At 39.7% G+C, this 144,179-nt stretch overlaps 6 protein-coding genes across 14 annotated transcripts in view; 4 read left to right on the top strand and 2 right to left on the bottom strand.

The window, feature by feature from the left end:
* Positions 1-33,159, bottom strand: part of LOC137284714 (prominin-1-like) — a 70,860-nt gene extending 37,701 nt beyond the window's left edge. For all 5 annotated transcript variants that reach the window (XM_067816629.1, XM_067816630.1, XM_067816631.1 and 2 more), the window contains exon 1: positions 32,750-33,159. In XM_067816629.1, coding sequence (XP_067672730.1) covers positions 32,750-32,981 — 232 coding nt within the window. In that variant the 5' untranslated portion in view covers positions 32,982-33,159. The remainder of the gene's footprint in view (positions 1-32,749) is intronic.
* Positions 33,160-53,203: 20,044 nt separating this feature from the next.
* Positions 53,204-53,674, top strand: LOC137283430 (uncharacterized). The gene has a single exon (XM_067814904.1). The coding sequence runs from the start codon at positions 53,204-53,206 to the stop codon at positions 53,672-53,674; it is 471 nt and encodes a 156-aa protein (XP_067671005.1).
* A 6,597-nt stretch (positions 53,675-60,271) lies between these two features.
* Positions 60,272-88,135, top strand: LOC137283695 (dual specificity mitogen-activated protein kinase kinase 4-like). Of its 4 annotated transcripts, none has more exons than XM_067815351.1 (12): positions 60,272-60,534; positions 63,912-64,005; positions 64,567-64,633; positions 65,691-65,804; positions 67,777-67,896; positions 68,563-68,682; positions 69,347-69,398; positions 77,113-77,240; positions 77,702-77,779; positions 78,428-78,570; positions 79,922-79,967; positions 80,581-88,135. In XM_067815351.1, exons 1-12 carry the CDS (start codon positions 60,501-60,503, stop codon positions 80,707-80,709), a joined length of 1,125 nt encoding a protein of 374 aa, XP_067671452.1. In that variant the 5' UTR covers positions 60,272-60,500; the 3' UTR covers positions 80,710-88,135. The 4 variants fall into 4 exon arrangements, with proteins under 4 accessions (XP_067671452.1, XP_067671450.1, XP_067671449.1 ...); XM_067815349.1 differs by having other exon boundaries at positions 60,283-60,534; positions 63,903-64,005; XM_067815348.1 differs by lacking the exon at positions 65,691-65,804 and adding an exon at positions 65,831-65,944 and having other exon boundaries at positions 60,292-60,534; positions 63,903-64,005.
* A 1,824-nt stretch (positions 88,136-89,959) lies between these two features.
* On the bottom strand, positions 89,960-116,584 carry LOC137284678 (aquaporin-8-like). Of its 2 annotated transcripts, none has more exons than XM_067816585.1 (5): positions 116,233-116,584; positions 98,400-98,526; positions 97,217-97,425; positions 94,394-94,543; positions 89,960-93,444 (listed from the first exon to the last, which is right to left on the bottom strand). In XM_067816585.1, exons 1-5 carry the CDS (start codon positions 116,481-116,483, stop codon positions 93,399-93,401), a joined length of 783 nt encoding a protein of 260 aa, XP_067672686.1. In that variant the 5' UTR covers positions 116,484-116,584; the 3' UTR covers positions 89,960-93,398. The 2 variants fall into 2 exon arrangements, with proteins under 2 accessions (XP_067672686.1, XP_067672685.1); XM_067816584.1 differs by lacking the exon at positions 116,233-116,584 and adding an exon at positions 109,503-109,875.
* A 7,833-nt stretch (positions 116,585-124,417) lies between these two features.
* Positions 124,418-133,446, top strand: LOC137283476 (aquaporin-8-like). The gene is made up of 6 exons (XM_067814996.1): positions 124,418-124,569; positions 124,989-125,628; positions 127,039-127,165; positions 129,903-130,108; positions 130,953-131,102; positions 132,629-133,446. The coding sequence occupies exons 2-6, from the start codon at positions 125,255-125,257 to the stop codon at positions 132,744-132,746; spliced, it is 975 nt and encodes a 324-aa protein (XP_067671097.1). The 5' UTR covers positions 124,418-124,569; positions 124,989-125,254; the 3' UTR covers positions 132,747-133,446.
* A 3,455-nt stretch (positions 133,447-136,901) lies between these two features.
* On the top strand, positions 136,902-138,192 carry LOC137284427 (uncharacterized). The gene is made up of 3 exons (XM_067816222.1): positions 136,902-137,037; positions 137,245-137,373; positions 137,600-138,192. The coding sequence occupies exons 1-3, from the start codon at positions 136,950-136,952 to the stop codon at positions 138,190-138,192; spliced, it is 810 nt and encodes a 269-aa protein (XP_067672323.1). The 5' UTR covers positions 136,902-136,949.
* The last annotated feature ends 5,987 nt before the right edge of the window (positions 138,193-144,179 follow it).

Genomic DNA, 144,179 nt, shown 5'->3' with positions numbered 1-144,179 from the left:
GTGTAAGGATTCACTGACAGTATCAATGTTTGCATTATGAAATATGTACGAAAAAAAAAAAGACATCCGTTGATCAAAGGAACTCTCGATCACCTAGAGCATGTACTAGTTGCATGGGTATGTGTGCTACATAGATATCCTATCCTCATCATTTAATGGCACTGTCATTTGGCTACAAGCATCATTTTCATGACTTATTGCCATTCTTTTTGTTTTACAAAAAATAATATCTTGATCTTAAGGAACTGCACATCAGGGCCTAGATTTTCAAAGCTCTAGATAGTCAGAAGTGCCATCCATGAAATTTAACCTACAGCTATCTCAGCGCTAAGAGAAAATGTAGACCCTGGTTTGTATTATACTTAACAATTATTAATCATAAAGTATTCATGAATATATATTCATATTTGTTACCATATACTTGTGAATCAAACTGCATTCGACTGCAGCCATATTTGACACACTACTCAAAGGGATTGGGAAGGAGAACTTTGACCATGGGCCATTTTCAGAATTATTAGCCATTATTTTAATTTAGAATGGGCCACTGCCCTTGTATCAGTAGTAAACGTCAAAAGTTTTATGGGCCATTTCTTATTCTATTGTGCGAAATGACCCATTCCCCTTGCCTTTCCCAATCCTTGTAGTCATAGTGTAACAATGCCTATCATGTCAGCTCTATGGCTATTGCCAGTACATCTGTCAATATCACCTTGCCAGTGAGTGCTGTACCTTGCCAGCTTTCAACATCTGGAGCAAAAAAATGTCTTTAGGAATATCAAAGGTTCCAAGCTGTTGACCAGATATACTGAAATCTTGTATTAAAGCTGTTGACAGATTCGGAGAAGTTGATAAATATATCTATCAAGCAGCACAGACTGCATTGCTATTCACTTAAGGAACTCAGCACTCAGCCATACAACTTCACATTGAAATTTCCATTAAACCACAGAGTGCACTTATTTACCTGGGAGGGGAAAAGGAAACAAAGCAGAGAGAAAAAGATGCTGTCACTTCATCATGTTTGGGGAAGTAAAACATTTTTTAAGGATTAAGCTATTATTATTAATTTGATTCCACCAATTTCGGAACTGAAAAAAATTAATTAATGGTACAATATATGCCCATTTTATACTGGTTTAAACCTTCAAAACTTGAAAAAGCAAAGTTATTGCTGATGTTCAATAGAATTCTTTCTCTACATATCAATATTAACTCTAACAGAGTATCACAACATGCAAATTTGGAATGCTACAATCATTCAGTTGAATGACAACAGAACACATCCGGACAGCAGATAGCAAAAAAAGACATAAAATTGAAGTATCTCTAATAGATATTGATCAAAATTAATATTTAACCAATGTGGTATCTAGGTAGCCATGCAAGCCTTAAGATGTTTTCTTCACATTATTATCAACCAAAAACGGTTTTCCAAATTTGCTGCCACAGGCACTTTGTCTAAAATCCAAGATAAATGACTGGTACTGTGTATGAATGTATCATTAAGGCTCATAGATTCACTGATTGCTCAAATCAGCCTGATAATGGACCCACAAGCCCTTATCATAAACCTGAAATTCTCTTTCATCATCTCATTTACATCTTATCTAAAAGTTCTCCACTTGAGTGGTCACACAGATTCTGAGGAATTACACAGATCATGAAGATTGTCACCATGCCATGATATTGAATTGCCTTCCTTCGAATAAAGTGGTAAGATGATCCTCCAGTAGTGTTGTGTCCGCTCCATGACACCAGACAGTTTAGTGGAAAATAGTATTACTGCTGCTATCAGCTTACTTGTCCTAATACGTAACTCTTATCCTATCATAAGTGTTATCCTATTGCTGCAAATCAGGCATTGAGGAAGTGCTATTGAGGAATGGCATGACACATGGCAAATGCATTTCTATTGGTGACTCTCCCAAAGATGGTGGGACATAAATACATGTATGCTCGACATTTATGACACTTAGATATATCTACTCATATGCTCAGTAAACAAGTTTATACAGAAGGCTACTTTGAAATTTTATTGCTTATGTATTACAGCACAGAAGCGGTTAGTGAACAATCAACACTTTGTTATATTAATAAATTTGAAGACATACTCAAGAGGTTAAAAAATCCCATCATCCAACACCTGGGACAAGTCAGTTTTCATTTCGGGCAATAAAATAATGGTATCTTACTTATCTGTGGGCTACTAGATTTCTGCTTACGTTTTCAACGGCAAATAAACATGGATTTCATTTCATATCTGCTCAAAAAAAAATGTAGCTATTAAATTTCACAATGACAATAAAGTAGTTATCTTAGTTCTTTGCTATTTATCACTACTCAATAAATGGCCCATTAAAAATTAACATCAGTTACCATGATGAGTCATTCTCTCATAATTACATCATGATTATGTCATGAAAAACTCAAGGCAAGTGGAAAATTAGATCAAGATCTGTCCTGTGGCATGCTGCTCTTACTAAAAAAATTAAACCCCTGCTTACTGTAAGCAAAGGTTTCATGTGTCACGTAATTTCCATGTGTTTGACTCAACAATTGAGTACATTTCTCCCAAAACATTTTCATGCAAATCATAGATGACACAATATTTCACCATATCTTTATAAACAAATTTGTTACAAACAAATTTAGTGCTAAATGATAAATAACAACACATTGCAACAGATTACTTACAACAGATCACAACATCACAAAACATTGCTTTCACAGTACTTGTTTTATTTAGAATCAATAACATAACCATTTTTGTGACAAAATATTTTCCTGAATCCTAAATTTAGAAATATCTCCAAAAACATTCACCATAAGTCGCCATGATTTCAAGTTTTCAGTTTATGTAAAGGCCTGTATGCAAAATGTATCCAGCCAAATTGTAGGTCATTCTGAAGGCAGATTTGTAGGCCAGTATTGTGTTAAAATCTGTACACTAAATTGTTTGTCATTCTGTAGACAACATTAAGGCTATTTGGAATGACAAACTGTAGACAAAATTGAATCTAATATGTGGTCACTGATTCAAACATGTTGCAGTACATACAGGCAGAATGCATCAAGTGTAGAGAGTTATCGGCAGCTTATTATGTCTACCAGAACTTTCATGACAGCTATTTTCATATCCAAATCTATATGTCAGTATTAAATGCAAGGACATGTGTTCAACACTGATAGGGCAAATCACAGACTAACCTAACTTAGGCTTACAGCCTAACCTAATGTTAACAGCTGCCTGTAATTATTTTAGTATGGTCCAAACAAACTAGTGATTGATAGTATGATAACCTATCACAGGGCCCCCTGCTTGTCAATAGATGAAGTTACACTTACCAAGTGATAGTCCTATGAGCAAGGCATGTGCAGCTACGAGTAGAATCAATTTCATCGTCATGCATTGTATGTGCACTAGCCTACATATCTACCTTTCACAAACCAACTGGGTTTGCTAATTGCCATGCGCTGCCTACTTCTCTTAAACGCACTCTCTGCACCTCTGCACCGAACTTCTCCTTGTTTGCCAGTAATATCACTTAGGGTTTTCATTTTTCAAGAAATCAAATTTCAACAATGACCACACTGCACACAGATCCATTTTTGGAAAGAGTTCATTCAGATCTGATATGCCCCAGCTAATTACAAGAAAAGTAGGATTAGAAACGCGTAAAGACATTCAGAAGGACTTGACAGGCAGGTTCACTCCTGTCACAATCATGCTAACTAGTTGTCCAACAACTAACATCCTCATCTAACACCTGACTGCGGAGAATACACTTCGACCTATGTTGACCTTACAGGCTTTGTACTGACTGTCAGAAGTCCAACACAATCAGTAGTTGGAAGGGAAACATGAAATGTCTTGCACTTATGATTCAATAATTCACACTGGAAATGTGATGGATAGAAGACATTTTTAGCCAGAATTTCATTTAAAGAATGTTGTTGTTTCTGAATTAATTTTTACGTAGTATATAAAAGATATCTTCATCATCCGTGTTAACTGAAATGCAACAAGCTACAACTGATTACTGTTCATCAAAGATCATGATGATCAATCATTTCTTATTTAAAAAATAAAAATGCATGAAATCACAGCATATGTATAGTTAAAAGCTTTACTGCAATAATAATTTCATAAATTTCAGGGTTAGCTTCTATTCTGTTGTTAGTTGTTTAAGTCTCCACTCAGCAATAATCCTCATACATGCAAGTGACCATTTAGGACCATACGAATCAGTGATTAACATCATGAGCATCAATCTAATCAATTGATCTTCACAGATAAATTCCAAAACAAACTGCACAAGAACATTAATGACATCTTAACATACACAGATGCTATTGCCTTGTATGATTTATGTGAGTCATTTAGACACTAAGTTTCAGAAAGTAACTAAAATGAAAATCTAACATACAGGTGGGTTCATTTTCATTTTAATGAAGTTACTGAAGTTATATATCACTTGCTTTCGAAAAAAAAGCTTTATAAACTACACACTGAAACTCATATTTATAAACGTAACTATGTTGTCAAAAGGTTCTTATTAACAAGCACTTGAGGATAAGTCAAGTTTCATCTTATGAACTCAAGAGGAAAACTTAGGGCCTCTTGAAATCATGGCATCATGGTATTATATTTCCGTGAATATATACACATCCAGTTTCCCATGGCTTCTTGACTATCCCTACGTACAAACACAATATCATTCCTTCCTTAGACCCATGAAGATCCAGGATCCTGGTGTTCAGTAATCCAAGCTTGACATAAGAATAAGAAGCAACTAATGGGAGCGGCTGGTCCAGCTTCGGCTGGGGCGAGCTCATGGCGTTGATCACTGGAATGTCTGGTCGAGACTTGATTATTTACACAGCTGCCACACAGCTGGAATATTGCTGAGTGCCACGTAAAAATAAACTCACTCACTCTTTACAACAAAAATGGAAATGGCTTTTGTGACTGGGGATTAGTTCCTCAGAAACTTACAAAGAATGAAAAAAAAAATAAAGGGCATGTATGAATTGTGCATGCTAAGGAAATTTCTGTTGCACTAGTTCCCATGCTTATTGTGGGCAGGTCTCTGTTTGGGAACTATAAATACAGGTCTGTTTACCCTCTTGGATAATATGGAGGAGATTGATCTCCTTTATAGACTGCAATTTCTAAATACAGTTTATTCTCCTCTAACCTTCTCACTGGAATAAGAGGCATGCAAAGCTCTCACACCAAACTGTGAATGTCACTGTGACCTTCACCTTGCAGCCCCTTCCTTGTAATGCCATACTTATTTTCAGATTAAATCTAGTCCCCTTTAAGTTGACTTTCCCATTGAGCAATCTAGACATGCTCTTCAAACATCAGCGTGTGTGTTTAACAAGATGACAAAGATTGTTGGAAGTGCAATTCCCATCAACCTGAACTGGCCTTTCAAAGGATTCAGCACTGTCAGCGTCTCAACGGCAAATGTCCATGCTATTTGTGACATCGTTCATAAGAATTTGGACATAACCTGACGACTCCACCTAGCATTCTTGAGGAAGGACAACAAAGTCCATGTTTCTGTTTCTGATGTCCACAGAGAACGAGTGATACGGTTTGTCAGTTATTATAATGTCATGTACGGCAGGAAACTGAGCAAGTGGTTGACTTCCTATGGTGGGTCTACCACAGAATGTGGCCTGTGAATAGCGCCTTCCACAACAGGAACCTCTTGTTGAACATGTTGACTAACAACACCTTTTAATGAAGTTCGGTTAGAGTCAGTTTTTAAGAAACAGTTTACTGAAAACATTTCTCCTTTTCACAATTTTACTGCCTTGATGTGAAGTCTAGGCAACTGATATAAAGTTGGATCTCACTGTATAAAACTGTACATCTTTGAATCATTTGTTAAAACAGGATGCAAATGTATGCAGTGTTGGCTCAAGAGACGGTTTTGGAGTGTTTTGACTCATCAAATTCAGTGAGGACCCCCTCTATTTTACACCTGCCCATCTATTTAACATTGAAGGGGGTTCAGAAACATTATTTTCATCAATTCGGACCCACTCAAAATTTCACCCAAATCTAACACTGCATATGAAACTATTAATACCTGAAACTGTATGAAGCAGGATAGGAATGCATGAAGCTGACCATAGCCGGACACAAATGCATGAAACTGAATATAGCTGCATAGACCCTTATCCATGTTGTATACAGTTTTTAAAGAAATTAGCAACAACACTGAAATTGACAAGGTGCACCATTGAGATAGGCCTCTTGAACCTGTGTACACTTTAAATCCTTATGCAGTGCTACAGCCTAACAATAACAGCAACTGGGTGTAATGAAAATAACACTGCCTGCAGATTGTGAGACAAAAGACTTTTCTGCTTACACAATCAGCTGTTCACTACCTTGGGTTCAGAATTTATCAGAAGTGAAGGTGTGGCTTTATTGAGCAATCGTTACTGGCCATGATGGGTCACAGCCATCTCGAGAGGTCAGTAAGTGTATTCCTTTAAACCTCACATAACTATATTATAACAGTTATTATATTATGCACACCATCATGTTACAACATCAAATACTCCCAAGAGTACCAGCATCCTATCTTCCTCATGGGAATTATGACGATATATACATTCCCTTCCTTCCGATTCGTCTGACAACTCAACACTGCGTGGTCATGGTAAGTAAACCTTCTGTTTCAAGATTAGTCTGTCATACAGAACCTGAAGTATATATATCCAAGAAAGCCCACGCAAGTCTAGAAAATGTGGCACGTCTAGATTTCTTTAGCTTTAATGAAGAAAGTCTCAGGGATCCATTTCATTACAATATTTTTTTCATGTTTTTTTCAGTAAAATATGTTCATTTCAGAGACTAGCTGTTAGTCTATTTCAAAATAAGTAAGCGAACAAATATTGATAGGAATCAGATGTGTAATAATGACTTCGCACTCTCTACATCATTGTTTATAATTAATAAGAGTAAATTTACAGTGAAAGTAAACATAGACCAATACCAGTCACACCCTTCGATTATAAGATACGCATATGTGAACATCATATGTGATTACAAATGTCTTTCTATAAACGTATGTAGTGGTACAGCACTATCAATGTACAGCTTACTATGTTATCACTGTTGTTACTGTCAGAGCTATAATTCAGTTACATCACAGTTATATAATGGTAAACAAAACCCATAAGCAAACATATTGCTTGCTTGCCCTACAGACGCACGGAAGCCCCATCATATTTTGTTTGTTGTTTAATACAGTATTTCGCAATGTATGACTGCAGTCTATAAATACTAGTCTGGACCACAGGCTCCAGTGATCAATCTCATGAGCATTGATCTACACAATTGGGATACAATGACATGTGTCAACCAAGTCTACCTGCCTTCTTAGCCTGTTAATGTTGGTTGCCTGTACAACAAGTTTGGGTTGCTGAACACCATTTCTAACCAGGACCTTCACTGGGACACCCATATATGAAGGCACCAGTTGGTGAAATGAGGAAGCACAAGTATGGGGGTTGAGAATGAGAAACTACGCCTCATTATCAAGGTGTGTCTTGCACACAGAGCTCATCACTTGGTGCTCTCACATCAGCTGGGGCTCTCTAGTCAACTGGGGCTCTTTCATTAACTGAGGTCTCTGATCACTCAGGTTCTCTCAACAACTTGGGACACTTTCATCACTCAGGCTCTCTCATCAACTGGGGCTCTCTCATCAACTGGGGCACTTCCTCAACTGAACAACCATGCCAACCAATGAGATCAATAATATCAAGCCACTCATGTAATACTGACAAATACATCACTGTCTACATTACAACAGACTGAATTACACAATGTGGGACAACACACAAAACAATGTCATCCAAGATTAAATAAACAGGGTAAAACATTCCAAGCGAGGTACTAAGTATCACCTCTCAAATAACACAATCCATAGCGTAAACTGATACTCTTTCAATGACACATGGTGTAACTAGGCTTTAAATCAGCCTAACATCTGCAGTAAATGTCAGAAATGTTCAAAAACTACAATTAAAAATTTCCTAGATCCTGTTATTACAGCCATATACAAAATTGTTACTGCATTGTAAACATGGATGAAACAAAATGGATGTCTTCTTCTGATTTGAACATGTTTCTGAGTAATATCATTACTCCTTCATCATAGCTGACATCCACCACAATTCTCTTGTATGTGTATCACTTTTAAATGCCATTCAAATATCTGATGGGTGAAATGTATGTCTCTTACAACAGGATCAATGATCTTTTAAAATGATCTCTTTCTTAAGACTTCCCTTTACTTTGTTCCAAGAAACACAGCACTAAGCATATTAAAATGTGAAAATACCTCTGAATGTTATAAAATATATACTTTTTCTAAATCTAAAGTGTCACTTTCACTGCTGGCTTGAACTCGTCTCTTTTTCAGTTCATTTTACTATCAGTCTAGTGCTACCCTTAGACCAAATAGAATTTTACAAGGCCTATGCTTCAGTATAGAGTCTTAAATTGCCAACTGTAGTGTATGTGAAACTTTGTTTCTTATATTGTGATGCACTGACTGGGAACAAAAACTCACCCCAGGAACAAAACCTCACCAAAGGGATCTGCTTAGTTTAATTCAAATAAAACTTTGGGCATATTCAACTACACACTGTAAAAAACTACCAGGCTTTTTCTTTCAACAAAAACATGTCATTACCAAATCATGAAGCATAAACAGAGGTCTGAGTCCATAGCAACAGCAATTCTCTTTTCTGAGTTTTCATGAATTTGTGTGTTTTCATTCAAAAACTATTTTATATTTTTCTTGTACAGCACAATGCAGCTACAGGAATACCCAGGTACCCCACTTCCACTGTTTACTCCTGGCAACATCTTAACACATTTAAACTTTGTTGACTGTGGCCAGGTATTGCATTACAAGCAACGATTTCCAGCCAGGTAACACACCACGCCCATTCCCACCTGAATCTATAACAAGACACCTGATCTGGTAAATGGACGACAACAATGGCCTGATTCAGTCACATTGACAACACTACAGCCATTGCTAAATCACTACAGCCAAAGCTACAAGGGGACATTCTTGTTCAGTTCACAACATACCGTCTGTGACACAGTGGGTGATGATGACAGTAGATTCAGCTGAGAAAAACATAAAATCATTGTGCCCTTAAAACATGTCAAACAGGATTCTTTTTAATGTACATTGTGTTTCCTCTGATAACTGCTGGCCTTCAAAAAATGCAGACCTTTGATAAGTGCTATGTGGGCAGTATATAACATTATAGACACTGATCTCAAATTGTGAAACTTCTAAACTCTATTGTGTGCCACAAGTATCACGTATATTTTCCCTCAAAATAAAAAGAACCTTAATAACAAAGGGTCTTGTTATAGCACTTCTGGTTTTTAGCTGAACACTATGGGCTTACTGTGCTTTTGCTTGTAAGAGTGAGTGAGTGAGTGAGTGAGCCGATATGAATGCAATTGTTTCGCAAGTGGGTTGCGTTTGTTTACATTTGAGATGCAATGCCGTCAAATTTGCTGTAATTCCTTCAATTAGGGGGGCCTGGGTGAGTAAGAGCTCTCACTCATAGGTGTGAAAGAGACATATTTCCCTACCAACTGTGACAACACAACAATTAATCATCACAGTAAACTGTCACCGGTATCTGACCTTGATGCACTAGATGACCTCTTATGTTTATGACAACACTATTCAATCACAGCTGTCAATCACAGACTAATGTATGCAATAAAGAAGATTATACACAGAAACTATCAACTACCTCCCTATGATTTTTTTTATAATTATGTACTGCTGTACAAATTTCCGCTTACAAACATCACTGTCAAAAAAATGATTATTCTACTCTCATCTGTGGCTTAAATGATTTATGATAGTCAGTAAAAACCCGAATGACATTCTGGATTTATTACCTGTCAGTGTTATTAGATTTTGACTCATGTATTTTTCAAAGTAAGAGCATAAATTTGAAATACATGATAAAACTCAAACAATACTGAAGGAACGCAAACTAGTAACTCACTCAAACATGTAAAAATATGTTGACATATTTTTAGTTTAATTTACACAAAATGCACCATCTAACATCATGAACCACAAACTGCACATTTAACATGTCCGCAAACCAAACAACAAAATGTTTCAAACACAATTCATGAATGCTTGAAATTTGATTTTCTGAAAACCATGCATTGTCACAATATGCACTGAAATCAAATGCATCCTTTTCAGATGTTCATGTTCAGGATTTATAAGTTTGGGAAGAGACAACGGTGGTCCAAACCGCGGTAAGGAGGTTGTTCATCGATTCATATGACACTGTTGATCACTGAATTGTCTGGTCCAGACTTGATATTTTACAGACTGCTGCCATACAGCTGGAACACTGCTGAGTGTGGCACTAGCCAACAAACTCTTATCTCTCCTGAGTAAGTACGACACCTTTAAAATACTTCTCAAAGAGGTCAAAAGAAATTCACTGTGACAATGGTTGTTACTTTGTTTACAAAACAAAACTGTTCATTTGTTTGGATTTTACCACAACAATCAGCAATATTCCAGTATTAAAATGGTGGTATGTAAACAAGTCTGGACCAGACAATTCAGTGATCAGCAGTATAACATAAATGGATGAACAACGTCTTTAACACAGAGATTCCAGTGATTGATATCATGAGCACCAATCTACCCATATGGAATATGACAAGCATGAATCAAATCAGCGTGTCAGACCACCATCCAATTAGTCATTTCTTACAAGCATGAACTGCTGAGGACCAATCTTCCTAGGTGAATTGAATTATCATGTCCTATTTATGATCATGACTAAGAACAAAATGAGCTGGTTTGTCATGCATTTGTTGCTGATAAACTCCATAAAAATACCAGAATGTATGACATCCTAATTAAATGCAAGCTCTTTTTCATATCGATGAAGGCCTGTCAGTGTAGTTACAACGCCTGTCTGTTACCAAGGTTACCTGCAATTCTACACCTATAACACCAAACAAACACTACTTAATCATACCATTACTGGCATGGAACAGCCTTCATAGATATTAACATATCATAATCATATCTAATTAAGCAGCTGACCCACATGCAACACGTTGAAGCCTGTGGGATGTGCACCAGCAATGACAAAGCATATTAGCTGGATGTACATCAAGTCAGGTCTCACGTATGGAACTCCAGATGGTCGAGTATGGTAGACTATTGTGATGGTCAGATGACAACAAACCAGTGAATGATGACGGTGGTCAGGAGAGAGACACCAGTTGGAGCCTTCAGGAAGACACCTCAAAACTTGAAGCACTAGGCTCATAACCCTGTAAATGCTACAATTACAGATAGTCCACGCAATCACATGAAAGTGCAGACTTTACTCATGACATACAATATTCAGATGCCTCACCAGGATCTATGGCTGGCTAGTTATGTTTAATGCCACATTTAGCAAATATTCAATCCACATGGAGGTGGTCTGTATATGATCAAGTCTTGACCAGACAACCCAGTGATCAACAACATGAGAATATATCTAATAATCTATGCAACTGGGATACAATGACATGTGTCAACAAATCAGTGAGCCTGACCTCTCCCTTACTCCCGTCTTACAACAAGTACGGCCCAGGTCATCTATGCCTGCCTCAAGCATTGCAACTGAATTTGAAGTGCACAAAACAAACTCATTTTAATCTAATCTTGTTATATTTTATTTTCATGACCATATTCAAACACATCACTTTCTGACTGACAGCAACACAGTAAGAACTGTCAGAACTCAGTTGTTTATGCATGTTGAAGATGAAAGACCAGCAGTAGCCCAGCAAATCTTTTGGTGAGGTACGTATATGGCCATGACAAAATCCCTTCCTGGTCAGACATAAAGGCAGTACTTTTAGAAGGTGCAACTCCGTAAACACTATTGAACTTAACACACCCCTTCAAATACAAGCACTGAAAGAGCAGCGTGCTCCCAGGATTAAATAAGTCAATATTAGCCTATAGTCGTTCATGTCCTGATTGTAAAAATTTGCTTTCAGTCATATTCAGTTTTGAATCACACAATTGTTAGGTAACAGGGCAGTTACAAAGTTTCATGGTTTTACTCATCGTGGTTCACCAGTGTGGTGAATCACAATTATTCATCCTGTCAAAAGAACTAAGAGATTCACCAGCAGATGACTGAGACTTAATCAACATTAGAATTGTGAGGATCAATACGCAACTTATCAAGCAGCTGTAAGTGAACACTGGCCTCCGTCACCTACATGAGATGAAGTATGTAAATGTCAGACTTGGAGAGTCACGTTCAGTTTGTGCTCCGCTGAAACTAACGACCACTAAGTAAACATACAATAATGGTGACCGAGAGTCTCATGATGACATAGTGTGTCTTACAGCATCGTATGTTCAGAGGTTTGATGGCATTATTAACCTCATGCAGGTGAATGCATCCCCCATGGATTTTACCCATTAAAATGCTTGCACATGTAATGATGAACACAAACACTTCCACATACTTAGAACCTAGGTTTTGGAGTTACGTAGAAGGTCACAGTAAGTACTGTACTTTTGACCAATCTCTTTGTTTTGGGGACAACAAAATATGTTTAAAATGCAAAGATTTCAGTTGAACATAAGAATAATCCTAATAAGAATAATTGTTTGCAGTTTGAGTGACACTACCCTTATCAGTTTGTCAGCCATACGATTTGTTCTGCTCAAGACTCTTTTGAAAACTTTTTCAGGCCCTTGAATACCTCTTTGGAGAGCATAATCACATGTCTTTCATTGTTGTCAAAAAATAAAATACAGTTCCTTTCCTTGCAGACACGTGTCCAAGGAATAAAGTTTGTTCAAAACAACTAAGCAACTGTTTGTCGTAGGAAATAAATGTTCCCTTCAAGACAAACAAAAGTTCATCTGAAATGGCCAATTCCTGAATCTCAGCAGCAAGAACTGCTATGCATGTATGCTGACAATTTTAAATATCAAATGTGTAAACTTATGATGAATATAAAGACTTGTTATATTATTTATAACGCTATAACAAAGGTACTGTCTTGGTGTTGTTTCTGGTCAAAAACCTGACCAGACATCTGTCCTGTTAGTCAATCCATCTCACTTGACTATCTCCCTGGTCCAGTGTCATACTGTTAGGCATGACTTAATGTAACCGCAGGAGGCCCAACAAATATTGTTGTTGATCAAACACTTGAGGGAGAAATGTATGACACATATGTTTGACTTTACACGCAGCTTAACACAGGGTACACCCAGGGGACTCAACATCATAATTACATTCACACATGCATGACTTTAAGCAAGGTTGGGGAGTCGTTTAAACTTATGTTGACTTCCCGTCCACAATCTTGTGTCAACATCTTCATAGGACTGAGTTTTAGTTTTTTTCACTGGTTTTAGCAGTATTCCACCAATATCATGGCTGGGGACACCAGAAATGGGCTTCACACATTGTACCCTCATAGAAAATCAAAACTGGGTCTTCAGGGTGATGAGTGAATATCACTTTAATCACTAGGCTACCTCACAACCCCCATCAGTGCATTCCGTCACACAGTTCAGACATGGGATGATAATTTTACAGTTTCCTTTAGACGGGTTATTCTGACACAGAAATCACTGACAGGATTACCAATGCCCAAACTACAGAATGTTGATAAGTTTTACCCCGTAATCATCTGCCCAGGTAAATGATCTTATCATGTGACAATATTAACATATCACTACATTGAGAATTATGACATTCCAACTGAAAAGAGTCCTTATTCATGTAAAATTAATGGTGTGCCCTCTTCAAGCCCATTTCTCAGGTATCCCCTGCCATGATGTTGCTAGAATATTGCTCAGAGTGGCACAACAACCCAATTCACTTGTGACTCACTCACTCATGTAAAATAAAATCTCTGACATACAAGGATAAAAAATTTTGCTGAAAATATTGCAGAAGGACTATTGATTTCGGATCAAGTTTGTTGTTCTCACAGTGAACTTACTGAACCCTTTTTACATCCTATCATGATGTCACATTTCCCTGCCATTCCAACCATCAGTGTCAATTTCCTGTGGAATATCCTGTTGAAAGCACCTCTGTCATTCCCAATCAATCATCAAGTAACTTTTTAAAATCTACAACCATGATAAATTTGCCAGCCATTAAACCAGCTTGTCAGTCAGCCTGTTGCACAGTCAACATCCAAATGTTCACAAAGGTCAAGGCAATTGAGTCCATCACTACCATTAAACTATTTGTTTCAACACTTTCAGCCATTTCCTTCATGTAACCAGTGAAATATGAAGCCTTCCTCTTTACATGATGTATCAATGTAGAATTACTGACCATCCTTAACTTATTTCATCATCAATTCAGGGAAAATGTTTGTGAACAACAATATTAAACTCACACAAGATTAACCATAATCTATTAGATCCTGGATCCTTTACATTCTTGTCAATTTACTTCCCATCATACTATATTAGATCGTCAGTCCTTTCAGCCCTTAATGATCCACATTCAATTGTATATTATTAGATAGTTAATATTTCCACTCTCACAGATCTACAAACCATCATTACTGATGATCAGCTACCAATTAATACATTCGGTAACTTTTGAAACTTTCATGATTCCTTTTAAAAGGCACCTGTTGTTCATTAATTATAATGACAACAATCAACTTCAAGTTCACTCTATTTCAAGTAATACCAAACTTGGGCAAACATTTGTCATGTGATTGAAAATATCATGTTGTAAATTCAAACAAAAAAAACCCTACAAAATGTTTAAAACATTGTAACGGGAATGTAAAGCAGCACAAGTCTGAATCAACCTAAGTATGTATGAAAGTGAGTGAGTGAGTAGGTTTTCACTTATGCTGCATAATAACTTGATGATTAAGCAATATTCCAGTTATATCAAGGGGGGGACACCAGAAATGAGCCTCACACACTGTACCCATGTGTCAGGATTCAAACCCGGATCTTCAGTGTGATGAGCGAACACTAAAAGACTTGGCTACTTCACTGTCTCATCAAATCAGTGGAAGCTGTCAAAACCAGCATCTGTCCAAGCCAACAAGTTGTCAACACCAGCATAAAGTCTCAGTCTTATCTGTGACTTGTACATTTATCATCAGCTCTGCAATCCAGCATGCTGTCTAAACAGGACTATTTCATCAATCCCGGTGAGTGCCGGTTTAGACAGCTTCCACTGTAAATAAGAAGGAAGCCTGTGGAATAAATGCAGAATTTCGGCTATGACAGGGATATACTAATGTTATCATCATTCACACTAGATAGTTCAGGTCAAGTTGATACTTTAAAGCATGCATAATCCTTAAAATAGCCTAGCCGTCAGACATTTTACGCACCATATTACAGTTGATAAGAAGTCAGTTCAATAAAAGTCAGAGACAACAGGATCTTTGTTCTGTGTAGAGAGTGTGAGCATATTTATTGCTTGAAAGGTTGGCTGCATCTCTACAAATCACTCAAGCCAGACAATCCCATTTATCTAAAAATCCTAAAAGCTTTTAAAGTTTCACATATTTTTTGGCAAATTTTAAGGAATCCATAACAGCTTCAACAATTTTCCATCATGAAGGTTGCCAGGTAACCCAGTGATGATGAATCGGAGTTCATGTCAATATCCACTTACTCCCACCTACTTTGTTCACTGGATCAAGTTTATGTAACACTGTATAAACAACAGATTTAGAAATAACATTTCTGCACTGACAGACGTATTCATAATGGCATGAACATGAGAAACAAAACATTGATTGTTGCTGGAAAGTTTAATCTAGAAACCTGTCTACCAAGTACATAATATATGACACTGTGTTTAACCATCGCAAATTCACCATCATGACCATATCGATGTTTTCTGGTACACATTGATTTCTACATATTTCTTTTACAAGTTGCATGGATATTGGAAGAGATATTGTCTATCATAAGTTGAAGACACAGGTTTTGCTCTGCATCAATCTTACATGGATGTTGTAAGTCAACATATATATTGGATTTCTGTCTGGGATCTATTCCTAGCCAGTATCACCATGGTTGGTATGTAACAAAGCTGGGCTAATTATGAAAATCTTTCTAAACTTTAATGATGTTGACTCGTTGAATTAATGTATCATTTTTGTGCATGAAGGTACTAAGTACCAGTGTAAGAGGTCGGGGGGAATAGATGAATTCAATCTTGAGATGTTGGACGCTATTCAAGCTACAAGATGGTGGCCTGGAAATGACATTCTAGAACAGACTCTGATTGTTTGATTAATCCATACTATCGGCTTATGATGACATCATCAGGCTGACCAACAATCTCACACAACCACCTGGCACCATGGGCTGTTGGAGACAAAATTTGAACCCAGAATCCAGTTTACTATCTGTCTGCTTATCCTTCCTTTATGATTCCTAGGTGTAAGGGTTCATTCATATTGGAAATATCAACACAAAAATCAGTCCTCAGTTGTCAGTTACCTAGTATCAAACTGAGATCCTGGGTTATTCCACTATACCACTCACTACCCCTACCATCCATAACCCCAAACCACAAGAAACATTACAAGGATATACACAAAGCACATGCTTACCAGTCCATACCACTTTTGCTAAAGGCTTCCTAAAGGTTAAAAGAAGTTTAAAAAATGACTGCCTTTTGTTATCATCATCTGTGCATGCATAGACTCTCTTGGCTAATGTCTACCAGGGCACAGTATTTTCAACCTTAAGAAGTAAAGTTCAGAACACCACATCCAAAACCCTTCCTTTAAAGTCACTTTTACAGCCATATCAGACAGGTATAGTGAGTTGTGGGTAATGGTTGAAATTAATAAACCCCTTGATTGTACAACATGATATGCTCTTACAACATCATATTCTTGATGATTTGTATGATTTGTTACAGATACAATGTTCATTGGCACCCAGCATCATAACTGCATGACTAGAATCCCTTATCACAAAACCTCAAGGGTGTGTAATACGTAAGATTGCAAGTCACATCAATCATCCATCAACAGCAACACCCATAATCTTGTTTTATTGACCTGTTGACAGCCTGCCAGGACAAGCAGACACATGATACAGTGGTTGGTAGATACATACATTATGGTGGATGTTATATAACTCGTATCAAACAGGTGCTGTAATTTCTAGTACATAAAGTGTGGAATAACAGTAATTCATCCATCCACTTAAAGTGTCACAGTGGCCAGTCCTGGATGACCCAGAAGAGAGTTATACCCTGAATCTGTAGCCACTGACTTTTATCTGTCATAAATCACATCACCTGTGTCTTGGCCATCAAGAATCTATGACCACAAGGCATGTCTGAGGCAGTATAACTTCACTATCTTAAGGGTATCAAATGATCTTATGATACACCAACATGCAATATTAAGATTTCTTCTAAACAGGTAACTTTCAAATGTAATCAAACAGCTAAATATACTTGAAATTACCTTGAATTTCAGTGCTGAAGATAGATATATTTCTGGCTGCTGTTGCAAAGTTTTGGTTTTATGAGAAAACGTGAACTGCGGCACCTCATGTAGACTAATACATTGTACTTAGTTTCTGGAAATATAACAGAATTTTGACACAAATAAGCAATTACTTGTAAATTGACTGTGAGGCAGACTACACTTCAGACAACCTAGCCACTGTTTCTTTCAAATCTCGAGTGCAAGAGCTAGGAAATCGTGAAGCTTCGACTGCATTCCATATTTTGTACATGAGGATGCATGTAAGTCGATTTTGAGCAATCCCGCATTTTTAATAGCTGCGTTCATTCCTTAGTAACACATGTTAAACATAAAAACAAGGTAATGCACGATATCTGGATTTAGTTCTCTTCTGTTTTCAACTTTTTATGTGAATAGGAAGCAGAATTTTGCATCTGGGAAATCACTGACCACTGTATGTAAAATTAGTAGGAGACAAAGTGTTTTAAAACCAGTACTGATATGGTATTATACAGGTAGACCTAACATAGAGTGAAAGATATTTATATAAAGTGAGTGAGTGAGTGAGTGAGTGAGTGAGTGAGTGAGTGAGTTTTACACTGTTCTTAACAACTTTCCAGCAATATAACAGTGGGAACACCAACATGGGCAATCAAACCCAGATCTTTGGTGACAAACGAATGCTTTAACCACTAGGCTACCCCACCTAAGTGAGCCTATTAATGTATAGGAATATTTGAGTATTAAGGTCCTCGAAAATAAAGGAGCTGGGGACAGACTACCTATTCTAAAAATGTTCATAGCCCTACAAACTTCTTTAAATCATTCTTAACATATTGGCTAAGATCAAATTTAAGAATTCTTAGGGATACAAATGTTTCAAAAATAAGAGACCTGGAGCTGAGCCGTCACAGGTCTCATGGACACTGACCTCTGTCTTGCCCCAGGGTGGGATCACACCATCACTTCATGTTACACAATACATAGTCCTACATCAACCACCTTCTAGGCAATATACCATCTCAAGTTATCTCATAAACTGTCAGACTCGGATCATTCTTTCCTACCTCACACTATAGCACTTCCATGAATGATGTGTTGGCAGACATGACACACAACTTGACATGACATTCAAAGTCTTCTGTCCACCAGGTGGCCTGTATCACCGACACTTCTAACAGACAAAGGATGTTCCATCTCCTCTATGTCCCTGTCTGTTATAACACAGACACTAGAGTCTAGAGATACCTTTTTTAACAAGCTTGTGCTCACACTGGACACGTATTCAAATCAACCCTCTGCTCATTCACACAAGCATAATTACACACTAGATGAATTTTTCCTCTTTCTCCACTTTCTGAAGAAACACATGTTATAACATAGTTGATGAGATTAGTTTTTCTATACTTTAAGCAATATTCCAGCAATATCATATGGGCGACACCAAGAATGGCCTTCACATGATGTACACAACTGGGCAGCCATATCTAGGTGACAGATGGGATCAGCAAACATTTTAACCACTAGGCTACCCCATCCTCCTTAAAATGACATCACAACAGACCACATATTTCTGTGAGAGGAGGGAAATACCTGCCATTCAATGACAGACCATGACACTAAATAAGACTGCTGGGCTTGGTCTAATGAACTACAGGGATGCCCACAGAGTGAGTGAGGCATTCGTCATCTCACCTGATTTGGCAACTACTGATTATATTAAATTGTCTGAGCTCAAGTATGCATGAAACTTTCTGTGGGCATACCATAAGGCTTAGCATAAAATCTGGTTTATTTGATTTGACAAATCCTACTTAAGTGCAGCACTGGCTATTTTAAAAACTGATAGTTTACTGTGTTGATATTTTCATTCATCCAGAGTGAGTGAGTGAGTGAGTGAGTGAGTGAGTGAGTGAGTGAGTGAGTGAGTGAGTGAGTGAGTGAGTGAGTGAGTGAGTGAGTGAGTGAGTGAGTGAGTGAGTGAGCGAGCGAGCGAGCTTAGAATTTATACAACTGGTAGAAAACTACAGCAATATCACGGACACCAGAAATGGGCTTCACATACTGTACCTATCAGAAAACGCGATTCACTAGGCTACCCCACCACCCCCAATATACACACACACTGAAATGTAAACACAACTGTATCTAATGAGAACATCAGTATCCATCGATATAAGGATACACATAAAAAGAGTACAGCTGAATTGCTGCAACTGTTCCCACTTAATTCCACTTGCATTAATGAGTTATAGTTATGTTCTGTTAATCACAATCACTGGAATCAAATATTCATGAATGTTTCCTTGAGTTTAGATGCTCTTCATCAAAATGAGACCTGCAAAATGGAATACATCCATGCCAGCCACAATAATATTCTTTGATAATATATTTGAAACATATTTGAAAGGAATATAGCTGTTGTGAAAAAATTAACACTGCAACATGGACATAACATGTCACATATCACATATATATTGCTATTATATACTGAATGTATTGAACAATACATCAACTGTTGACTTCTTATTGTATTTACAAGCCTGAATATTCATATTCATTATTTGATATGTCTGATATGTATATTATTCACCTCACTGTGGATTCATTGCAGGCCTTAGACACAGGAGATAGTGGTGTAAAAGCATTATCTCATCACCCCGAAGACCCGGATACGATTCCCCACATGGATACAATGAGTGAAACCTATTTCTGGTGTCCCCTGCATGATACTGCTGGTATATTGCTAAAGGTGATGGAAAACCCCTCACTCACCCTTAAAAGTTAGATAAACATAATTATAAAGATTCAGGAATGCTGTCAATATCTGAAGTACTGCTATCCACAATTAAAGAAGTAATCTCATTTTCATTTCAACACCAGATAACCTGAAATATCAAGGTCAAAATGACTGACAGACATGATCAGATGACTAAGCATGCATTATCAACATGATCACAGTTAAAATAGCATGTTCTTCTTGCGAGACATTTTTCAGACTACTCTGATAACCTTGTTGAATGGTCAGTGTTCAAGGGGATTGAGATAAGCTCTAGATACAGCCTAGATGTAGAAGTGAACATTCTTGATGAACTCCAGATAAATCAAATTCACTGTACTTTGTTACCCTTTTGGTTTACGTAGGTGGGAGTTGTTTTGGGGTTTTTTTTTAGTTTCTTTCAAAGGAAACTGTTTATTCAGTTAAACTTGAGGCCAACATATGTTTTTCTCTATTAGAATCAACAACATCCATCAGTGTTGGAAAAACAATGGTATCTGAACATTTCTTTTTTTCATATTGCTTACAAAAAATAGGGTCAGCACCAGAATTCAAGGGTCGGTCGGGCAATCAGAACCACAACATTTTTTTTTTTACGCCTGGGTAAAAAGATGTGATCATACTCCTATTTCTTCTAAAATATGATAAACATGAAAATGATTATTCCCAGAATCTATGCTGCTATTATGTCAGATAACTCTATTGAGAGTTACCAGCACTTTTTGTGATTTTGTCACAAAATCGCTGAAAATCTGTTCAGTGACTTAACTACAGATATCTTTACATTCCAAATGCATAGATCGATGGTCACGATATCAACCACTGACATATCTGGTCCAAGACTCAGTCAGTTACATTGTACTGTTATATAGCCAGAATATTACTGAATGCAGCATTAAGTATACAACAAACAAGCAGTTCAACCTGGTGAAAATACAGTGAGTGAGTGAGTTAAATTTTACACCGCACTCAGCAATATTCCAGCTGTATGGTGGTGGTCTGTAAATAATCGAGTCTGGACCAGACAATCCAGTGATCTTGAAAATACAAAATACACATGCTAAAGCATACCATTTAGGTATTCTTGATATTTACACATGCAGAAATGACAAATTCAACATGGCTGCCAAGGAGTCCATTAAAGAAACAGACATCTGCATGCACTCGTTTCTGACATCAATACCAAGATGAGACATACATGTAGTCTCTGTTATTTTGACCAATTAAAGAATGTGAAGAGTTGAGAAACTGCAGATTAAAATCCAATGAGCTCATTCAATATTTAAGGCACACATTAAACGATACCTTGTAAATGGCTTCAGAAGATGTGTATACATTGAAACAGCCAAGTAAAAAATTAATGCTTCTTAAAAAACATAGATAAAATTATCATTTTTAATATTCCTAACATTTATTTCAAGAGAACAACTAAAATCCTACTAGTGAAAAACCAAGACAAATTGTGATGCAAGCAAAATGATCTAAAACAAGGACAAATCACTTTTCATGTCTTAAAAGATGATCCACTTTTGTGCAATGTTCACAATCGCCTCTGTGGTGTAGTGATTAGAATGTTCACCTGTAGTTGCAGGTTTAATCCCAAGCTCTGTGATACCAAAAGATGTTAAAATATAAGCAAAATATTCTTCAGTATGACGTTAAAACCCATTTCACCTCACCTCAAATGTTCCTCTTGACAGTAAACAGTCAAAGTGTCACATATCAACATTCCACCGTACAAACGGTAAGATGCAATATCATCCGAAAACAATTCTCATGTGTACTTTCAAAACTAGCAAAATCTGTAAGGGTGTGACACCCATTGTTGAAAAGCTAAATGCATATGGCAACAAACCAGCTGAACTACTCTGCACATTTCCTTCTATTGTCAGCTCGACATTGCCGGATAATCCCTGCTGCACCTTTGTTTAGCCAGATTCACACTGCAGGACCTCACAGTGACTAGCAACATGGACCTCATGCTTCTATAAATTGTATTAAACAGCAAGACATTCAAAGTCAAATGTAAGAAAAAGCAGATGTATTTGCTTGATGGATCAAAGCCTGACCAGCAAATGAACTGTTGATGCTCTGTATTGAATTTACATCAGCTTTACTAGTGTAACATTCATTATGTTGAGTATGTCTTTGGGCAACTTTTAGCACTATTCAATGAAATATTTTTCGGTATACTGATAGCCTATCAGCAGCCAACAGGTTACTGAGCAGGAAGTGCAGAGTGAGTGAGTATGGTTTATGCCACTTTTAGCCAAATTGCATAATTGTGATGACATGTGTCAACCAAGTCGGCGAGTCTACCGATCCCATTAGTCGCCTCTTATGACAAGAAGGCCTGTTTTAATCCAGATCTTCATACATTTGCCTATAGCACATTACTACAGCCTGCAGGAGTGTAGTCTATGGTCTGTCTAACACAAAGAAATGTACCAATCTGGACTCCGATCTTTTCACAGTGTTACATCATTTGTGAACCTACACATGTCTTTGTCCTATGTTAAAGTATAGAGTTATGATAGGTCGTAACAGTACAAACACTGTGCATAGAGGCCTAGTAGATCACAGCACGACTCTATTATACAACAGCCAGTACGACAAATACAGCATAGCTTGCTGGGATAGCAAAGAACATGGCAGTTTCTTGAGGGTCATTGTAACCTACTTCCACACTATAGAAACCTTACAAGTGATATAGCATACACAATTATCATAAATGATCAATTTGTCTCCCTATGCATTGACCCATATCAGTGATCCAGATACATTGACTGTGTTGATATATGATGCATGACACAATAAGGGGACAGTCACACAGCAGCCATAACTTGCACACAGCAAGATAAGGCATGCAAAAGCTGAACACAAACTTGTTGCAAGGTGTACTGAAGTCCATGAACATAAATTCTATCATTATCAAAGGCAAGTCGATACTGATGCCAGTTCTTCACAGCAGGGCCTCATGTTCTTATGATCTATAGTGGTGGTCTGGTAGTCTGGTTGAAACGTTTGCATGCCACTCCGAAGAACTGTTCGATACCCCACATGTACAATGTGTCTGATGACATGATATTGTCTAAATTTATAATTTACAATTGTGCAATTATGACTTAAACTAATAATCATTTCGTAATAGAATTGTGCAAATCTGATCACTGTTGGACCCTTTGAATCATTAACAAAGACAACCAGCATGAAAATACAGTGAGCGAGTTAAATTTTACGCTGCACTCAGCAATATTCCAACTATATGGTCTGTAAATAATCGAGTCAGGACCCGACAATCCAGTAATCAACCACATGAGCATTTATCTGCACATTTGGGAACTGATGAAATGTGTCAACCAGATCAGCCTGACCACCCGATCCCATTAGTTGCCTCTTACAACAAGCATAGTCGCCTTTTAAGGCAAACATGGGTTGCTGAAGACCTATTCTACCATGGACCTTCACAGGTGCATGAAAATGCACCAGCACAAGGCAAAATCATCATTCTTACTGCACAAGTTAGGGATTTCCTTGGCTTTCAGTTAATTCTCATGCTTTGGATTAAAACAAAAAACACTGTGTAGCTGAATTTGTATTAAGCTTTCAATATTAACTCTCTGTAGGAACACATCATGTGCTTTGTCTGCTAGGATGTATCTGGACCTTCTCAGAGGCTGATATTCAGTCTCAGCTGAAATTTTAGACAAACAAGCAGTAGTTTTTGAAATGAACATATTGTACTGAAAAAAGTTCATAATCATAGTGAAAAAAACTAAAATGAAATGAAAAGCAGCCCTGTGACTTTCTTCATTTCCTGAAGCTGCAGCAATCAAGACTTGCCACACTTTCTGACTTGTGTGGGGGTTGTTGGTTATATTTGCTTCAGGGTCTGTACGAGAAACTATTGCAATTTTTCATGTTCTCATCCTGATTACAACCAATCAGTGACAAGGGTTCTGCCCATGTGACTTGTATTTTATTGGTTAGACCAAAAGAAGGGCAGTCTTTCTTTGTTCACACCATTGCATGAATAACAATATCAAAATACCTCTGAATATTTTCAATATACGACTAAAAATCTCAATTTGTCCCAAAACACCAGCCAAGGATACTTAGTTTAGAAGCTTAAGTTAGTCCCTGCTCTTTTTACAGAAGAGGGTGTTCAGTGCTTAAAAATATGGAGGCATATGAGTGCTTCCGTCAGGGAAGTATTAGTGCTTAGTGGCAAAAACAGCATATGCTGCACTGGAGCCAGTCTTGTCTAAAACTTCACATAGTTTCACAACTCTCCCTGTTTCAGTTCCATTGTTTAGTCATATCAATTCAAAAGTCCGGCAAATAGAAACATGTAATCAAAATTTTGTTTTTGGATTGCTGAGATAAGTAAATTAGAGGATACTCATAGTCACTTTATCGTCTGATTTCACATCCAACTTTTTTAATCTCAAACGCTTTTCTCTTGTTAAAATTGTCAACAACTTAGCGTTTGAGTCTCAAGGTATTTTTTCGCAAATGTCCAGTTGGCGAAACCTTTCAAAACAACATAGGAAATGTGGAATTCTTAAAGTTTCCGCTTCTCTTTAAGCTCCTCCATCCAACAGTTTCAACATACTTTTGAACATACTATGCTTCTACCTAAAAGAATGTCAACTATGATAACATGCTGTAGAAACATCATAACACAATTACTGTACACACTATAGATACATAACACAATTACTGTACACACTATAGATACATAACACAATTATGCACATGCTTTGCATGCTTAATAACACAATTACAGCATACATGTAGTAACACATTCACCCAGTGTTCAAGAATAGCGTCGGACCCTCAGACAAATCTGGATGACAGTCCGATGGAAGTCTACAACCAGCTGGCCCCAGCATCCAACTGCATATTTCACAATGATTTTGATTTTGATAAATAATTTCAAAGCCAATTATAAGAAATAGTAATTCTGAAATGTGTGTTCAATTCTCAGAGCTGCAGATAAAGAGCATATTTGCCTATTTTACTCAATAAAAATCACACTTACTTAATTAATTACAAATCCGAGAGTACAAAAACGCATATGAATCACTTAAAACCCAATAGGTCTATAAGACCTTGAGTACTTTTCTCAAATAACAAAATTGGCTTGCATATGACTCATTGTGGCACCCTAACTCTAGAACAGCATTAGCTAATAGTAGGCGATGCTCATATATACATATACTATTATGGCCGAAGCCACTGTCCAGGGCTTACTCCAGAATAGTCACATGACATCCACGTTGAGCATTTAGAAATGGCTGTCAAATGTTTGGCAGTATGACAATAATTGAAAACATTTAGTCTATTAACATGTATTTATAATTATATATTTACTTAATTACCCAATAAGGACAAAAAAAACTGTAGAAGTACTTATTTTTTTAACTAGTTGGATTACACTAAATGCTAGTTGTTCCTCAAAAAGTGCAATTATTCATTTATAAACAGACATGGGAGTAAGTACCCAATTGCTTGCAAAATTATCTGGAGCTCTGAATTCTATTTTATGGGTCCCGTGAATTTTCAGTGGGTCAAACATACATCTGAAACTTCTGGATCCAATGACATCTGGATCCAATGTCCTGTTACTCTGAAACACCATTAGTGAAAACAGAAAATACAATAAAAATTTTGTTTTCTGATAGGAGAAATGGGATTGAGTCTTGGGGTCTGTTTTTTTTTGCAAATGCCCAGGGCCTAGCTTTTCGAAGCTCTCTTAACGCTAAGATACTCGTAAGTTAATGTTAATGTATGGCAATTACGACTACCTTAGAGCTAAGAGAGCTTCGAAAATCTGGCGCCAGTCACTGAGTCAGTCAAAATCATTAATAAAAGACAGGAAATATTATGATTTCAGAATCTCATTAAGTACCTCCCTCCAATAGTTAAACATATTTTTGAACATACTGTGCTCCCACCTACATTAATGTCAACTACGATACCATGATAGAAACATTTTAACACAATTACTGCACACACTATGGGCATTTAATAACACAGGTTTGCACATGCAATGTATACTTAATAATACAACTACAGAATACATGTTGCAACACATTTAACACAAGTGAGCAATTACACAACTGCTTCATAGAAGCACTATTACTAGTAACACAATAACTGTATACATGCAACACAATAACACAACACACGTAAGAGCACAATTTCTGTGTACAGTTGACTGCATGTACTTATAATCAGACTAGGATATTTTGGAGTTACTTGGGACAGTGCCAGTTCCTAATTGGCATTACCAATCTGTTAATATCCTGCTGCTGAAGAAATCTAATTAGTTGATGTGCACTCATAAGTGATTCTTAAACAAAAACAGTTGCATTACAAGCAGTGTCTGGAACCACCCATGATAATTACATGAATAATTGAACTGTTTCATGTGGCTTGATATGGCAAGATTCCAAAACCTTTATTAGATTGAAACATCCAGAAATTAGCATGGAATATAGTTGGAGTCACTGTGGAAATATTCAAAGCATATTGTACTATATTGGTACTAATGGGCTTTCAAATGCAGGCTTCAATTCTCAGTCTCCTTAGATGAACATGGTCCTGAATCGACCAGCAATCGAAAATAGTCACAGAGGCAATGAGGAAATAATTGACAGAATTCTGTTTCAATGTCACGACAATCAATTTACATGTAATGCGAGGAAAGTTGAATTGAAAAGCGAACATGATAGAAAGTGGGCCAGTGCACATGATTGCAGTAAGACTCAGAGAGGCTGGAATGCATTGCGGAGGGGGTAGGTACAACTTCAGGAAAAGTAACAATAGCCTGAATTTCTTTTCAGAAAAATAATTTCCTTTTATACTACTCATCCTGTTCATTTAGGAAGAAAAAAATGTACAACACTATACATATTGTATATCTGCTGAAAGATGTCCACCAATGTCTGTATTTTAAGCGGAGAATGTTCGCTTATACCATGACCACAGTTTAAATCCCACAATCCATGTCCACAATCCACAACCCAGTACCTGCATCCTATGATGCACAGCTCATAACCTATTAGAGAGTGAGCGAATATATCTTAATGTCACTCTTAGCAACATTCCAGTAATATCATGACAGGGAACACCAAAAATGTTCATCACAGTTTTTAGCCATGTGTGGAACTGAACCCAGGTCTTGGCATGACGAGCTAACACTTTTACCACTAAGCTAGACCTTCTCCCTCACAACCTATGAGTCCTCACATATGATCACTATTAAATTTTGTTCAAAAGCAAATTGGTGTCACATGAACAAACTGCCAACAGGAAGAGAGCCTGCTGGTTACTTACACGTAGAGTAGAATTTCAAACAATATGAGGCTGTGGCTACATATAGATAGGTTATCACATGAGTATGCTCAGCAAGGCTTGCTACTTAACAATGTTTATTCCCATTGCAGGATATTAACCATCTCAAAACACATAAAAGTGTTAACCTATTTATCATACAATGTCATTCTTACTTTAAAATTTAAAAAAATGTGATTTCATTTGCCACAGATCATGAAACTAAACTTCTTGAGATGCGCACACATATCTATGACGTCACAAATATGTGCGTAGTAATACATGACGCTACAAGCTTGGTGACGCAGTTTTCTACTGATGACTCATTTGGCTGTGTTACGTCACGTAGTTCCCAGTCAGCTTTTATGTTAAAGAGCGTATTGTTGTCAACAAATATTAACTTTCAAAAATGACAGAAAAAACAAACAAATTTTCTCTCATCAAGGCACTCACAGTATCGTAACCATGGCCATCAATCTAGACACAATCGCCGAGAGATGGCATGACGCCATGTTTGTTTTACAGTGTGAAAGTAGTCCTTAAAATTTGCATATGACCTCCCTAATCTGCATCGGTATCCGCGTATGATCTCAACGGATACCGAAAATATATGTTGGCTTTATCGTGCCGAGAACACTACCCATTGTATGATAAAATCACTTCACGGGCTAGTAGATGTTCTTGCTTAATTTCAAACCTTAGAAGAACATGGTAAGTGACGCGTGATCTTGACTATCATTGCACAAATGAAACATGTTATACAGTTTAATTGCATAGATAGCTCACTTCCAGGGCAACACTAGAGTTTCAGGTTTGAAAAGAAATTCAGTAACCCATGTTTGTCACAAGAGGCAACCAACAAGATCGGGTCGTCAGGCTGACTGACTTGGTTGCACAGATAAATGCTCATCATGATGTTGATTGTCTGGTCACTGGATTGTCTGGTCACATTTATGTACAGACTGCTGCCATACAGCTGGAATATTGCTAAGAATGGTGCTAAACAACTGACAAACAAACAAACAAACACTATAAGGGTTTGTGCTTGGTTTATATAGGTCAGATGTAAGGCTGTAAGTATTGATATGTAAAACAGCAGTGATCACTGACGTCAAACACTGATGAAAAACACTTCCTGCTCCTCAGATAACAAATTGAGCTCAGATTATGCACATCAAAATTGAACTCTGAACATTATTAAAAAGTCAAATTTCAAGGTCATGATGACCCAAGCTTCACCTGACGTGCAAGTACTAATGTATGTTCATCATTTTGTTCACTGGTTGACACCGTCATCTATATGAAGATGAAGAAGAATACCTTCTATGGATAGGCAACTTGTTTGTTGCAACAGATTCAATATTTGCTGTAGAGCCTAACAGTTGTCACGCAAATGATAACTTGGTTATCCGCAAAAGGTGTTCCCCTTCATCCAGCTTCCATATGTCACTTAAAGACATTATATGAGTGTGATCTACAAGCCATTAGATCCTGTCTAGACTATCCAGTGACTGACATCATGATCATCAGTCCATTAAGTAACAATGACATGCATCAACCAAGTCTGCGAGTCGGACCACCCAGTGGGCTTTTATTATCTTCATGTAAGACCATCATCATGGGAGAGAGCATGTTGCCAGATATTTGATACACGAGACTTTAGGAAGGATAAGCTTTCAAATATTCCCAAGCTGAATTTAATCCTCTAAGCTTCGGTGATGTTATTATATTTGCTTATGAGGGAAAATATACATTAGAATTACCAAACTCGGATGAGTACATGGAGTATAAGCAGAAATGTTTTGCTTTATACTGAACAGGAAGACACTCATCAAAAAAATGAGGAAAAGATTGAGGACATATTTTAATTGAAACTGAAACATTTAATGAATGAAGATATTTTAAGTTTCATGTGAGAGACTGGGTTTCTACAGATCTGTTGTACTACATTGCTAGGATACCATAAATTCTTGGATATTTACATTAAACTTATAAGACTTATATGCCGAGTTTCAAACTATAAGCATGATAATTACAATACAAAAACATATTTACATTGTATGTTCTACAAAGGTTTTCCTTGAACCACATTCCGACATTGTTGTGTGCAATTCTGATATGCCAAACTATGTCAATGTGAAACCTACACCTTGGGAAAAGGAAACACTGTGTTTATCACACACCATGATTTTATAGATTAACTAGAGCACCTACTTCCAGTGTCAATAATGCTGTACCTGTCCAACAAACTTACAGTTATTGGAATAAGCCAGTGTTGACTACAGAAGTTGATAAGCATTTCAACTATGATAGGATGACTTGCACTTGATCATCTTGTTGGTGAGTGTAGAGGTTGTCCCAATGAATGTTTACAGTTTCTGTAGAGACTTCCCACATACTAAGTCTCAGAAAGATGGTGAATGAAAACATTTATTTACAAAATATGAAATAAACAAGAACAGAATATTGCATGATACATATGGGAGATCCAAAATTGCAAAATTGTTCTAGACATAACCCGCTAGCATATAACAATCATATCGCTATGGTCGGCTAACTTAATCTATGTTGACAGAGAGTTACAATGATTTTTATATGAATCACTTTCCAATCAGGCCTTCAGGTAATGTTTTGAACACTGAATACTAGTACTAACAATATGTATCATTTTCACCTGCTATTGCCAGATTTCTTATTACTACCTTCTGTCCTCTACCGGGTATTTTCACACAAATAATCTGACATTCATTTAACAATTATAAGACAATAATCCTATTTCAAATTACTTCTAATTTAAATCTAAACCTTAATTCTGGATTTCCACCAGGAAACCAAGAAAAAAGCAAAAGTTGAAAATGGTACAAAACAGACAGGTTTTTAAATTTGTTAATGTGTAGTAATACACTATAAAATCAAACTCTATAGGTCATTGTTCATCTGTCTATGCTTAATTCATGGAAATACACAGCCTATCTGAAGCCCTGCCCAAATCAGCCACTTTATTTTCCTTATCTGACTAAAATCCAACATTTTCAGTATGACAGCCATTTCAGTATTATATTCACTCATTCAACAAGAACTCAGCATGTATTACGCAAGGGAGTATGGAGGAGAAGTATTAGTAAGAGTTAACTTGCGACACCAAAGCAACATTTATTGAATTTATCGTTATGAAATTATAATCCACAGGACAAAACACCCACGTTGCATACCAAATGACCTTATCCTACCAGTGATGAAGTCATACATGGCTGATTTCCTGAACAAACTTCTGTAACGTATTGTGCTTAACAAGCATGCATCAAGAAACTTGGCCAAACTATTTGAAACTGATATATTTAGTTCAGTGCACTTGGCACATATGAACCCTTGATGTCAGAACATTCAATATACACTGGGAGAAACTTAAGTTGTCCATTGCCACCATCTTGTTAAATTCATAGTGCTGATGAAAGCAATGTCACATCATCATCATCATCATCATCATCATCATCAATGATTCCATTAGAGGTATATATGGGACACTTTTTCAGAAATCCTCTATAGATCCTTTAACATGAAGTCTTGTCAATAAGCATTTTAGTTCCCGGGTATTGCCGGTGTACCAGGAAAGATAAAACATATACATTTCTTGGCATAATTAGTTACCAGCAAGGCAGGCAGTCACAAATGGATTCATATACAGTCATTCACCAACTACAAAATTGGACAGATATAGATCTATGAGTCTCTTGAATGCTGTGGCTTGTGTTGACACTATTTTCTTGAGGCTAAATACTACTTGAATATTGATGCTTGTGATTCACTGACTTTGTGGCATGTTTAGTTGTCGGTGCTTATGTGACTCACATATGCCATTTATTCAGGACAAGTCATGCATGACAGTCCTAATGACCCTCTGATAACACTAACAGCTATACACTTAATTATGTGCAGGTATTCTGTTATTCACCTAAGGCATAGTATGAATTTTAAATAAGCTAACAGTTCTGCTGATAGTGTAAACAGGGATTTACCTCGAACGGGACTCGAGGGTCCCTTGGACTCCTTCTCTTAATTTTCAGGGGTCCTGGACAACAAACTGGGGGTCCCAGACACTTACATATTACTATATTACACAGTTATTGTATTGTGTATCATGATCATCATAAATTATTACCATAATTAAATTGCATCTGATACCATAACCCAGTTTGTAGCAACCCAATGATAACTTACTGTTACTTGAGTGGAACTTTACACAAAAAAAAAAGTACTTAGGCTTTTTCTGCATCCCTGAGGATGAGATTATAAATGTTGTTGCATCCATTGGCAATTTTTATGCGTGTAGGAAGCAGGAATTGATGTCCTGTAAATCCCTGTGTAAGATATACTTCTCAACACTTGGTAAAGATATTATCATATTCCCATAATAAATGAAGCTCATTCTCATAATATGTCTAATAATCTCTGTGTGTCCTGCGGTGTATGTCAAAAAGATTAAATCAAGGAATGTGACAAATCATGAACATGAAATAACAGTAAAACCAGACATGAAAAGTGTTTGGATGTCATGATACACTTTTCTCAAATGTAAAATATACAAATAATCAAATAATCTTACTTGATCTTACAAAGAATATGCACTGAAGCATTTTGAAGGTTTACATACAATGTTGAACTTATTGTAGTTTTGTAACACATTAACAATCTGAAACATTACATTTGTTCAATATGTACTCATTCTCTCCTTGAAAAGGAACATAATTATAACTAAATGTTATCCAACACTTACATTTCTGTCTATCTATGTTTCTGTCTAAATACATGTCATAAGAATATTTTGAATATAAATTTGATTAATTTATAAATGTTCAGCTGATCTAGTCAATGATAAGGCTTTCATGTTAACCTTAACACAGATACTGAGTGTGTTAAGCGGTCCTCTTGACGTACACGTATATTTGTGGCGAGACAGGAGAAAAAAATCACCCAAGAATAAGAAAACATATGGACTGACGGCTGTTCTGTCGATCAGTGTGAACCCAGATAGACAGAGCGGAGAAGAGACGAATACTTACTCAGCCATTTTAACTCGGTTATTTTCTTCGGTTGAACCGTTCGAAGGAATCCTTTCACCATATCATACAAAACATCCATGCTCTTTTCCAAAATCATTTCATCTCCCGAATTCCCATCCGAAGTTGAGGGCTGTGTTCCGTTGAGAGATTGGGTCGTCTGCGTGTTGACTGTAGAGAACGCTAATATAGAAAGTACCACACATAAACACAAAACAGTCCTAAAAGCGGCCATTGTTGATGGACGGTGAAATACTAAACTTTGAGAACTAGTAAAACAACAGCCAGGCTACAAAGAAACGTAATATCCGTGTTGCTTTGCTTCGAACCGCGAGAGATATGCCTCATGTACCCATCCTTCTGCACCTTTCAAAAGTGTCTTGCTGCCCATGTGTGACGTCACTAAGCCCCGCCCATCAATAGACTAGACGCGCATGTGACGTGTGCTATTTATATCCGGGTCAGCACGAGCGTAATTCATTCAAGACAGGTAACTCACCTGGCACAGACGCTTAAAAGCTAGCGCAAAGATATATGAGGATTTACCTGTTTGTTTAGTTCTCTTTGATGTCACGATTCGACTTGACAATGGATTTGTTTCGACCAAAGGCACTGTTATTGTTTCATTAATATAGACAGACGCATTTCTGATAACATAAATTACTTTTTCTGAGGGACCACAGTGCAATAGTACCGAATCTAAGTCAAATCACTTCATGTGTAATGTTTGGTTGTACCTGAAGTACAAGAATATGTACTTGTATCTCTGTAACAGCACGATTTTATAAACTAATATTTATCGTGATGCTATATGCTGTTGGTAAAAAGTCCCGTTAATGCTCATTATTATTTTTAAAGTGTTTCTGTAAATATGGTTTCAACTCCAGGGTGTCAGTTGTGCAAAGTTTACATTCATCATGTCTAGTAATTATGTCTACTGTACATTGTGTACATATGGAGTTTAAGCATATTCAACTATTGTATTTTTACCGACTGAAGTGCCCACAAAATTCGACGTGTTTGCGCCTTTCTAAGAGTAGAAATATGTTGTTGTAGGCAGTTACTATATATGGCTGGGTGCGTTGTGTGTTTGTGGAGGGGGGAATGGAGGAGTATCATGTGCAATGTGAATGTGATTGCCCCATCCCAGCCTTATATTTATGTTCGTAGTAAGTAGCCCCTGCTTCGTCGAATGTCACCGTGACCGGAGGCGTTGATCGGGGTTCATTCATCACCCACTGGATTTTCTGACCAAAACATTTGACAGGACGACATGAAACAAGTTGCCGGGCAAAAGAAATGATTTTTGCCTATTTGGGATTTGATCTATTAATGACACACAAAAAGTTATTATTATTCGGCGATGAAGCACTTGGAGATCGCAGTTTACATGTACCTCGATGTACTCTATGATGAGTTAAAATCATAACAATTGCATTTTTTATGTGTAGACCTTCCTTGTCTGAATTTTTTTCGAAATAAGACTGCTGGTTAAAACGCTTAAAATTAATTCACTGTTTCAAATACTGAACTACACGCATTTTAGTCACAATTCATTAATAATCGATGCCCCATAAAACATCAACGATTCCCTGATCACATGACAGGAATGTAATACCGATCTGATACAAGTCAATACAAACAAGGACAATATTGATCGTATTGTTCACACGTGTGTGATAGATCAATACTGTCAGACCCGCTGTTGACAAACGGCCACCAACAGATGCTTCGTTTAGCCTGTCAATGCAGTAATGACGACGGTCGATCGTGATCACCTCTTTTACACGCTAATCACGACTTAACGGAAGCTTGGGCATGTAATTGATCTCAGCTAATACAGATTGCTTGTTATGGACAACGTTTTTTCTTTTCTTTTTTTTTTTTTGTCTTTTGGATGGATGGCCAAACTAACGTGTGTATTTTTTACACTTGCCGAGTCCGCTGTCGCGATGTCTCTCACACGAGTAAACATACACACACAAAATATATTTGTCGAACAACTCATTACGCGAATCCCGTTGTGTGACATATACAGGTATTGGGTATGCGATAAAATAAATGTTTTGGATGTTGAGTTGTTTAATGAGTTTAAAAAGCATCTGTTTGACTTTTGTCTGGCAGTCTCCATGCAAAGTGTACGGCATTAACACCAACATTATGTAATTGAATGATGAAATTGTTTGAAAAAGCTTTAAAATGTCAACGTGAAGGTTATCTTAGAAGTAAGCCCAGAAGCGGCCACAATCAGATATTAAGGACAAGGTATGCAATGTTAGAAAGGAAAAGATTTCGTTTCTTTCCAGCAGGAAATATTGACTTTTCTTAGAAGGACGTTACTTGTAAGCTCAGTGAAACGGTGTTCTTAACCACGTCACCATTGCAAAATGACACAATTCCGCTTGATCCAAAGACCAAAGAAATGAAGGCGTTTATATGAAAAAGTCTGTAAATCAGACTGCGGACATTGAACTTGAAAACACGGAACAACGATCGTTTATTATACCCGGACCTCAGAGCAGACAGTACACTTTTAAAGGTGCAAACTTTATTTATTTTCGCGTCGAATCCACATTGACCACAGTTCAAGGTACAGTTAACAAGGTAAAAAATAAAGCATTTTTGAGCTTTACAACGTATTCATAAAGCGGTAATTAAGACTGGAGGTCAGCTCTGTACATGAGCAGTAATGCCAATGAGATATTAATACCAATGTTGATTGTTGCTTGACGTAAAATCTTGCTTCTCCTGGCTCCGCGTACACGCCTTAGGGCTAATGTGTACGCGCATGTTTTGTAGTAGGTCTGGGCCGGTTATATATACATTAGCCTGGGAAGCCCATTCTGACTTATTTTATCCATGCTTACGTCATTAATCACGTAAGAGTGAGTGAGTGAGTTTAGTTTTACGCCGCACTCAGCAATATTGCAGCTATATGGCGGCGGTCTGGAAATAATCGAGTCTGGAACAGACAATCCAGTAATCAGCAACATGAGCATCCATCTGCACAACTGGGAACCGATGACATGTGTCAACAAAGTCAGCGAGCCTGACCACCCGATCCCGTTAGTCGCCTCCTACGACAAGCATCGTCGCGTTTTATAGCAAGCATTGGTTGCTGAAGGCCTATTCTACCCACTACTGTAAGAGTGAGTGAGTAAGGTTTTTAGCAACATTCACACAGCATCATGACGGGGTCAACAAAAAGTGGGATTCTAATACTGAAACCACGAGGAGAATCGAACCTGTTTTTTCCACGTGAGAAGGGAACCTTTCTAAAAATTGTAATGTTTCTAAAAGTGGTTCCACTCGTTCAGACAAGGAACCCTCTAATTTGTTCATATATATTAAACTGTAAGGAATATGCACGTGTGCACTGTACCACAATATGTGTCTACATATACTAAAGAAAACATTCATTTTGAAAAATTGAATTTGACCTTATCACCACCAACGTCACAAAAACGCTACCAAAGCTGAAATCAGTGGTCAAAACAATGTCAAGTATGTTTCCGTACCAAATATGTACATCACTAACGAAGAGTTATGTTTTTTATTCTACAACCACCATCAAACTCGGGTCTAATCAATCTTCCTGATAGTTTGTACACTTGAAAGGAGTGAATTTAACAATAGCACTCGTGTTTCCAGTTGATTTGCAATGAATAGCATTATCTGGCCTTGAGGAACATCTGTTGCGTGTGACGTATCATCGACATAGACCTATATATGTATGTAATTTGCCCTGGTGTCTGCAGTTTCATGGGTGCTATAGTGAACGAGTTTAGTTTTACGCTGCACTCGGTAATAGTCCAGTAATAATCGAGTCTGGACCAGATAACCCGGTGATCAACATCGTGAGCATCGATCTGCGCAAGTGGGAACCGATGACATGTGTCAACCAAGTCAGCGAGTCTGACCACCAGATCCCGTTAGTCGCCTCTTACCACAAGCATGGGTTGCTGAAGGCCAGTATTCTAACCGGACCTTCACGGGACCGTGGGTGTTGTAGACCGTCACAGTAGAGGTCGGAATGCGTTTCAAAATGTATGAAATGTTCCCTTAAGGTTGTTTTAATGACAATAGCCGATAATCGACCCGTGTTTGTCCAGGAACAGCATAATGTTGTTTTGACAGATACACAAAGATCAGTTGATGTTGTTTTAGTTAATATACATATTATCTGTTGATGTTGTTTTGGTTGAAAATACCATGATCGGGCAATTTTGTTTCAATAAATACAACATGATCTGGCGATGTTGTTTTACCTGATTCACACATTACCTGTTGATGTTGTTTTGGCTGATATACCATGATTGAGTATGCTGTTTTATTAATTATACCATGAGCAGTTGATGTTATTCTAGTAGACATAATCGACTGATGTTTTAAGTAGATATACCTTGATTGATGTAGAAGTTTTAGAAGATACACCACGATTTTTCCGTGTTGTTTCATTATAAACATCTCGCGTACTCAGTGTTGTTTTGCACTACCGTGATTGATCAACGTTGTTCGTGTAGATGTGCCATGAATGTGGACAACTCAGAGACTGGGTTCGATTCCCTCACATAATCGCGTCTGCATGAAACAAACCTTCCGATAAATGTGCATCACGATATAGGATGCAAAAATGTACATCACGATATAAGATGCAAAAAAGTATGAGAGAGAGAGAGAGAGAGGGGGTGGGGTGGGAGAGATACCCCAGGATATAACTTACGATGATGGTTTGGTTCTAAATTGGTTATTCCTTTCACTGCGTAAGAAATTCCACATCACTGTCAGCTGATATATAGTCAATCTCCAAACACAACTTTAAACATCAAAGGACAATCTTAAGACATCAAACACGCCTATTTATGATCAATACATGTGACAAAGCCCCAGCCCTCAAACAAAGTCCCCTCTGGCCTGCTGACATTCCCTTTACAACAGTGGCGCGGGGCACGGGTTTGTTTGATTCGGACAGTAAATTACCTGTTAATTACAAATACCTCCAGGAATTCCCACCGCGACACCTGATCATGTGGCTATTTTCTCGTTGCAGTTTGTGTCGACAAGCAACATTTAGTGTTTGTGGCAAATATGCGGTGAAACACGAAGGGCATGTCAAATGTTTGTCTAACGCATACAAGACACATTGCAGTTCACAGGGCAAGGACATGGCAGGCTGAGCTACCTTTACGGAACTAAAGAACAATTACTGTAAGAAACCTCCCCACCATGTCAACGTATTTTATTTTTTACGGGACATAGAGTACATATGGTGACCTTTTCCATTACACATTGTCACAAACACATACAAGTATTTCCGATAAAATATGAAAATGAAACAAGTTGTCTAGCTAGATACACGTTGTATTTATTCCTTGAGCCGCATTTAGACGTGATATACATGAAGGCAAGAATTTATAGATGTTAACTTTATATTTTGATGAATGAAAAAAAAGATGTTTTGATGAATATTCTCTCAAAGTAAAGAAGTTAACATCTACAATTTCTGGCCTTTAGCCTTGTACTTTGGGAAAACATGTATGTTGTTTTTTTTCATGAATACATGTATTCTTTTTCGAATGGCTATATACGATGTTTAACCATATTTCTAAGAGAAATGACGTCACTTCTCTTCAGTGGCCAATGTAGTCGTTATATAATAATCCCATAAACAAAAATAGTTGTTACTACACCTTTGTCTAATTACTAGTAGTTATTTATTCAAAAGAGAAATGTTCAGTTTTCTCTGCCTCTACGAATATAAACGTGTTAGTGGAAAATGATTTTCGGTTAGTTACTAAACTACAGAATAAAGTGTGCAACGTGTTTTCAACCAATATATGAGAACATATTCAAAATTTGATGTCTGATGAATTTCTTATATGCATATGCTTTCTTTTCTCCGTCAGTATACCGTTTTTACTTGATAGTGACAGGCTGAAATTTTGACACGTCCATTCAAATTTTTGATTGTTTTTCTTTTAGAATTCTTTAAATCCATGGGCCGCGTCATTATATAAACAACGAGAACCATCCCTGGAGTTACACCCTCTTACCCGCTTGTCCAGAGCACTGCGACAGTCGCAGGCTGATATTGGCACAAAGGCCTGTGTGGGTCTAGACTAAATGTCCATTGATATTAAACCTACTCGTGCCTCTATAATACGCATGTCACGAGTCTTGAAGTTGTCCTAACTGAAGACTGTACTCAAATCACGAAGGACTAGCAGTCTGGGCGAGATATAAAGCTAATATAATGGTAACTGTGTCATTACCGTTTCTTTGCATTTCTTTACTGGACACGGACACACAGCTTTGTCTCGACATAAATGGTTGGTCCAATTTATTCCCTCTCTAGTCAGTATTTCACCGATATCTAGAATCTTTGGTAACTCGAAGTATTCATCCCTGAAATTCAACTTTGGTGTAAATTGGAACAATGTAATGCTTTTGAATTTAGTGACATTTTCCCTTTTTAAATAATAATTAAATGAATATTTATGATTTTAAAATAAAACTCATTTGGACTTGTTTGTGAATGCAGACTTGACCCCAAACTCAGCTTCAGTGTAGGGGCGTAGGACAGCTTGCTCGTGACGCCGGAGGACCGGGTTCTATTCCTAGCATGGAAATCACCCGTTCACTCATGACCTGCTTTCGTGTGATGTATATCATGTAAGTAAATGAAGGCATGCATCACCATTGACTTAATTGTCTGTATATTGTTGGAATGTGTAAAAAATAAGGCTCACTCACTCAACTTGGTGTTCATACTTGTTGTTGCCCTGCCTGGTATTTGACGCCTAAGGAATAAGACACGGACTGGTTGGACTGGAGGTAGTGTAGTGAGTGAGTTTAGTTCTACGCCGCATTTAGCAATATTCTAGCAATATCATGACAGCAGAAATGGGCTCCACGCATTGTGCCCATGTGAGGAATCGAACCAGGGTTTTTAGCGTGACGATCGATCGCTTTAACTACTAGGCTACCAACCGCCCCCAGGGTTAGTGTAAGATATCCATGTTAAACTGCAGGAAGGACATGCACAATTGAAGAAACCACGACAAAATTTATAGCAGAAACACCGACTAACACCCGTGTATGCGTGCACGCAGCTGCCTAAGTGGATTAATCTTGAACCTGACGTAAATCCTTTTCACTTTTACTTTAATTAAGATTTCAGTTCGTTCTACCACCATGTATGACCAGAAAGTCCAGTGATTGACATCATGAGCACCGATTTACGTATTTGGAATACGATGACATCAATCGACCAAGTCACCAAACTTGACCGCCCGATCCCGTTAATGCTTCAAGCACGGGCTGTTGAAGACCAAGTCTATCTTAATTCAACTAAGTCTTCACGAGTTTTAGGAAAGCAGTTCGACCTGAATCTTATCGTTGCACTGATTGTGACCCATGGCCAGATCCGGTGATAGTTTCGGCCCTTTCATGTCCACGCCGACACGTGTTATGAGGGAATGAATTGTATTTCACGCCGCATTAGGCAAATGAAATAGCGTGTAAAGATAAACGACGCTGGGCAGCCAAATGTTCACCTCACGTCATATGACCTCCCCATCCGCCGTATTTACTTTCTCGACAAGCAGGAGATGTCTGAAAGTTATTCTCCTTCATAATTATTACGGATGGGCGTGCATTTATATTCGTAAAAACTGTCGAACACCTTTATATCGAAGCTGAAGGGATCTATGACATACTCTTTAAAATAGTAGGGGAACATGAACTTTCAATTCGGATAGGAAGTATTGGCGTTGACAGCTTTTCAGGTAGATGCGTTATGAACGCACCGTCATATCTTTTTATCGCTACCCCTAAACACAAACGCATGAAATGCACGTGCACAACGCAGTCGCTACATAAACTTGTATGGGGTGTCATTCTGTCAACGTAGATCTGTCGTTGTCAACGTAGACCATTAATTTTGGCAATCGTCTTGCATCACAGTGTTGTTTATGTTTGTTTCTACCTGTGTTTCTTTTTTGTTTGAAAATGAAAATCGTACACATTTTACGTCATACATCAATCATCTTTCAAGAGGATTACTGTACAAACAATTATGGCCATAAGGAAGTGCAGGTGGTGATGTTCTCTCAAAACAGTCAGTATTATCATTTCAAAATTGCTTGGCTCCTATACGTCTCTCAACATGGACCTCTTTACAAAAATAGAAAAAAGCAAGAAAAACGAAGTGCAACAAAAAAAAATTCTGTGTAAACCGGGTGTTGAACGGAAATGTTTTCTTTTTTTCCATTTTCCAAAATCATGTCACCTTCAATTCTCCTGTTCTGATATACAACAGTGTTCATATGTGAAGAATGTACAACAAAACTGAAGTGAATATAAAAATGTACAATTCAAGGTATTCAAGGGGGCACAGCTTCAATGCGCATATACAGCGACAAGTACTGTTAAGTCAGACATGAATATTTTATCGAATGGTTTAATTGTTTTCAGCAGAGCCCACGCTAACCTCGTCTCCCGACATTCATCCCACTCAAGTCAAGTCATCCACACTGCACCACGCCAAATTAGGATGAACATGCTATTGCCTATTCACAGGGTCTGCGTATAAGGTTGTTATGGTTTAGTACGCACTATTTCTAGTGCGGTAGTTTGACGTCTTCTCTTCTCGTCGTGTCCAGTTGCTTAGTCTGATTAGCTAACACCTAGTTACGCCAGCAGCACGTGATTAAAAATCAGCAGTGATTCATACTAAAGATCTCACGACCTGCACAACAACGTAAACAGGTGCCTGAAACAGGTGCCCTCCTGCGGCGACTTTGACGTCAATCGCGTCGTTAGATCACAGACAAACTGTACAGGGCAAATAGGGATGCAGAAAAGGGAGAAAAATTACCATTCTTCTCATATATGCTTTACTCTCATATAGGAAAACTGGTCATTTTCCCCTCGTAAACCTTATTTGCGCTACAGTTTGTCAATGAAACATGGTATGTTAGAGCATACTGCTGTTTCGCAGTGGACACGATGGTTAGAAACTCTCTGGTATTTTAGAACACACTGCTGTTTCGTAGTGGACGAGATACCAGAAAGATAGGATTTAATCCTTGGTCGCAGTGTGCGAAATAGTTTCAAATTTTTGCTAACCAGTCGGGCTAGCTATGTCTGAAATTCCTAACCGTCAAAATAATTCAACAGCCCGAAATATGAATGCAGAAACTAAACAAAAGATTACAAAAATAGATGAGAATAAGAGAGTGTAGATATGACACGGGTTTCTTCATTAAGCTGTTAATGTGATGAACATTTTTATAACAATCTTGAATGATTTAGAGTGTCGTAGTCGTTGTAAATGGTATATTTACAAAATGACCCCATGAAAATTCACCCGCCAGTCGGGCCAGTAAATTTAAAGTCACTGGAGTCATTGGATTTTTACTTGTCGCTGGCTAGCGGACCAGTGTATATTTCGCACACTGGTTAGACATGCGAATTGGAAGACTGGTTATGTGACTGAGTTCAAGGAAAAAGCACGTATGTCCATTTGACAATGTGCTATACGCACCCATTAAATACATGACAGTTTAACGATTTTTCTTGGAATGCGTGTGTCATTAATTACGAAACAGCGTCGATTGACATTCACCTTGAGTCTTGTGTAAGGACGGAGATAAAAAACCGAAAAAGGCAACATGAAATGATGAACACATATTTACATTTAAAACCTTAAAGCTGTTGCTTTACACCTTTAAGCACTAGTGAGTCTGCTCTATTTTTCTGAAAACATTAAATTAAACATTCCCTGTCTATGCTACAGCAACTAGTCGGACTCTTAAAATATATCGATTCCGGGTTATCCAGTGACAATGTCGAGGATAGTTGTCCATGGAAAGTCATGGGCTTGTCAAGCCGGAAATCTCCCACTTATAAGCTACTGAAATAAATGGCTGCAGCGTTTAACTGCGACCATCCCCCTTGAAAATACCGTCCAAACAGTGGGTAAATTTTACTTCTGAGCAGCAGTTTATCAGGTATACTGAATGTGAAGATCTTACACAAATTCCTTGAACAATTTGTTCTAGCGTATATTTTTTCCACATATACACAGTCGTAATGCTGGGTCGTATTAACAAAGTGTTCTTAGCTATATTCATGGAAGATTAATTGTTCCTGAGCAGGAGGATGAGGTGTCTTCTTCAGAAAGTTAGACCAATGATGGGTCTGCACAATGTAGTAGTGTCTGAGTGTGTGCTAGTGCGTGTGTGTGTTTATCATTGACTGGTAATCGTTTTTATCTCCAGCTAATTGTTAGCTCTGTTATGTGATATGAATTGGGCCATTGAGATTAAACTTCCCCTCATGTGTATTACATTTACTAACATAATATTCTTCCTTACAGTTGAATGCACAGTTGGTGCATGCGTGTCCACGTGCTTGCGTGTGTGCGAGGTTTATTCCAGCTATGTGTCGGAGCTTTGAAACTAACTACGTCTGGGTCAGAGAATCCAGTGATGGGCGTCAGGAACATTTATCTTTACGCAATGGGAATAAAATCATATCTATTAATTCAAAGCGCCTGATCGCCTAATCTCGTTAGTCGCTTCTTGAAACCAGCATCGGTTGTTGAAGACCTTTCCTAAAACGGATCTACTAGAGGCCGTTTGTCATGATTTTCGTGTATTTCCCTTGCCTTTAATCCAGCATTTTCCTTATACAAGAGAGTCGAGATGAAAAAGCGTCTTGTTTGCATGAAGAAAATGAACAACGTGAACGCCCTCTACTAAATACGGAGTACATTTGTTCTATAGTCTGTGTTGTACACACGGTGTTGGAAGAGGTCACATAAAATATATACTCACGTTGACAGAAGGACCACTGAAGGGACAGAGTTTGGGGAGGGTTATTAAATCATGAACATTCGTTTGACTGTTAACTTATTGCAAAGGAACAAGGGCTTTTATCACTATGAGGAGAGGGGCGGATTTCATACAAAATCTGCGACCAGAGAAAATACGAAATCATTCATGGATCATTACTTGTATTACATTTTTACATGAATAAATACTTATTCACACACTTTCCATTGTTGCATGCCTTACCCTAGTTTTCAACGTTCGGTATATTTGGACGAAATAGCGCACGCATTAGTCATCACGACCATCTTTCGTAAAGTTAACACAAATTCTCACGCGTCTGCCTGAATGACAATTTTTAGAATTGGGCATAGGACAAATGGATTAATGGGCCTATATATTCTTTTTATATTCTTATAGGATAGATAATAGTGTTTACTTGTCTCAGTAAAGTTTCAGCTGTCAGTAAGGCAGCAACGAATAAACACAATTTAAAATGTGGTGTTATGCACAAGTAAATTTGTATGAAACGTTTGTCAATGTAGACCGGAGTAAATGCAGTCACGTGTGTTGTAGGGCACCACACACGTGTCCCAGATGATTCTTAAAAAAAGCACTCGACCTCTGTCATTTATGTGAAATGCTAACAACATCCAGTTAAAATCCCAGTGTCTATGTGCTGAAATATTTATGTCAGAAAAGGGGAATATTCTTCGCTATATAATAGTATACAATGCAGGAGGTATGTGTCGGCATGTACGCATTGCTCTCAGTGCTCTTCCCAAATTGTAGCATTCTTTGTTTAGGGGATTATGCGTGTAATATTCTGCAAGAAGGGTGAAAATATGTACAGCGGACCTCTCATGACATGTGGTATCTGGTATGTCCTAAGAAAAACAAGTTCTAATTGTATTTTTTCAAACATCCGATGGGTCCCAAATTTTCGGATGCACGCACGTACGCACAACTCCCATGCCCACACCAAGTAAGTGAGTGAGTGAGTGAGTTTAGTTTTACGCCACACTCAGCAATATTCCAGTTATATGGCGGTGGTCTGTAAATAATCGAGTCTGGACCAGACGATCCAGTGAACAACAACATGACCATCAATCTGCGCAATTGGGAACCGATGACGTGTGTCAACCATGTCGGCGAGTCTGACCACCCGATCCCGTTAGTCGCCTCTTACGACAAGCATAGTATGGCAAGCATGGGTTGCTCAAGGCCTATTCTACCCCGGAACCTTCACGTGTCCCACACCAAGAAAGAGAGCAACAGCAAACAAACACACACATGCGCGCGAGCAAACGCACGCACACACACACGCACACACGCACATGTACACACGCATACACGCACACGCGCACATCGCACAAAGTAGTGAGTGAGTGAGTTTAGTTTTACGCCGCACTCAGCAATATTCCAGCTATATGGCGGCGGTCTGTAAATAATCGAGTCTGGACCAGACAATCCAGTGATCAGCAACATGAGCATCGATCTGCGCAATTGGGAACCAATGACATGTGCCAACCAAGTCAGCGAGTCTGACCACCCGATCCCGTTAGTCGCCTCTTACGACAAGCCGAGTCGCCTTTTATGGCAAGCATGGGTTGCTGAAGGCCTATTCTACCCCGGGACCTTCACGGGGCACCGCACAAAGTAACTAACGCACGCACGAAGTCACGCATTCTCATGTGTGACCACCCCTCCCTACCCCAAACTCCCACCCCAATTAGGTACGCTCCCTACCAATGTTGTGGTTCAATATTTTTTTAATTTGTATGTAATATGATATCCAATACAGGATGGTGGATTTCGACCCAATGCCCCACGTTTTAACCATGACAACATAACTTTGAACTTCCTCACAGCAACACGAACAAAATGCTATAGTCACAGGAAACGGTGGTGAAGTGAAACCTCACACTAATTCTAAATGTGAGTCTTCTGTTGCCATGGTGTTCATAGCAACCCTATTTACAAAATCAAGTTTCGCACCAACGGGAAGGTGTCACCTTGCGGGCGTGGTTGTTGTCAGTGACAACATTTGTCACCATTATGGAGTATCGGGTAAATGTAAGCACTATCACTAAGTTACTCCATAGCCCCTTCGGTGTCATAAACGAGACTTGTCGACTTGACGCCATTGTTTGACTGTTTGACACTGCAACAACACGGACGTCCTTTATTGAAACCATACTTGATCAAACTTGAATCTGTTGTTTGCATAGGCGTCAGTGCTCAACCTGCATACAGGTATATATTCCCTGCTAGTCATTCAGTGTAACATTAAATAGTGAGGGCTTCACCAATATCAAGACGAGGGACACCAGAAATAGGCTTTATAAATTGTACCCATGTGGTGAATAGAACCCGGATGTTCTGCGTGGCAAGCGAACGCCTTAACCACTAGGCTACCCCAGAGACATTCAATACATACAGCTGTCCTAGAGGAACATGGACAATGGAGCACAACGCTTAGTCTATGAGAGAATGTAATTTTGACATAAACTGAAAAGGATGCAGTGATTATTATTATCATTAGAAATACTAATGGTTTTGGTGTCCCTACTGTCATTATCAACGGGTTCATTCTTCATAGTGTATTTCTTGTTTTATTCATCCGTTTGTTTTTGTTTGCTCATATCATACATGTTGGATGGTAACTGGTATTTAGCATAATATTCAAGGAAAAATATTATCGTTATCATTAATTTAGTATTCTTTACACTTCAGTATATGTTTGTTCAGCATAATAAAATAGGGAAGAGACTTATTTGGTTTGACTAAACATACATATCGACAATCGATGTCATTCTGCAAACTTAACAATCTATATTCCATTTCTGTATTGTTTCCGTAGCATTGTGACGAGACAAAACCATATTCATATTGACACGTTAATTACTCTGTCACCATGCTGTGTCATTCTGGCAAATTCCATGGAATAAATCTCTGGGAAATTCACTGGAATGACGCTCTTATAATTCCATGGAATGTCGTTCTGGGAATTCCATATAATGATCTTAGTGAAATTCCCTGGAATGTCATTCTGAGAAATTCCATGGGAGGTTATTCTGAGAAATTCTCTTCGTTAGAACGAACGTCCGTCTCACTATAAACGTCAACATCCGTACATAAAGTGATGCATCACAGCAGCGATTCGTCGATGGAGAAGTGTTCGTATTATCTCACGGAGATTAGACACGCATACCGATTCACGTGAAGGTGTTATAGCACAACAGAGATGGGCTTGTACGATCAACCATTGACATTTTTGTCATGCAAGAAAACCGCTTTGTGGTGGGTCAACTATCATCAGGAATGGTAGGGTGGCCTAGTGGTTAAAGTGTTCGCTCGTCTCGCCTCACACCTCGATTGCCGACATGGGTACAATGTGTAATATTTTAAAAGAATATTACTAAAAGTGGTGTAAAACTAAACTCACTCACTAACGCATCTGTATCACGGCAGTGTTTAGGATGACGGTATTTTGGGTGCTGCCACAGAATTTCAAGGACATCTGCATTCGGAGACAATAATTCAGAAAATGTCGCAGCACCAGCATGGTGATCATGCAGATCGAGACTCCATCATTTTTCATATCGATTTATTTGATGTGGAGACAAAGACTCAAACACCATGTCTGCATATCGATACAGCCAAATATTCATCATGGGTGTATATCAAGGCCCTAGCACATACGTCATGGCTGAAAACGGAGACAGGCTCAAATTTAACAGGTTGTATAACGAGACAGGGTTGCATTCAGTAAGGCTGTTATCCACTTTTATATACCGTGGTTGTGTATCGTGATACTGGAACACTTACCAGGCTCTATAACGAGGTAGATTTTATATCGAGACACCGTCACAATCACCAAGCTGCATAACGATGTTGGTTTTATATCGAGACATCGTAACAGTAGGCTTTGTGACAAGACAGGGTTACATTCAGAAGGGCGGTATGTCGGGACTTTTAATAAACCATGGCTGTAATTAAGACACCGCAACAGTAGGATGCTGTATAGCGAGACTGTTGCACTCAGTAGGGGTCTCCATTGAGACACCAGTATATTGACTGTATACTGAGATAATATCCTTTATCAAGCCTCATGTAAGAATTCGAGTTTTGATTGGTCCACGTCACTCTGATAAAAGACCTAATCTAGTATCATGTAAGAATGTCAAATTTTGATTGGTCTACGTGACTCTGATAAAATACCATGTACATCCATCACCTATAAACCCACTCACTCACCCTATAAACAACTTGCTATTTGAACAATACTTAGGACGTACCCGGAGGTATCTGACAAGATAACAGTCTGTTGAATAAAGTCTCCACTACTTCTACTGATTACCACTTCTACTGTGTAGAATAGGCCTTCAGCAACCCATGCTTGAGGAAAAGGCGACTATGCTTGTCGTAAGAGGCGACTAACGGGATCGGGTGGTCAGGTGCGCTGACTTGGTTGGCACATGTTATCGGTTCCCAATTGCGCAGATCGATGCTCATGTTGTTGATCACTGGATTGTCTCGTCCAGATTCGATTTTTACAGACCGCCGCCATATAGCTGTAAGATCGTTGTGTGCGGCGTGAAACTCAATTCACTCACTCACTCACTCTAACGGCAAGCGAAAGTCGAAACTTATGCGTCAAGTTCGATTTTCGATGAATAAGGGCCACCTTCGATACATCGTCACTGTTAGTGTGAGAATATTCTCTAAATCATTCAACACGGAAATGCTTTGAAACGTGGCAAAATTCAGAACGTTCGCCAACGTGGGCGACCACGTGTTCTACACAGACGACGAGCATAGGAAACTGCTCATTATATGAATCACTGATTTGTCTCGTCTTGACTCAGATATTTAAGCCAAAATATATTATTCCGATTATTCCTGAGAGAGTCAACGACATACAAACAAATCAATCCGCATTTTTATGTAAGCCCAAAACAAACGCTTAAATAAACATTTGGGGGAAAACCTCATCCCAGAGGGTTGAACTCTCAGTTGACATAACTGCACACAAACGGTGAAAGTAACTGCATGTCTCTTCTGAATTAGAAAATATGCAAGGTGTATTTGGGTGAACGGTTAAGCTCCTCCAATAATTTATATTTATTTCCGCGTTCTACTCTCAGTCATAATCTGTGTGAAGATCTCGCATTGTCATTCCCCAAGTTGTTCTCTCACGGTGTTGCTTAGACACGATAACCCCTCTCCGAGTTCACTTCCTAAAGCAGATAAAAGAAAAGCTTGGAAAACACGTTACACTAACCCAGGACAATAAATTTAATAGACATCGAAGGAAAAATAAGTCGTGACAGTGACATGACTCAGGGTACACCATGCATATGTCCACGCGACCCACCCTCCCGTCATTGTCTATTTATAGATCAGTGTACTCATTAGGATCAGCCTGACAAAGCAGTTCGTGACGTCCCGTTACAGTCATGTGATGCGGACAGGTAGACTCACATCTCGTCTGTGAAATGAACATGCTTTATGAAAATACATGAGTTTTTAAACTACCAGAACAAATATGAATAAAAAAGTGTCCAGACTTTCATTTTTCAGAAACTTATGCAAACAACGCTATAGACTTTGTGGACTGGTTTGTTTGTGTTTATTTGTGTTTGTTTAACACAGCTCAATTTTAGTTTATTTTCACACCCACGATGGTACAGGAGAACATAAACATACATATATTACATAAATATAAACATACATAAGTTACATAAATAGACAAGAGTGTTGATATCAACAATTTTAACTCTTGAAAAACAATACATGTGTGAAAATATTTTGACAAATTCTTCAATTCAAACAGTTTTCTTGTATTTGTACACATTGGGCCATTTAAAATAAAATTTATTGATATAAAGACGACTTTCTGTTTCAATGGCTGTACATTTAAATAAATAGTGTATTTTATCTGCAATGGCTGCAGAACTGCAAACCCTTGAAGGTCCCGGGGTAGAATAGGCCTTCAGAAACCCATGCTTGCCATAAAAGGTGACTGTGCTTGTTCTAAGAGGCGACTAACGGGATCGGGTGGTCAGACTTGCTGACTTTTGTGACACATGTCATTGGTTCCCAATGCTCGATGCTCATGTTGTTGATCACTGGATTGTCTGGTCCAGACTCGATTATTTACAGACCGTCGCCATATAGCTGGAATATTGCTAAGTGCGAAGTAAAACTAAACTCGCTCGCTCGCAGAACTGCACAGATGACATGTTCCGGTATCAGCAAGATGGCGGCCACTTGGTCACCTCTTACGTCACAGATGACAAGACAAAAATCTGACCATCATCTATCAGTCCTAATCATTTGTGCAAAATTAGATCTCAAAAAACGGGGTGACTGTACGTTGCAAAGGAATCTATTACACAATTTGCAGTCTTCAATACTTGTATCCGTTTTATATCTTAGTTACTGTGGAATTAAAATTCATGGAGTGTCTAAACATTTGGATCTTTACTGGCATCTTCCTCTCACCGACTAATACATCCTCGTAAAACTTGTAAGTTGTTTTATTAGGAATATTAAAACATAATAAAAATGAAATAATAATTGACAATTTAACTGGTTAAAATTCGCAATCCACTCTAACCTCGTTGTGTTGAAATCTGATTACTTCGAACTCACCTTCAGGATCCGGCGATTTTGTTTATGCATTTATCATAATTTGTTCAATAAAAAGTATGCTATTCACACACTGATGACGTGGTGACATCATAAATGATTTATAGTAAACCTTCAAGTCATAACTTTTGTCTCGATGACACTTTCGCTTAGTTTATGTAATTATTGGCGATTCCCACAAATATACGTAAACTTTATCCGTAAACTGTTTTTGTCTAATATTACATACATGTATTTGAAAATGAAGGAAATTAGTATATAGTGTATCCCACACCCAGTGCTACAAAAGAGGGACTGTGGGTGGGAATTCAAGCATAAATGATTTGATATGACAAAAATAGAAATTTCAAATCCTCAAAAATGCATTGAAATACGAAACTAACTTAAGTGTTATGAACCATTTATTCATTGCACCGAAACTCGCTATCAATTAAGGAAGAAACTTATTTAGATTGTCGCTAAATTAAGGAAAAACTTGTAACAAGAAAGGGTTGTAGATTTATGCCTGATATCCTTTCCTGTAATCACCACACTCTTTAACATTTATAGCAGGAAAGACAACAATCTAAATCATGATCTGAGCAGAGGTGGACAAAATGTCGGCGTTCGCAAAACAGCACATTACACAGAATCTTTCCAACAAGAAATGGCTGTTTTATCCCGGTTGTACAGATCATTAGGTCTCATAACACAAAACCGCATGGGGTGAAAGAACTCTACAAATTAATAGTTCTCAAACGAGTCCAACATTAGGAGTAACGTTGATCTCATTGGAATCGGTCTGTGGAGATCTGGGTTAGAATTGGTTCCCAGCAACCTATGCTTGCAGTAAGAGACCAGGGATCGGGAGATATGACTCGATGACTTTGTTGAGACACGTGGCCTTATAGATGCTCATGTTGATCCCCGTTTGGTCTGGTCAAGATTCAATTATTTACAGACCGCCGCTATATAGCTGGGATATTGCTGGGTGTGGTATTAAACAACAAACTAACCAAACCCATAGGACTGAACTCAGTCCTAATGTCGTGACTGACGACCGCTTAAATCACTGTGCCATGCAACGCCTACCCATAAAGTATCTCTACAGATACACACATTCTCAAATTATATTCACAGATGACTGTTAGACATACACGAGTTCATATGGTGTACAGAACAATAGCAGTAAAATAGTCATTGATGAATATGCGCTTCAGAGCGGATTCAGTCGAAAGTATTGCTTGTAAACAAGCACCTGTTGCACTCACATTAAAATGTTTACAAAAGTTTTAGCATGATTTGAAGATTGCTTTGTTTCATGTAGGCGTTGTCAATAAAATTTACATTTGAGTTTGTCAGTTATAAGTTATAGCGTATGCTATAATTTGTTTATGGTACACGTGCAGTGCTCTGATATCGATGAGTGGTCGTAACATAAGTTCTATAATGACATCTGAAAGCGTGTTGCTTTTGAAGTTAAATTCTGAATACAAAAAGGAATGTAATAATATTTTCGTCTCCTCGCGTACCAGGACGGATTGGCTTTAGGCTGTTTCTAGGCCTTCTTAACACCTTTAGTATACTTAATGGCCTTTGAGCACTTACACGCAGTGATGCGTATCGCCATAGCGACAATGGGTATAACCATAGCAACAATGTCGATTGTAGTGGATTCGAATCCAGGTTTACCGATATCTCGAGGTTTGTAATCTTAGGCGATATCAAGCGTTTCACCATGGCGGTCGCGACGCTCACTAGGTTGGTTGGGTGGCTGATTGGACAACGCCGCACAGTGCAATATTCCAACTACGTAAACAATTGAGTCTGGACCAGAGAAGCCAGTCATCAGTTAACTGATCCCTTTGGTCGCCTCTGGGCTACTGAGACGATAGTGTGTTCGAATCTCGTTTTATGATATTTCTAGACTTCTCAGCGCTGCACTGGTTACCATTTATTTTGCCATAGCCGTTACGGGTGTCCACAATGAACAGAAATAATCATTAGTGGGCGGAGCTTACGTGCTGCGTCACATGCATCTGTATCACTTCTGACTTATCTCACATATCTAACTGGAACATCGCGATTCAGCTGAAACACTGTTCAGGTAGTTATTACAAACAAACCTGAAATAAACATTCCCTTGAAAATGCCGATTTTAACAACGCTATTTCCACAAGCTAGACGTGCCTGTATGTAAGTGAGTGTCGTTCTTATTTCTACTAGATCGTATTTCATAACTCAGCTGATGTGTCGAATTCTGTTGAAGTCCCAGCTGACTTTGTTATGAAACCATAGGACCTCGAAAATACCGACTAGATGTATAAAAAGAAAATAACAAGATGAATGAATTACGTTTGTCGTGATTGATGTGGGTTCGCTCAGAATATGGGCTGTTGGGGGTAGCCCAGTGTTTATGGCGTTCACTCGTCTCGTCGTACGCTAGAGTTCTATTCTCCTCGTGGGTACAACATGTGAATGTGTGTTGTTTCAAAGGCATTTGGAAGTTGGTGGAATCAAACTAAAAAATGCTTTATGGTTCAACTTCTTTATTAGACACCAAATAGCTGACATCATCCGCTAGACTAGAATCCTTGAGTGCTCCAGAGGATCTGTCTGCTACAACACGGCCCAACATCTATCCCGCATCCTAGCCCCACTGGGAAAAACTGGCAGCTCCTTTATGAAAGATTCGGCATCCCTGGTACATCAACTGAGAAACACCAGCAACACAAAAAAGTTAGTCAGCTACGACGTGGTAGACCTATTTACCAATATAGCCATCAAAGAAGCTATTCACATTCTATCCACTAGACCGGAAACATCCTTACCAGATCTAGACACCAAACTCACGGCCCAAAGCATCGTCGATCTCGTAAGTAAATGCTTCGAGACTTCATATTTCAACTGGAATGGCCAGCTTTACCAATAGATCCATGGATTGTCAATGGGATCCCCTCTATCACCACTACTGACAGAAATATACATGATTGCCTTTGAAGAAACTGCCCTGAAAATTGCACCATTCACCCCAAAGCATTGGTTCCGCAAAGCAGATGATGTCCTAGCCCTCCTGGACGACAACCAAGATCCAGAAGCCCTGCTGCAACACTTGAATTCCCAACACCCAAGAATTCAGTTTACAATGGAAGAAGAGACACACCAACAGCTTCCCTTCCTGGACATTCTTCTCCACCGACGCCAAAAATCCACAGCCACCACTGTTTACCGTAAGCCAACACATACTGATCAGTATATTCATCACCAGTCCAACCATCACCCCCAGATCAAGAAAGGCATAGTAGCTACCCTGGCACGAAGAGCAAAGGCGGTCTGCAGCCCAGACAGCCTCCACAGCGAATTAAAACACCTGAAATCAACCTTCCAAGACCTTAACCAGTACCCATCCCATCTAGTCAGCAACACCATCACCAAGACCCTGAAAGAAAACTTCTAAGTCAGCTAAACCAGAACCTCCCCCCATCAGAATTAACATACCATACCATTGCCAGATAAGTGATCGCATCAGCCGTCTCATCAAGAAAACAACAGGAATAGACGTCACCTTCTGTAGCGAGACCAACATGAAAACGCTACTATCAGCTAATGGACGCGGGCCAACAACACCTAAATGCAACAATCCAGCAGGATGCATCTACCAGATCCAATGTAGTTGTAAAGAGACATACACTGGAGAAACTAGTCGACCACTGGCTGTCAGGTTAAATGAACACAAAACATCAGTTCAAACTTTGGATCAGAAGTCTGCTGTATGTAAACACATCATGCACAACCCCAATCACAAGATTGTTTGTGACAACAGGACATAAGTTAGGAACGCTAATGACTTCATAAGACGGAAGCTCCTAGAAGCCATTGCAATCAAACGGAACAAGCCCTCAATCAACAGAGACGGTGGTGTTTACCTACCCACTGCATGGAACTACCTGATCATCAGTGACTAACCTTTATCTAAACATCTTTACCTGTAACTCGTTAACCTAATCAATAGAAGCCTGCACGCCAATCAGTTTAGCCAATCAGTTAAGTCTGTACATCAGTAGAAGCCTGTACATCAATCAATCGTAGCCTGTACATCAATTAATAGAAACCTGTATATCTTGTCACCCATTGTTATCTGTCTACTATTATGTTATATATACTACATCCCTTTAGTTTCTAGGAACTGTCTCGAAACGTTGTGACCTTGTACAATAAAGAAGTTGAACCAGAAAGCATTTTAGTTAGTATGTGAATGTGTGTTCGCGATATTAACATGGCTTATACGGCGTAAAAAGGTACTCTTTCACTGGTCCAAAATCGAATCCGTTTTGTAAGCGGCATATCGATTCCGGTACAGAGGTCTACGAGTGAATGAGTGGGTTTAGCGTTACGCCCAACTCAGCAACAATCCAGCTGTATGGCAGAGGTTTGTAAATAATCGAGCCTGGACCAGATAATCCAGTGATCAATATCATGAGCATCGATCACCGCTATTGGGATACGATGATATGACTGTGTCAACCAATTCAGCCAACCTGACCACCTGATTCTTTCAGTCGCTTCTTACGACAAACTAGGGTTGCTGAGGGTTCTCAAGCAAGGGTAAAGTACTACATCACTTACTTTGACTATACATGTAATCGCCATACCGACGAAGCCTAGCTTGAATATTGCTGAGTGCATAGTTAAACAACATCAAAAACAAACTTAAGGCAGATGTACTGGTAACAAAATAGCACGTGGTATTCATGAGAATCAGCAACTGTGGATTTAGGTGATTAATGCATCAACAGTCGGGGGAAGCCAACAGTCGGGGGAAGCCAACTGTTCGTGGGGTGGTTTAAGTACAGTGCAGACAAGCTTAATTAGGGATGATACGCGGGGTGCTCTGTTCTTCTATCAGTTCATTGTAGGCGGCTGGGATGAGGTATCTTTTGTCTCTGTTGACTGAGGGCTTGTGTCGGCGGATATGAACTGGTTCTGGCAGTGTTCTTCTGAAGTCATTGAGTGTGTGTTGTGTGATAACATTTTTACATTGTCACATTTGAACTCGTGTTTAGGGACGTCGAGATAAAACTAGAGATGGAAGAATGTCAGTCTAATCTGGTGATAGAAGTTGTTCCTTCTATCATTCTAATTTTTATCATGTTATAATGTAGTTTCGCTTTCAAATAACTCATGGGAATCAATATTTTCGTCGAAATTCGTTGGCGAGAAGGAAAGATTGTATGACTGCTTCGGTCAATCTGGCAGAAGTCGTGTGCTGTGTTGTTTACATTTAGGCCTTGAAATGTTATTGTATTTAGAAACGTGTTTCTACAAATCAGGTACAGAAAATATAAAAGTGGTGCGGAAAAATCCTTATTTATATACTTTTCCTGAGACAGTCTAGAATTAACCAGTCGTTAGAAACTTTGACTGGACTGCTTTCTATTTTTCTTTCTGGTTTTGGGAGAAGCGTCTCTCCGTGTTGATAACACAGTCCAAGTCCATTGTTTCGAGGTTCCAAGTGAAGTTAGATTAGTTTTATCGCTCTTAGCAATAATCCGGCGGGGAACACCAGAAATGGGCTCCACACATTCTGGAATCGCAACGCGTGACGAACGAACGCTACACCACCGCTCCATTCAATAGAAACACAACGGTGACCCCATAAATGGCACATGCCTAGACTGTGATGTCAGTAAATCACCACAGACGTTCAGTGAGCAATTAACGTTTTTCATTTTGAAATTAAAAACAGTTTTAAGGTGACAAAATCAAAATGAGTGACTTTTGTTTTAAGGCGCACACTGCAACATGTAGCGTAAATAATCGAGCCTGGATCAGACAAGATACGATGACATGTGTCAACCAAACAGCAAGTCTAACCACCTGATTCCGTTAGTCGCCTTTTACGATAATCACAAAAGACAAATCGGATGCAGCCACAATTACAAACAGGCCCTCCACACATGGCGGTGTATTCATGCATGTTCAGAACCTTTCACATTCGAATCTCTTCAGCCAGGCATGCTATTGTTCATTTCTCCATTATGTTTATTGGTATGAATTCAGTTTCCATATACAGTGTAGTCCGATCATTGCAGATCAGACGAAAGTTATTTAGACAAAGGACTCCAATAGACCTGGCGCTGTTCCTGTGGTCAGTTTCCCTTGTAGAATACTTGAAAGTTCTCGAATGTTCAGTTGTGTTCTTTGTTTTCAGCACCCCAAGGACACAAAAGACCCTGGACCTAGATTTTCGAAGCTGTCTTAGCGCTAAGATAGTCGTAACTTAATGTTAATGTATGACACTTACGACTATCTTAACGCTAAGAGAGCCTCGAAAATCTAGGCCCTGGCGTCTAAGACACCGTAATTCTCTGTGCAAAGTTGTGTCCCCTGAACATGACAAGAGCCTATGGTTATAGATTTGAATCCAGATTCGCATGTTTCTTGGTTTGTCCTTTTGGTCAGTCTTTTCTATCATGGTTAATAGAAATTTATGCTTACATCCACAATCTCAAACTCACTATGGAACTGACAATTTTTGGCTGTGGGAAAACTAGTTTTACCGATTCTGTTTTTGACTCGTTCATGGTTTTTTTAAAAAAATATTACTTGTATAATTTACAAGCTCAATTAAGCTTTATCAAAAATTGCTCACTTCAGAAGTGAGTTGAGATATTGAAAAATGGATTTTCTTTAACAAAAGCTGTAACGACGAAATGTTTTTTACATGGCTCTTGTATCATGACTTATCCAATGACGAATGAATTATATTCATCATTAATTTGTTTGATAATTAAAAATAATATTGTGTTAATGTGAATGTTGAGTGAATGGTTTGTCTTGTTTCGTCAAAATGTACACCTGTATCCATTTAGCAATCCTCTGACTGAGCGGTTCCCTGGCTGCTGAATCTTGACTATAACAGGGATTCAGAAATAAAATTTAAATTAAAAAAAAAGAAAGAAAGAGAGACAGAGAAAGAGAAAGAGAGAGAGAGGGAGAGAGAGAGAGAGAAAAAATAAGAAAGATTTCATGGTTTCATGGTTTGTGAGCGCCAAAATGATACACGTCTGACAAACATCATCCTACATTTGACATTCTGTGACTGTAACTTCATTCACTTGATGCCACCGACGAAAGTTAATCTATAGTGCCACATACCACCATGGACACTTGAAGGTCCGTGGTAGAATAGGCCTTCAGCAACCCATGCTCACTATGCTTGTCGTGAGAGGCGACTAACGGGATTGGGTGATCATGTGTCATCGGTTGATCATGCTGTTGATCACTGTATTATCTGGTCCAGACTCGATTATTTACAGATCGCCGTCATATAGCTGAAATATTGCTGAGTGCGGCGTAAAACTAAACTCGCTCACATACCATCCTACACGAGGGCGGTGAAAGATGACTGGTGTATGGCACGTAATTTTCATGTATACGATTTTCGTTTTACAACAAACGTCTAGAAACAAACACTAACAAATGTTTGATGCAAGATTAGTGTCAAAATTAATGTGATTTCTCGGCCTTTTTGTAAAAACGTCAAAATAAAAAATGGGACCCCATGTATGTGTATGGGGCTACTGCATTGTGCACGTGCATACCATGCGTTGTGTTTAAGGGTGGTAATAGAGGGAAATGGTGGTGCGTTCATAAGATGTCTGTCCTTGAAACGTTTGTGAACGTTTGTCCATACTGAAAGTTCATCATCCCCTACTTTTTTTAAAAGCGTATATTAAACCGTTGTTAAAATTAAATCTGTGTTAACATGTGTTGTCGGTAAAATACATCAAAATGATGCTAAACAGTGTTTTCCTAATGAAGTGGCCAATTGGCCATGTGATAAATGTATTGTATTCTAACAACGTAGAATTTGATTTTGTTTGGGCATAACATGAAGGACTTCATCTAAAAGTGAGTGAGTTTAGTTTTACGCCGCACTCAGCAATATTACAGCTATATGGCGGCGGTCTGTAAATAATCGAGTCTGGACCAGAAAATCCAGTGATCAACAGCACGAGCATCGATCTGCGTAACTGGGAATCGATGACATGTGTCAACCAAGGCAGCGAGCCTGACCACCCGATCCCGTTAGTCGCCTCTAACCACAAGCATGGGTTGCTGAAGGCCTATTCTACCCCGGAACCTTCACGGGTCACTTTATCTGAAAGGAACATATATACTCCTTATGTATGTCCATACGTTACATGTGTGTTTTACATATAAACAAGGTCTGTTGATAAAATGGTCAATGCTGAAAACCACGAAAACACAGGAGTGAGTGAATGAATTGGTTCTTATGCCGCTTTTTGCAACATCCTAGCAATATCATGGCGGGGGGGCACAAGATGCGGGGGCTTCACAAAATGCACCCATGTAAGGAATCGAAACCGGACCTTTGATATGACGACCGATCGCACTTACCACTGGGTAGCTCCACCGCTCAAGAAACCGCAGGAACGATTACAAGTCACATAAAATGGTTTGGCAAGAGTTCATACTCATCATCTCAAATTGCGTTTCTTTCACTTAGGATATCCCGCCCGTTTGAAAGCTGGGTCACGGTTGCTGAGAGGTGACTATTCTTGTCACCAACTTCATGGTTATTGCCACCGTTATCATATTTTATAAAGCCGAGGCAATTGTAGCCAGTGAGTGAAATAACCACTGGTCTGCTAGCACGTGGATAGTAAAAATCCAGACGGGCCAGTAAATTGTCCACAGTAACTGGGCTGGCTGGCTAGTGAATTATCAAGGTGTCATTTCGTAAATGCACCACTCTCTCCTCCTTGTTAAGTTATAATACGCGTTTACATCATGCAAGATTATGGCCGTATAAATGTTCATCATATTAGCAGCCTATTGAAGACCCTTGTCTATATTCAAATTTCGGGCTAGTGAATTATTTTGTGGGGTAGTAGTTTTTAGCCACAGCGAGCCCGACTGAACAGTAAAATTTGAAAACTTTCGCACGCTGATTGTGACACCACTGCTGTACTACCGCCACTGCCATTTTCATTACTTTGCATTGATTTATAAACCTAGTAAATTTTAGAATATCGCTTTTAATGGTAATACATTTCTTTCCTTTTGCGTGTACATTTTTGGGGTCAGTAATTGTTTCGATTAAAAAGTAAGAAAACATCGTATGTGCTGAAAATGATGCAAGTGTAACCGCTACTTCGACTGCGATGAATCCTCGATTGCTATCTTTAAGAGCCCGGGCAGAACAAATAATCACGCGGGCAGACTTAGCTAATAATGAATTATGAAACCGGGAGCCGTAATTATACTTGTATATGCCAATTAGGTCTGTTTCACAATCCCTTTTAAGTTGAATAACATAATTTAATCCCCCAGTATAAATAATTTAACGTATCTGGTTGAAATTTCGTTGTCAAATATTATTCATTTATCACTTATTTTTTAAATTATAATGTCCATTTGATTTCAAAACGAACTAATTTAGGGCAGATATTAATGACGGGTGCTCCACCAGCGAACATCTCATCAAACGGGCACCTGTCATTTTGTGATTAGAGTTGTCTACCCTAGATAACCCAAATATTATACAGGTGTTCTTTTGTCAGCCATCCCAAGTTGACTTGTTTATATATGTCCAAGATAAAGCGTTGGTAATCAAAGTAGTGTGAAGATATAACATGCTTGGTCGAGCATTCCGACTTTAGAAAATATCGTTTGAAAACACAGCTGATGAAAGATACTTTTTGCAACAAAACTCACATTGTTTCCCATATATATGTCTAAATGTAACGTCATATATCACGCTTAGATATCTCAGTCTGGTACAGAATGTACATTTTAAATTTAGTCTCATATTACATTAGCTTTAAAATGCAACCTATTTTCAAACCATGAGATGATGACACATATCTAACACGCGATGCGTCCGCTTGGGGCAGGGAAATAATATAGTCGGAGACACGCCATCTAGCGGAATCTGCAGAAACTAACGCGGATTTTAACGAAGCAGTCAGTCGGCAACGTACGCTTGTTTCCGATCACGGTTTCAGTCAAACGAAAGGTCCCGATCGTCTGTGAGTTGCCTGTGACGTCAAGGGATTTTCCCGAGTAGAACTGTGGATGAGTCATCCCGAGAAATGAACATCAGCACCCAATCATATTTCCTATAAGCTCAGGACACCGTCGTTTGCTTCGACAGACAACCGCTGGTCCCGGGGACGAACCACCACACCTATAGGGGATAACGCCCCTCCGGACGGGCGATATCTTCTCGACCAATTTTGAGGCGATTTTTCAAGATGGCGGCCCCGAAAAGACCGGGTGACAGTCAAGGTAGAGTTGCTCACTGATCTAGTTTGGGAATCCGTTGTCGTGCCCCACTATTTTTGGTTACTATGACTCATTAAGTTGTATGACTTCATGCAAAGTTACGCTACGGCTTGGTTAAAGCCCTACTGACGGTCATTGATAATCGGTTTACTAGCCTCGTAATCACATTTCCGCTTGGTGTGAAATGTTTATTGAATCTGTCAAAAGAATGAAGTGTAAATTTCGTGTTTATTGTTGCTGATCAGTCACAAGAAAGCAGATATTGGATGTAAAAAATAGCCTATTAATTCAGTCTTACCCCACAATTCATGGTTATTTAGTAGGATGATTCTTATATTTTGACAAAACCAACAAATAACGAAATAAAATATGGAGCGAAAAGAGATTGTGAAATATCACTTTGTTCTTGCTGTCAGCCCACGTCCTTAATTATCACCACATGAAACTGTCAGGCATGGCATGGTTTGCCTGTTGTTTCTGTTCAAACACTGTTTTGTAGTTTTAGATCTTGTTAGGATTCAAATGTATGTTTATTAAATCCACAATCATTATACTCAGCTATTCTGGTAAGATTTGTGCCCCAACGCCTGCTTGATATGTATTCTATTTATTATGATTATTTGCAGGGGTTAGGGTGTAGGCTTAGCATTAGAGTACAGGGTAGGCAAACTATGAAAAAAATCCCCAAACGCCAAACACAACAGCTCCTGTTCATGGTCATAGAATAATTTTTGAAACGAGGGTTACAGGATGAAATCTTTCCATTATCCAGATGTATTTTATCAAAGTGTTTAATTGGAGAGAAAAGACTGCTATGAAAATCCACAATTCACAGTTATAATCTAGTATGTCATATGTCTAGTAATATTATTTGGTTTACCCTGATCATGTTTACTATGTGGTATAATAGTGGTAGGAAGTTTGGAAATGATGACAGGTTGTAGAAAGACAAAGACAGATAAACCTCTTTTGGAAGAGAGAACAAAAACCTGGTTTTGTACATCATGTAGTTGATTCATGCTCACTGTTTGCATGGGCACCCTAACTTAGACAACACTCTACCATTGATCATGTTGATGCTGGTGAGTACACAGCACTGAAACAGGATTTGTATTACACGGTTATATGTAATGCAGAAGTGTATATCCAGTCCACTCAAGTGCATTGAATCTACACTCGAAAGGACACACCCCAAGGACACTCAGTAATGTTCACTGTTCATAAATTGTGACACGAAACAGACAATTCATACACTTAAAGTAATCACTAAACCTTGCTGTACAGTCTCCTACATCATTGCACTACTTTATAGGAGCTCACACAGGAGACTTTGAAATCAGAAACTTGGATTCCTGTAGACTTTGTATTTTGTCTGTCAAGGGAAAGCCCTGGTATTTTGTCTTTCCACTGGGTGTAGTGCTCATTCACCATCATCAAGGAACAGATACAGTTTTAAAATGCTTGAGATTATAAATTTATATGATAGTTCATTGTACAGTGGTTATCTAGTCAGTACAGTTACCCATTGGTCTAGTACAATTTCTTTTTGTCCACTATAATCAGCATTGTCTCTCTTGCCCTCCCCCCACCCCCATCCCACAATAAACATTGAATACTTATATTATGATTACGTTTACTCCTGTAAACTGGCTGACCTATTGTTTCACTTGCATCCAAACTGTCTCCGCATACTATCACTAGGCTCTCTGCACCACTGGCTTCTATGTTTATCCTTGTATCCATTGTTACCCACCTTTTTCTTATCATCACTTGCTAATTAGTTTTCCATTGTATATATATCGCCTGTTCTCTCCCTGTATCATTTAAACTTGAAAACAATACAATTTACAAGAACCTGTATCAAAGAAGCTGTCATCCATATACACTTATTCTATCTATCATTGCTGTAACTAGTTTTGCCATCAAATTACATCTGTCTGAAAACCATGTTATAAATTGGCCATTTCAGATCCATGTTGTCATGAAACAATTATATTTTGGACCTCCACTAACATGGCTACTGATATCCCATTTTGAGTGAAAATGCCCATGACTATTAGTTTCGGCTTGAATTTCTGAAGTGTTTGGTTGTTGGTTTTCATTTGGTCATCAATGTGTACATTGTGTGTGGATGTTACATTATATCCTGGTATGCATGTCGTGTTAAAGGTAAACATTGTCCCATGTTTATGAGAATATGACTGTAAATATGATATTACACTTTATGCACATAGTGCAAGGAGGACATGGATGGAAATAACATTAAGACTTGCTAACATAGTCTTTTACAGTGGCACATGTAAAATCACTTGCACGGATAATAGATCCACTATACCATCTGATATTCTTGTTAAGTCTTTAAATGAACAACATAATTAACCTTGGAAAGTGAGCATACAAGAGAGAATACAGGCATTGCTTGATGTACAAATTTGCTTGTCTGACAAAAACGTTAGACTGGGACATCAGGCAGTGGGTTATTTCCATCTCTGCTGGATACAGTTTGTCCGGAAACTGATGCATTCTGTGCCATGAATTAATCATAGTTGATACACAGTTGCATTTATTAATTATGCTGATATGCCTGAGTAAATACCAAATGATGGAGTGGGGATGTATGTTGTGAAAACCCATATTATGTTTGATCAAACAAGTATGGATTTCTCAATATACACAGTGACAGACATTTGAATTCATAGGAAGCAAGTGTTCAGTCGTTAGTCTTGGCACAGTCACCACTTTTTTATCGTTGTCTGTTTACATTTTCTTATTTGAAATTTGAAAGATCTTTTCATTGTCTCATAATCTCAGAAGTCAATAATTCACCCAGTTTATTTGATTGTTGATCAAGAAAGAGGTTATACCTTTAAAAGAACTTTTCTCTTTTTACTTTTGGTATCAATGAATAAAACCATTTTAATTGAGAACGTTTTTGGAAAGATGTGCTGAAATATACTAAAACTTTTATTATATATTTTACAGTGAAGAAACCTTTTTGGTAACAAATCCACCTTTGCTTGATATGATCACTATCTTGACATGTTGTTTTAAGAAAGTAATATAAGACAATATGTTATGGATGTCAACTTCTTCATTATTGTTTACACAACGTTTCTGGGCTATTCCTTGCCTCTTCATGTTAAGTGTTTACACAAGTGTTTATGTGATTTTATTTTTTCGAAACTTGTTTTTCTTTTGTTGTTCAGTATATATTAAGAAGTTGTCATCCACGAAGTATTCTACTTTTCTTATTAGTCATCAAACTTATAAATGCCAATCAAACAAGTTATCATGTATTGTTCATACTGTTGATATTACTTCATCATGTGGACAATACATGCTTCTTTATTTAATGTGGATTTATTGTCCAGTATTTTCAGTTCATAGACGTAAGGATTTACACCTGGATTTCAACTCGCATTTTGGTCCTGCTCCCTCTCCTTCTCTAGCTGACATGGGGCACACTACTCAAATGTAAGTCATTGTTGTGCTTGTTGGTTTTGTCTAACACAGTACTTGCGATATTCCTGCTATGTGACTTTAGTAGTCACATTTGGACCAGGTAGTCTATCGATTGACATCATTAGTTTCAGTCTGCGTGATAGGGAAATCTGGACACCTGATGCCGTTAGTTGTGATGTCTGTAAATAATCATGTTGGGATCAGACAATCCAGTGATTGAAATCATGAGTATCATTCTACTCGATTGTGACATGAGGACATGCATCGTCTTTGTCAGCGAGTCTCACCACTTGATTTGGTTAGTAAATAATCTAACAATCCAGTGGCTGACACCATGAGCAACATGCATACTCAGTAGCCCCAAGGCGGTACCATGAAAATGGTGACTTTGGGGCTGAAATAAGATCACAACATCGCAAATATGATCTGAACAATTGTTTTGAAATTACTTCTTCAAAATTTGATGTGCTTAGAAATTTTGTAATAGGGAGTTATTGTCCTCTTCTGCCAAAGTTAGAAAAAAATCGTTTGTCAAAACTTTTAATTTTTATGGGCATACAACTTAATTTTCAGCGAAAGAATTCGCTCTCGAGGTAATTTAGAAAAGTCTACTGGAAAATTGCAGATTTCTCCTGAACAGGTAATTATTATGAAAGTACATGATAAATATCTCTAATGTATATATTGTTCACAATTCTGAATGAAATACCTAAGAAGACCAGTATAATTGAACTCTAAGGATCAAGCTAAAATGATACCATGATTAATATAGATGATGAGAAATTTTAAATCTTCATGGTTTGTCTATTTTTTTCTATTGTAACAATTTACAGTCTCATTAATCTGACCTCCCTTTGTCCATCGGTTAGCTTTATCCATTGCTTTGGTTGGTAACAGATTGAAAATAAACGTAATTTAGTCACTTTTATTTATTGTTTTATTATATTTTGTTTTATTTATTATTCTATTGTCACAACCTTGGTAATCCGTCAGTTTGCTGTGCAACGGACAAAGTCGGATTAACGAGACTTGACTGTGTGTGTTTTTGTTACTCTACAAATATTGGAGAAAGTATTTTCAGGAGAAATGAAATTATTTACATTCTTTTAGTGCTTCATGACTTTACCACAATGCAGAAATATCATCATCATCATAATCATCATTATAATCATCAGGATCATCATCATCATCAGACTGCTTTGTAGTAGGGTCCCAGAGTTTGTTTTATAATAACTCGTTTGGCATAATTCTAGCTGTAGCTTGGACGGGAACTTCAAGAATCAGCGTTGCTTGTATCAGTGCGAAAAAAAGAAACTGGACCACAAATCTTGGATCACAATCTTGCACATGAACAAAGTGAAGAGCCAGTGCTTTGGCCATGGGTAGAGAGACTACTCATCTGTTAGTCTGCAGACAGTAAAAATCATCAAGGGCTGTTGATTTCATAATAGTCTGTGAATTTCATAATAATTTCACTATTTCATGGATTGCCAAATGAACTGCTAGTTCATCAGAGGAACATCACCATTGTGTAGCTGTAATCTGCTGACTATGGTGAAAATCCTGAATACCATCATCCTCGTCTTCATCAGTCTCAGAAACACCTGTAGTAGCGTCATCGAGCACCTCAATCATCCGTGAAACTGTTAAGAGATGCGCAAACAACGTTACAAAATGAAATCCTGTTTATTTTTCAGATTTATGATTTCACTGCTGATGATTTAGCCGATTATGGGGAAATAGGCCGAGGGAATTATGGCACTGTTAATAAAATGGTTCATATCAAGAGTAACACAAACATGGCAGTAAAGGTATGTTTTCTGTATTGTTCTTTCAGACATTTGATTTCACAGCTGACGATTTAACTGATTTGGGAGAGATAGGGCGAGGCAATTATGGCGTTGTAAATAAAATGCTTCATGACAGAAGTGACACTATTATGGCAGTGAAGGTATGAATTGTGTGAAGATTGGCCGTTCCAAATGTGCCTCACACCTCTGCACGTCCAGCTAACATCTTGTATGCATGTACACTCCTTCCAACACTTTTGTGTCGCTTTAACGAAAGGGACCTGTTGTCCACAGTTCGATTTCCTTGCAGTTTGGTCAAAATCAGACTTCCCTAACACTCTTGTTTGCATGTTTTGATATTGATCAGAGAAATGGAAATATGTTTCATGTGATTATTATGAACAAGCATGTTAATGTTGGAATGAGCGTGTTAGTTGCATGAATAGGTTTGTTTGTTATCGTGGATGTTTTGTCTTTGCTTGTTGTTTCATTAGCTCTGTAATGTTTATTTTGCATCATCAAGCAAAATTGATGTGGTCAACTTCTCTTGACGGTATCACAACTGTTTCATCAAATCAAATTCAAATAATCTCATACTTAAATTAAAGAAATTAATTCTGAAGTGGTATGTTTTTGGTTGCTTATAATTTAAGCTCAACTGAAGATTAGTACTGTTGTTTTTTGCTACAAAATTACATCACAGTCAGCATGAAATTTGCAATTTGTCTTCAAGCTCATTTCATCATTTGTGGTTTTGTTTCGTTTCGTTTAATTGAATGCTTGAGAGCTGCTTGTTTTTTATTTTTATTTTTTTCTTATACAAGACACAGAATTAATAAAACATGTCTTTTTGTCATGTACTGGTGAGGTTTTGTCCCTTTTGCCAGTAGGCATTGTCTGAAAATGTAAACACTTTTATCCATATACAATCGTAGCCATGCATACATAATTTCCTAAATTACAAATGAAAATGACATGTTTATGCCTTAAAATATTATGATTTAAAGTTTGATCAGTGAAAGTCTATTACTGAATCATAAGGTATGCTAATTTGTTTTTTCACTTGCCCAGAACCTATGACTGAATGAAAACTTCAACTAAGGGAAATAACTGAGTAGTCATGCAAGTGCAGACCACTAGAGTATATCTTTGTATGTTATGTTACATTATGTTGTATATTGTTTTCTTTTCCATTTCAAATGAATGCTGGCAAAATGTGTGTCAGTCCTGATATCAGTGTCTTCTGTTACTGGCTTCCACATGTTTTGTTCTGCATGTGGATGTCAGTATTAACATACTGTATTCATGATTTGTTTTATCTTTAATTTGCAGTTTAGTGGGTATTTGTGTAGAAATTATTTTCTTTATGGACATCATGCTAAGTTCACATGTCATTTATCTCATTAAAACAGTGTGTTGCAAGGACCATCTGGTTGTTTATGCTTTAAAGATAAGATGACCGTTTTTGAAGGGGTCCCCTGAACATGATTTGGTGAAATAACTCCCTTACCCTGCTCACCAGCGGCACGTTAATCTGATGAAGCTTCTCAAAGTTTTTGATAACCACCAAGTCTCCAAAATTACCTGTGCCCACTTAATTTCAAGGAAGCAACCAAAAAGACTAAATTAACATTTTTGCACCTTCATTTTTGAAGTTTAAGTCCATGCTAGTTTGATAGGGTCTGAAATATGTCCACTCATTGAATTTGATGACTCAAGTGATTGTGTGTTGAGTAGGTCATCTGGTTTTTATCCTTTGATCAAAGGTTGACTGAATGATTATAATGGTCAGACGAGCTGACTCATATGGTTGCATACCGTCATGGCTGGGTATGTAGACTGTTGCAATGTCAGTTTGCCTGCCCCAAACTCAGTATATAACTGTGCAGCATTAAATTAAATAAAGGAAATAGAAACTGGTGTTTTGTTTGTAATTGTAAGAGGTTGAAGGTTGATTGTATACTGATGTGGGCAAGTTGTGTTTGGCTTGCAGCGGATCCGGTCAACTGTCGACGAGAAGGAGCAGCGCCAGCTCCTTATGGACCTTGATGTGGTCATGAGAGCCAATGACTGTAAATACATCGTGCAATTTTATGGTGCTTTGTTTAAAGAGGTGGGTTGTCTTGTTTCCAGATTTGTGCTATAAAGATTCTTTTGAATCAGGGCCTTGGGGTAATCTAGTTGCTTGTCATATCAAATCCCTGGGTTTCATTTACCGAATGTGGGATGCTCATTTCTGGTGTGTCCTGCCATGATTTTCCAGGAATATTACTCAAAGAGGCTTAAAACAGTATGTTTGACACGGGTATGAAATACCATTAAACCTTTTTATCTGTGAACCAGTTCTGTGTATGATAGATAGTATTAGCTGGAATGAAAAGGTTGAAATTGTTCTCCTGTATGTGTAGGACCCATAGGGCACTGAATGCCATTGGGGCAGTAGGGTATCCTGGTGGTTAGATTGTTTGTTGGTCATGCTGACACCTTTGGGTTCAATTCCCCATATGGGTAGAATGTGTGAAGCCCAGTTTTGATGTCCCCAGCTGTGATATTGATGGAATATTGGTAAACATGGTGTAAGACCACAATCCCCCTAAATGTCATTCAAAGACTCAATAAGACATTACCATGGTGATGACACAGAACATCCATCAATAGGTACAAGCCATTAGCTTTAGTGCCTAAACGTCAGTCACAGGATTGTTTAGTCCAGAAGTTATTTCCAGTGATGGTGGAATATTAGTTGGTATTTTGTTCAGTTTTCTTGTATATTTTGCAGGGAGATTGTTGGATATGCATGGAGCTAATGGACGTGTCTCTAGACAAGTTCTACCGCTTTGTGTATGGGGAGTTGATCAGCACAATACCAGAAGAAATATTAGGGAAAACAACAGTTGCAGTAAGTTGCTGATTTAACTTTGCACTCATTGGGTCCGGGGTAGAATAGGCCTTCAGAAACCCATGCTTGCTATAATAGGCGACGATGCTTGTCGTAAGAGGCGACTAACGGTATTGGGTGGTCAGGCTCGCTGACTTGGTTGATACATGTCATCGGTTCCCAATTGTGCAGATCGATGCTCATGTTGTTGATCACTGGATTGTCTGGTCCAAACTCAATTATTTACTGACCGCTGCCATATAGCTGAAGGTTGCTGAGTGCGGTGTAAAACTAAACTCACTCACTCACTCATTGTACTCATTGGGGGCTATGGGGTGGCTTAGTGGGTAAACCAATCGCTCATTTCACCTTCTGATTTTGCTGCAATGTTGCTATAAACAGTGTAAAAACTGTACTTGCTGTTCTCATCACTGGAACAACATTGTTTAGAAGCTATCACATATCTGTATATGATTACATATTTCACAGAGGGAGACTTTGGTTGCATGAAGTATACATTCATTGTTATTTGGTAAAATTCTAGCATCTACTTCTGCAATTTTGCAATGTATAAATGGAAATTTTACCCAGATGCATAGCTAATTTGGGCCTCTGCTTTGCACACACATTCTCATTTGATTCTTCTTTTCAGTTATAATTTAGTATCTGATTTTTGACTTTACAGACTGTGAAAGCATTAAATTACCTGAAGGAAAAGTTAAAGATCATTCATCGAGGTAGGTATCTGTCTATAATAGTGTTCTGAAGGATCCTCTGTGTTGTAGTGACTAGTGGTTGTATGTGACTGGTCAGATAGCCTAGTGGTTAAGCACTCACTCACCATTCTGAAGATCTGGGTTCGTTTCCCCACATTGGCAACATGTGTGAATCCCATTTCTAATCACTTGGTTGTGATGTTGATGGAATGTTACTAAAAGATGGCGTAAAACTAAACTCAATCACTCATGCTCAGTGACTTGGTTGATAGTGTGTCAACATGCCCTAGCATCACAAGTTGGTGTTCATGATCTCAGTTGTCAGGATTTGTCAGTCTAAATAACTTTAGCCCCATTGTTATTCTTTACACTAAACACTGGGTCTAAGAAAAACTAGTAGGAGGTCGCATCAGATAACCTTTATGATTGATCAATCAGAGCACAGCTTACCAATTTTTAACTTACCTTACCATAGGTCTTATGCATATTACCTCAAGCTTCGCTAGAAGAGATCAGACAGTCGTTGATTCGCCATTCCCTAGATGGCTACCTCATGTAATCTACGAATGTAGTCACGGAAGTGACGTGATCTCCCCACTCGCGCAAGCGCGAACAATCCAAAATTCACTTTTACTTCTAGCGTTCGTCTGTTCGGACGTTTTTGGTTCGCTTAGTTTACCTACTTTGTGGTTCAATAAAGTTGTTTCCTCACGGGTAGGTATGGTTTGTATCCCTTAGGTGTGCGTGTTAAGGTAAGTTATCTTTTAACTGCACTTACTTTGCTACCTTGTGTTGTTTTTTCTCTCACTTCGGGGTGGGTTCGCCCGCGTCGTGTGTGAGTGCGGCATGGCGTCCGTGGGGGTATTATATCTTGCTGGTTTTCTCCCTCCATGTGGTTTTCCATGTCGATTAGTATTTTTGCCAGGTTTCACTGCATTTATATGTTTTTTCGTGCCACGTTGCGATGTACGCAGGCAACCCTTTTGGTTGTTTGCCCTTCGCTGTCACGAGCTTACGGGCGTGTCTACTTTATAGTGGGGGTGCGTTGGTGCTGCATTTCTGGTATAGGGGTGTTTTTTCTACCGCCTAGCGTTGGTTTCAACGCATTGTTTTGTTTTGTATGTTGCACTTAACTGTGTATGTCTCGCCAGTTTAGCACCGTCTGCTAGGGGCAGGAATCGGCGAATTTCCCCACCCTTGGTGCCCGGATTGTGCGTCTCTGGCCTGCTCTTTTGACGGACGCTGCCAGTGCTGCGAGGCGTTGTTGGTTGCTGGTTTCAAGGCTTCTTTTGCGGCTAAGAGGAAGCATTTTTCACAGCGGAAGAGAAGGTTGTCGTCTCCAGCGTCGTCGTTGGGATCTCTGCCGGACGACCCTGACTTACAACCGCCTTCAGCGCCTGTGCCGACGCCTGGGATGGGGCGTTCGTCCATGACGCCTGTACGTTTGTCCCCGGAACCACCTCGCTCGGATTCCATCGTGGATCTGTTTTCGTCCGGAGGCTTGTCTCATCCGGAGGTCCAGAGGTTCCTGCGCTCCCTCCTCACGCCCGGTGCTGCTGCGATGCCAGCGTCTGTCTCGACACCAGCGCCTATGCCGACACCAGCGCCTGTGCTTACGCCAGCACCTATGTCTGCGCCAGCGCCTAAGCCTACGCCGGCGCTTACGCCAGCGCCTGTGCCTGCGCCAGCGCTTACGCCAGTGCCTATGCCTGCGCCAGTACCTATGCCTGCGCCAGTACCTATGCCTACGCCAGCGTCTATGTCTACGTCAGCGCCTGTCCCGACACCAGCGCCGACGCCGGACCCTGTGCCAGCGCCAGCACCTGCGTCTTACCGTATACCCAGGGTGTTGCATACGTTGTCCAGGGAAGAGGTTTTGCAACGACAGTTGGATGAAGCGCGCGCTCGGCGCTTGGAGGCAGAGAGCTCTCGGCGCAGATCGCGCTCCAGGTTCCCTGGGAGTCGGTGATCCTGTACCCTCCACAGTAGTCTTTGTCGGAGTTCTCGGTCCCCGCGACGCCCTTTGAATGTGGACTCTCGCTTTACTACCAGGTGAAGATGTTACTTGCTCTCCCAGTCCATATCACCTCGACGTTCCTCTAGAACTCGGCGTTTGCGGTCACCGGAACCACCTTGGATCCCGTCCAAGGAATCTACTGCTCATGCATCGACTCCGTCTCTTACACTGCGGCGTGATTCGAATTCCATGTCCTGGGAGGTTTTTGCCCGGACTTCGACGAGGAAGTAGGAGGCGACGGAGATGGTGATGGCACTTGACTACCCTTATCAGTCGTCTTCGAGTGGATTGCTGACAGGTTACCGGACTGCCCTTCGCCTTCGGCTGATTCCAGCAACCCTGCAGCAATTCATTTATCACCGGAACTACTCATCCCGCCTCATCCTATGTGGCGGACGCCATGGTTGTATTACATGCGGTCTATGCGAAATTGTCAACTAATCCGAATTTCTAAGCGTGTAAGTCGAGGAAGTCAGATTACAAGATGGACAGCCTGGTTTTCACGGGCAGCGTGGCTGTCTTGGTTGTATCTCTGTAGCGGTTATTGGGCTCCTCGCGGCTCTCTCATAGAGTGCAGGATTCTAAGCAGGTGACCATTGAGACTGAACTCAAGCGGATGCTTAAGCCGTTGTCTGCGCTGGCGTCAGCTACCTCGGCGGCGGCGATGGACTTGTCTGAAGACAACGCCTCGAGGATCGATCACCGTACCAGATATTCCTACGCCGGTAGGTGGGAGGGACTGGTCGCATCCCCGTAGATCCTTACGTTACAATTTGTCTACATATACTTCAAGCGGAGAAAGTTTTCTTTCACGTGCTTTACTCATTTCGTCACGAAGATTTTTCGAGACAACAACAAAGTGACACGCCTAACTACACCTCTTATTACAAGAGAGTACGGCATTTATCTTCGGGAAAAATTCCAACACATCTATCTGAAAAACAATTTGTCTACGTCAGTTTCAAGCGGCGGAGGGGTTTTCGCGCGCTTTACTCATTTGGACACGTGCTCGCAAACAGCATGGTTACGGTCAAGCCTATAGGCTAGCAGGGTATCACCGTTTACAAGATTTCATGATGATCAGTTACCTGCTACACCGATGACGTCACGTCTACATTTTGATCGGTGCCCGAGAGACAACACCCTGCAAAGGATCCCAGGGTCGTTACATCTACAATTTGATTGGTCATCGAGGGACAACGCCCTGCGCAGAATGTGTTGTTATGATTCTAGTGTAAGGAAGTTGTCTGCAGTGACTTACAGTCATTTTACAATGGAAAGATGTCGTTTACACTCTAGACTAGCAGTCTACAGCGGCATTGGATTTCTCTAGTCGGCATAGAAATCCTCTAACAGTAGTCTCAACGCTGCTTATCAGGAGGCGTGCAGCGATGTATGGCAGTTTCTGATCGGACAGACGGCCAGTTATAAGTAGACTTCTTGAAATGTCAACACATTCATAATGTACAGCGTGGTTGTTCTGAAGTCGAAGAATGACGCATTTTTATGGCATACAAGCTTATCTTGAGAGAGTTGTACTTCATTATCAGGCTGTTAAGTCAGCTTCAACTAACTCCGCGGGATTTGATTCATCACATCGCCGTCTCAGGTTCGGGGGTCGAAGTTCAAGGCGATGTTAAAAGCAAGCTGTACTCTGTCCGTTATCACTATGTCAGTGATAATGTCTACTCGATTTGCTCACGTCACCTTAGGATATGATCAGACGTAGACGTCTACTCTTACGTCTATGACAGCGTTTTCTTGATCATGATTTCAAGACAGGTTTACGACATTGGACGTCTTGACTCCCCACCAGTGGTAGACTCGCTGGTCAATGTTTGGAACTTGGATACTAGAGCCGTCATTCAACAACCATCTTTAGGTTGACACGTCTCTACCAGGATTGAGTGCCTATCTAGTCAAGGAGGTTGCAGCAGGATTCTGGGGGAGTGGAGCTCTATCTCTTCACATCACCCAGTTGAAGATAAAAGCGGTGATGCATGTCTATTGTTGGTTGACAGCACCGAGAGACAAGGTACTGATGATCCATACGGTCAACTCAATAGTAGCCCTCTAGGTAACAAGGGTCAAGGAGGCCTCGACCTCTACTACACTTGTCGTTTCTACCCTTCGACGTGGTCGAGTCTGATCCTCCAAATAAAAGTATCTCACATACCAGGAGCCTGCATCTTCATGGCAGACGCCTTATCTTGCCCCCTACGTCTATCTCCAACAAAGAATATGTTGTGTCGAGAGACGTTTCAAACAATCGGCTTCCAGAGTGGGACCAATTGTTGTACCATCCTCACAATTGGACACTGCACCTGGATCCGTCACGGTTTCATCTTTGCGCCTGGACCATCTGTGATAGTCTTGAGGGCCAAGGGGTACTCATCTCAAGTGGCGAAATTAATCACCCTGGAACACAGGGTTTCCACTCAGTCACTTTATGGACCTGCAGGCGTGGGCGATCGACACGATCCTGCGAATGCTTTTGGTCGCACCTTGGTGGCCAGCCAGGCCATGGTTCCTCGCCAGCGGAGAGTCATACCAGCTCCCAGATTAGTTACGTCTGCTTCGACATCCGCACAGTCGGCAGCTGCATCCGGACCCACGGAGATTTCATCTTCACAGTTGGGTCATCTGCAGAAGGCAATAAGAGTTAAGGGCTACTCCTCGTGCGCGGCAAGCGTCCTAGTTTGTACGCATCGAATGTCCACTAGGTCCTTATATGACGACAAGTGGCGCTCATTTGAGAGTTTTTGCGCTCAAAGATCACAAGACCCTATGACAGCTTCTCCACAGTATTTAGCGAACTTCCTCCTGTTCCTGCATAACTGCAAGCATCTTAGAGGCAGTACCTTGGGGACTTATCTGTCGGCTTTGAACTCTATTCGATTAAAGCAGATAAACAGATTTCCAAGGTACCAGATCCTATTGCGCTACTCTAGGCCTGCAAATTGGAGGACCGGAAAGTTAAGCTTCGTCCTCCAGTTTGGGACCTCAACATCGTCCTACAACATCTTAGAGGACCTCCGTATAAGCCTTTAGAGGAAGCCTCCTTCATGTATTTGGGACGGTTTTCATTCTAGCGTTAGCTACCGCAGATAGAGCTAGTGAAATTCATGCCCTGGACGTCACGCAGGTTCGCTTGGATCAGTCGAGGCATGGACCAGCCCACTTGGGTCTCCTGTGAGATTTTGTGGCCAAGAATCAGCTCCCTGGACAGCCAGACAGGCTGTTCTCCATTCCTCTGTCATCTGCAGTCTTGGGACAACATGACTTGGAGGAGGAGCTGCTGTGTCTCGTTAGAGCCCTCAGATGTTACATCCGGAAGTTGGCTTCTAAGAGACGTTCCCCTAAAAGACTGTTCATCCCGCTTTCGACTACCTGCAAAGGGGAGGTGAACAGGAACACAGTCACCTTATGGCTTCGATCTACGATCCTGGCGGCTTTTGATGCCAAGCGTCTACCTCATCTAGTGGCGAACAACCCACACGAGATCAGAGCGTTGGCGTCTACCATGGCCCTCCATAGAAATTGTACAGTGCCACAAACTATGGAAGGCTGCTTTTGGAAGTCGTCGTCTACTGCCTTCGTTTCCCACTACCTGAGGGACTTGGCAGTTGAGGACATGGAGGGGGAGCTGCTGTGTCTCGTTAGAGCCCTCAGATGTTGCATCCGGAAGTTGGCTTCTAAGAGACGTTCCCCTAAAAGACTGTTCATCCCGCTTTCGACTACCTGCAAGGGGAGGTGAACAGGAACACAGTCGCCTTATGGCTTCGATCTACGATCCTGGCGGCTTTTGATGCCAAGCGTCTACCTCATCCGGTGGCGGACAACCCACACGAGATCAGAGCGTTGGCATCTACCATGGCCCTCCATAGAAATTGCACAGTGCCACAACTATGGAAGGCTGCTTTTGGAAGTCGTCGTCTACTGCCTTCGCTTCCCACTACCTGAGGGACTTGGCAGTTGAGGACATGGAGGGACTACAGTCTTTCAGTCCGTTGGTGGTTGCCCAGCAACTTACCCGGACGTCCGCCCATTAGGTAATAACACTGTTACTTACCGTTGGTCTTAAGATTAACCTCACCCTCAGGGTGCGTCGTTTTTTCTTTGGAGTTCCCTTGGGTTACTCTTTGTCCTGCTTCCAGGTTTGTCCTGTGACTGTTGGCATTGGTCTCCCAGGTTCTCCTAATGCATGTGCACTGGTTGCTGAGGGATGGTCCTCCGGAGTCCACACCACCATCCATCTGTCGAAGCCATATGCATAAGACCTATGGTAAGGTAAGTTAAAAATTTATTAAAATCTAAATATTTTAGATATTTAAATACTTACCTTACCATAGGGCGGTGACTCCCTCCCAACGCTGGATGCTCCTCCCCACTCTGGACTCTTCGGACCTTCCTGTTGCCAGTAAAAGTGAATTTTGGATTGTTCGCGCTTGCGCGAGTGGGGAGATCACGTCACTTCCGTGACTACATTCGTAGATTACATGAGGTAGCCATCTAGGGAATGGCGAATCAACGACTGTCTGATCTCTTCTAGCGAAGCTTGAGGTAATATGCATAAGACCTATGGTAAGGTAAGTATTTAAATATCTAAAATATTTAGATTTTAATAAAATCGTAAAAGTGCACATTTGCACATACCTTTTGAACTTTTTCCCAGGCAGTGGAGCACACCACAACAGTGAGTTATCAGCTTGTGGAAACATTAGTTAATGGTAACCATGTCAACAGAAAGCACATATACTTCAGGTCAAATATCAGTGTTGTAGGCTGATTTTCGTTTGTTGAGAGATCATTGTCAGAGACTGGTATATTTTGCAAGTCCCACCAAACCCTAAACAGTAGGCATTGTCTGATTGGTTAAATCTGTTAAGTTGTCTCACGTTTGATTGGACGGTCATAGGTCGCTCAAAGGTTACCTGACATGACCTCGTACTAGGTTTTGTTAGACCCAGTGTAGGTGTGTAACGAATAACACTGGGGCTAAGTTTACTTCATTTTCTTCCCACAGAGGCTACTTCTGTCATATCTTCCTATGTAACCTCTGTTCTAATACAGCTATATTTCCAGGTCATCGAGAAATCCCCTTGTGGCAAAAAATCGCAACAGGAATTACCTCCCTTGTTACTATCCAATCAGAACATGCATTAAATAGACCTAGCTCCAGCATGGCAGCCCCCATGGAGTACGTTCATCAGTGTGCGAAGGAAAGATTCAGTATTTCATGTTTAACTGAAAAGCAATTGCCATGATGTCTTTGTGGAAACAAAAGCTGGTAGTGGCAAGTTTTCCCGATGCATTCGGAAATTACGGAGATCTTGCGATTGATCACTCTTGAAACAACGTCTCTGATTGGACAACTAAATCTGAATACCCCCAATCGTGAATCTTGAACACTCGCACCATGAAAGTTCTGTATTAGAGGTTACGTAGGAAGATATGACAGGAGTAACCTTTGTGGGAAGAGAATGAGTTTACTTAGACTGCAGGATTTGTTGCATATTTAGAGACTCTTCTCTGGTATTAAATGTGAATTAAAGATGTAGCACCCCAAAACGTTGGTGCAAATATGATTTTACAATTCGAAAAGGCATGTAGTTTTCATTTATCAAAATCATACATGTTTCATTCTTGTTATTCAAGTTTATGTACATGACAGGTCAAACTGAAATATATGGGTAAGTGTTAGCTTTTGTGTTTCAGATGTAAAGCCCTCCAACATTCTGCTGGACAGAAAGGGCAGCATCAAACTGTGTGATTTTGGCATCAGTGGGCAGCTTGTAGACTCCATAGCCAAGAGCAGAGATGCAGGTTGTCGACCTTACATGGCTGTGAGTATGCAGAAAATATTTCTCAGGAATAGCGTAATTAATGTCATTACTTGTTCAAACATGACTCCAAGTGTAAGCAATCTTCACATGCTTCAGAAACAGGAAGTTCAAGTTCTGTCCTGTAAGTATATTTCATATGTATTGGTATTCTGATTGTCTTAACTGAAAACTGGCTTGAATCACTGGATTCTCTAAAGGCATCTTCCATTTGATTTGTGTCTATTTTTGTCAACAATTTATGGAGCATTGCCAAAAAATCATTCCTTATTCTCATCACAAAACAAAACTTTACCCATCACTGCCAACAGATTATTAGTCTGGGGCATGTTTGTGAATGAATTGTAGATTTTCCCATCCTCCTCTCTCCTTCAAAATGATGCTCACTAACATTGCAGTTGGAAATTGTCCTTTAATAAAGTTTGCTAGTGCCCTTGGTAACACATGTTGTGCTCTTTTTACAGCCGGAGAGGATAGATCCTAAAGCTTCCCACAGGGGCTATGATGTGCGGTCTGATGTATGGAGTTTAGGCATCACACTCGTACGTACCCTCATCCTTTTATTGGGATTCTGCAACAGGATAACTCACCAGTTACTTGTCTTATTAGGAGACCAATCTTTTTAATATTAGGGTTGTGGGGTAGCCTAGTGGTTGAAGTGAATCACCAAAAGGATATTAATCTTTTCAGACCCAGATTATAAATAATTGGGACAGCAACATTATATTGCAGCAGATATACTAGGGATGTCATGATACATAAGTTTCATGAATCAATACATATCATGATACCCATGTTAAGATTCGACCATTAATGTTTCATATTTTATAATTATCCATGAAAAGATTTCCAATTCTCATCTGTTTGATTTCCCATCGTTGTGCATGAAATATAATCATTCATAACTCTCATAGCCTAAAGTGCTACAACTCCAAAATGATACAAATGCATTATCATATTTATACCAATACTTTCAAAATTAAATAACAATATAGTTTTGAATGTTTCGTCTTTTAATCAGGTACCAATGAAGTGGTGATCATGGCATCCCTAAAATATATATTATACACCCAACTGTGTCTGGGCATCTTGATGTCTTTGCCCAAACAGGAGTTCTGTCATTCTGTGAGAACTGAAGAAGACTTGGAAGTGCATCAAATCTCATGAATTAATTGCCATGTCTGTTGCAGATGGAGCTGTCAACAGGGCAGTTCCCGTATCCCAAGTGGACGAGTGTGTTCGAGCAGCTGACACAGGTGGTGCAGGGTCCACCCCCAAAACTGAGACCCAGAGAGAGGTTCTCGGACGACTTCCATGACTTTATTGGCACATGGTGAGTACATACTGTCTTCTGATGTTTCTGGGGCTATCTTCCATCTTGTGTATTTCTAGCACATTTGTCAACCATATAGAAATGTGGTCAAACTTTGGTCACTTTGTCGATGAAGTGGATTGTTTGCTTTGTTCATTGGCCACTTACATATTATGTCCCATCCTCTTGTTGGGTAACTTGGTCTATTACCATGTTCACGGGGCAGTGGGGTACTGTAGTGATTCACTCATCCTTACGAAGACACGGATTGGATTCCACGCGAGTATTATGTGTGAAGCCAATTTTTGGTGTCCCACTTCATGATGTAGCTGTAATGTTGCTTAAGAAAGTAGCACTAAAACTAAACACTCATTCTCTCACTATAACCATGTCCCATCCTGTTGGTTAATGGTAGGTCTGGGCGTCTTGATATCTTTGCCCAAACAGGAGTTCTGTCACACTGTGAGGACTGAAAAAGACTTGGAAGTGCATCAAATCTGTCTGTCTCTTATTCTGTTCCTTGGTCACTCAGTATATACTGTAAGTCAATAAGATAATGTGAGATACTTATTAATGTGAAAAAAGCGGCAATATCAGAAACCCATCAATAAATCTTGCATTATTTTATTGTGTTTTGCACTTGATACCGTTGCTGCTGGTATTTTTTACTAGACATTATGTTGTATCAACAGGTAAAATACATTCCAGGGAATAGAGATTGAACACTAAGCATTTAAGTTGTATTTCTAAACAGAATAACAGTCTCTGAAGTACTAGCTTACATTGTTTGAACTGACTGGACCACGTCCAGCAGATCTGTCAACTGCCATCCACGTAAGAATTGCGTCACGATAACTGCTTACCTGTTCAATTAGCCATTTCAGTTTGAAATGTCATAAACTGAGATCATCCTCTCTACTGTCAATTACTGGTACTGACAGTTGAAAGGAAAGCAGTCTTTGCTCCAAACACCCACGCGTTCATGGTTATTAAGTTGTTTACACTAGAGTCGGATTAATTATTATTCCTAAATTGGTAAGTGCAGTCATACTGGTCAGCCATGTCCTGATTTGCCGCCTCGCATTAATAAATTCACATATTTTCATTTTGAGGTTTGCATTTGAATTATTATATGCATGCATTAGTTTAGTGATTTACAGTACCGTACAGTACAGTGTCCCATACTATTGGTGGGTCATTTGATTGATGAAGTTACTTACACCTGTGGCAAATCATCACATTAATACGCTTTGATGTCTATTAGTTCCATCGAAGTTCTCGTCACTGATGCTGCTACATTTTCAGGAATGCTGTTTAAAATTAGTGAAGGAAGTTAGATGAATCATTGTGTGGATACCATTTTATGTTTCAGTCTCACCAAGGATGAAAAACAGAGGCCAAAATACAACAAATTGTTGGTAAGAACACTTTGATTTTAATGTCTGCGACTAATTCTTAGCCTGTCTGCCATGTAAATTGTAACAGTAAGGGGATAAAACAAGGATAGGTCTCTGTATAGTGTCTGCGTGGGGTAGCTGAGTTGGGTTGCACTGTAAATAGGGCACTACTCTGGTATAGTAAACTACAGCAGGACCTGTGAAGATCTGGCGTTAAAATGGACTATTCAGGATTTCATTCCATGTCTGCTCCAGGTTGGGTTATTTACAGTGGACCATTATATAGCTGGAATGTTGCTGAGTATGTTGGTAAACACAAGCAAATAGTACAATCAGCCACACACACTTCAGGGAAATAGTACTGAATGCGACATACCCTTTTAGCATATACTCCTTTAAGCCAAGAGAAGTTCAGGCCCACTGCTAATCATGCTTGCTGAATGAGCAATTGAGAGAATCAGTCCGGCATGCTTAGAGATTTGGTTTATTTGCCTGGTCCGGTTAATTATATACAGACCACTGAGAGAGTTATGAAGCCAGAATGTTGTACTGTTGTATTACGTCCCATTTCCTCACTCTATCACAGTAGTACCAGGAAACAGACCTTGTAATGAACTGAGTTTGTTTTTCACAGGAGCACAAGTTTATCAAAAGGTATGAAGAAATGGAAGTGGACGTAGGAGCATATGTGTGTGATTTGCTGGACCAGATCGGGAGCTCCCCGAATTCGCAAACAAGTGAAAGCGATCATCCCCTGTCTTAACAAACCACTGTGCCATATCATGGACGAGCAAGAGTTGTATATATTATGTCTTGCGATATTGTGATATTTAATAAGACGGAGAGAAAGGACTCACAGAGACCTGAAATCGAAACAAAAAGGCGGTTTGAGATGATTCCATGTTTGATGGACGAGTTGTGAGGAATCCCGAGACGGTTGGACAGACTGACCTCAGTGAATTTAGCATAACATTGCCCCCATAAAGACAGCTATATTACGTAATCAACTATGCAGTTTGTAAATTTTTCCGAGATTGCAGTTCTTATGCAAAGGGAGCTAACTCTTAGTGTTTTCACTGACACTGAAGTGATCTCACCGAGAAGCAGGATTAGCTTAGCAAAGAATGGAATCTCAATGTACCAGACACTCAGTGCATATTGTCTTGCAGTAGGAAGTTTCGAGAAGGAGAGTAGTGTTTTGTTAATTTGTACATAGAAATCTGAGGATGTACATTTAGTGTAAACTATGTATATTTTTGGGGCCTGATTATATCAGACCATCGTTGTGATACCGGTCAACAGAACTGTGTATGCAGTGCTTTCTGATACATCAACAGATGTTTAGGAGTATCATTTACATCATCATTGCCAGTACTTCTTGGGTTCGTTCACACTTCGTTCACCCACCTTCTGTTAATATATAGTTATGAAATAAGTTGAAAACCAATCAAATGTTCCTGTGTTAAAGCAAAAGATGTCAGATGACCAAAAGTTTGTGTATCTTTTCGGAACTCCACAGTGTGGCATGAAACTAGACTCGCTCACTCCACAATTACCTCATGTTAATTTTTGTGTAGAGTATCCGAGCACAAGACATGCAGAACAATTAGAGAACACAGGTGAAACCCATTGCTGATGTCCTCTACCATGATATTGCTGGAATATTGCTAAAAGCATCAGAAAACCACACTCGCTGTATGTGTAATGAAAGATAAATTGCTAACTGGCCACACTGTTGTTCCTTATCAGTTAGACCATGTCTTGGCTTGATTGGCTGGTTAACAAAGTGACATCACAACATACGTTGTAAGGGTATAAACGGTTGAAATAGGAACGTCGAACATTCTAACCCTTGAGGTATTGGCCATGTTACATTTCAGAGTTGTCATTTATCAATTTGTTGAAAAGAAAAAGAGAGAATGTGCTAAACAAGTCTCCTAGTGGCCTAGCCATTTGTTCTGTTAGTTAAGTCATAGATTCCCTCTGTACAAAGATATATTGAAGGATATTCTTGTTGCTATAAGTGCTATTTAACTATCTTAGTGTGTGACATGTTTTGACAAAAGAACTCTGCACTCTGTCATGAAGTTTACACATTCCATGCAGCAGCATGCAGGAAATTTCAACTCCAGACTGTGCCTTGCACCACTGCCCTCCAGTCCAAATCTTATGTTAGTCTCATTCAGTTATGGCTGTTAAATCTGGTACCTGCTTCACAAAGTGATTGTGGCATTTGGACTGTCATAAGTCTATGTAGAATTTTGAGTGTAACGATTGTCTTGACACAAATATTTTCTTGGGCCAGTACATATAGATTAAGCAAAGAACTAACATGTAATGAAAATAACAGTGCAGAAGCATAGATTGTCCTAGTAAATATTGATTATAACTTGTTATGTGGTAGAAAAAACTATGCGGAACTCTACTAAATCTGGATGATGCTTGACAATATGTAAAAGAATAAGCTAAGTGGAAGGATTATATATCTGGATGATACTTGTCCGTATGTCATAGAATAGGCAAAATGTAGGTATAGTAAATCTGGATGATACAGCCAATATGTAATAGAATAAGCTAAATGGAAGGCTAGTAAATCTGAATTATATTAGTTGATACACTATATGGTAGGCTAGTAAAAGTGGACTATATGAATCTATGAAATTGAATAAGCCAAATCTAGGGCAAGTAAATCTGGATGATATTGGTCAACATGTAATAGAATAAGCTATATGGGAGGTTAGTAAATCTTAATTATATTAGTTGATAGTCTATATGGTAGGCTCGTAAATGTGGACTATACGAGACAAAATGTAATAGAATAAACTGTATGGAAGACTAGTAAATCTGGATTATACGCTACTCAGTATGCAATAAGTTGTAAGGAAGGCTGGTTTAGGATGTAGTATGCCGATTGTGGTGGGTGAGTAACATTGTATACAGACTAGTTTTGACTGGTGTCTAGTAGTTTGGACTAGTAGGGTTGTGGTTTGGGCACACACTGGAATATGTGTAGGTGATTACTTGGTTTCTAAACAACATATGAATAATGTTATAAATTCATTTGAGATTCTTGTATGAACTGTTGAAAAATTCTTGCACATAGTGAATGGTTATATAATATGATCTATTTATTTTCCAGTTGAGTTTCATACTATCAAGAGTTAACTTTTTGTAGGTTTGTTGATATTTATGTCAGCTAGTTTTGGGGAAAAACACAATGTTAGTTTCTATTTATGGCCAGTTGATGCAACCTTGTATTGTTGGAAAGAATGAACTCAGTGTTCGTCATTCTATGATTATATAAGTAATTAATTTACTTCCACAGTATTTGAAAGTAGGATTTGCTAGGAATACCTTTAAAATGTAGATAACCCTAGTGCAATATCTTTGTGTTGTCGTTGGGCTTCCAGTGAAGATCTGATACAAATTTGGTTACCATGGATACCCTTTTGTCTTTGTTTAGTTTTCATCAAGAACATAATGTCATCACTTTACCAGAATAGACAAATTGTTTTACAACTGTAATTTTTCAAAAGATCAGGTTTCAGTTTGACTTACAGATTCATTTTTAGCACATCACTTTTACGTCCTATTATTTGCTTCCGAATGAATTGACTTGAATTAAATTGTTTTGGAAGCAGCAATAATGTAAAACTGGAAAAGGTTGAGGACCACTTGAGTCTGTCATATTACATATTAATTCATATTGCTATTAATGGGGACTTAAGTTAGGCTAGTGGATAAAGTGTCTGCTCCTAATGCTGAAGACCTATGTTCGATTCCCCACATGGTTTTAATGTGTGAAGCACATTTCTGAGTGAGTGAGTTTAGTTTTATGCCGCAATCGACTATATTCCACCTATATGGCAACGATCTGTTAATTGAATCTAGACCAGACCAGTGATCGACAACATGAGCATTGATCTATGCAATTGGGAACCAAGTTGGCGAGCCTGACCACCCCATGCCTCTAGTCGACTCTTATGACAAGCAGACTCACCTTTTAGGGCAAGTATGGGTTGCTGAAGGCCTATTCTACCCTGACCTTCAGGGATCTAGCACATTTCTGGTGTCCCCCGACCATGATATTCCTGGTATATTAACTATAGTAATATGAAAGAATCAGCTGGTCCTTAACTTTGCTAGTGGTGTATCCCATTAATTCTGCCTTGATTTCAACACCAGAGAGGCCTTTATGTGGGTGCAGATACCCTGTAGGTCTTCCAGTTTCTTTCCCACACTACTGGGTACCCAGGTAATGCTTTTCAGTTAAGCTGACATTGATGGTCGCCTGAATATGATTGCTTTTGTAGGCCATTTTAACAAGATGCATAACATTAAAACTTAGGGTACTCCAGTTGGCTGATTTTCTTAACTTTTGATTGGATTATTCACGCATGTCTTTTAATAATGTTAATAGTTGGAAAATTTATATACAATTAGTTCTGAGACATTTTATGTGGACATGTTACAGAAGTCTGGTTTCAAGACTTTAATTTATGAAGGGTTACCATGGTGTTTTGTTGATTATTTTTTACATGTCTTGGTCTCATATTTGTTGAAGCAGTGAAATCAGATTCAGTTTTAACTTACTAACTTCTTTAAATAGGTTTTTGATACTTCCATCTGTCCTTGTGTTTAAACAGTTCTTCATACAGATGTTAATCAATGATCCTGAATTTTAGAAAGAAAAATAAATGGATGTCCTTTTAGGGGTCGTAGAATGTGTGATTGTGTTGTTGAGAAGGCTTATCTACTGATGTTTCACTGTAGGTATTTGATACAAATCCATCTGTACCCTCATCAAGATTCTTATATAATGTTGTCTGTTAATTATTGAGCAAGGGTAAGATTTTAGATGTGTATTCACATCTTGTGACATTTTAGACAGATTTTAGCGTAACCATGTTTACCCATTGAGGCAATGTTACATGTTTGTCTTGTTAGAATATTTCAGAGCATACACATATTTACATGAAAGTTGATCAATTATTAAGAATTTATAGTTATGCGATAACCTTTAATTTCACATTTCATTACTTGAAATGTCAGCAGCAGTCTCATTGAAGAGGGCTGGGACAGGTACTCGGATACTTGAATCTGGGTAGGGTACAGCTGGAAATCTGGGATCGAGTACCTGAAAAGGGAGAGAACTCTGTTATGACAAGGGCAGATAATAACCGGTCTTTTTCACTATATTGACATAGCACAATTAAATCGTTGGTGTGGAGGTTGTTATTATTAACGACTAATTTATCTGCACATGAGCAGTGTGTAATTTAGTTACAGTAAGAGCAGGAATGAAAGGTTTTGTGTCTTTACAAGGAATGTAAGTAATTATGTTACTCTATATATTCATTAAACAGACATACATTAAATAGGTTGAGATCAATCCTAATGTCTTATTGCTACCCTTTCTAGTTTTCCATAATAATCTTCAAATTGTGATTGAATATTCAGAAAGTTGAGCACTGTATTCCTTACATTTCCAGGTACTCAATTCCAATTCGGGCACATATGGGTACTTGATTCCATGTTTTCTCTCGTCCCAGCCCTAATGTTGAAGGCAGGTCTGTTACTTGGATATGATACCTTTACAGAACAGGGCCCCGTTTCACAAAGCTCTCGTAAGCCTAAGATCTCGTAACTTTTCTCGTAGTATCCGTAGCTCCTGTGTTACAACAGAGGAGGCACAATGGCTACGAGAAAACTTACGAGATCTTAGGCTTGTGAGAGTTTCGTGAAACGGGCATCAGGCTGTGAGTGTTCTCCAAAATGTCAATAAAGAACTAATGCAACAGTATATATATATTTTCCAAAAAATGTGTACTACTCAAAAAAGTGAAAAAAAACCCAGCTGATTTTGTTTTGATGCAACCATTGTTAAACATTTTCAAAATTTTATTTGACTTATTTTTGTGGATTATGTAAGGCAACATTGTTGATTTATATAGCAGTTGCAGTTCAATTTTCATCATCTTGACACTGAATTCTGTTACACTGCTCTAAATATGTCAGATAATTTAGTTGTCTTGATGCTGATCTGCATACAGATCCACAGAGACTTCGCAGCGATACCTCATTTGTAAGCCTATGATAAACTATAGAGTTATTACAGGGCATAATATTATGAACACTTTGTGGATATGGGGCTTTATTCTCGTACTGTTTGTAGCCTTAAGAATTCTTAACTTTGATCGTAGGCAATGTGTTAAGAGTGGGCTTAAGAAGTTCATAGGGTTATGAATGTTTCAAAAATAGCTAGCCATGTTCCTGGGTGATTGTAAAGTTCCCCAAATGAGATGAAAGGGTGTTTCTGCAGGTCTTCTGTACTGAAGGTACACATCTAAGTTAAAGGTCTGATGATAACGAGAGTGTCTCCAGTTGTGCAACTAACTGTTTTTATCATGTATACGTTAATACTGCAAGTTCTCGTTAACAGTAGCCTAGGGATAGGTATTCACTGCACTGGTTAATAAGCAAAACATCCAATTAGCATGTCAGTTGGCTGGTAGGATTTGACATACATGTATACCTCAGTCTGTAGCAATGTACATCACAGGGTTTATGAGAATAATGTACATAGTACATAGCTGTTGTGTGTAGTTTATCTAGCAACTGAAGTGAAATAACTGTAGAACGTTGACACAGTGTCAAGATAGCTTACACCATCAAAAGAATGAAAGAATTATTCAATTTTTGCTGTTGAGAATGATGGTATTTCTTTCATATCATCATGAAAGAATGGTGGTGTTAACTCTTTTTTTTTTTGAGTGGTATGTAAGGTACTGGCATTTAGCAGTATTGTGAAAGTTCTCATGCATATTTATAACATTATAGTTGTAATATTTAGGTAGCGGAAACGTGGCAGTGGGGTAGCCTAGTGGTTAATGTGTTTGCTCGTCACGCCGAAGACCCAGATTTGATTCCCAACGTGGGTACAGTGTGTGGAACCCATGTCTGGTGTCCCCTGTTGTGATGTACCGGTAGCTGGAATATTGCTAAAGGCAGTGTGAAACCGCACTCTCTCAATCACTAGTTGAAGGAAACAGAACTTCCAAGCTGGACTTAGAACTGTACTATGAAAGAGAGAAAGAGAGAGAGATTCGGACCAGAAGTGTCTTTCATGCTGCACCAGCTAATCTGTTATGACAGTAATACAAAAGAAGTTGGTAATTCATATGGTTAAGACACTGAAATCATGCATTACCATTTACTCAATTGTCTGTATTTGTGACTTGCATTGTTTTTACATTGGCACAGGTCAATAATATTTTTATTGTTTAAAGATTCAATTCCTATTTGTGGAAAACAATGAAATTACTCTCATTTTTCATGTTTAATTAGTTAAAAACTAGGGGTAAGGTCACAGAAATTAAGTCTCTTTTTCATAGTGTTTATGGTAATTTGTGCTAAAGGACAAGAGGCAAAATGTGAAAGATTGTCAAGGCTTTTCTACTGAGAGCAAACTGTATAATATATTTTTAACTAAGTGACATTGAAAAGGAACTGAATCGTTGAATAACAGTTATTTTACTTTCTAACTTTCTATACCTTTTACCCTTTTATCCTCCTTTTAAATTTTAGTTAAGTTAGAAAGAAGTGTATGGCCTGCAAGTGTTTATAATAGCAGTGACTCCAGTTACATCATTCTTGAAGATCGTTGAAAACAATTAGAATATGAACGGCATTTTAAGTATGAATTGATTTACTGGTTGTTCATTGTTAATACGACATTTTATGTGGTTTTAGTGGAAGTATGGCTTCCATGCAACATATTTTAAAGAACAGCTGTTGTGCTAATATTTTAATTTTCAAGTAAAATTTTATTGTGGAAAATTAACATTTAATTAGAAGAAAGGATAAGTGTGACTGGTTTTATGACACTCAGCTATTGATGAAATAGTTTTGGCTGGAAAATGAAAATTCTCAGTAAGATGTTGTCCTAGTAAGTGCTATGAAGGAAAGTAATATGCACAGTTTCTATCACAGTACTATGTCTATGTACTTGGATACGTCCCCAAACTCAGTCACATGAAAAATGTCTCTGGTAATGTAGGTCGTGTGAAAGATGTTCAAAGTGCATATTTTTATGATCAGCTATGTTGTAAATATTTGCATTGGGGTTTGTAAATGAGAAAGAGATTGTTTTATTTCACAATGACAATAAATAAACATACAGAACTGAGTATCAAGTGTTACTGTTTTTGTCATTGAGGGAAACAGTGGGAAATGGAATGCTGAATGCAGACACTACAAATACAGTTTTCTAATTACGAAGATTTAGAAATCACAGGGGGTTTTTTTTGGTGCCAACTGAGCACACAATTTTATGGAAAGAGTGAAAAATCATATTCATGACTTTTTCTTTGGATTGCATTGTTTAGAGGTTGGAGAGGAATTTAAGGAAAAGCTTTATGGATTAACAACTTCTGAATTCAGATGATGCTATGTTTCGATATGGATTCTTGTATCGTTGTCAAGTTAGCATGTATATGTTTGGTTCTGGATATATATTTCAATTAAGAATCAAGACTTCAGGATCCTGGACTTGTTTTGTTTAGTATATTTGTTTCACTTACGAATCAAACCTTGGCGAAGATGTTTGTTTTGTTGAGTGTCCAATACAATACAAATGGGTGTATGAAGTTAAACGTGAGGGTTACGAGACTGTGATGCAGTCTTCTCCAACACTGATCTTTGTAGTCGTATCATGACGGCTGATAATAGTGACAATGGATGCTGAGCGGGGGGAGATAAGTCATTTGGATAAAGATAAGTCCCCTGGTCTTTATTGCAACATTCCCAGAGCCATAAAACAAAGCATTGTGATTTTCCTGTGCACCCAGTGCTTTTAGGATCCTGGCTATGAAATAGGATAGGCTAGTTAGTATTCAACAGAATGACAATACGCAAACTGAGGCACGAGGTAGATGCTGAGTCACCTGCTCTTGGCCGTGTGGGACCCTGCTACGGTGGTCTTTCAAGACAAAAACAAGTTTTTTTGTTTCGTTGATTTATTATTGGAAAAAACAGGATATAAATGGCCATTCTTCAAAGAATTCATAACCTCTACTGGTTTGTATAAATTTCTTTTGTGGTATCTGCTAGATCTAGCAACTGTATGTTGATGCACAGACATATAATATTCTATTAGAGTTCTAGATACATTTTCACCATGGCATGAGGTACAGTTTGTCAAGTGTGTCCTGTATGAGATTGATCCAACACTGTTGGATATCCAACTTCCTCACTGTCATGAGACAGAAGCAGTCATAAAATCTCAGATCCTGCCAGTTCAAATTCAATATAGCTTTCATGTCTGTACAATCTCATTCTCATTATTCCATGAAATTCCAGAGCAAAAACAGTCAGTACCTTCTGATGGAACTCCAGGGCTGAATACCAAGATACCTCCTTCTATGTCTGACAGAAGACATCCACAATATGGTGTTGTCTCACTGTGGGGACACACAGTTTACACTCCAGGCTAAGAATGAATTGTGATACTTGCTGGATGAAGTGAGTGAGGAAGTTTAGTGTTATGCCACACTCAGCAATATTCCAGCTATATGACAACAGTCTGCAAATAATCGAGTCTGGACCAGACAATCCAGTGATCAACAGCATGAACAGCGATCTGCGCAGTTGGGAATTGAATAACATGTCAACAAAGTCAGAGTGGTCACTCTGATCCTGTAAGTCATCTCTTACAACAAGCATATTTGCCTTTTGTGGCAAGCAAGGGTTGCTGGAAGCCTTCTCTACCCCGGGTCTTCACGGGTCAAAAGTAAATCTCCCATAATGCTCTTGGTAGTCCATGTTTATTGTCACTATATGATGCTGTTCAGGTTTGGAGGGTTTATCTGTTTCTTGTCCCAACCATGACTCCATCCGAGTTCCCCTCTGCTCAAATCAAACACGTTTGTCTGGTCCAGATATGATTATTAAAAGGCAATCGTCACACAGCTCAGTGAAAACAACAAATGCAGACAAAGAAAATAACACCAGTATAATAAATACATAGTTTAATAGCCACATTACATCCCTTTCTTCATACCCAAGATGGAGAATCATTTAAAGAAGACAGAACTTGTCACATACACATCAATTATTATCCTAACACTTTCAATATTTTATATTAAAGTGTAGGTAATACTTTGAAACACAGTTCCTAGTATGTTTAAAGCATTTGTGAAAAAGTGCCAAGTGCATGAACCTGTGCCCTTAAAACAGTTTGCTGTACGTGTTGTGTAATTGTAAATTCTAAATAGAAACATTGAGTATTGATTTATGTTGTTGAAAATTGTTTGAATTTGAAATTAAATCTCAGGTCAATCTAAAATAACATCACCATAACACCTGACAGTATTTCTCATGTAATTGTTCATATAATGTATCCTGTACCATGATTCAACAAAGTAAAGTTTAACTGGTGTGTTAGGCTGCGTAAAAAAATATCCAATGTTTCTCAGGCACATTTTTTTCAGAAGTAATGAGGGCGGTAGGACTTTAACTTTAATATTTGTGAGAGAAAAAGTGACAAGCAAGGAACACATTTTTATTTTTCTCTCAGAAATGCAGCTTGGGAAGTTTAGTATGTGTTAATGAGTAGTAGATTCAGTCACATTCATTCCTACTGACACTCATTCTTATAGTGGACAAATGGATGATTGGGACGCATCCAAGTCAAACTTATTTTTTTCAAATGGCAATAAAAAAATTGTTACGCGCACAAATAAAAGTGACGCGCCAATGCCTGAGAATCATTTCACTTTTTTTAAATTCAGCCTTATATGTCTAGAGATGATGTTGGCATGGTCCCAAAGTTTATAAACACAGTATTCATATCAGACAGACATGAAATGACCAAGAACAAAACTCACCTTCAAGGGACTAGCATGGTTAATAAATCTAAAATGACATGAAGGTGAGTAAGTGAGTTTAGTTTTATACCTCTTTTAGCAGTATTCCAGGAGTATCACAACAGGGGACACTGAAAAAGAGCGTCAGATACTGCATCCATGCAGGGAACTGAACCTGTGACTTTGGCATGATTTGGCATTAATCACTAGGCTACCCCACTGCCCTAAGACATGAAGGAATGGAGATGGCAAGGAGAGCAAGAAAACACTTTAAATCTGTCCTTACTGGTGATATACCAACCCTCCTTCTGAGTCCACGAACCATCCATGTTATCAGATGAAAAACAAACTTCTTTATTCCAATGAGTGTGCCATTTTGGCGTAGGTACTTACATCATTAACAAGAAACAACCAGAATATATACATAGCTGCAAAGTGAGTATATACACAACTGACAAGATGGTTGACTGGCATTTTAGAAGATGCAAGTTGAAGAATATGGCGTTTTTCTGGGTTACATCTTCATTGATATTCTGGTGTACATTGTTTCAGGTTCTGTTCTAGCCCCATCATCACGTAGAACTGTTAACATGAAGAAAAATCTCTTTGTTCATACAACTGATAAGGTTGATATGCACTGGATTGATAATTAGTTTGGGCAGTAAGGTTGATTTACAGAGGGAGTGATTGAAATGTCACTCTCATTGCAAAAAATAATTTGACTATTCATAGAACTTGGTTTTCTTTCGCATATACAACTTGCAAAATGCCTCTCAAAGAAACACTATCAGAGGGCAAAGATAGCTATCACCATGACAAATGTATATTAAGCTTATTTAAACTGATAACCTACACTGATATGTGACAAATTAGAAATTGGTGGCTTATGGGTCAGCAATCGCGATGTGAAATTGACACATATCAGCTTGCTTGTCCTTGACCTCTTGTTAAGAGCATGACAATGCATATGATCACAATGTCACGGTCATGTATGGTGATACGCACATCACTTGTTAAAATCATTTTTCACCCTAATATTAATAATGTTTAGACTTTCCTCTTACTGACTTAACCAAGTTTTATTTTGTATGTGTTAAAAATCAAACATATATTATACATATGAAAATACAACATGGACATGACGTAACAGTCTGTATATGATAACATACATTGGATAACAACACTGTACAAGGAAACAGATTAAAAACTATCAGCCATATCTCATGTACCATAAATAGTTGATTAAGTTCTTGCTTTGAATAAATATCCAGTCAACCAGTGCCTTGTCAAATAACACACCTTTAATAATGAAATAAATTAGAAAACAAACTTGGTCACACAAAATGATGAAAAAAGACATGAAAACAATATAGAAACATCTGTCACAAAACGCATAAAGGCCTGGGTTGAATACATTGCTTTTTCCTGAAACTCGTCCGACTTTTGAAAGGGCATGACTGAGTATTGAAAGAAAACAGCATAACAAAATACTCCAGGAAATGTTGGCCATTTGGACAAATGTAGCACCATTAGGGATCAATCATTTGTGAAAGGAAAGGGGAGGTTAAGTCCCTTAAGAAGCACTAAATATAGTATACATAATTCTGTAGGCTTTAAGTTAAATGAATGGTTTAAAATAATATAAAAGTGCTTTTGGTTTTTTCCCCCTCCTAAAATATGCATGAAAAGTTTAGCCCCAAGGTCATCAAGGTGCTCCTTAGCACATTAGCATTAAGGTGCTCCTTTAGCACAACGCTAGCATTTAGGTGCTGCTTTACCATTACAGGGCTCCTTTTAGCCCAGCTTGAGTGTTCTTGTATTTAAACAGCCTTACAACTGTCAAAGTGTTGAAAAGGTCTCTGGAACAGGGTCTTGGGAGTATTTAGCTGTGCTCACAGAACTATTGGGAGAAAATCAGAGGTATTTGAAAGGCTGGAGTATACTACATTCAAAGACACAAGAGTGAACACTGCAAGGAAAGTCACAGAGTCAATCAGGTTTCAAGACAATTTTCTTGTCCATCCATATATCTGTTCTATGGCCCCTGATCTTGGAACTGTCAGGTGTCTATGTTAAAGCACAGCAGTCACAACAACTGCAGTAAGCTTGGATCTTTGAGATCACAAACACATGCACAACCTTGAATCTCTGAGATCTTGTGTGTACGTTGCTACACAAAAATTGAATATTTTCATGCTGATTTGCTACAGAATTCAAAACAATATGACTGTGATGGAACGTCTACAAATCTGTTTTGGATACCTTAGGGCATGGAGATTACTGTTGTGTGAGTAAGTTTAGTTTAGTTTTACACCACTTCTAGCAATATTCTAGCACTCAGGGCACTAGAAAGGCTTCACACATTGTATTCATGTGCAAAATTGAACCCAGCATGGCAAGCTAACCCGTTAACCACTCTGCTACCAAATGGCCCTGATTACTTTAGATTACTGTACGACGCTCCAGATAAATATAGATAAGGAACTGGTGGATGAGCTGGTCTACCCTTTCTCTAACGAACAACAGAACAGGAAATTCAGCTGATAAATAGTGGTAGAGATAGCTAGCTCCCTTGGCGCCAACCACACTAATTCTTGCAGAAGACCCTCTTCTCGGGGCATGCAAAGATGATTCTGAAGTTGAAATGAATGAACAATATCAATATAATATCAAAATCCAAATGGAAAATTCCCATGGGCCAACTTGCACAAAACAATAAGCAACAATTACTGCAATTCCTTAATAATGGGAACAGGGGTAATATTAACTGTTCAAGAAATATTTAGGCAGTGAGTATAAAGGCCTGTGGGTATAAAGACATGAAATCAGTAAAATCACAGTACCTGACCATAAAACCATTTTATTGCCATGATCCCCATAGAGTCCAACTGATTCTGATACAAGATTTTACCCACCTCTATCCCAGATCCAAGGATTGGGCCGACCCAGTACATGATGGTACCTACCTGTAGAAGATGGCATTTATCACAGATCCAAGGATTGGGCCGACCCAGTACATGTGCTGATACAAGATGGTACCTACCTGTAGAAGATGGCAGCTATCACAGATCCAAGGAGTGGGCCAACCCAGTACATGTGCTGATACAAGATGGTACCTACCTGTAGAAGATGGCAGCTATCACAGATCCAAGGATTGGGCCCACCCAGTACATGTGCTGATACAAGATGGTACCTACCTGTAGAAGATGGCATTTATCACAGATCCAAGGATTGGGCCCACCCAGTACATGTGCTGATACAAGATGGTACCTACCTGTAGAAGATGGCAGCTATCACAGATCCAAGGAGTGGGCCAACCCAGTACATGTGCTGATACAAGATGGTACCTACCTGTAGAAGATGGCAGCTATCACGGATCTAAGGAGTGGGCCCACCCAGTACATGTGCTGATACAAGATGGTACCTACCTGTAGAAGATGGCAGCTATCACGGATCTAAGGAGTGGGCCCACCCAGTACATGTGCTGATACAAGATGGTACCTACCTGTAGAAGATGGCAGCTATCACAGATCCAAGGAGTGGGCCCACCCAGTACATGTGCTGATACAAGATGGTACCTACCTGTAGAAGATGGCAGCTATCACAGATCCAAGGAGTGGGCCCACCCAGTATACATAGTGGGAGTTCCACACATCAGGGTTGTATACAGTAAGAGCTACGGCAGGACCAAAACTGCGAGCTGGATTCATGGAGGCCCCTGTAGTGTTGATACTGAAACATAAAACAAACATTACTGCCATCATATATCTCTAATGGGTGAGTGGTTGAGTCCGTTAATGTTTACGATGCGCTCAGCTATGTAAATAAGCATGTCTCGACCAGACAATCCGGTGATCAACAGCATGAGCAACTGGGAACCAATGACGTGACAATCAAGTCAGTGAAATGCCTCTACAACAAGCAGGGCTTACTGAAGATCAATTCTAACCCTGATCTTCATGGGAAAAGGCGATAAGTGGGATGGAATAAGGAGATGAGTGTGGTGGAATTGTAAGATGAGTAAGGAGGAATAAGGATATGAGTGGGTTGGAATAAGGAGATGCGTGGGATGGAACAAGGAGATAAATGTGGTGGAATAATAAGATGAGTAAGGTGTAACGTGGGATAAGGAGATGAGTGAGATGAGTGGGTTGGAATATGGACATGAGTGGGGTGGAGTAAGGAGATGAGTGGGGTGGAGTAAGGAGATGAGTGGGGTGGAATAAGGAGATAAATGGGGTAGAATAAGGACATGAGTAGGGTGAGATGAGGGATAGAATAAGGATATGAGTGGGGTGAGATGAGTGGGATGGAGTAAGGAGATGAGTGGGGTGGAATAAGGACATGAGTGGGGTGAGATGAGTGGGATGGAATAAGGACATGAGTGGGGTGGAGTAAGGAGATGAGTGGGGTGGAATAAGGACATGAGTGGGGCAGAGTAAGGAGATGAGTGGGGTGGAATAAGGAGATGAATGGGGTAAAATAAGGACATGAGTGGGGTGAGATGAGTGGGATAGAATAAGGAGATGAGTGGGGTGAGATGAGTGGGATGGAGTAAAGAGATGAGTGGGATGGAATAAGGAGATGAGTGGGGTGGAATAAGGAGATGAGCGGGGTGAGATGAGCGGGATGGAATAAAGAAATGAGTGGGATGCAGTAAGGAGATGAGTGGGGTGGAACAAGGAGATGAGTAAGGGGTGGAATACTAAGATGAGTAAGGTGGAATAAGGAGATGAGTAAGGGACGGAATATGGAGATGAGAAGGATGAAATAAGCTGAGTAAAGTGTGAAATAAGGAAGTGAGTGGAATAAGCAGAGAGGTGTGGTTGAACGAGTTGTTAAGCTTGGTGGAATAGGGAAGAATGAGATGAGTGGGCAGGAGGTAGGAGTGTCAGGATAATGAAGAGAGCATGGTGGAATAAGGTGATCAACAGGGCTGAAAAAAAAAGGGTGAGTAGTGCTCAAAAAGGTGTTGAAAATGATTAATAAAAGTGGAAACAAGTTAAAAAGAGGATAGATGCAACAACATACTAAGTGGGGTGGGAACTTGGAGCACTATTTTGAAGTTTCTCATGCATGATTCTTATCACGGTCTACATCATATTTTGAGGTCAATGCAAACAACACGCATTCTTTAAGCAAGATATGTGCAGCTGTGTTTTGACTGGTTGATTTGTTGTTTAATGCTGCATTCAAGCTATATAGCTGCATTCCAGTCTGTAACTCATAAAGTCTAAACCTGACAATCCAGTGCTCCAGTCTTATGAGAAAGGAGATTTATTCATTGTGTTCATCACGAGCAGAACATATTCCCACTAATAATGATGTTCTAATCTACACCAAAACAATTCCAAGGCCAATCCAATTTTATTTCTTGTTTTACAGATTTCTGTCTTCTGAAAACCCAAAGGCAGGAGGGGGAAAAAATACAAATAAAATCACCAATCAAAGTAACATTCAATCAAAATACTCAAAGTATTTTATTTTTGGCAGTTTGTGAAGTTTATATGGGGTAAAATAACCGTACTCTAACAAAAGACTCTCTTGTGTTTACAGATTTGACCAATAAGAATATCAATATTTTATTTTTTGGGTGGGGAAAATTCACTTCTATTTTTTTGTATTCTTGAAAAAATACAGCAGGCAGATCTGTAAAACAAGAAATAAAATTGTTCTGTCTTAATTGGAAAAAAAAGAAGTTACCAGCCATGTTGACTTTCATCATTAAACAACATGAGTTGGTATGACAAATGTGCCTCATAAATACAGTCATCACTGTCAAGCAAGTGACACCTGATTAGCTTAATCATTTATCTGAATGGAAATTATAAATATTGAGCATCTGGACAGACAGATAGTTGAGCAAATACAAAATGTTACAGGAAACGTTTCACCAGCAGATGAGATGAACAGATGTTAATTGAGCTTAGGCCAATGTATGTCTGACGAAAAGTGCAGAATTTGTGCATATATATTGATCAGATGAGATACTCTGTGGACATTGCAATCATTGTTTCACCTAGTCACATAAATTTACAGTGCATTACATGTCATTAACTTGCATCAGGTTTCAGGACATCTCACTATGTTCCAGGGCCTACTTTCTCATAGCACTATGGTGATCATAAGTCACTAAGATAGCCTCAGTGCAATTTTAAAGAAAGGGCTTTAAGGTTAACCTTTGTAAAGGTTGATTCGTGAAAGGATTTTCAGAATGTTCAACTATATTAAGATATTCCACTATTTATGTACTGAATAAAAAATAAATAAATTGATAGTGGAATTTACAAAAACACTGAAAAATTTGCTTTGGTACCCGATCAAATGTCACTGAATAACTTGAACTATGTTTGTAACAAAAGCTGGACTCTGTGAATCCCACAATCACGGTAATGGCAAACTCACCCAGCCAGGATGCACACAGTCACTGCAAAGCCGATGGCCAGCGGTGCAAGGTTGGACTTGTTGTGATCATCAACAGCTGACATTAACACTGTCAGCACCAAAACCGTGGTGAGCAGAATCTCACACACGATGCCTTGCCCTGGCTCAACTGCCGTCAAAATGTGGGCTCCACCATTGATCATCTTGTACTCTGCAAGGGGAAGCACAGCCTGGAAAGGAAGATTGTTAAAGAGGTTATCATTGATACAGACAACAGCAAGGCCTGAGTGAACACAAATGTGAGAGGTTCATGACATACAGACAACAGCAAGGCCTGAGTGAACACAAATGTGAGAGGTTCATGAGATACAGACAACAGCAAGGCCTGAGTGAACACAAATGTGAGAGGTTCATGAGATACAGACAACAGCAAGGCCTGAGTGAACACAAATGTGAGAGGTTCATGAGATACAAACAACAGCAAGGCCTGAGTGAACACAAATGTGAGAGGTTCATGACATACAGACAACAGCAAGGCCTGAGTGAACACAAATGTGAGAGGTTCATGAGATACAAACAACAGCAAGGCCTGAGTGAACACAAATGTGAGAGGTTCATGACATACAGACAACAGCAAGGCCTGAGTGAACACAAATGTGAGAGGTTCATGAGATACAGACAACAGCAAGGCCTGAGTAAACACAATTGTGAGAGGTTCATGACATACAGACAACAGCAAGGCCTGAGTGAACACAAATGTGAGAGGTTCATGACATACAGACAACAGCAAGGCCTGAGTGAACACAAATGTGAGAGGTTCATGACATACAAACAACAGCAAGGCCTGAGTGAACACAAATGTGAGAGGTTCATGACATACAGACAACAGCAAGGCCTGAGTGAACACAAATGTGAGAGGTTCATGAGATGGACAGCAGCATGGCCTGAGTGAACGCGAGTGTGACAGGTTCATGAGATAGAGACAATAGTGTCGGCTGACTGACAGGAATATTATCAATTAGGTCCTTTGAAATGCAAACAATAGCATGACCTAACTCAAAACAAACATTTTCAAGAGATTCTTTGAGATGAACACAACCATATGGCCTGGAAGACAGGAAGATTGTTAAAGGGATTCTTTGAGAGGGAACCAAAAGCAAGTCATGGACTACAAAAGGATGCATTCAGCAGTGAAGGCACTTACCCTAACCAATGCTGCTCCCACCAAAGCCCCAAGAAGCTGAAAGATTACATATGCAAAAGCCATGATGGGGGTGATGGCGCCACTCAGAAGGATTCCAAAAGTCACTGCTGGGTTGAGGTGGGCGCCACTGCAAGTCACAGGAAGTAATCATTGTGTTACTGAGAGAATGTAGTCTATTTCAAATATCCATACTACTGGGCCTAGATTTCCGAAGCTCCCTTAGTGCTAAGATAGTCATAAGTGCCATACATTAGCACTGACTTACGACTATCTTAGCGCTATGTGAACTTTGAAAATCTAGGCCCTGGTCTGTAGCTGACAAGGTCAGGATGAGAGGCTGTTAATTTAAATGGAAAAACATCCATCGCTGGATGGATCATACAACAACAATGCCAACAATTTAAAATCATTACACAGTCCATTGGCTAGTCCTTCTAAACCTTAGGGAAGCTGATTTACAATTGGAGATTTATGATAAAATTCAGATATATAGTGAACAGTAAAAGAAACACAATTTTTGAAAACTTGAAACCTCACAAAAGTATGAGTTAATGTTCATTTCTTCTGTTTAAAAACTTGACCAAAAAAAACAACAGTTGCACATCTTTTGCTCTTCATTATATGTATATGTCAGTATTTGCTGGGATGTTTGTTACTGTATGCGTCTGTGGTCAATTCTTCCAAACATCATCATTTCATTTTCTGTGAAAGAAAGGTTTTTTCTTTCTATGTTCTTAAGGGATGTTTCTTTCTATGTTCTTAAGGGATGAAAAACAATCAACCCAATCTCCACCCAATCTCAATGCTTGAACAACATATGACCACCGACACCAGTCAGCACAAATATGGACTTGATAAAGGTCAAGGTCAAAGTTGTGGGCACCTCTGTGAATGTTGAAGATCAACACATTGTCCTGCAGATGTGAAGGTAGTTCAAGGTGTGGCTGTATACTCTGAGAAACGAAAGGTTTCCACATCTTGCCGTTAACTGTTTCTACCATTTATAAAGATGATTTAATAATACAGACAAACTTTATGCTTGAAGATGGCAAAAGAATCTGTTTAGAAATATTGCACTCAAAAACTTATGAAGTTGTTAACCATAAAGTTAGTTTATATTGTACTTCACAACTTCTAAAATAATATGCAAAGAAACTGTTCAGGAAACTAACATAACAAGAAACAACATTCAGAATAAACACACATAAACACATTGATAACAAAAAAGATTTTTTTCTCACACACCGCTAAGTGATATTATCTACCTCTCACATAAAATGTCAGTTTCTGATTAGCTGGGCACTCTTCACTAACATTTCTACGTACCCCGCTGGAAATGCTGATCTCATTTGGTACTTCCTGGTAGTAATTCTTTATCTCAAATAACACTGAATCAGATATGATGTACGGAAATTACTGATGTTTTGCAAATGCAAATTGATGGGAGGGAGATATTAGACTTAAAAATATCTGACTATCGCACACATCAGACACTGGTATACCTAGGACCATATGAAACTGGTATACCTTGGACACAAATACACCTCAGACACACCTGACACTGGTACGCCTAGAACATGTTACCCTGGTACACCAAGGACAGATCTGACACTTGTATGCCTAGAACACATGTTATCGTGGTACAACTTGGAGACATCTGACACTGGTACACCAAGGACAGGTCTGACACTTGTATGCCTAGAACACATGTTATCGTGGTACAACTTGGAGACATCTGACACTGGTACACCAAGGACAGATCTGACACTTGTATGCCTAGAACACATGTTATCGTGGTACAACTTGGAGACATCTGACACTGGAACACCTAGGACCGATGTGAGTGAGTGAGTTTAGTTTTACACAGCCTTTAGCAATATTCCACCAATATCACTGAGGGACACCAGAAATGGACTTCCCACATTGCACCCACATGAGGATGGGCTCAAACCCAGGGCTTCAGTGTGACAAGCAAATGCTGGACACATCTGACCCCGGTTCACCCACATATTACACACAGCACCCAGCTGCACAGATTTATGACACGATCCTGGCTGACTTCAGCAGAGCCCATCTGACCCTGATACACACTTATGACTTAACAGAACATACATGACCCATATCTGCTGACAGTCCTAGGACCAGTACGATCTCTGGACATTTGGGCCATTGCTGAAGAAATTATCCTTAGCTAGAGCAATATTCAGCTGAAAAAGGAGACATACAGACAGGAACCACACACAGCAATATCAAAAGCCTTGCAAATGCTTGTTTATCTGCATAGCTGTATAAATATATCAATATAAAATCTTGAACGGATTTCAAAATATTTTTTCAAACATAAACTAGACATTTTTCAACATTTTTATGACATGAGTAACACATTACATGGTAAATTATGCACAGGCTACCAGCTGGAACAATGACGTCAAGTCACTGGAACTAAATATTTTGGCAGGAAGCCTGCTATGTTTTACAAGCAGTAAATTTAACGAGTTTGTTGACAGCTGGCAATTCACAGTGCTGCCACCATGATGCTATGACACCTCCACAACATATCACACATGATCATACATACAATAAAAATATCTCGTTTCAATTCAGATACAACATTGATCGGACTCGGCCACTCAATTGTAGCGTTCTAAATAAATGCATCATCTAATATTTTATAGCACTGGGAATTCTAGTTAAGAATATATCTATCTCCCTGCAATCGATGCTAGTCTTGAGATGACCAAACAGATTGGGTCATCTGGGGTGGACTATTTATGTGGTTAAATTTTGTTTATGGGAACTGTCAACTTCTAGATTACTACTGGCAGTGTATAAATAATTTTGAGAAGTGACTGGCCCAGAGAACTAGTTACACAAAAATGCTGCCAGTTCACATCATACTTCACTATATATATATATCTGTATCAAAATACACATCAAACAATTGGTGTGATGTTTGGTTATCAAAGATGGTAAGCTATTGTCACATCTTGGAAATATAAATCAAACAAACACAACATATATTTTTTCAGGTTAGCTTCAACAATATATAATGGGGCTGATTCACAATCAGTAAGTATTTGTCTAGAGTGCCAGCACCTGCTTAGAACGCTGAGTACTAGTAATGAATTATGAAAAACCTATTTGCTGGCCTCACCTTAACAGAGTGAGTGAGTTTCACAACACACACAGCAAAATTCCAGCTATATGGCAGCAGTCTGTAAACAATCGAGTTTGGACTAGACAATCCAGTGATCAACAACATAAGCATCGATCTGCGCAATGGGAACCGATGACATGTATCAACCAAGTCAGTGAGCCTGACCACCCAATCCTGTTAGTCGCCCTTTATAGCAAGCATGGGTTGCTGAAGGCCTATTCTACCCCAGACCTTCTCGGGTCGAGTCAGTGGGTGAATATGGTGTTCCATGGCTTTAAGGAGTATATTCCAACAAAAATCACATGAAACACCAGAAATAGGCTCCACACATTGTACCCATTCACCCTCACAGAAGAATCAGTGCAAATGAGTACCAAAAGAAACATTTGAATGATTTGTTTTAGAATGAAGCTTCTCATTTGTTACTATTTCCTTACATTTTTATGTTCTTTCTATTTACCTAATTTCATAACAGTGTCCCAAATAGTCAATGTTATATTTTTACTTACAATTTCAGCTGTTTTTTGCCTGCAAAGCTTCTCTATACATATATCTACTTATTTTTTAACACTCTTTTCTAAAACATGATGTGGAGTTTTCCCCAAATTTTAGGTTTTAATTTTGTCTGAAGTATATACTTGTGCTTTTATTTTTTTCTCAAAATTGGACAGGTCCACAAAGAAAATATTCACTTCTTAATACTGTTTTTATGGGATATATCTCTGATCAAATCCACAAACTGAATATGCAAGTAGGATCACTCCTTATGTGGCTGATATCTCATATCTCTCCACTCATGTGATAACTCAGGTATCACCTAACACAAGATGACAATGCAGAAGCAGTCGTCATCCCGGGTGTATCTGAACATGCTAACAAGCCAAATGCTATCAATTACAGTCAAGGTGAAAGTGCCTCTTGTCACTTCTCCTTCACATCATGTAGGGCCACTGCAACTATGACAGGTGTGACGAACAGGTAAAAATCCTTGTAATAAGCACACCTGTAAGGTTCACTGGATTGTTCTGAATTATGGCAAGGTCAGTGAGTTGTCTGAGGTCATCAGCTGATAAAACCACAGAGGGTGAAAGCAGTTCCTTTCATCATTCATGAGTTTGAACATGCTCAAAGACATAAATACTGATAAAACAAATATCTACTTTTTCCTAAGTCTGGAAAATCATTTTCCCCTAGATATTTGAAATAAGAAATAAACTTTGATTATAAAAGATACAATGACAATCACATTGGTTTCAAAATATTCTCAAAAACCATCAAACCTAATGAGCCTTCTTATGTAGTTCACCCAACACTCGAACGTTCATTATCTCCAGTGTGAGGTGGAGGACTGAGGTTGTAAAATTATATTCTTCAATATTGTGTCTTACTAGGACGGACACGCACTTGGACATATAATTCCCTCAGTGAGTGAGTGAACAAGTGAGAGAAGGGCCAAATCTTCTATGAAACCATTCTGTATGCGCATGACTTTGACAAACAAATATGTTTTAGCCTAACAAAAAAACCCAAATAGATCACATATCTCATTAAAAACCTTGGGAAACACAGCAGTTTTAATGTCAGAAAGAAGAAAACACAAAAGATCCCTTAAGTAAACCTTGCCAGGGGTTGCAAAACAGAATGGTTTCACAACCATTACAGGTGAGTAGACAGCTAGATGTAAAATAAAAAAAAAACAATCAGTATTATGTAAAATTTGCTAAGCAATTGCTGAAGCATATCATCTCTTCCATAGAAATACATGACACTGATGACATTTTGCATGGAAAAATACCTTTCGGTATTTGCAGCTTTTGAAATATTCAGAGATGAAAAAATATGTTTAAACAGCTGGAGTTATCACAGCTTGGTGTTCATGAGATGCGTTAGTATGTTGTCTAACATATCACTGTTGAACTACTGCTTCGTGATAACAGTTTACAGAACAGGTTTTTTCCATTATTGTACAGCAGGGTGTGGCTTCATCCTATAGATGACATCCTTACCATGTCAGTGTAGCAGGGTGTGGAGTCATCCCACAGATGACATCCTTACCATGTCAGTGTAGCAGGGTGTGGAGTCATCCCACAGATGACATCCTTACCATGTCAGTGTAGCAGGGTGTGGAGTCATCCTATGGATGACATCCTTACCTTGTCAGTGTAGCATGGCGTGGAGTCATCCCACAGATGACATCCTTACCTTGTCAGTGTAGCATGGCGTGGAGTCATCCCACAGACGACATCCTTACCACGTCAGTGTAGCAGGGCGTGGAGTCATCCCACAGATGACATCCTTACCTTGTCAGTGTAGCAGGGCATGGAGTCATCCCACAGACGACATCCTTACCTTGTCAGTGTAGCAGGGCGTGGAGTCATTCCACAGACGACATCCTTACTACGTCAGTGTAGCAGGGCGTGGAGTCATCCCACAGATGACATCCTTACCTTGTCAGTGTAGCATGGCGTGGAGTCATCCCACAGACGACATCCTTACCACGTCAGTGTAGCAGGGCATGGAGTCATCCCACAGACGACATCCTTACCTTGTCAGTGTAGCAGGGCGTGGAGTCATCCCACAGACGACATCCTTACCTTGTCAGTGTAGCAGGGCGTGGAGTCATCCCACAGATGACATCCTTACCTTGTCAGTGTAGCAGGGTGGAGAGTCATTCCACTGATGACATCTTTGCACAACATGATTAATTGAATGGAAAATATGATGACTTTGACCAGCTGAAATAATTCCAATATATTTGCACCCAGAATTAATTTTCTCTGTAGTGATAGCAATCTAAATTAAAAAGAAGTCTGAAACATTTAAATGACTTTATCCAGAATCAATAGTACATCAGTTACTGTTCACTGCCCTCATGAAACTAATGCCTCATTTCACTGAGTTCTCTCAAATGTATTTCAGTGTACATGGATCTGCAGATCACGATCTAATACTTGTGCAGATTTGTGAGGAGCTTTGTCATAATAACTGACATGTTCAAATTAAATAAATGATCATATATTAGTATGTATCTGTGCAGTTGTGACTACAAATATCAATAAATACAACAATTCTGATAGAACATTGTACCCATGTGGGGAATTGAACCAGGGTCTTCAGTGTGATAAGTGAAGGAAGTAATCACTAGGCTGATAATGATGACGTCGTCGTCGATGATGATGATGATGATGATAAGTGAGTGAGTGTGTTGGGTTTAAGTCATCTTTAGCATTATTTCAGCAACATGACGGCAGGTGACAGCAGAAAGGCGCTTCACACATTGTATACATGTGGGGAATCGAACCCATGTGCTTGGTGTGACAAACCAATGCTTTAGCTACTAGACTACCCACAAACCCTTGGTGATGATGATGGCAATGATGATGATGATGATGATGATGATCCACAGGCAGGCCACTGTTAATGCACTCACTTGTGTGATTTCATATACACCACAAGCGAGGACACCTGACAGGGTCAGCGGTCGGGACTGACCAAACAAAGATACTGCTTCTGGACCACATGTTGGCTAGGGCGCAGGGTGAAAGAGCAGGTAGAATCAGGTCAGTAAGTCCTAGCACATTTGCTTCAGGACATTCAAACACCACTTTTTGTTGGTGTGAAACACTGCAGACTAAATCAACAGTTGATCATCACCTGGCACGTGAAGGTCCCAGGGGTAGAACAGGCCTTCAGCAACTCATGCTTGCCATAAAAGGCGACTATGCTTGTCGTAAGAGGCGACTAACGGGATCGGGTGGTCAAGCTCGCTGACTAAACTCACTCACTCATCATTACCTAATTACACATGGACGATGTCCTCTTTTCACACATGCCACAAATTATAGTAGTAACACTGTTAATGGTTGCAGCAGCAGAATATCCTCTACAAGCCTCTATTGGCTAGCTGGACAACCTTCATTTACACTTTACTTGCAGAGAAGGTATTGTAGCAAACTAGGAATTCAGAAACAATGGAAATTCACATGCTAAAATGTGAAACAGTGCTTATCAGATGGTTTCTATCAAATATGACAGTGAGACAGTCAGACCCCAATACACAGAGAGGTATGAAAAACCACCTCTATTCATAGCGATATATGGTATTTTCAGTCAAGAATCACTTATCATCCCAAGTGTCCCCACTAACGTTGATGGAATGACTGGTTTCAAATGTCTAACATAACAAGCATCCCAGATTCTCAGTCTCCCATGATCTGATGGAAGAGATAATTAGTCATAATTAAGTCTGTGTCAGTCATTAACAGTTGATGATCGTCTTTTTCTCAGTCAGTAATTGTTTCTGCCAAAACAAAAAATGTATGGAATTTGCTCCTTTGCAACACTAATTCTTTCTCTCAGATTCAGTGATGCATAAAAATTTCCTTAAATTATTATTATATCATTGATTGTGATATTGTGATAATTATAATGGCTACTCAGCAACAAGATCCATCTTAATCATGTACATTATATACAATACTCAAGAGAAGTTAAAGAACATAATGGATTAAGCTAATGTATCTTGTTCATTTTTCCATCATTTTTTAAACTAAAAGGTGGGTAATGGTGAAATATTACTTGTATGTTTTCATATTTTTTAAACTAAAAACTGGGTAACGGTGAAATATTATTTGTATGTTTTCACATTTTTTAAACTAAAAAGTGGGTAACGGTGAAATATTATTTGTATGTTATGAAAACAATCAGCTCATGGAGCTCTGAATGATTGAACTTTGATCCAGACTGTTGACTGAATGATAATCTCTGTTATATGATAGGTGTATAGTACATGTATTTGATTTCTGTACAGCATTAGACAATGACTTGATAAATATTCTGAGTATAATTATAGGTGTTTGTATTTTGTTTTGCAAGACAATGAATTATCATATATTCAACTAACACACTCGTGCTTGGTAACGGTATAAGAATCTATACCAAACTGTTTCATCATATCTTTTTAGTGAATAAGATGTCATCCATAACGAAGCATATCTTTTCCATCATTCAAGTTCCCATTTTAGCCATCAAAGAACATGTGACAAGTGACAGTATGTAGGCAGATCCAGAGTAAGGGTGCACTGGTGTGCATCCCTCCTTTTTGTCCTTAAAGTGATCTGTGCAACCCCCTTTCTCAACTGTGCAACCCCCTTTCTGATCAGTGCAACCCCCTTTTTGATCTGTGCAACTCCACCCTGTCCCTTTCTCCTTTCTCGAAGAACAGTATCTGCCCCTGCAGTGCCTATGTTCTGAAGAAGATAATTCCATAACACAAGCTGATTATATGAACTTGTAATTAGTCTGTCATACAGACCCTGAAGCAAATATATCCATGAAAGTGAATGCAAGTCTAGAAAATGTGGCAAGTCTAGATTTCCTTAAAATGAAGAAAGTCTCAGGGCTCCATTTCATTATATTTTTTTTTTTTACTATGAACTTTTTTCAGTAGATTATGTTCACTTCAGAGACTAGTTGTTAGTCTAACTTGTACAACCTGCTCAGATCTGATGCTGGATAAAAACATTAATCTTTAATACTTCGATACAGTACTTCTCAGGAGACATTCACAATGAGTTCTTGAGCCAAGAAACTGTTGTTTTTGTTAAGACTCTTACCATCTTGATTCAGAGATTATCATCTGTATAAATGGAAAATCAAAATGGAAATATTCATTCTGTGGTATTCCTGTTTGGCCTGTGAGTAAATGAGTTTAGTTCAACAGTCCTTATAGCAATATTCCAACATGGCACAGCCGGGGGCACCAGAAATGGGCTTCTCAATAAGTACCCATGTGGGGAATCGAGACTGGGCTTTGATGTGACGACTGAACCTTAGACTGGGCTTTGATGTGACGACTGAACCTTTAAACTACTAGGCTACCCCTCTGCCCAAACAAAAGTATTTATTAACCACAACTCATAATACACATGTATACTTTTCAATTTCGGAACTTTGTAATTTAGTTTATTTTTGTTATTTGGAAATCGGACCTCCTTGTCTGATGAATTCATCCAACTGACTGGCTGCTCAGCAAATAACCTGAAATTGTCACCTGTAATCTATGTCTATCTTGAAACCATCAATGATCAAGTATTGTGATCTCATGACTTGCCAGTGTTGATCATTGATCTCAAAATTAATCAATGGATGTTTCGGTGCAGGATCAATAGTGAGACAGTCATACAACTGGCACAGTACAGAATGCCTTTCAACTTATCTCTCATCTATTCATACAACAAATTTCCATATCTTTCTATCAAATGCTGATTGTATTATCTATTATAATCTTTATAGTTAAAGGATAGGTATAAACTGATCAGAGATCTGAGTCTGTTCATGTCATGTTAATGTACCGCGAACCACCTGTGGTGTGTAGTGGTTCCAGTGGTCACAGGTTCGATCCCTTGCACAGTCATACCAAAACATGTTAAATGTTTTGTTTTCTATTTTTGCCCCATCACTTGACGTGTGTTTGAGATGATATACATGTAATGAATTGTTAAAATGAACTAATTTAAGCTTGTTATAACTGTCCTGGCTAGTAAATAGTTATCACCTATTCACAAGTGGCAGAGAAATTCTACATGGTGATAACTGTTACAGTCAGTTTTGAGAAAACATCTCTTTATACGGCCATGATTTCCTTCGACCCCTGATATTTAAAAAACATGATCGGTGGCAGTGAAAGGGCTGGACACATAACTGAATAGCTAATTAAATATAATAGTGAGTGAGTTTAGTTTTACGCTGCACTCTGCAATATTACAGCGGCGGTCTGTAAATAATCGAGTCTGGACCAAACAATCCAGTGATATACAACATGAGCATCGATCTGCGCAATTGGGAACCAATGACATGTGTCAACCAAGTCAGCGAGCCTGACCACCCAATCTCGTTAGTTGCCTCTTACGACAAGCTGAGTCGCCTTTTATGGCAAGCATGGGTTGCTGAAGGCCTATTCTACCCCGTGACCTTCACGGGTCTAAATATAATAAGTAATTCTGTTTCACTAATTTAACGAACAGCAGCGTAATTATGTAAATACCGCTAAAGCATGGTGAAACCTGTATTTGCAAGTGAAACAACGGCTAATCAGCTTTATTTACTGTTTCACATTAAAAAAATAAAAACAGTGAGTGTAGATATATGAAAATATTGACTGAAAAACAGGTTATGACTTTGCAACAATGAAGTCAAAAAACAACATAGTAACATTTTATAAGATCATTTAAAAGTGATGCGCATTAGGCAAGAATTTATGGATGTCAATTTCATAATTATGAGGACCATGATGTTTTGGAGTATATTCTTACTCATTTGTCACAAATGTCCATGAAAGCTTGGAAAAATTATTTCTATTGCGACACAGGTAAACACTGTGATGTTTATTGACATGATTTCATGAATATGAAATAATTTTGAGGAAAAATGAGAAAAGTGGCTTCCTTACAGATAGGGGAATAACCAAAATAACAGCCTTTGATGAGCATTTATAAGTGATGCACGAAGTGGCGAGAATTTAAGGGCATGAATTTTTTTTTATTTTGATAAAAACAAGCTTTTCGATGCTGGATTAAGAATATAATCACTTAACCTCTGTGATTGTCAAAATAAATGAAGTCAACATCCACAAATTTTCGTCTTCATTTATTATGTGACTGATGAAGCAAGGATAATCCACTTGCGATCAATGCATAGGGTATGCCCCTGCAGAAACACGACATTTAGTTAGCTGAACCAGGATATAACCTATGCATCGATCGCCGGTGGGATAATCTATATATTATAGTCTCCTTGGATGAAGTAAGCAGGTAATAGTCCACTCCGAAACGTCCTGTTTCCAAAAACAAAGAAGTTGACAGTCACAAATTCTCGCCGTTCAAGATAGTACCGTTTAATGAAACAGGACGTACCGACAAACATTATATTAATCTCATTCAACTTACCTGATGTTTCCAAACGCCACGACAAGCAATGCTATCATGAACCCATGTCCAACCGCCACCGCGGTCGTCGAGGTCAACGCGGGGTTGCCTTTGCTATTCACACCAAGGGGATCTTGAACCGACATACACCCAATGAACACAAAAAGACACACGCCTAAGAATTCTGCCATGCAAGGCTGCAGTATTTTCTGAAATTTCTGCGATGGAGCTTCATCACCCCTGTTGATGAGGGAATCGCTTTCTTGCGACATGATGCTGTTTGAGTTTGCGTGCTGTGAAGACTATCCGTCAACTGTCCTAGTGAACGGCAATACCGACTGATATACTGTCCAATGTCACTTGAGCTTAAACATCAGCACGTGGAGAGCTCGCGCTGGGGAGGTCACGTGATAGTTTTGTTATATAAGCTGCACCGATCATATGAACAGGTGTTGCGCGAATTCATTACTTACGTGTTTACAAAACAATCGCACAAATTGCTAACGACGCATGCAGACATGACACTAATATATTTAGTATTCATTTTGTATTTAATTCCCAAATATGTCGTTTTTTCATAACACTGGCGGTTCTCTTTTAAGCAGAACAACAGAGGCGTGGTCGTAGGTGGTACCCTACAACCTCCTTTGTGTATCGGTAAACGGACGCTTCTCCCTCGTTGTGAAAGCTTAGAATATATATTATCCTTTCAGAAAGAGTTTACACAACGGGTTACACTTTCTGACTTAGGTACAAGAAAACGACTTTAAAAATCTACACTTCAAAACGAAACGAATTTTCTTTACAAACATAGAGTACTCTGAAATATAACATTAGTAAAGTTTGATCATGTTTTGAAAGGCTTTGATTCAGCTGTTCTACATTTGCATTTTAAGAGCAAGACGTCACGCTCCAGAAATTGACAACGATACAAGAATTTGTATGGAAACGTCGCACTCACGAAATAATATCCCTAAAATTTTTCAATATTATAATTCCCAGCTTCAACAATGTCACTTAAAGAAGTAACTGAAGTGAGTGAGTATGGTTTTATGCCGCTGGGGACAAAAGGGGGCTCCTTTCACAAAGCAACCTTTACTAAGGTAAACCTTAACGCCTATTCTTCAACAATGCACTAAAGTTACCTTAGACTTTAATAACCTTAGTACAGTGTTAAAGAATGGGAGGTAAGGTTAACCTTAGTTAAGGTTGCTTTGTGAAAGGAACCCCAGAAATGCATCGGCTTAAAACAGTGTACCCATGTTCGGAAGCGAACCCGGTCTCCGTTGTGACGAGCGGACGCTTTAACCACTAGGCTACCGCATTGACTCAAAAAAAGAGAGTAACGGAACGCATTGTCAGCCAGATAAATAGTTACGTCAGCTGTCTATCAAGGTACTCTTATCACTTGACATTGTTCGATCAAGTAGACAACACAAGATGTTTCTACCTATAGGCTGATGATACGCTATACCTGCAGGGTATGACACTGCCAAATCATTCAGCCAGACGAAACTCGCCAGCCCTGACAATAACTTACCTGCCCACAAAAATACAAATTTACTTGGCATATTTAAATAAAACTTCGAAACAATGGAAAAATTAATGCCAGAGCAAGAAAATAATTAACTGTATATTTCAGATTTGTGGTGAATTCATTATGATTTATTTTTCTGAAACATTAATACCAATTTTATCCCGACCGTCGGGCAGGTAAACTTGAGAATCTGGCACTCAGTGTTGAAAATAACTTGTCCCGGCAGTCAGGCATAAACATAAAGGGAGGTGTATAGACCCGGGATTCAGACCACCCTCAGCATCGTTTAGACGATGCCATTTAGAAAGTGGTCAAATGCAACATATGTCATATTTGGGATTTCACTTTCTCAGTAAAGTACAAATTCTAGTACTTTTTTTGGGTTGTGTCCCTTCCGGGATTCGAACCCGCACCCTCAGAGTCAGGCACCTAATCGCCAGCACACAAAGTCTGCCGCCTAACCCGCTTAGCCACCGCGACTTCCACAGAAATGAAAGTCGGACAACTGGTAGTCTAGACTGCCTACTTTGTGTGCCCCTCTGATAAGTGTGAATTGGCACGGCTCCCACGGCCGGAAGCTATGATTAGACGATGCCATTTAGAAAGTGGTCAAATGCAACATATGTCATATTTGGGATTTCACTTTCTCAGTATCGTCTATCGAGAGTGCATTCCGCGCCATCAGCAACTTTATTGCCGATTGGATGAGGATTAGCTAAGCTCATCGATGTAAAACGGAGCTTCTAATCATCAGACCGGAGACCAGAAACCTTTCCATCACAGCACCAGAGTTCAGGATAGGTGATAACTTGATTGTACCGAGACCGTGTGAACTCGCGGAGTCTTCCTTGATTCAGAACTGACCCATGAGAAGCACGTCAACATGGTGTGTAAGACAGCTTACTGCCACACCAGGAACGTTGGTCAAATATCCCGATACATGAACCAGAAACATGACAAATCCCTTCCTCAGCCTGTTGTCTGGATGCAGGAAGGCATTTTGGACAAGCTTCAGCCAAAACGTAGCAGCCAAAGTGATTACCCATATAAAGAACTGCGAGCATCTAACACCTGCACATCAAGGACCTACACTGCATACGTGTCAGGGAGAGAGCTGAATTTAAGCTCTTCTTGTTCTTCATATGGCATTGCTCCAGAATACAACCGGTGGTATGTTCCCATTTCGCCTACACCCCATTTCATTTCGCCTACAGTCTTAAAACAACAATTCATGGTCTGGTGACTCTTATTTCATGCATGAGTAATAAATTTACCCCTTCAGATGTAAATAGAATCTTCCTTAGTTTTCCTTTATTTTGATTAGTAGCACATGAGGATAAAATGTCTTTTTCCATTAAGATATAAAAACACGTCTTTCTTTCATATTTTTATTAACAGCAAATGATAATACTGTTATACAATACTATACAGTCATGAAAATGGCGCTGGCTGTTAACTATTACACTGCACTTGAGTTCACGGATTTCTGCATGTTATTCATAGCAGGTGATAATACTTATATACAATGCAATAATGAAAATGGCACAGGCTGTTACCTGTTACACAGAACTTGAGTTCATGGATGTCTGTGCTGATTGTAGGTGATCTTCTTTCACTTAAAAGTTGCTGTCTCCGTCGGTTGAAACGCTGGTCAAAATCGCTGTAAGCTCGTGAACATGGCCGAGTTGTTGCACCATGGTAAATCTGAAGGAGAGTGATCTTGTTGGTGGATTCAATCTTCTTCATTTCTCCTATGAATTCATAAATGTTCGGATGGCACTTTCTCACAAGTTGTTTCCAGACCATCATGGAAGCGTACGAAGCGAATGTTTGTTCTGGGACCAGAGATGTGTTGATTCCAGAGACGTGTTGGAAATCTTGGATCATACGCAACCCAGCCGCTGGTGACGTAGTCTTTGAACTTGGTGATGAAAACTGTTTCTGGTTCAGTACATCTACCAAGATATCTTGCACTTGATCTTCATTGCCTTAATCCTAAAGCCAATTGTTTACACAGAAACATCATTGGCATATCCAGGGTATACGATCCGACAAATCCTCACTATACCCTGGATGCGTCTACAGATGGACTTATTACCTCCCTTGGCTCCTTTGTCACGTCGAAGACCCGGGTTTGATTCCCTATATGGGCACAATGTGTGAAGCCCATTTCTGGTGTCCCACGCCGTGATACTGCTGGAATATTTATAAAGGCGGCGAAACACCATACTCACCCACTCACTCGGTCAAGTATGAAAACAGTTTTCAAGCTTAAAGGTCACATGCAACGTAAAACACAACTTTGCAGATTCTGGTACCTTTCGGTATACATTTACCGAAACAAATCGTAAAAACTGGGCACATGTGATACAAATGACATGTTTTTATGTCTGTGGGTTGCAAACAAAGTACATTCATTTTTTTCGGATGGCAGGATCTGACGGAAACTGGTGCAAACTCTTGTCAGTTTCAAGTCCAGCTTTGTACTTGGACGAATGACACGCAGTAGTTGACCATCTCTACAGACATGATTTTTTATTGGATCGAGCGCAAATTCAGAGAACATGAATTTTCAAAACCCAACATCTCTATATACATTCTTCATGGATAACGACTTCTTTTAGTGTAGATGATTTTGTTTGACAACAGTATATGAATCCATACTGAAACGACGCATCAAATACACAAAAAGAAGTTGTTATCCATAGAGAATCTTACGTTCTTGTGACTGGCTATACTTCTAAAATGCCCATCAAACAGATCATCTCTCTGTACACACAGTGAGCCCTCAGCATATCAGCAAATGAAACAGCCAATCGGAAGCCGTCGTTACACTTGAGTGCATATCCACCCGCTATGACTGGGTTCGGTCTCCCGAGGGCTTCGTTTCGGGGGAAGTAAGCCCAAGTACAAAATATTGCACTTTTGAATCGCGATTGCACGCTTATAATTGTGTTTATTTGGGGTTTTTTTAAGCAGCAATGTATATTATATGTCATGAATAAGTGATAAATGTGTTTTAATTATGTTTGATTTTTTGGTTGCATGTGACCTTTAAGAACTGCAATGTTTCTCAACTCAAGTGCTTGTTTGTATCTGTATTTCTTCGTAACGCAATAGGTACTCGGGGAAATACGAGAACGGTTATCAAGAATTGCAGTTTTTCACAATACTATGCCCTCATTTGCATCTTTATCTCTTCTTAACGCAATATAGGTAGATACCATAAGCTCTTTATAAAGTGTCTCAAGAGATATTTAGTGAGTGAGTGAGTTTACTTTAGGCCGCACTCAGCAATATTCCAGCTATAACGCGGCAGTCTGGAAATAATCGAGTCTGGACCAGATAATCCATTGATCAACAGCATGAGTATCGATCTGCGCAAATGGGAACCGATGACATGTGTCAACCAAGTGAACATTTGAATTCTGGAAAATAAACATACAGATCTGGGGAAGCTAAGGCCTCGTTGATGTAACAAACGCTCTGCTGATTGCACCTGGTGACCTTCTAAATCTCTGTTGTAGCACTACTGTGGGAAACCCACTACTGTCAATATGTGTAGGTACGATTTAAAAAACAAACAAACAAAATTGTTTCCAATTGTTTCCAACTCCCCTGCCAACATCGATACCAACTTGTGTGCTTGAGACTGATAGTTGCAATACGTAACTTGACAATTCCCTACTTAGGCACAGACCAGATGATATTGGTGACATACATTGTGTTGTCTGCGCTAACAGAGGCGTAGCTATCATTATAGAAGAAAGTCCCGGGTTTACACATGATTTTTGCTATAAAAGTTGGGAATGCCCTCAATATACTATCGACATGTATTGCATTGCAACATACACAATGGGTAGCCACTTCATGAATGACATGAGAAACTCTAAATGGCGATAACTGTTACAGTTAGTTGTTTGAGAAAACATCTGCTTATACAGCCATGATTTCCTTCGACCCTTGTTATTTAAAAAAACCCACATGATTGGTGACAGTGAAAGGGCTGGACACATAACTGAATACCTAATTAAATGTAATAAGTAATTCTGTTTCATTAATTTAATGAACAGCGGAGTAATTATGTAAATACCGCTATAATATGGCGATACGTGTATTTGCAAGAAAAACATCCACTAATCAGTCTTATTTACTGAAGAATGAGGACTATGATTCATGGACATACAACTCCTTTTATTCAGTGAATGCGACGTTTCGACGTTACTTTTTTGTGTCAGTGTGGTAGCTTAGTGGTTAAAGTGTGCGGTCGTCACACCGAAGAACGGGTTCGATTACGAACATGGGTGCACTGTTTGAAGCGGATGTATTGCTAGTGTCCCCGGTACTGATATTGCTGGGATTTTACTAAAAGCGACATAAAACCATACTCACTCAGTCCAGAAGCTGGGAATTATAATATTGACAAATTTTAGGGATAACGCTTTCTTTTATTTCTTGAGTGCGGTGTTTCGATACAAATTCTTGTACCGCTGTCATTTTCTCACTGAATCAAGACGTTGTATATCCATAAATCATACTCCCCATTCTTCATCCACTCATCTTATAGAATGCCTATCAAAGAAGTCTTATTTACTATTTCACATTAAAAAAATAATAACAGCGAGTCTATATTTGGAAACATTGACTAATAAACCAGGTTTTGACTTTGCAACAATGAAATCAAAATAACATAATAAAATCTTATAAGGTCATTTAGAAGTGATGCACATTAGGCGACCATTTGTCGATGTCAATTTCATAATTATGGGGAACACAATATTTTAGAGTACATTCGTTCTCATTTGTCACAAATGTTCAAGAAAGCTTGGAAAAACTATTTATGTTGCGACACAGGTAAACACTGTGAAATTTACAGATAGGATGTCATGAATATGAAAATGGTGTTCCTAAAGATAGCTGAATAACCAAAATAAGTCTTTGATGAGAACTTATAAATGGTACACGTAATGGCGAGAATTCAAGGACGTGAACATATATATTTTGAGACAACTACGTTTTTCGATGCAGGAGTAACAATATAATCCGTGAGTGTATCAAACCGATGAAGTAAGTAGACAAGAGTCCACTCCGAAACGTCCTATGTCTCCAAACAAAGACGTTGACAGCCGCAAAGTCTCGTCTTTCACGATGGTAACGTTTAATGAAATAAAGACGTACCAACGTCAAACATTATATTAATCTCATTCAACTTACCTGATGTTTCCAAACGCCACTACAAGCGATGCTATAAACAACCCATGTCCAATAGCCACCGCGGTCGCCGAGGTCAAAGCGGGGTTGCCTTTGCTATTCAGACCAAGGGGATCTTGAACCGTCAAACACCCAACGAACACAAAAAGGCACATCGCCAAGAATTCTGCCATGCAAGGCTGCAGTATTTTCTGAAAATGTCGCGATGGAGCTTCATCACCCTTGTTGATGAGGGAATCGCTTTCTTTCGACATGATGCTGTTTGAGTTTGCGTGCTGTGATGGCTATCTCGTCGACTGTTCCAGTAGACGGCAGTACCAACATATATACTGTCCAATGTCACTTGAGCTTAAACATCAACAGGTGGAGAGCTCGCTCTGGGAAAGGTCACGTGATATGCTTGTTATAAAAGCTGCACCGATCATATGAACAGGTGTTGCGCGTATGAAATGTGGTTTTTATTAGTTACGTGTAAAACCATGCGCACTAATTGCTAATGATGCATCCAGACATGAAATTAATATATTTAGTATTCATTTAGTATTTTCTTAGTATTTTTCTGTTTTCTTAAAGATCACATATACTCTAGGGGGTGCAAAGACATAAATCACTTACTGGCATCGTTATAAATGAAGCCCCGTCATTAAACTAGTCATTTCGATCTTTAATTACCTTTAATCGACCTTTTTGACTACAATTCTCAGCCGCGAACAAAACATTTCAACCTGTCAGATCAGCGCGTATGGGTATGAGGGCCTATGCAGAATTCATCTACATTTCAGGGGACTCGGGCCAACCGATTGGTGGGAAATAAAAATATACAGTGGGAAATTATGTTTATAAATATTTCACCTCTAAAAATATTCTTACCAATTATTATTCAAACTGTAAGAAATATTGCCAAGTTCATATTTCGCGCTCATCAGCAGACAGAACAAAATCCCACTGTATATTATATTTCCCACCAATCGGATGGTCCGAGTCTGTTTGTGCGGATCTGCTTAGGTCATTTGAATGTCATGGTCACTCATGGCCGACAAGTGAGTAGGATGGCCGGCAATTTTGGTGAAAATGCTTGCTTACTATCAAGAAAATGACATGTTGCAATAAGTTTCCGACCCGCGGAATGCCGCAGCCGATCGAATCCAGCCCAACGCTGGTGCTGTCAACGTGACTGGAATTAATAAACGAATTTAAAAGGCGGGTTTTCGCCGTATTGGGTGATCTATGATTTTGGCGAGAAATTAGGGAGGTAGGTGTTTTCGATGATTCGTGGCGTATACATTTTGAAATAATGATCCGATTGTGACTATTTATGGCTATTTTGAAGGGAAACCATCTGGTTTTCGGTCCGTTGGCCTCGACGGGGCCTTAAAAATATTTTATGCAGTGAGATGTAACTTTGATCGAGGAAGGGGTGGTTTCTTCGTTAGATCTACACCCCTTTCCTTTTATATAGTGCTAGGGTAGGGTCTATATTATAAGTTATCAAATCGTGTCGAGGGAAATACGGGGTTTTATCAGTCCCGAGTAAGGCGGAGGCGAGAGGCGAGAGGCGAGAGGCGAGCTGAGCATTTATCTAGCTGAATGTTTTCACTAAATCAAAACAAAACAAGACGCATCGAATCGACTTGCTGCCATGTTGACATTAGCTGATCGTTTGACCTCAATGCACCGCACGTTACTAAAGGCTTGACACTTCTCGCGTCGTCACCGAGGCGTAGCGGGGTGATATGACTTTCGCAGCGGGAGTATAAAAGTCGTATACTCCCGCTGGCGGATCGTGATGGATGTACATCGTATTTTATCAGTCACGTGGACCAGTCAAAACTCGACATTCTTACATGAGGCTAGATAAACCAATATGTCTTTCGAACGTCGTTTCTAAGCGATACAATCCCCTATGAGAACAACAATTCATGGTCTGGTGACTCTTATTTCATGCATGGGTAATATGTTTCCCTCTTTTAGATACAAATGGAATCTTCCATAGTTTTCCTTTAATTTGGTTAGTTACACACGTAGAAAAACTGCCCTTTTCTATTAAAATATAAAAAAATGTGTTTCTTTCATATTTTTAGTAATAGCCAATGATAATAATGTTATACAGTACTATACAATAATGAAAAAGGCGCTGGCTGTTAACTACACTGGCCCAAAAAAGAAACGCATAGGTGAAAATCCAATGTTATGAGAGATGATTTATTAACTTACATTGCACAAAAAGTAATGGAACTTGAGCAATGATAATTCACACGGGTATTAACAAATGTGTGTCAAGACATATACAATCATTTCACAGTGGTATTAAGCGTCTCTATTTTCCATGGCATAGTGAGAAAGTCAGTATCTGGTGTGACCACCACGGGCATCAATCACTGCTCTGCATCGCCTGGGCATTGACTGTATAAGACGTCGTATCCGCCTTTGTGGGATTCTTCTCCACTCATCTCGCAACGCATTCACCAACTGTAGACGTGTCTGTGGCTGCGGCTGTCGACGTCGTAACCGTTTACCCAATTGGTCCCATAAATGTTCAATTGGGTTCAAATCCGGCGATTTTGAGGGCCATGGAAGAACTGTAATGTTGTTGTTGGCAAGGAAATCCGTGGTAATGCGTGCTGTGTGCGGTCTTGCATTGTCGTGCTGGAAAATTTCCCTTCTAGCGTCAATTGTAGGAACAACATGACGGTTCAGAATTTCATCCCGGTAGCGTACAACATTGAGATTCCCTTGCACATGCACCAACTGTGTCCTGCCGTTCATAGATATGCCTCCCCACATCATTACACCTTCACCACCGTGTCTGTTGACCTCACGAACGCACTGTTGAGCATATCTCTCATTTCGACGTCTGTAAACACGCATCCTTCCATCATGTCTGTACAGCAGAAAACGTGACTCATCGCTGAACCAGATCCTCCTCCAATTCAAGAGGTTCCATGCCCGAACGTTCCTGCACCACTGAAGACGTGCACGACGGTGATGGGGATGCAGAACAGGTCCTGCATGAGGTCGCATAGGTCGAATTCCATGCTCTCTTAGGCGATTCCTGATGGTTTGTGGAGAGACTCTACGCAGCCCAGGAACGTGATCAGCGGCATACGTAGCAGTGACGGCCCGATTACGCAGATGAAGCACCCGGATGTAGCGGTCTTGTGCTGGAGTTGTCACCCTTGGTCTCCCACTCCATGGACGGTCTCTGGTCGAGTTGTGTTGCGTGTATCGTTGCCAGAGACGGGAAATCGTGCTTTGCCTCACATTCAAAAGTCTGGCAACTGATGACTGACTTTCCCCAGCTTCCAGACGTCCAATGGCTCTATTTCTGTTTTCTTCATTTAACCTTGGCATTTTTCGCGTCGCATAGAAAGAAATTCGAAGAATGAATCGCAACAGGACCTGTCCCCTTTTATAGCCATCATAATCAAGATTGAGATCCTGCATTTGCACGTGCATAATGCTTTCAGATTTTCCCACGTGCAGATTATACAAAGCGTTTTCAAGGTGCTGTGGTGTGGCGAATAATCACCAGAGGTTGTGTTTGTTTGTCTGTTTTGGTTGTATTGACTATAAAAACACTTAATATTTACATTAATTGTCATTCCATTCCATATTTTCCGAAAAAATCTACTTTAAAAATGAGATTTCAGCTATGCGTTTCTTTTTTGGGTCAGTGTATTATACTGCACTTGAGTTCACGGATTCCTGCATGTTGTTCATAGCGGATGATAATACTAATATACAATGCAATAATCAAAATGGAACTGGCTGTTGCTTATTACATTGAACTTGAGTTCTATTGAAGCGTCAATAAGTGACCTGCTGCGTCCAGGAACTGAATAGGTGATCTTCTTCCACTTATAAGTTGCTGTCTCCGTCGATTGAAACTCACTCACTCGGTCAAGTATGAAAACAGTTTTCAAGCTTAAGAATCGCAATGTTTTTCAACACTATGCGCTTATTTGCATCTGTATTTCTTCGTAACGCAATAGGTACTCGGTCAATTACGAAAACAGTTATCAAGAATTGCAGTTTTTCACAATACTGTGCCCTTATTTGCATCTTAATCTCTTCGTAACGCAATATAGGTAGATATCATAAGCTCTTTATAAAGTGACTTAAGAGATATTTAGTGAGTTTACTTTACGCCGCACTCAGCAATATTCCAGCTGTATGGTCTGAAAATAATCGAGTCTGGACCAGATAATCCATTGATCAACAGCATGAGCATCGATCTGAGCAATTAGGAACCGACAAACAAACGAAAAAGATTACAAAAAAACCCCAAAAACCAACAAAGCCCAAAACACCATACTTCTTCCACTGTATCTAAATCCCCTGCCTAATTCGATACCAGCTTGTGTGCGTGACTTGACAATTCCCTACTTTTACAGAGAGCAGTGAATATATTGGTGAAATCCATTGTGTTGTCTGCACTAACAGAGGCGTAGCTATCATTATAGAAAAAATTCCCGGGCTTACACCTGATTTATAAAAGACGAGAAAGCCTTCAATACTATCAAAATATAAAACTTTGCAACACATCGGGTTTACACGAAAAAAAAAATGTCTCGCATTACATTGGGAATGATCTACAATCCATAACGTGAAACTGACTATGCATATATTCATTGATCAATATTCTCATAGGTTCATAGATATGTTGGACTCGTGAAACAATCTGGGATAGTCGCCAGCAACCCATGTTGAGAGAGAGAAGTAATGTGATCGGCTGGTGGTCCTCACTTACTTGTTGATGCATGCCATCACATCCCATTTGCGAACATCGACGTAAGTCTTTTGTATACATCATATGAGGCCTGCATATTTTTATGAACGCTGTAGGACAGGCACAAAGCTGATATAATGTTATCTAGGGACATCTTTAAGTTGTCCATAAAAGTAGGCACGTAATTATTTGTAACCATAAGCAATACGTTTCTGTCGTAATAAGCTTATGGGGAAAAGAAAGTGAACACTTTTTATTTTGAATTTTTGGTAAAGCTGTTCATGTTATTACAAACATTTTAGGCAGAAGCTTTTCGCCCACACACTGACTAATCATGCGCCCACACACGGACAAATTATGAGCCCACACGCTGACCAGAGACCATATTTTGATATATGGTCTCTGCACTGACTAATCATGCGCCCACACACTGACTAATCATGAGCCCACACACACACTGACTTATCATGAGCCCACACACTGACAAATCATGAACCCACACACTGACTAATCATGAGCCCACACACTGACTAATCTTGAGCCCACACACTGACTTATCATGATCCCACACGCTGACTAATCATTTGCCTACACACTGACTTATCATGAGCCCACACACTGACAAATCATGAACCCACACTCTGACTAATCATGAGCCCATACACTGACTAATAACGCGCTCACACACTGAGAAATCATGAGCCCACACACTGACTAATCATGAGCCCACACACTGACTAATCATGAGCCCACACCCTAACCAATCACACGCCCAAAAGCAGCATGATGGCTGAGGAGAAGCACATGAAATTGCGAAAAATGGCAAAACGGGTATCTTGGAGATTTTCTTAAATGCTTGTCGACAACTGGTATTAAAAAGACAGCGGATCGGTGGCAATACATCTCAGCTGACAAAAAAACCACCGAAATTATGCCACGGCTAACAGCAAAAAAGAGAGAGAAGTCCGTAGGTATGAGGCAGATGGGCGCCAACAACAGGTATCAGCAGGTGCAGCAGGTATCAGAGCTCGACGTCACATGCTCGGAATGGCATGGACCCAGGAACATCGCCGTCGTAGGTTACAGTGGACTGTACGTCACTGATACGGAGATGACATTCTTCACACCATGGCAATACCATTTCTTCCCCAGCAAGGACAGGGAACACTTCTGCAGCACGACAACGCTAGGCCCCGCATAGCGCGGATTGTCCAGAACGTCTTGAAAGCCAAGAATATGCAAGTTCTTCCATGGCCAACACGCCATGGAAAAAAAAAGGAAAATAAAGAAAAAACCTCATGGGATCACCTTAATCGCCAGGTTAGAAGAACTTCTACCACGACCACCACGACCACCACGACCACCAGCGAACCGACAAGAACTTGCAGACGCTCCGAGGAACGAGCAGAACAGGATTCTGAATGATGTCATTCGTGGGCTGACGACATCGATGGGCGGCCAGCCTGAGCGTGTATTGCTGCTAGAGGGGGCCATGCTCGTTACCAAGGAAGTGAAGACTGACCAGAGACTTGAAATGACTGAGACATTCCATGACTGAGTCTAGTTGTTGTGCTATTCCTACACATCTGTCCATTACATGACACATGCTGGTCGTAAGACGCATACCCGTGAAGGTTCCGAGGTAGAATAGGCCTCCAGGAACCCATGCTTGCCATAAAAGGCGACTATGCTTGTCGTAAGAGGCGACTAACGGGATCGGGTGGTCAGGCTCGCTGACTTGGCTGACACATGTCGTCGGGTTCCCAATTGCGCAGATCGATGATCATGTTGTTGATCACTGGAGTTGTGAACGGACCGCCGCCATATAGCGGCAACATTGCTGAGTGAACGTAAACCTAAACTCACTCAAAATCTGCACAAATCAAGCACAGTTACGGAAGCGGCAGTAAAATATAACTGTCAACAAAAAATATCCAACGATGCGGATTTCACAGAGCTTCATTGCCAACTTGACAACTTATTTGGCTATCTGCTCATTATTGTATACTGAAACCTCAACCTGCATATCAAATAAACGTTACTTTTGGGTGTTTACATTATTTTAAATCCAGATTTCTCTGTTTTACGTGGTCTTGACGGCAATATGCTATGTACATGTTTTTAATAATTAAATATTATAATACAACATCAGAAGTGATAATACGCATGCGGTAATCACGCGGTGGACAATGGAATGTACACGATGTATATAATCTGATATTATGTTATGAACGAGACATGACCGCGTGACAACAGTTCACCGTGACTCGGCAAAACTGAGTGAGACTACTTAGCGCCTCTTAGTGCAGTTATGACACGGTAAGATAATGGGCGAAGGAAAGAGAAAAAAATAACGTTTGAGTTTGATATGACGTTATGTTTACTTGTTTGTCAAATCCATGACCATAGGTGAGGTGCCTGGAGACCAAAGCTCATAAGGGCAAGACCAGGATTTGAACCAAGACGTGCTTAACCTAGAGTGGCAAAGGGAAGCAACTCAATACAGAGAATTGCCACTTTGGGGATTTTGTCTAATAAACCTAATATCACAGATGTGTTCTCCATGCCTGCCCGACATGAGAGGGCATATAAAAAAGTCATCCACATATAAAAAAGTATTTTTAAAATCTTACAAATAAATTCTTTTGTTTACGAAGCGTGGTACAAGTCCTTTAATAGTGAGGATTACTCAATCTGTGTTTGTATAAATAAGGATCAATATAAACCTGTATAAAAGACACTAAAGCTGTTAATGTTTTTTCATTTTAATTATTGTCTACACACACACACACACACACACACACACACACACACACAGTGAAAGATGCATGTTTGTTTATTCGACAAGATACGTATATGACGTAGGTTTCTGTGACTCATGTCATTGTATCCCTTGTATAGATCTTAGCTCATGTGGATGATCACTGGATCGTCCGGTCTTAAGCATTATTTCCAAAATAAAATATAGGGCCTACACCTTCTGATCAGGACCCACATTTTGTTTTAGGTTCTGTGGCCTTAGGGCCTGTAGCTTTTCAGAATTAAGGACGAACACTCGATTATTAACCGACCGCTGCCATAATTATTTATTATTATATTTGTAATATTGCTGAGAGGGGAGTTAAACCATAAACAAAACAAACGACGGTCTGTCACTGATGAATGTGGTGTTGAAGGCAGCTTACTCACTCACTCACCCACCCACCCACTCAATCTTCATGAGATGACGAAATATGCATATGTGACGTGATGTGGCGTTGATACAAATAAAAAACAAACAAAAACAAAAAACCACACACATACTTTCAGGAATTATTAAAAGCTCAAGCATATATATTTTGCTGACGGGTAAAACGTTGCTAAACTAATCTTTGCACTGCACAGGGGTTCCCGAAACATATGCAGAGGACTCCGTTAAGCACCCCCTGACATATCTCATACGTGAATGAGCCCCAATTTAAACCCTTTGGAGCATATCCGGGACAACATGTACAATGATTGTCGTGTGCAACAAAGGGATCCACCTGTACAGATCCTGGCCAAATTGGCAGTTGCTGTACACAAGGAATGGCACAAACGTCCCCTTCAGAGGACCAGAAGGCTTGCAGTGGGTAAGGGCAGGAGGGTGACATGGGGGTTAAGCTCGGTGTTGACCTCGAATTGTGTGAGACACACAAAACAACATACTGAATGTTCACGAGAAATTTTATGTACGTGTTGAAAACCTATGACTACAGAAGTAATTATAACGGGTTGCTTAATCAAGTACTTTGTGCATATTATACATACTAGCAAGATATCCAGACCTATCAGTGTATTGTGCGGACAACATCTGCTTTTATTTACAGATCATGTAAACATCGTGTATATCAATGTCGTACTTCAGATATTCTGCTGACGTATATCGTATATGTCAATCATCATATAAAGTTACACGAAATATGAATTGATAAATGATATTCTGTGACAAGATCCGGGGATGGGGTATTGACATAGATACATTGTTAAATCAAGCTTAGTGTGTTTCTAGCTCACTCGGGGCTGAAGACGGAGAAGTCATGAACGATGTCACTGGGACGTACATGGAGTTCCTGCTTCCTGCTGGGCTCAGAAGCAGGATTTTGTGACGTCATCTAAATCGCCGCGAGCCTGGTGCGATGTTTACAAAAGTAAACTTTTGCTGACAAATTTGTGTTGTGATGTCTACAGAGTGTGTGATAAGTTATTGCTGAAACTGAAAGCGTATTAAAATAGGACATTGCGCCATTGTATGAAAATAATGTGAGATAGTATTGGATGACAAGGGGCTTATTGATCTCGGTCAAGATGGACATCACACAGCGCTTAATGGAACAGAAGTATGATCTACAGGAGGAAAGCATTGATGACTATGGGTCAAGCTACGACAGCTCTACGAGTAAAGATGGCGAATCGGGCAATGGCGGTGAAAGACGTTGTTTTAATCTTACCGACCAGCACAAGATATTATTTCGAGCCTTGACGGGGGAGCTTGTTGGGGTATGTTTTTATGTCTTTATCGGGTGTATGGCTACCCCACACTCTGAAGGCGTGGACCCTGGAACTAAACTCCCTGAAGTCGGAGCTATACCTGTGGCACTTGCTCATGGACTGGGCCTGGCATTCCTCAGCGCTGCACTGTTGAAGATCAGGTTTGATTGATAACGTTTCAGACGTTGTATGATGTGTGGGATCTAAAGAGGGTTTGTTTTACAAATTGAATTCAGTGCTGTAATGCGCAGAGCAGGATGTGAAAGAGTGTCGCGAATATATGGAGTAAGGTATGAATCGAGGTGTGTGTTGGTTTGCTGTTGGACGCCACACTCAGTAATGCTATATTCAAGCGGTTTGGCAGCGATTTGCTTCTCACACAGTCGTAATTGAGAGTAAAGTAGGTATTGCGCATGAGAGACTGTCACACTCGGTATAGAGAGACTGTCACACTGGTGTTATAAAGACTAAGTATTGTGCATGAGAGACTGTCACTGACATAATGGAGAGTAAGCTATATATTATTATGTATGCGAGATTTCACAGGCGGTATAGAGAGGAAGTTATATATTGTGTTTGCGAGGTTATCATACATGCGGAATAGAGAGTAAGGGACGTATTGTGTATGAGAGACTGTCAAAGGTGTTATAGATAGTATGGTATGTATTGTGTACGAAAGATTGTCACACAGGCGATATAGTGAGTGAGATATGCATTGTGTATGAGAGATTGCCACACACGCAGTATATAGAGTGAGGTATGCATTGTACTAGTATTCTGGAAACTGTCGCCATGGAGAATCTGTTTTGTGCTCTGTGTGCGAGAGATTGTCACTAGGGTGGTACAGAGAATGCATTATGTATGTTTAACTATGTTCGTTGTTTGAGAGAGCATCGTAATAGGCCAGTCGCAAAAATTCCACCAGTCACGTGATACTCGTCCTTGACTTTATTAGCCTGTCCATTTAGTATGTAAATAGAGTAACTGAAAATCTGAACCTAATCGCTTTGAATAAACTGCCAACTGTATAATATGTCTGACGTTATTTCAATAAGTAAACGGGCATTCCCAATTTTACCAGATATAAACTATTTGGTGGTAGCCAGTCGAAGCGTACGTATGAGAACTGACATCGACGTAGAGTTGGAAATGAGGTGGAATAAGTCACATCTCTTATTTCATATAAACATAGCTTTCAGGTACTAATTTGAAGTGAGTGAGCAAATTTTATTTATCTTTTATCAATATGCAAGCATCATCACGTGTGATACAGATTTTTAAAAAGCTGGTCAGACGAGTAATTAAGGCTGATTTTGGTTTCATAAAATTACGAATAGTCAACACTTGTCGTGCTGAACTAGACTAAGTGAGTATGGTTTTATGCCGCTGTCAGCAATGTTCCAGCAATACAACAGCGGGGGACACCAGACATGTGCTTCACACATTGTACCCATTTGGGGAATCGAACCCGTGTCTTCAGCGCGTTAACATTTAGGCTACCCGTCCTCGTGTAGAACTAGAGGGATATATGTGAAACGTCTCTGGTGTTATTCCCGACCTCTATGTTCCAGCGGCGCCCACCTCAACCCTGCTGTGACTCTGGGGGTGGTGCTGTGTGGTGAGATAGGCTTGGGGGCAGGGCTGGCGTATGTTGCCACCCAGACGGTGGCTGGTGTAATTGGAGCCTCACTCTGCAGGGTGAGTATAATACTGGGGGGAATATTCCATGGGGTGGGTGGGGGTGGGGTGGGGGTGGGGGTGGGAGGTGGCACAGTTCATTTTTACCTGTTTTCAAGAGATTTTAGGTGGTCATTTAATAAACTTTCAGAGGTAAGAATACGAAAAAATTCAAACACATACGCCCCGTCTGGATCGTCTGCGCGTTAGCTGTTGTATATACGTAGTCGATCTCCTTCAAGACATAAGCAGAACAATTTGGAGTTATATTACCTGTCTGTACTTTAAAATAATTCAGCACGAATCGCGGACTTGATCATGTAAGCACAGCTATTTCCTGTCAAAAATCTAAAAATCTACTTATTCACAGATCAGCACCTGTTGACAGGTAAGGATGTCCGAAACATGTAAATATCGAAACGAAGTATTTGCTCTGAGTCCACCCTTCAATCGATTATTTGACCTGCCTCAAATGACAAGCGGCCAATAGCTAGCTAAAAATATCGAGATTATGGAGTTTTAAACAACTGGAAATGGACACTGCGATGAAGATAGTCGTGTAACTTACAACGTTCACCACGCCTGACGACTTTATCCAACTGAGTGAGTGAGTTTACTTTTACGCCGCACTCAGCAATAGTCCAGCCATATGGCGGAGGTGTGTAAATAATTGTGTCTTCACAGCTGTCTGATCCACAGCAATATAACGGCATCGATCTACGCAATTGGGGTACGATGACATCTGTCAATCAAGTCAGCGCGTGCCTGACCACCCGACCGCCACTTACGACTAGCATAGGTTACTGAAAATCACGGGTAATGACGTAATCCAAACGACAGTTAGGCAAACTGCCTGGAGATGATGTAAACAAACCGAGTTACTTCCCTTTACCCAGTGCATTTGGATGGACATCGGCTCAGGAGCTTAGCGACACCTGTACTAAAAAGCAAGTTAAGTCATTGATATAGTATTCCCAGAAATTATTGAGAATCATGTTGCGTCATGTAACTCATTACGTTTATTAACTTCTGGCGTTTAACTTACATAAACATGTTGAAACATCATCCTTTTACAGTCTCAGTCTTGTTTTAGTACTTTGTTAGACCTCCTCGCTCAGCAATGCATGCCTGAATACGCCTAGGCACACTACCCATCAGAGTTTGTAGGTAATCGTGTGACAGGGTATCCCAATATTGGACCACTTCGGCCTTCATATCTTCAATATTTCTCAGTCCCTTTTGGTTTATTCTGTCCTTCATGACTCCCCACACATTCTCAATTGGGTTTAGGTCTGGGCTGTAACTGGGCCAGTCTAAAACTTGAACATTTTCGCCCGACAACCACTGTTTTGTGTAGCGCGCAGTGTGTTTTGGGTCATTATCATGCTGGAAAATCCAATCGTCTTCATACAATGTTTGTGCTATCGGAAGAAGGTGACCATTTAGAATGTCAACGTATCTTTCTTTTGTCAAGTTTCCCGTGAAAACACACAATGGCGTCACTCCGCGAGCCGATATGCCACCCCACTTGTGAAACTTCGGGCTATGTTTTGGTCGCTGGTAGATAGGTTTGACAGTATCTTTGGTCCAAATTTTCACACAATTAGGGAAAAGCCAAACAGAACTTTCATCCGAAAAGAAAACGTTACCCCAATCTTGATTTTCATGAGCCCGACACCAGTTTAAACGTTTTTCCTTTTGTGCATCTTTCATCAACGGCGAGGGAATTCCACGTTTTTTCACCCAATTAAGTCTCTGTAATTCCTGCCTAACTGTTTCATTGCATACCTGAGGACTTCCTCTGCTAATCATTTCATTTCTGATGTTCTCAACACTTTTCAATTTGCCCCTACTCACAATCTGCCCAAGTCTTCGGCGATCCACAACAATGAATTTCCTAGGCCGACCTGCCCCTGCTTTGTGCTCTATCCCGGTTCCTGTTTGGATATTCTTCAAAGTTCTGTATACTGTAGATAGAGCAATACCATGTCTACAAGCTAACAGTTTAGCATCAGCCTCACCCCTTTCAAAATCATCTAGAACGAGCTTTCTTTTCTCTCTTGCTGTAAATTCTGCCACGTTCTGCCTTCTAAGCCTTCAAGAGTTGTCTCCCTTATTTAGTATGCTTTGTGCATAGTGAAAGCCCTTTTTCCAACCTTAGCATCATTAGAAAAAAAACAAAGATTTTCTCAATAATTTCTGGGAACGCTGTATGTTTCAATTGTTTTGTAAAAGGGCTGCTTGAAATTTATGCCCTGTTCGTGAGCATACTAATGCATATTCCATAACCATTCACAACCAATCATAACCAAACATGAGGTAAGAGAATGTATGCCCTCTATGTTCACATTAAACAGGGCCTAAACATTCGTCTCTCCGCACACCCCAATTTAATATGGTCCGATTCGGTAATAATACCACAGTTAGGCATTTAGAGCTAGCGCATGAAAACAAGCAAATTTCTATCAGCCCATTTCTTTTTCATTCGAAAAATGTGGTAACTCTCTGCTGTATTTTATTATATATTACTTTCGAAACCTACCGGGACATCCAATCCGATCAGGGAACGTGCGAAACTACTGTCAGTGCCTTACAAATCAGCGTGGTACATTGAAAATATTCCAAACATCGGATCACCAACAGGAAAACCTCTTAATAGGTTTCCGAATAATTTTAACCTGTTTTTCAACCAAACAGAAAAGAAATGCATCACAGCAAGATGATTGAATAAATATTTTTTTCCTTTTTCATTTCACAGGCCATTTTACCTGAGAATGTATATATTGGCATTAATGGCGGAGCGCACGTGCTGCATGTGGGGCCCGGGCAGGGCGTACTCTGTGAGACGTTGTTGACAAGTGCAGTCGTCCTCACATACATCCTCGCTGTGATCGACCCCAACACAAAGTCTGACAGAGGACCTATCGCCATCGGCTTCTCCGTCGTTGTCTGCACCCTCGCAGGGTGAGTTTGTTTTCTTCTTGGCAACATTTCCGTTCCTAATAAATATGATATATTCTAGAATTATTAACAAAATGATGACTCACCAGATGACTCACAAAAATAACTAAAAGCCCCAAATTAAGTACAGTGTAAAGGGTTGAACCACTTTATGTTAAGTCTGTTCATCTGCGGAAGAAAGAATATCGGGGAACGGAAGAAACTCCGAAAACCAGACTCACCCATTCATCTCTATTGACAGCTTGATCACGCAGCATGGCCTACTGACATTCGCTTGGAAATACCGAATTTCCTCTATTAAGTGCCGGGTCTCAAATCAGCGCCTTTGCATTTTTTTCGCAAATGTATTCTCTCTTGCTATAAGAGAAAATACATCAAGCAATTATCCCGTAAATCATAATTTCCTGTCAGCCACATGACACGGACAGCATGGCACGGGTCATGTGGTCATCAGAATCCCCGCTTATTAAATATACTGGGCACCCGTATTTTAATGCATTATTCTTCCGAGTGGAGGAATATGCCGAAAGTTGTTCTTGTAGTGTCTGGCGGTGGGTTAGCCTAGCGTGAAAGGCGTTCCCCGAAGACCCGGGTTCGACTTCCCACATGGGTACACTGCGCGAAGTCCATTTCTGGTTTCCCCTGCTGTGATATTGCTTGAATATCGCGGCGTAAAACTTAACTCACTGACCTTATTAAGCATGCGCAGACTTGTCACAGAAAACAATCGCCATTAACGATGATGTTGATGAAGTCTATATTTGGCCTTGACGAATGATGATCTAACGAAGACTGGTTTTGTGTTTTCATCAATTATTTATAAACACAATCCATGACCTGTTTTCAGAGTCGCGACAACTGGCGGTTCCATGAACCCTGCAAGGAGCTTTGGATCAGCTGTCGCTGTTAGCGCTTACAATGTTGACATCTGGAAGTTCCATTACATTTACTGGGCAGGACCTGTGTTCGGAGCTGCCATGGCCGTTTTCCTTTATAGGTGTGTCTTTTACAGTCGATTTCAGTACCAGTGATCATTTATGAAATAATCACATGGAATTGCAAGGACAGTCTTGGCTCGTATATAATTAAGCTTGTGTGAAGTTTCTTAATTGATTGGTTTGTTAGATCTGTGACTTTATTGAAGTATTGTATCCTAGGCTACCGCCTGTCACGTTGTTTGTAGTTGCAATCGCATCTTTGTATAATCTTATTTTATAGGCCGCCTGGTATTAGGTTAAAACAAATAAAATCACACAAGGGAGGAAAGAAAACTGGCCAATTTCTATACGTTTTATATATAATCACATGTAAATGGTAGGTCAAATGAGTTAGTCAGTTTTCGACGAATTCATCGTCTGAAAAATGAACCCACACAGGGAATCGAACCTGGCTCCTTCTGATCATATACAGGGTAACCCCATTAATCTGGAACATTGTGCTTTCAGTGTAATCGCCTGGATTCAGTCGTCCGGAAAAACAAACTCATCTCTCTGAGCCACGTAATGAAAAACGTCTAGAAAATCTTTCTATGTGGAGATCAGCCAAACGTTTTTCCTCTTGTTGACTCGCGCTCAGAAAAGTGTGATCTTTTTTGCTTCTTTTGAAATGGCGAGTCGGAGAATCGACTCACCCACTGTCCGTTCTCTTTTGTGTTCTCACTGGGCCATGAACACGGTCTTTATTTAACTGAAGAGAATTTTAAGATATTTGAATAAGTTATTATAAACAATAGTCAGATACACTGTGAACCGTGAAGGTCTCGGGGTAGAATAGGTCTTCAGCAACCCATGCTTGCCATTAAAGGCGACTGTGCTTGTCGTAAGAGGCGACGAACGGGATCTGGTGGTCAGACTCGCTGACTTTTGTGACACATGTCAGCATGTCCCAATTGCGTAGATCGATGTTCATGTTGTTGATCACTGGATTGTCTGATCCAGACCTCCGCCGTATTGCTGGAAAATTGCCGAGGGCGGCTTGAAGCTAAACTTAATCACTCAGATGATAGAAGATTGCTGACAGCTACGTAAACACTCACTCACTTTACATACCTTCGCCATATTGTTGGAGTATTGCTGAGTGTGGGGTTAAACAAACCATCAAACCAGAAACATATGATTCTGGGTTCGAATCCCGGTTCGTCTCGATTATTTTCCGGGTTTGTCAGCACCATGTCCTTGATCGTAGGTTTCACAAAGAGGGCTAAACATCCAGGACATGCGTCATTTCTGGCTTTCCTCCGACATCAAGCTGAGATGCTGTGATACAACAGGAAACCCGCTGAAGTCAGCGTCAAATCCCACCCACTATATACTGACGAAACTCAACACTCATGGTCAAATCACTTAATTGAGCGACCCAACACCGCTAGATTCTACTCTTCCAGGCGGCCAAAAACGATATCTGCTGGTACAGGAAAGGGAGACAACTCCTGTCAGTCGCCAATACAGATCAAGGGAGGCAATTCTTGTCACCGTACATCAAACTATATTTTAAAAATAAAACTCATTTCTCTCTCTTTGACAGGTTCGTATTTGCAAGCCCCGAGAAACGACTCGTGCTGTGTGGATCCAAGGGTTATCAGTTCAAGACGACTAAACTATCCCAGATCACGAGTTTCCGTCAATCAGGACAACTTAACTAATACAGAGTAATATGTAGAAAGTCCGGGTCACAACGACAGACGATTAAACTATGCCACAACGGTATCTCGTAATAAACAGCTGAGGAAACCCATGGAGATCCGGGTTTGAATTGATCTTTAGTAACCTGTTTGTCGTAGGACATGGCTAAAGGGATCGGGTAGTCAGACTCGGTGGACACTTGTCATCTTATCCCAGTTGCCTAGATCGATGCTCATTATGATCGCTGGACCCGAACATTAACAGACCACAGATGTAGCTTGAAAATTGCTGAGCACGGCGTTAAAAAATAAACAAACAGAGCCAGCTGATGACTTCAAAGCGGTCTTTGGGTGCGAAACACGCTATAGTTGGAAGCACTCTGAAAATCTACCGATAAAACACCTGATAACGAGACATGTTGAACGTATATAGATACGAACCTGGGGTAACGGTATGCTGCTGAATGTTTTCAACACGATGATGTTGTTTCAGCAAAGGCCAGTCTATTGTGACCCCTCGTTTCATTCCGGGATAAGTCAAATAGTGTTGCAGCTTTGTCTCAATCAGTTCAAATTCCACTGCTTCTGGTGTGGGTTGAATGCTCTGAAACAATATCATAGGCATGAAAATATTAAAACAATATGTAGACAATCGGCATAAAGCTTAATTTGTATGAATGATGTATGTTTATGATGTTACTAAATATATACCAGTTGGTTACGTCTTGTGTTGTAGTATCATTCAAAGTGTGTGAATGACCGATGGTAGTAAGAAAGAAACTGTTACATCTTTCAACAAATATGGATTGAAATATTCCGGAACACAATTAATGGGCAACCCAAACTATCCTTAAATATCGCAACGAACGGACAGATGCATGCATTGTTAGTGATGATCTGCAGGAAATGCTGTCTTTGGACGTATGGTGACAAAACCGTTGTACACCTTTATCAGAGGACGCACCACCATTTGCTTCTGGGGACAACAGCAACTGAATGAGGTTTTGCCCTCTCGGTGTCAGACCCGGTGAAGGTCCGGGGTGGAACAGGTCTTCAGCAACCCATGCTTGCCCCCATTGCAATGCAACCATTTAAATGTACAGCAGAAACGTCATCAAAACTGTCTACTCATCTAGACACCATTCTAAGAGTCACATGTGATCCTTTGTTCGTCTCCTTCAGTATAAGACGGCTGATGTAAAATCAGATGTTTTGAGCAATACCACACAAGCAAGGCACAGGTTCTGACCACTAGATCTGTTTGCATGGGACAATAATGCCTACGGGCAAACTCTAGAAGAAGATCTACGTTTACGTATTAGACTTGAGCTGTATCACTGTTCACGAATTAGCTACGAACCGAATAAAGCGTGCCTCTTTGAAACCATCTTTTTCTGCTCAGGGGAAGTAACTCTCATCAGCATGTCAGCATTATCGGCCAAGGATAACGGGGTTACTTCCCCTAGATTGTCCACTTCTGTACTACAGTTTAAGAGCTACTATGATCATCAGAACAATTTGTTTGTTGGTTTCACGCCACACTCAGCAATATTCTTGCTACATGGCGGCGGCCTGTAAATAAACGAGTCTTGACCAGGCAATTGACATACGACGACATGTGTCAACCAAGTCAGTGAGTCGGACCACCCAATCCCGTCAGTCACCTCACATATGTCAGTACAGGAAACTGACACATTCAAACAAGGGAAAAACTGTGACTAAAACTAGTCTGGACTTTGTTCACGTTTAGGCGCAAGGGCGTTTGCAAAAGTGCATCTTTCAGTTCTGGGTAAACATATGACAGACTCTAATGCACCATAAAAGTTTCATAGGGTTTCAACAGTCAAAAATGTCATTACTTACAGATACGCACTATCTCGTATGCGGCTTTGATCTGCATTACAATAATGGGTGGTCTACGCTAATATTCACTTCTGTAGAAAGACGACGTAAAATGAAAGCCTGATGATTTTCCTTCCGAACTGAGATAAGAAACAGTATTGGGTATTATAACATCTGCTGAAACTTCTTCTACGTTTGTGACTTGATGACATGGAATATACCCGGTTGAATACGAACGTTAACCATTTTGGTACAGTGTATAAGTGCTTGAACCAATGTCGCCACAAACTAACACAAACCTATCTCACCTTCAGACTTACTCAAGCCCTTGAAATGAATCCTTACTTATTTCCTTGAGTCATTTTAATCAAAATATATATTTCATTGTTGCCCAGTCTAAGTAAACTTAGTCTCAGTGTTATTCGTTACACTGCACCACTGTGTCTAATAAACCCTAGTAGAAGGTCGCGTCAGGTAACCTTTGAGCGACCCATGACCGTCCGATCACGCGTAAGACGGTTAAATAGATTTAACAAATCAGACAACGGCTACTACTTAGGGATCGGATGGACTTACAAAATATTCAGGTCACTGACACAGATCTCTCCACAAACAAAAATCCGCATATAACACAGTTAATTGACCTACAGTATATACGCTTTGGGGTTTCTGTTGACATGGTTACCATAAGGTAATATTTCCGCAAGATGACATCCTTGAATATTGCCCAAAACACTATTTTCAGCGACTGCGTACTCACCGTTGTCATGGTTGTAACGTGTGCCGTGTTCATCACCCGGAAGCAAGTTTACGCTAAATAGCATTCGGAATAGTTCGAGTATGAACCTTCTCGAGATAAAAAGTTCAAAACGTATTTGCGAATGTCCACTGTCGCGATCTTGTTGGTCAGTCTCAAAGGTTACCGAACGCAACCTCTCACAAGGTTTTGTTAGACTCAGTAGTTCAGTGTAACGCAGTCTAAGTACACTTAGTCTCAGTGTATTTCGTTACACTCCACCGCTGAGTCTAACAAAACCCAATGACCGTCCAGTCAAACGCGAGACGGTTAAAGAGATTTAACCAATCAGACAACGGCTACTATTATAAATTCGGAGCATCCTCTTCCCACAGTGGTTACTTGTCACATCTTCCTACGTAACCTCTGTTCTAATACGACCCTTTCATGGTGCGAGTATTCAAGACTCGTGATTGGAGGCAATCAGATTTAGTAGTGCAATCAGCGACCTTGTTTCAAAAGTGATCGTTTGAAAGGTCTTGGTAATTTCCGGATGCATCGTGAAAACTAGAACCTCTTCCCGAGCGCGATACTCAAATGTTTCTTCTAGACAGAACTCAGTCATGTCATTTTTGTTTCTCCACATTGCTTGAATTTGTCGATCTAAGTCGATGTGACACGTGTTCTGATTGGACAGAAGAAAGGGAGATAGATATGCTGCCATTTTTTACCGCTAGGGAATTTTACTAGAACCGCGAAATATGGCCGTATTAGAACAGAGGTTCGTAGGAAGATATGACAAGTAGAAGAGAATGGGAAGAGAATGAGATCGGAGGGACTTTCAAACTATTCAGGTTACTCACATAATTCCCTCCACAAACAAAATTCACACATAACACAATTATTTGACCTGCAGTATATACGCTTTGGGGCTTCTGTTGACATGGTTACCATTAGCTAATATTCCAGCAAGATGACATCCTTGAACATTGCCAAAAACACCATTTCATGGTTGTAAGTACGCCGTGTTCATCACCCAGAAGCGAGCGTAAGCTAAATAGCATTCGGAACCGTTCGGGTACGAACCTTTTCGAGACAAAAAAAAGTTCTAAAGGTATTTGCGAATGTCTGCTTTCGCGATTTGGTAAGCTGTGTTATATACCTGACGCGACCTCCCATAAGGTTTTGTTAGACTCAGTAGTGGAGTTTAACGAAAAGTACTGAGGATAAGTTTACTCACACTGCCTTGTTGCTTTCCTGTGGAGCATATTATGTTTGTGGTTCTGAAATGCCACAAAAATGATGGCAGCATTACATGCCTAGCAATTCCACTAATATCTTCCAGAAAAGAATTATATAACGAAATACATAAAAAGGACATCAACGTTATAACAAGAAAACGGAACATCAAGTGATCTTGGTCTGTTTCGGCCCATGTGTAGCAATCAGAACACACTCGACAAAAAATGCGCCGACGTCTCCGAAAGGTATTTCCGTCGAACGGATGACAGCGAAACCTGCCGATTCGACGGTCGCTATGACGTAACTAGTTGATATTGTGACGTCACGCCATTGTCTGACATTGTCTGCTTCAACTACAGCAGCACTGCAGGACTCTTTTCATTTATCGACAGTATCTAAAGATTATGCCAGTCACCAGACGTCTGACCATGTCCGAGTGTGAAGGGTTTGATCCCGAGGTGGCTGAGTGTTTTGCACATATAGAACCGACAGGTGAGATTGAGTTATCCCTATTATCTAATACTAGTTTCCATTACCACAATCGCCACAGTTTCGGCTGAAAGGGTCTGAGCACAAACTACGTTTTTACCTTTTCTTAATTGTTCACGTAGATGTAAGTGTTGATGTACATGTAAATATTTTGTTTTCTACCTTTCAGTTGACTAGATTCTTTACGAAATACTGTTTTCGTTATTTCAGAGTTTCTTGACGCGGATCCCAAACACGTCACAATAAAACCCAAACCAATCGCCAGGTGTCTGACCATGTCCGAGTGTGAGGGGTTTGATTCCGAGGTGGCACAGTGGTTCGAACACAGAGAAGTGAAAGGTATGTGTGTGTGTGTGTGTGTGTGTGTGTGCTCGTGTATGTGTGTGTGTGTGTGTGTGTGTGTGTGTGTGCTCGTGTGCGTGTTGTTATTACGTTCAATGCTCACGTTCATGAAACTTAAAGTAAGCAATTATTTATTTATTGTTAATAGTCCACAACTTCACCGTAATATGCTTAGGACTTGCCATTAAACTAAGTACATACTTGATTCGAATTGTGTTTTCAGAGTTCCACGACATGGTTCCCAGACACGTGACAATAAAACCAAGACCTCATCGTCCCCAGCCTCCATTCCAATGGGACTGTAGTGAAGAGATCAAACAGGAAGTGAAGGAGGTTGACCTCCAGTTGCAGCTGACAGATGCCCTGACCAAGGTGGACATTATCAGGGCTGACCTACAAGATGCTCGACTCCGTTTCAAATGTCTGAAAGTGGAGAATCGACATCTTGAGAGACACGTCAGACAACTGTTGAATGAGAAAATGTCGCTTAGGAAGGAGACTGACTGCTTGTTGAAGGAGGTGGACATGTTGAGAACTGAAAGACTGTGTGTACATTCTGGAGATGGAGAAGGTGTTGGACTTGCTCCGAGGTCAGGGGCTGCACAGACCTCGTGCATTGACCACATTGTGTCTGATAAACAAGACAATAAGTTAACAAAACATCATGAACTCTCTCAAAATAATGTGTTTTCTGGGAACCACATGCCTTTCAACAAAATCAGTTTGATCGAAAATTGTAATCAGAAACAAAATGTCAAAAAGTCCAGATCTTTCCTTCGTCGCCTTACCAAACTGTTCAGAAGAAAGAAATGTTAATATAATTTATTATTAAGTTTTGTAATCAATACAAATTGTTACAGTTCAAAAGCTCTGTCTTTGTTATTTGTTTACAAGTGTGTTTACGACGCCTATCCTGTCGTAGACATTGGAAGAGATCGTCCAAATGTCGGGGTTTAACACGCCTTTCACGAACCCTTCCACCAAAAACATCCCATAAATGTTGAATAGGATCAATCTCATGACTTCCAGGAGATCAAGGCAGCACTGTAAAGTTGAAGTTCTTTGTAAAAGTCTGCTGGCACATGAGCTGTGTGGGGACGAGCTTTGTCCTGAAAATGCCATGCAACATCTCGAAGAAAGTGACCTGATCTCACTATAGCTATTGCTTGCCATATATGAGCGAAATTCAGATACCGTCTTGCCATTCTGAAGTTCTTTGTAAAAGTCTGCTGACACATTGGCTGTGTGGGGACGAGCGTTGTCCTGCTGGAACTCAAAACGGTGCCCTGTTCTACTGGCTAACGGTTCTGTCAAAGGGCGCAACACTTCGTCACAGTATTGTAGACCTGTCAGACGTCCGTCAAGACGGTGCCCTATTCTACTGGCTAACGGTTCTGTCAAAGGACGTAACACTTCGTCACAGTATTGTAGACCTGTCAGACGTCCGTCAAGACGGTGCCCTGTTCTACTGGCTAACGGTTCTGTCAAAGGACGTAACACTTCGTCACAGTATTGTAGACCTGTCAGACGTCCGTCAAGACGGTGCCCTGTTCTACTGGCTAACGGTTCTGTCAAAGGACGCAACACTTCGTCACAGTATTGTAGACCTGTCAGACGTCCGTCAAGACGGTGCCCCGTTCTACTGGCTAACGGTTCTGTCAAAGGGCGTAACACTTCGTCACAGTATTGTAGACCTGTCAGGCGTCCGTCAAGACGGATGAGTTCGGTTCTGTTGTCGTAGGTGATCCTGTCCTAGAGCTGTGCTGATACCTCTCATTTCGACGACGTAAAACCCGTTCTATACCATCTTTATTGTCAAGATTGGATCTAGAGTCATCACTAAACATGGTGTACCTCACACGGGTTACTAATGTTCTATTAGTAAACTGATAAAAGCAAAAATAATATTCATATTCAAATCCCAATTATTTGGTAAAGAATTACAAGAATAATGTAAATGCTGTATATGAATAGTTTTTTTTCAATAAATGTTGAATAGGATCAATCTCATGACTTCCAGGAGATCAAGGCAGCACTGTAAAGTTGAAGTTCTTTGTAAAAGTCTGCTGGCACATGAGCTGTGTGGGGACGAGCTTTGTCCTGAAAATGCCATGCAACATCTCGAAGAAAGTGACCTGATCTCACTATAGCTATTGCTTGCCATATATGAGCGAAATTCAGATACCGTCTTGCCATTCTGAAGTTCTTTGTAAAAGTCTGCTGACACATTGGCTGTGTGGGGACGAGCGTTGTCCTGCTGGAACTCAAAACGGTGCCCTGTTCTACTGGCTAACGGTTCTGTCAAAGGACGCAACACTTCGTCACAGTATTGTAGACCTGTCAGACGTCCGTCAAGACGGTGCCCTATTCTACTGGCTAACGGTTCTGTCAAAGGACGTAACACTTCGTCACAGTATTGTAGACCTGTCAGACGTCCGTCAAGACGGTGCCCTGTTCTACTGGCTAACGGTTCTGTCAAAGGACGTAACACTTCGTCACAGTATTGTAGACCTGTCAGACGTCCGTCAAGACGGTGCCCTGTTCTACTGGCTAACGGTTCTGTCAAAGGACGTAACACTTCGTCACAGTATTGTAGACCTGTCAGACGTCCGTCAAGACGGTGCCCTGTTCTACTGGCTAACGGTTCTGTCAAAGGACGTAACACTTCGTCACAGTATTGTAGACCTGTCAGACGTCCGTCAAGACGGTGCCCTGTTCTACTGGCTAACGGTTCTGTCAAAGGGCGTAACACTTCGTCACAGTATTGTAGACCTGTCAGACGTCCGTCAAGACGGTGCCCTGTTCTACTGGCTAACGGTTCTGTCAAAGGACGTAACACTTCGTCACAGTATTGTAGACCTGTCAGACGTCCGTCAAGACGGTGCCCTGTTCTACTGGCTAACGGTTCTGTCAAAGGGCGCAACACTTCGTCACAGTATTGTAGACCTGTCAGACGTCCGTCAAGACGGTGCCCTGTTCTACTGGCTAACGGTTCTGTCAAAGGGCGCAACACTTCGTCACAGTATTGTAGACCTGTCAGACGTCCGTCAAGACGGTGCCCTGTTCTACTGGCTAACGGTTCTGTCAAAGGGCGTAACACTTCGTCACAGTATTGTAGACCTGTCAGACGTCCGTCAAGACGGATGAGTTCGGTTCTGTTGTCGTAGGTGATCCTGTCCTAGAGCTGTGCTGATACCTCTCATTTCGACGACGTAAAACCCGTTCTATACCATCTTTATTGTCAAGATTGGATCTGGAGTCATCACTAAACATGGTGTACCTCACACGGGTTACTAATGTTCTATTAGTAAACTGATAAAAGCAAAAATAATATTCATATTCAAATCCCAATTATTTGGTAAAGAATTACAAGAATAATGTAAATGCTGTATATGAATAGTTTTTTTTCAATAAATGTTGAATAGGATCAATCTCATGACTTCCAGGAGATCAAGGCAGCACTGTAAAGTTGAAGTTCTTTGTAAAAGTCTGCTGGCACATGAGCTGTGTGGGGACGAGCTTTGTCCTGAAAATGCCATGCAACATCTCGAAGAAAGTGACCTGATCTCACTATAGCTATTGCTTGCCATATATGAGCGAAATTCAGATACCGTCTTGCCATTCTGAAGTTCTTTGTAAAAGTCTGCTGACACATTGGCTGTGTGGGGACGAGCGTTGTCCTGCTGGAACTCAAAACGGTGCCCTGTTCTACTGGCTAACGGTTCTGTCAAAGGACGCAACACTTCGTCACAGTATTGTAGACCTGTCAGACGTCCGTCAAGACGGTGCCCTGTTCTACTGGCTAACGGTTCTGTCAAAGGACGTAACACTTCGTCACAGTATTGTAGACCTGTCAGACGTCCGTCAAGACGGTGCCCTGTTCTACTGGCTAACGGTTCTGTCAAAGGACGTAACACTTCGTCACAGTATTGTAGACCTGTCAGACGTCCGTCAAGACGGTGCCCTGTTCTACTGGCTAACGGTTCTGTCAAAGGGCGCAACACTTCGTCACAGTATTGTAGACCTGTCAGACGTCCGTCAAGACGGTGCCCTGTTCTACTGGCTAACGGTTCTGTCAAAGGACGCAACACTTCGTCACAGTATTGTAGACCTGTCAGACGTCCGTCAAGACGGTGCCCTATTCTACTGGCTAACGGTTCTGTCAAAGGACGCAACACTTCGTCACAGTATTGTAGACCTGTCAGACGTCCGTCAAGACGGTGCCCTGTTCTACTGGCTAACGGTTCTGTCAAAGGGCGTAACACTTCGTCACAGTATTGTAGACCTGTCAGACGTCCGTCAAGACGGATGAGTTCGGTTCTGTTGTCGTAGGTGATCCTGTCCTAGAGCTGTGCTGATACCTCTCATTTCGACGACGTAAAACCCGTTCTATACCATCTTTATTGTCAAGATTGGATCTGGAGTCATCACTAAACATGGTGTACCTCACACGGGTTACTAATGTTCTATTAGTAAACTGATAAAAGCAAAAATAATATTCATATTCAAATCCCAATTATTTGGTAAAGAATTACAAGAATAATGTAAATGCTGTATATGAATAGTTTTTTTTCAACCATTGGCACTGTGTAATCATGACAAGCATGCTATAATATGCATCAAAACTCTCTAGATTTTCTAAAAGGTTTCTTTTGTCAAAAAGTGAGGCCATAAATGCGTAGGCCTAATGATATCACACGTGTCTAAACAATTTAAACGTTTTTAAAATTATTTTTTGTTATGTTAGTTGACTTCAGATTACTGACCATAATTATCAAAATAATCTTAAATGTCGGTTTGAAAAAAAAATCGTATCTATCGCGAAATCTACGAGCAAGGGCTATGGTGCTCACACCCAATAATATTATCGAGAATTGAACCCACGTGATCCTGACGTGCCCGAAGGAATCAACTACTGGTGTTGGTGAGTGAGTGAGCACTCAGCAATATTCCAGCTAAATGGTGGCGGTCTGTGAATAATCGAGTCTGGACCAGACAATCCAGTGATCAACAGCATTGAGCAACGATCTGCACAGCTGGGAACCGATGACACGTGTCAACCAAATCAGCGAGCCGACCACCCGATCTAAGTGGGAGTAAGATATGTGTTTGACTGATCTGCATTTACATAAATTTCGCGATTAAAATGCCACTCATGGCAACATATGCATGGTAATTGTAAACCGTACAGCATATTTTTTAAGGAATGTTTGCTCGGTAGCAGAATACATTTACATTTATAATGGGAATTGTTTTAAATCAACATGGTCGACTTGATCTAGTGGTATGCAGTTACAATCTATAGATGTTTATACAGTGCAACAAAGTACAGTTATAGGAAGACGTGTTCTCGAAATTATCTAATTTTCATAATTGTGTTTAATAAAGTTTTAATTAGGTGACACTTGTTGAACTTCTCAAGCATCAAGCATATCTATATCAAGCATCATATACTAAGCTCTATAGTTACCTTGGATATCAACATACTTTCATGCTTAGCCATGATCGTAGCCTACCTTACTTTATACTCCGAAAAACATATTTTATTTCTGGGCATCAAGTTATCTTTAAACGAACACGTCCGTGTTGTAACTTCTTTAAACAAACACGTCCATGTTGTATGTTTGATCTCATATCCGGATAATTGAGATACCGAGACGTGGACGTTGAGGTGAGCTAGTGTCGTTTTACGCCGCACTTACCAATATCCCTGCTATATGACGGCGGACTGTAAATAATCGAGTCTGGTGCAGACAATTCAGTGATCAACAGCATGAGAATCGATCTGCGCATGGGAACCGATGACATGTGTCAACCAAGCGAACCTGACCATCCGAGCCGTTAGTCGCCTCTTACGACAAGCACGATCGCCTTTAATGTGTTGAAGTAAGTAACAGCACAAGAGTAAGTGAGTGAGTTTAGTGTTATCATGGAACTCTCATACTGTTCGGGCCGGTAGGGAAGCCTCGAGTTACATTCCCCACATGGCTGCAACGTGTGAAGCCCATTTCTGGTGTCCCCTTGCGAGATGTTGCTGGACTACTGCTAAAACGGTGTACAACTCGCACCAATATCATTTTATCATAAGTATTATGGGTTCATGGTGCGTGCAATGTTATGAGGAAGTGTTTTTGATATCAGTAATGTCATATAAACTGCCTTTGATTATTAATGGGTCGCAAAAATTTAAAACGCCGATTTGAACTCACAACTTGCGCTCAGCTTTGCACTTTGATCTGTTGAGAGTGGGCTGGAGAGTTGTCTCCCCTTTGTTTTGTTTCCGGTGGAGGACGTTGGGATTCTAATAATTTCTAAATGCTAGTGGTTTGACGCATCTTTTGCTTGAATTCTTTGAAACTGTATAATAGGTATTAGATGGATTATTTTTGTGATGTACGGATGGGCGATTTCAGATTTACGCTCGTCTGTCTGCTAACATTGACGTTCCAAGATCGATCTTTCAAAAGTCCTCGTCACATTTAGTTAATAATTCTGATAATATTGTACCAGAAATCTGTACCTTCTGCCATTCACTTTAACCTTAATCTTTTATTTAAAACACAATTGAATATTTTAGAGTCGATTGTGTTTTATCTTGCTGGTTTAAACGGGATTGACAAGCTTTTTAATTTCTAAATCATGACAATAACAAAGTGTATATCATTGATACTGAAATGATACGTATCGGAACTTTTGAGCGACAATCTTTTAACTGGTTCTATTCCGGGACGTAAAGGGACGTAACTCTTCATCACGACCTGAACCTTTGATAACGGAATCAGTCCAGTAACACGAGATAGCAT

This window comes from Haliotis asinina, chromosome 5, assembly GCF_037392515.1.
Source record: "Haliotis asinina isolate JCU_RB_2024 chromosome 5, JCU_Hal_asi_v2, whole genome shotgun sequence".
Lineage (NCBI taxonomy): Eukaryota > Metazoa > Mollusca > Gastropoda > Lepetellida > Haliotidae > Haliotis > Haliotis asinina.
Note: the sequence above shows the minus strand (reverse complement) of the source record. Positions and strands in the feature narration are given on the sequence as shown.

What these genes read in the sequence shown, in the direction of transcription:
- LOC137283430 (XM_067814904.1), top strand. Translation starts at nt 53,204, where the DNA reads ATGATTGCCTTTGAAGAAACTGCCCTGAAAATTGCACCATTCACCCCA.
- LOC137283695 (XM_067815349.1), top strand. Translation starts at nt 60,501, where the DNA reads ATGGCGGCCCCGAAAAGACCGGGTGACAGTCAAG. An exon ending in ATGGTGCTTTGTTTAAAGAG is followed by an intron (nt 67,897 to 68,562) that starts GTGGGTTGTCTT and finishes TATATTTTGCAG; the next exon opens with GGAGATTGTTGGATATGCAT. An exon ending in CATGACTTTATTGGCACATG is followed by an intron (nt 78,571 to 79,921) that starts GTGAGTACATAC and finishes TTTATGTTTCAG; the next exon opens with TCTCACCAAGGATGAAAAAC.
- LOC137284427 (XM_067816222.1), top strand. Translation starts at nt 136,950, where the DNA reads ATGCCAGTCACCAGACGTCTGACCATGTCCGAGTGTGAAGGGTTTGAT. An exon ending in TGCACATATAGAACCGACAG is followed by an intron (nt 137,038 to 137,244) that starts GTGAGATTGAGT and finishes TCGTTATTTCAG; the next exon opens with AGTTTCTTGACGCGGATCCC. An exon ending in CGAACACAGAGAAGTGAAAG is followed by an intron (nt 137,374 to 137,599) that starts GTATGTGTGTGT and finishes TTGTGTTTTCAG; the next exon opens with AGTTCCACGACATGGTTCCC.
- LOC137284678 (XM_067816585.1), bottom strand. Translation starts at nt 116,483, where the DNA reads ATGTCGAAAGAAAGCGATTCCCTCATCAACAAGGGTGATGAAGCTCCA. An exon ending in GTGGCGTTTGGAAACATCAG is followed by an intron (nt 98,527 to 116,232) that starts GTAAGTTGAATG and finishes TGTGACTTGCAG; the next exon opens with TGGCGCCCACCTCAACCCAG. An exon ending in ATAGCTGCCATCTTCTACAG is followed by an intron (nt 93,445 to 94,393) that starts GTAGGTACCATC and finishes TTTCAACTTCAG; the next exon opens with AATCATCTTTGCATGCCCCG.
- LOC137283476 (XM_067814996.1), top strand. Translation starts at nt 125,255, where the DNA reads ATGACAAGGGGCTTATTGATCTCGGTCAAGATGGACATCACACAGCGC. An exon ending in GCTGCACTGTTGAAGATCAG is followed by an intron (nt 125,629 to 127,038) that starts GTTTGATTGATA and finishes TCTATGTTCCAG; the next exon opens with CGGCGCCCACCTCAACCCTG. An exon ending in GTTGTCTGCACCCTCGCAGG is followed by an intron (nt 130,109 to 130,952) that starts GTGAGTTTGTTT and finishes ACCTGTTTTCAG; the next exon opens with AGTCGCGACAACTGGCGGTT.